This window comes from Poeciliopsis prolifica, unplaced genomic scaffold, assembly GCF_027474105.1.
Source record: "Poeciliopsis prolifica strain line A6 unplaced genomic scaffold, Auburn_PproV2 SCAFFOLD037, whole genome shotgun sequence".
Classification (NCBI taxonomy): domain Eukaryota; kingdom Metazoa; phylum Chordata; class Actinopteri; order Cyprinodontiformes; family Poeciliidae; genus Poeciliopsis; species Poeciliopsis prolifica.
The window spans coordinates 411201-554111 of NW_026562412.1; the positions used below are offsets into that span (position 1 = coordinate 411201).

Consider the following 142911-nt stretch of genomic DNA (forward strand, 5'->3'; position numbering starts at 1 on the left):
TTTCCCCATTATGCCTATCTTCGGACGTCCCGTGTGTCGGGAACGCTCCCGTCCAACACCAGCAATATTCAACATGGTCTCGGCCCAATGGGCCTCACTAAGCTCCGCCCACAACCCCGCCTACAAAATCCCACATGGCGTCTTTTACTTGGACTGATGGAGTATTTCTGAGTCCATTATAGGATCATTTCTAACCCTTTTCACCAAATATCAACTGCAACAACAGACAGAGGAACTGACAAGTTCATGTCATCATCTGGATGACATCAAGGCGTTCGAGCAGCGATGCCTCTAGCATTATGCACAGCAAAATGCTTTCTGCAGTGATAAACCTCAGCACCAATGTAGCTGTGGACAAGATCTCTGATGCTCATCGTTCCTGATCTCTGATGCTCATCGTTCCTGATCTCTGATGCGTATCGTTCCTGATCTCTGATGCTCATCGTTCCTGATCTCTGATGCTCATCGTTCCTGATCTCTGATGCTCATCGTTCCTGATCTCTGATGCGTATCGTTCCTGATCTCTGATGCTCATCGTTCCTGATCTCTGATGCGTATCGTTCCTGATCTCTGATGCGTATCGTTCCTGATCTCTGATGCGTATCGTTCCTGATCTCTGATGCGTATCGTTCCTGATCTCTGATGCGTATCGTTCCTGATCTCTGATGCGTATCGTTCCTGATCTCTGATGCGTATCGTTTCCTGATCTCTGATGCGTATCGTTCCTGATCTCTGATGCGTATCGTTCCTGATCTCTGATGCGTATCGTTCCTGATCTCTGATGCGTATCGTTCCTGATCTCTGATGCGTATCGTTCCTGATCTCTGATGCGTATCGTTCCTGATCTCTGATGCGTATCGTTCCTGATCTCTGATGCGTATCGTTCCTGATCTCTGATGCTCATCATTCCTGATCTCTGATGCTTATCGTTCCTGATCTCTGATGCATATCGTTCCTGATCTCTGATGCTCATCGTTCCTGCCAGGCTGGAACCAAATTGCTATAATTTTCTTTTGTGTTGTATTTATATTCTTTGTTTTGTATTTAATTTGTATTTTTTTTGTATTCTTTTGTGTATGCTTACTGTGTGCCACATTTTTGCCTGTGAGCTGCTGGTAACTATAATTTCCTGAGGGAGTCTTCCCAAGGGATCAATAAAGTCAAGTCTAAGTCTAAGTCATCAGTCGGGCTTCATGGTTTTCTAGGTCACTTGTGAAATCAGTGGCTGATTCCTGTGGTTTGTTGTCTAATGTTTGCTTTGTGCCTCGGCCTGATGCGCTGGACTCAGCGCTAACAGAGAGGCTAACAGGAGCAACAGTTTAGTCAAAAGCCTTTCCTGCTAAAATCAAATCTTTACTGCATGTCAGATACATGTTGCATGTTGATGTGTTTAGCTAATGTCAGGCTGTAGCAGACAGGCGTCAAGGTGCAGGATTAGTGTCAGTCCTGCTGTTATGAGCTAACAGATGTTCATGATGGATGTTTGTTATTGATTTTCTTTAATTCAGACATAAATCAAATCAATAACTCACACCAGCACAAACTGCTTTGTTCTTGTTGATCCTATGAATGTTGAGGGTTTTGCACAAGCTTTGATCCAAGCAAGGCTTTCTGCTTCTGATTTGGAAATCTTTTATGACCACAGATACGATCAGGATACTGACGTCACCAGATCAATAGAGAACCATTCTGTTCCCACTGTTGATGGAAAACCTTCTCTCTGCAATGTAGCCTGGTGCTAGTTAGCGCTAACGCATGTGCGCTAGCATGCGTTTACCGACGCATGTGCAGTAGCATGTGTTTGTGAGACGGCCACGCACGCTGTCGCCGTGCTGCTACGTAGAACGGGCTTCAGCCAATGAAACGCGGCCCCTGTGGTAAAGTCCATTATCGCAGCCTGTTCAATGCAAGTACACTCAAGTACACTTGGCTGCAGCCTGCGGAAAAGGGCGGGAACGGACCACTGTCAGTCTCAGACCTTATATGGAAATGGGACTATTGCATTCCGGAAATGAAGGGGGCGCTAGTGACACCATTTCCTGTACCAGCCGTGTTTTAATAATTATAATAATAATAACGCATTTTATTTGACAACGCCTTTAAAAACACCCAATAACACTTTTAAAATTTAAAATAAATTACAAATTAACTACAAATTAAACAGTAAGGAAATGACATACCAGGTGTTATGTCACGTGGTATGTCCCTTTTTTATTTTTAAATCTTTATTAAATCTTTGTTTTGGATGTTAAATTATATCAGTAACAAACATAAAATAAGCAATAATAAGGAATCATTGGAGATGTATTTATCTATCCTTACACCCTAACTTTCCCAAACAAAAGTCATAAAACATAAATTAACATTTAGAGACAAATGTACACTACATTAAGAACACATTTATCAATCCATCAATGATTTTACTCTCAAGTTATCCGTGCAGTGGGTGATGAGAGCTGCTGTAGGGACCCTGGACAGATCGCCAGTCCATCGCAGAAAACAGATATAAACAAATACTTGCTGGTGTTGAAGTTCAAATAATAGATTTTGATGTGAATGGTACTCTTAAAATAAATAAGTTAAAATCTAAAATATAATATCCTTTGCCTTATTTAATAAGGACTAAATGGAAAGAGGTTTGGTCAGTAAAACATTTAGTCAACAGTTTTTGCCACTTGGTCCATCCATTCACAGAACACTTTTGTTCTGTTTATTTGCCAAGTATTTTTCTTATTATTCACAATGTGAATATAATTTACAAACAAATGACTTTAGAACTTCTAACAAGCTCGACTATTATCATTGTTTACCATAATGTCTAAACTGATTGGTGTCCCACTATTCTGTTTAGAAATTCAAAATCTATTCTACCAATTGCAATTGATTCATAAACTGCGCCCCAAAGACCTTAAATATGCAATTGTTGCAAATCCCAAAGTGATTCATTTTAAAACTTTAAATGTAGCTTCAACCTGGAAAGACTCACAGAAAGCAGGTTTTAGAAAGTTCATTTGATAAGAAATAATCTTCGAACCCTGGCAGTAGACACTGCGCTGGTAACTGCCAGAGAGAATGACTCGCTGTTGGTTTTTTCTCTATGAAAACCTTTTGAATAAATTCAACTGGATACATAAATTAAATCCATGTGTAAATTGTAACCGTCTCCTCTGATCACGGCGCCGGTCTCATCTCCTCCGTCCTTCACAAACTCCGGCTTGATGTGCAAAATGCTCCTCACCTGAGCCTCCATCACCTCCACCTGGTCTCCACCTTCACTCAGCTCACCTTAGTCTTATGTTTGGATTATGACTCTGTAACTAAACAATGTTTTCTGTTTGTTCTTGCTTTATTATAAAACAACAGTTGATTCTGACTGTTAAACAAACTTAGCCGTATGTCAGGTTTTGTAAAGAACATTTGTAATGATTCCAGTCATTGTTTAAAAAGTATAGGAAACATTGCATTTACACATATAAAATATTGCAAGTTATTAACTTAGCATGTATTTCAAATTTTTAAACAAGTGATCCAATTGCTAAACAACACTGTTACAATATATTTACAACTACTTTATTTGATCTACTCTCTCCAACAAAATACAGCCACATATAACATCATTTCTTTAAAAACTAAATAATGTAAATCAACTGAGCTACAACAAAAGGAACATTCAAAAATGTACATAATGTTGAAATAACACATGAAAACGAATGACTGAACAAGTCAAAGGGCAAATATGCTTCAGCATAAATTATTTAAAAGGCATTTCACAAAAACAACATGTGTGACAACTGAAATGTGTGAAAGACTACAGAAAACAACTAATTGTCCTAGCATTCAGTACTGGCGTTCAGGGCAGTGTCCAGATGTGCCATCAGAGTAGTAACGAGGAACTCTCCTCATCTTCCATGTCCAGTGAAGCCCACACAGTCTTTATGTTGCCGGTTGCAGGAAGAACATCTTACAACCGCAAAAGGAATCCTGTTTTCTGCCTTGCATGAGTCTGAAAATGTCGCCCAGCTGATCTCACCTGTTGATGAAAAACTGATTTTATGTAGTTGAAAATCTAATTTCACATGTTTTAGGTGAAAAAAGTCAAAGGTCTTTACCATCTAGCCAAGCAAAGTGAGTCTTCTTCCCTGAAAACTGGGTCAGACACAATGGCTTCTAAGCACTTGCAGGTCAATGCCAAGGTGAGGGAAGATGTGCCTCCCTGTGCCAGAATCACTCCTGGAGAACAGCTTCCAGTGCAATCAAAGGCATCTGAAAATAATAATAATAAAAAAACATGTGCAATGCAAGACTCATACTGGAAGAATGGCTATGACATGATTATAATGAATCTTAAAAAAGAAATGAATAAAATTAAAAAACATCTATATACATTGCAGATATGTTTAAACAAGATGTGATTCATTCTCACTCAGAACAGAGTGAGGACTCAGCTAATAGCTACTAAGATAAAAGAAAAAGGTTATTACACCAGGAAATATACAAATGATTGGTAGAACAAAAGGCATGTTTGAATTAATCACTGTAGATTCTTTAACATTGTTGTAACTGTTTTGTAGGATTTAACAATTAATTCTAGAAGTCACATGGCTTCCAGATAACAATATATATTCTGCACAAAATGAACAGCCAAAGATTAACTAATCAGATTTACTCAATTACTCTGTAACTTTGATAAAAAATATAATAATTAGGACAATTTTTCCAAATGTTATACTCTTGAGTTAATTTTGTTGATATGCAACACAATGCGAGTAACTGAACTGAATGAAGATCACATTTTAATCCATAAAAGAATTAAAACACGATAAATGTGTTTATGTTAGGTTTCTTCTAACCTTAATTTGTTGTCTTGTACTAAAATACCTAACAGTGCACATAACTTCATTTTTATTAATGTCTGCTGAAATAAATGGGTAATATAATCAGTAAAACAGTACTTAATAATAGCCATTTCACAAATACTTTGTTACTTTTAAATGTGTAGTTTGCTGCACAGTTACTACAAATACATTGTAGTGCTGCTCATCATTACAGTATCATCTCTGGGTTCTACACCCACTTATGATGGCAGCTGTTAGCTTATTAAAAAAAAGCTGTTAAGTTTATAAAAAAAATATTAGACTTTCAGGAAATGTAACATTGGGTACAAAACATATTTAAAAAATATTAACCTTTAAAAATAAAATAAAAAACCTAGAAAACTGATAAGAATGTAAAAATAAACATTCATAAGTGTAGTTTAACATACCGTTATGCTGAACCATAGCAGTTGTTGCTATGTGGTTCTGTACCTTTAAGACTCCTCCGCACTGTATGAGCAAAGGGGACAGCGGTATTTGTCTTCAGACAGTACGGGAACAATTTTCTGTCCGATCCCAATGTTGCAAAGTAATACGTGCATCTGTATAATGAAAATAAAAATTGGGGCATAAAATACATTTCTCACTTATACATTTTTCTACTTTTCGATTTTTATCTAATGGTGCCCTGCACGGAAATAATTAGCTATGCTACATGCTAAAATTAGCCTTCCCCTGTAAGAACTACGAATTTCACTCGTTTGCAGCTGTCAATTATATTTTCAACCTAATCTAGAAAAAGCGTTTTGATTTACTATGTGAAAAAGTTTTAATAAGGTAGAAAATACCTTTTGCTGACTTTGTTCTTGTTCCATTATGAATAGCGTTCCGAACGTCAATGGCGAAACCTCTCAAACTTCTTCCAATCCACCTCTTCACCCGCTTCTTTAAGGTATTAGTGATTGTGAAAATAGCGCCCCCTTCATTTCCGGAATGCAATAGTCCCATTTCCATATAAGGTCTGAGACTGACAGTGGTCCGTCCCCGCCCCTTTCCGCATGCTGCAGCCAAAACCCTCTCGTTCAATGTGACAGGGAGCCAATCAGAAAGCGCGGTGACGTAAGAACGGAGAGGATCCCGAACCGTTCACATGACATGACGAGCAGCAAATAGAGCAGCTGCTCCTTTTATCAAACGGCTTTTCTTTTTGTTTCGTCTTTAAAGTGATCCACAAACTATCACTGCTGCTCCTGCATCATCTTATTATTCTGAATTCATTATGGGATGTTGGGTTTTACTGGATCTTCTTCTGGAACCGGGACGTTCAGTAGAACCGGTTCTGGTTCCGTGTTGCTCCTGGACTCTCAAACCGACCGAACCTGTTGGACTTTTATCGGCTCTGAGGTCACAGAGGTTTGGGAAATCGGCCAACGATCCTTAAACCAACCAGACCTAAAACTCACATCTCCTCTCGACCTCTGACCTCATGCTGACTCTGGTCGCTATGGTAACGGTTACATATCCCTTCAAAATAAGATACAGATGCGCTACAAAAACATTTTAGTTTACTAACAATATCGACTGATGGACCCTGAGCTGTTTCTCCTCTGGGAGACGAGAGACGCTGAAGTGATGCTCAGGAGACACTGGGTCTCCATGGTGATCCGGTCACCTGACCATGCAGAGCAGCTTGGACTGTGGGAATCAACCCACCGGGACAAACCCATCCTCCTGCCTCTCTGGGCCTGCAGACAAACTTTCCAAAGAATCTGATCTGGTTCTGTTCATTTTGCCCGCTTGTGGATCCATGTTGGCGCCAAAACGCCACCGAGAGAATCTGTTGAAGGATTTTCAAAATAAAAGATCCTCCAGACTCACATGATAAATTAAACGGAAAAATACCGGTCGGTACCGGCTTTCCATCACGTGTCCCTCTGAACCGAAAGGTTCTGGTCCATTCACTGATTTATCTTCAGTACTCATGAAGGAGCAGAAACAGAATCCAGTCTGGTCCAGTTCAGGTCGGGTTCCAGGTCCAACTGAAACCAATGGTGCAGATGAAACGGGTCCAACCTGGTCCACCCAGAACCACTTTGCCGAACCTGCAGAGTTTAAAGCCTTTCAACCACGACTCAGCAAAACATGACAAGCAGGATCACACTTGAGAGTTTTATTAAAAGATCAAGAATCAGAACCACTTCTGGACCACAGATTAATCAGAACATTGTTTCAGAACCGGCCGGCCGGCCAGAATCAGCTCTTCAAATATCTTTGGCAGATTCATCGTCTTCAGTAATTTCATCACTGTGACGTTTTGCTTGGTGTCGCTTCGGTTCGGACCGTCGGCTGAAAGAGTAAAAGAGCGTCTAAAACATGAGGAAGCAGCTTCCTGTTGGCTCTCAGCAGCTTCCTGTTGGCTCTCAGCAGCTTCCTGTTGGCTCTCAGCAGCTTCCTGTTGGCTCTCAGCAGCTTCCTGTTGGCTCTCAGCAGCTATAAGGCAGAAAAGAAACCGGTCTCTGCTCAGGGCATGGTAGAAGCGGAATTATTGCTGAGAAGCACGGACCCGGCTCGGCCCAGAAGAACCTGCTTTCAAGCAGTCCTCTTGCAGACGTGGATGAAGTAGCAGGGTGGCGGGTCCTGGCCCGGCCGGAAGGCCTTGAAGTCTCCATAGACGGTGTGCTCCATGTTGGCGCCGAAGGCGTCGCTCAGCAGCTCGCCAAAGCTCTGCAGCCGGTGAGGGTAGTAGGACAGCCGGAACTTACTGCACAGAACCGGAACAGGGACATTATTCTGGTTGTCGGGTCAGACAGGATACAAAAAGCTCAGCGATGGCCAGCCAATCGGCCACAAGCTCACCTGACTTCAGGAAGCTTCTGCAGCGCTGCCTGAGGCACCTGGATGGTGTAGTCCAAGGTGATCATGTGAGGCTTACTGTTGACCCACAGAACCGAGGTGGTGATGTCCTGGGTCAGATCGCTCTGCAAAAAAACCACGGCACGGGTCAGACACGGTTCTGCTCAAGGTTCTGATTAGACCTGCTTCTATGGCGTTAACTCTGGTGTCATTAGCCATGGTTGGCTAATGACACCAGAGTGTCATTAGCCAACCATGGCTAATGACATGGTTAACTAATGACACCAGCCATAGCTAAAGATGGCTAAAGAAACCAGCCACAGCTAACGATGGCTAATGACACCAGCCACAGCTAACCATGGCTAATGACACCAGCCATAGCTAACCATGGCTAATGACACCAGCCATAGCTAACTATGGGTAATGACACCAGCCATAGCTAACCATGGCTAATGAAACCAGCTATATGGTTAGGGTTAAATGAAATTGATCAGGTGAATTTCCATGAATAAATCAAACATGGCAAAACATAAAATAGAAAATAAAAATAAACTGAAAAATAAAAGTAAAATAAAATGTAACTTGTCAGAGAAGTGTCAATTACCAAATAAATATGAATACTTGTAAAACAAAATGTATTTAAAAATGATTAAAAATGAGAATAAAACTAAAATAGATATAATTTAACATTTTAGCTTACGCTTAATAATCCATCAGAGAAAAACATTTTTCTTCTTTTCTAGTTTTCCAGATTCATTGATAACATCGTTCATCCGTAATTAGTTCTGAAATTTGGTTCTGTTCGGACCGGTCCTGTTCAGCAGATGCTGCAACTGCAGTAGAACTGGTTCTAGTCAGTACCACCAAGTACTGCTGCGTGCTAACTGGTTCCAGTTAGCACGCTAATCATAGCATGCTAACACTAGCAAACTACAACTAGGCACCATGTGAACAACAACAAGGTTGAAGTTAGCACACTAGCATACATCTGTATGCTAGTGTAATACTACCGGGATATCAGGCTAACAAGCTCCATTAGCAGAGCTAGCATTAGCATGGAGTATTAGCATGCTCCATGTGGAGCTCTGAGCCTCTGAACCATCGTTTAGCTTTTGCTGTCTGGATTTCTGTTGCTGCGTCTGAAGCTGTGAAAACGCAGAGAGAAGCGACTTCCTGTTACCTTGTAGTAAATGTTCTTGCCCTGTGGGGCGCGGCCCGTCTCCAGGATGTAGTCGTAGTTTCGGTGATCGATGATGAGGATCCCGCCGGGTCGCACCATGCTGGCGATGTTACGGAGCGCCAGGCGCTGGTCGCTCTGGTCCCCTGTGACGAACGGCAACGCATCACTGTCTTGAGGTCAAAGGTCGACACCGTACGGTTCTGTCCAAACCTTTGAAGTCCGGCAGGTGAGCGAAGGAGTTCCCGAGGCAGATGACAGCGTCGTAGCCGTCCGCGGGTCTGTGGATGTCATCAGGCAACGTCAGCCAGTTGGCCTCTTCGATCACTGGACACACACCGAGAAGCTTCAGGACCCGATCCGGTCAGTACAACCGGTTCTGGTTCCGGTCGGGTTCTGGTCCTACCCCACTGGTCGAAGGCGGCCTCCTTGCGGCGCTCCCAGCGCGCCTTCAGGGCGAACTTCAGCATCTTGTCGCTGGCGTCGACGCTCACCATCTGAAAACCTTCCTCCACCAGCATGATGGAGTCCACTCTGCAAAGACGGGTCAGAACCGGGTCAGGTGTTGCTGTTTTATTGAAGGCTGCCGCTGTACATAAATCGTGTTGCTACGTGACAGCTGCTAACGCTTCTGGATTTAAAGGCCTGCGTCACCAGCCCAACAGTTTCGCTGTGCTGCATTGCTCCACCTTGTGTTGTTGTCCGTTTGCTAAAAAAAGCAACCAGGAAGGTAAACCTCCTGCCTGAGCTCTGGCCCCTGAAGCCTCTGGAGACACACCTGGATTCATTTCATCAGCTTTAGGTCGCTCAGAAAATCTCAGAGAACATTGAAAAGAAAACGGTAGTGACGTTTTCCACTTGTTGCTGATGCTAAAACTCTGTTTTGCTGATGCTAAAACTCTGTTTTAGCATCAGCAACAAGTGGAAAACGTCACTACCGTAACTCATGGGGATGTCGCGCACAGGGAACCGCGGCTGGCAGCTTACCCGGTCCCGCAGGCCACGTCCAGCACCGTCCGCACGCCGTTCCGCTTCAGCAGGGAAACCACCCAGCTCTTGTATTCCTGGGTCCGGCTCTGGATATCTCCGATGTACAACTCCCACACTTTGGCCGCCTTCCCGTCGGCGTACTGATCCGGAAGTCCCTCGGCGGCCACGCCGAGAGAGCGGGTCCTGAATACGCTGTCGACCGACATACTGTCCGCCTGCTGCCCTGCGGCAGGGTAGGTCTGGGGGTAGAAGGCGAGCTGGAGGCAGGCTGACCCTCCGGCTGGCTGCTGGTGTTTATATAAGACCCGCAGCACGAGAAAACCTTAAGCCAATGGCGTTCTGCTGCGGAAGGACGCCTACTTTCTGATTGGCCGACTCTCTCAAGCTCCGCCCCTTTGTTGGTCACGTTGGCGGAAACGCCTCTTCAAACTCTGCCCTGAGTTTGGTCTCGCAGGTTCTCCTGAAGCCGAACTTTCTCATCGTCTTTGCGCTAAAAGCTGAGCAGATGTTTCGGGTTTCAAAGTGTTTTGGAGTTTTTTTTAGAGGTTTTGGGCTTACGCTGGATGTTCTGAGGATTCTGGGTTCGTTTCCCGTTTCCAACCTGAACACTCACCTTTGACCCCGCCTGTCATCAGGAACATTTCGTTCCGTAAACTTTTGCAGTATTTCATGGACAGATTGTTAAATAATGTTCAGCTTCCTGAAGTGGAGCTGGACCCATCAGAACCTGCTCTGATGTTTCATTATTAAGAAAGATAGAAAATGTCCAACATTAATACTGACAGATGAAGTCCAGTGATGCAACTTACAGTTTATTCTTTCTTCCCTAAAAATGAATTACAGAAACACAAAACCACACCATCTTATGATTTATGTTGATTATAAAATGCTAACCATATTCAGAGAAAAATCAGACACCAAAAATTATTCATTTTTTTTCTTCACGAGGGTCGATAATCGGAGGTTTTATGCACAAACAGCTCAAATTAAATACTGTTATTGGAGTACATAATCAATTAGATTAAAATATATGTGAAAATGGAAAACAAACTTGATTTTAGGATGATTAAGTTATATCCTGACATTAATGTAGATAATTTAATAATGTTTATAACCAAACTGATCAAACAAAAAAACTCCAGGTAACAGAAAGGAGAGTGTTACCATGGAAAGCATTAAACACTGCTGTTAGCTTCAACTAAGAATAACAAACATATTTTCTTCCCAGAAGTAATCTTATTATCTAGCACTAAATTATGGAAAAACTAATAATAACAATAATATTTAGTAACAAACAAATTCAAATAAATGATGCTAAACTCATAATAAACAGAATTCAAACTGAAAGTGAATGAAATCAGATTTTAGACAAAAACATTAAATGAACTAAAATATTTTCTAAAGAAAACAGAATGTTATGTTGTTGATGAATATGTGGAAATACAACCAGAACAGCAAAGACAACGAAACAATGAACAATGAATTAATGCAGAAAATATTTCTGGTTTAAAACTGAGTTTTTTTTTACTTTTTAATGAAAGGAAGTAATTTGCTATAAGTAATTATTGATTTCTAGAGAATCTGCATGAAATGAAAGCAGATTTTTCTGCTTTCATCTGAATAATTTTCAGAAACCCTTGAGTTGTTCCCGTGGACAGGAAGTTAAATCTTATTTATTTTTTATATTTTGTGTTTTGGACTTGGAAGATGTTCAAAAGTAAATCTGTTAAACTGCTGCAGCATGAAGCCTGAGCCTCCTCCCGCTCTGATTGGCTGAGCCTCCTCCCGCTCTGATTGGATGAGTGCAGCTGGGTTCGGCTGCAGCCGGTACCGTCTAGGTTCGGTTGGATCAGCCAGTTTGATCAGCGCCGAGCCGCAGCTGCAGCCGTTCACTCCGAGCAGAACCTGAGCACCGGCTCAGCGGCGGCCCTACAGGGTCGAACCGGTTCTGGTCCGGTTCGACTCGAACCGGCAGGCTTGCAGGGAAATAACTGAAGCCCGACAGAGGGCGCCGCATTGAGGGAAGCAGAGGGTACAAAGAGCAGCAACGTGATGGGAACCACGTCATCACGCAGCTGAACATTATGGGATGCATCACCATGGAAACATCAGATCTGCAGCTGAAGAATTTCTTCAGAATGTTTGGTACTGTTCTGGACCTGAACAGAAGTCAGAGGGTCGGTTCTGCTCGGTCCCGTATGGAGCTACATTAGGGTGACTATGGAGCTACATTAGGGTCACTATGGAGCTTTATTAGGGTGACTATGGAGCTACATTAGGGTTCTGTATGGAGCTACATTAGGGTCACTATGGAGCTTTATTAGGGTGACTATGGAGCTACATTAGGGTCACTATGGAGCTTTATTAGGGTGACTATGGAGCTACATTAGGGTTCTGTATGGAGCTACATTAGGGTCACTATGGAGCTACATTAGGGTTCTGTATGGAGCTACATTAAGGTGACTATGGAGCTACATTAGGGTCACTATGGAGCTACATTAGGGTTCTGTATGGAGCGATATTAGGGTCCTGAATGGAGCTACGTTAGGGTCACTATGGAGCTACGTTAGGGTCACTATGGAGCTACGTTAGGGTGCTGTACAGAGCTACATTAGGGTGCTGTATGGAGCTACATTAGGGTCCTGAATGGAGCTACGTTAGGGTCACTATGGAGCTACATTAGGGTCACTATGGAGCTACATTAGGGTTCTGTATGGAGCTACATTAGGGTCACTATGGAGCTACATTAGGGTCACTATGGAGCTACATTAAGGTGACTATGGAGCTACATTAGGGTCACTATGGAGCTACATTAGGGTTCTGTATGGAGCTACATTAGGGTCACTATGGAGCTACATTAGGGTCACTATGGAGCTACATTAGGGTCACTATGGAGCTACATTAGGGTCACTATGGAGCTTTATTAGGGTGACTATGGAGCTACATTAGGGTTCTGTATGGAGCTACATTAGGGTCACTATGGAGCTACATTAGGGTCACTATGGAGCTACATTAGGGTTCTGTATGGAGCGATATTAGGGTCCTGAATGGAGCTACGTTAGGGTCACTATGGAGCTACGTTAGGGTCACTATGGAGCTACATTAGGGTCACTATGGAGCTACATTAGGGTCACTATGGAGCTACATTAAGGTGACTATGGAGCTACATTAGGGTCACTATGGAGCTTTATTAGGGTGACTATGGAGCTACATTAGGGTTCTGTATGGAGCTACATTAGGGTCACTATGGAGCTACATTAGGGTCACTATGGAGCTACATTAAGGTGACTATGGAGCTACATTAGGGTCACTATGGAGCTTTATTAGGGTGACTATGGAGCTACATTAGGGTTCTGTATGGAGCTACATTAGGGTCACTATGGAGCTACATTAGGGTTCTGTATGGAGCTACATTAGGGTCACTATGGAGCTACATTAGGGTCACTATGGAGCTACATTAGGGTTCTGTATGGAGCTACATTAGGGTTCTGTATGGAGCTACATTAGGGTGACTATGGAGCTACATTAGGGTGACTATGGAGCTACATTAGGGTGACTATGGAGCTACATTAGGGTTCTGTATGGAGCTACATTAAGGTGACTATGGAGCTACATTAGGGTTCTGTATGGAGCTACATTAGGGTGACTATGGAGCTACATTAGGGTGACTATGGAGCTACATTAGGGTTCTGTATGGAGCTACGTTAAGGTCCTGAAAGGAGCTATATTAGGGTCATGTTGAAATAATATTTTAAATTAGCACAATACTGCACAGGATAGTTTTGATACATATGAAATATACCATAGAAAGTTAACGTACACTCTACATTCATATAAATTTAAAGATCCAAACTAAAACAACGGCTCACTCTCTGAACGTATATAAATTCTTAAGGAGGATTCGACAGAAAACAGGCCTAGACTCCTTAAATCTCTTTAGACAGGGAGTCTGTCTGCCAGACAATTAACAAATTCCTGAGCATGGTTCAAAAGTTCACTAGGATCTTAAAACTTTTTATAAATAATTTTATTTATATTAGAATTAAATATATTTCTTTAAGCATGTTTTGAATTAGTTACTTCTTAGATCCAAACTTATAGTCATTATTTAGCATTACATTTTGTGCAAGCTTGGTTAAAAAACACCAACTGGTTTCTTGTTGAAGCATCTTGAGGCAGAGATAACGTTCCAGTTCCACGCTGTAAATCAGATCGTCTAAGAAGAAGGCTGTTACGAGAAGAGCTGGAGGTTTGGGTCTCAGAGGTAATAAAATTAACATTAAGACAGCCCACACAAAGGAAAAAATCACACCTCCTAATGCATATATTTAAATGAGGAGAATACGCATTCTATAAAATGGTTTGTTTCACAGCAGAAGTTGGAATCTCTTTGTGCTGAGTGAGAGTTTCCCGGAGGATGCATCTTCTGTTAATATTTTGTCTTTTTACTCAGTTCTTTGTCTCTGTTTTGTCATGTCTTGGACTTTTGCTCTAGGTGAGATGCTTGTTGTAAAGTTCTTCTTGGATTGAATTTCTGTGGATAAAACTCTGAATATCTGAAGTCTGACATCGTATGATTGCTCTTTTCTCTCTGCATACGTATACAGGCACAGGAATTCGGGACAAAGAATTAATTAAAGAGCTAAATTGAGTTATTCCTCTTTTTAAATTCTTAACAGTCACTATGGAGCTACGTTAGAGTCATGCAGTTCTTTTTTCTTTGAAACTGAAAAAATCTGAATTTAAACTGAAATGAAAAAAATAAGATGCGAAGCAGAACAAACTGGAACACTTTGTGTAAAAGCTTTAAACAAGAGCAATAAAATGAAACCGTTTGATTTTAAACGCACATTTATAATCCCAGTAAAAGCAGAAAATATGAAATGACACTAATTGATTACTTTAGGAATCTGGTCATTGAGTCATTTGTTCAGTTTGTCTCTTTGCCATCAACATTTCATCATTTCTCATAAACTAAATATCTGGACATTTATACACATTTCAGGATTTTTCTGAAATTGCAGTAAAGCTGCAGTTTATGACTTTTATAAAAATATTTTCTACATATTTGTTTAAACTGCCAAAACAATCTGCTCTTCCTTCTCCAAACGACCAGTCAGAGCCGGGAGGCGGGGCTTAGCGCTAGGGACGCACCAATTCATCTGTGCTGATTAGCAAAAACAAATTTGTTTATCAAAAACAATTTGGTATTGGCAGGTCAGGACTTTTAATAGACCGGTGATCGGCCAGAAAACTCCAATCGGTGCAGCCAGACTTAGCGCTGTTAATCACAACCTGCTGTGGCGCTGCTCATCTCCCCCGGCTCTCTTCCGCACTGCAACTTGCACATGCTGTCATGAATGCTAAGCCCAGTTAGCATAGCCACCGATGACAGCCAAGTTGTTTCTCTGCCATGAGCACATTTAGCAGCGAGTACATGGTGGTGATCAGCAGCACTAAGCTCCGCCTCCTGGCTCTCACCGTTTTTGGAGATCGATGTTTCAGAAATGAAACATCAGTTTGTCTCCGAACAAACTGTTACAGTTACCATGGCAACAATTTGAAGAAAAAGAGAAAAATCCTTTTTAAAAAGTTATAAATTTCATTCTACATGGAGAGAAGGCGGCCATTTTAACGTTTTAACCTCTGCCCTGAGCGCCGACTGCCAGGTTCCTCAGCTTAAAGGTTCCAAAGCTTAAAGGTTCCAAAGCTTAAAGGTTCCAAAGCTGTGGTTCAGGAGCCCGGGCCGGAGCGGGAGCGGCCGGCTCCTGGCCGGAGCTTCGGTCTCTGCGTTTCTGACGCCAAACAACATAAAGTCTGAGCAGCAACACGGCCGCCACCAGAACCGCGGCGGCCCCGGCCCAGACGCAGAGGAAAGGCCCCGACGGAGCTGAGGCGGCCCTCAGGACGCTGTCGCGATCCGCCGGGGTCACGACCTCACCTGCTGCCACGGCGACGCACCGCACCTGTCCTGTCAGCAGGAATCCTGGGCGGCAGGAGCACAGGAAGCTGCCGAAGGTGTTGAGGCAGATCTGGTCGCACTGCCCCATGTGACACTCGTCGATGTCCACACACCGCGGCCCGTCCAGCAGGAAGCCGTCCGCGCAGCGGCACGCCGCGCCGCCCGCCGCGCACACGGGCGGACAGCTCTGCTGGGCGCAGTGCAGCCGGCAGCGCCGCGGGTCGCCGGCGTCCGGGACGTAACCGTGGAAACAGGAGCACCTGACCCCGCCCTCGCCGTCCGCACACTCCTGCTGGCAGGGGGCGTCGTCGCACCGGAAGGGGCCCTTTAAGAAGCGCTCTTGCTCCCAGCATGCATTGCTGTCCGTGGTTCTGCACAGAAACCCGTCGGGTCTGTCGGAACATGGCCGCTCTGTCCAGACCTGGTACCGGGCCAGCGCCACGCAGCTGGGCGAGCAGGCCGCTGCGCCGGCCGCCCACCGGACCCAGGACGAGTTGAAGGTCCTGTTGGCGGCGCCGGAGGTCCAGCGGTACCCTCTCAGCGGTTCTGCCGGGTCACTGCAGGCCCCAGTCGGCAGCCGCAGTCCCATCCAGAAGCTTCCGGACAGAACCGGAGCCAGTCGGGCCAACAGCCGCTGGCTGCTCTGAGCCTGCAGCGTCAGCAGCTCCCCGTCCTGCCTGCGGCACACCGCCGCCGCCGCATCAAAGTCCAGTCTGGCCCGGTTCACCGTCAGGCAGTGGCCTTCAAAACACAGCGGCAGGCAGGCCTGCTGCCGGCCCGGCCCGGCCTCCAGAACCAGCACCAGCAGAGCCCACAGCAGAGCAGCCATTCCAGCAGCCAGCCGCTGAGGTTCTGAGCCTCGACCCGCCCGACGCATCCGCTCCGGAAAGCCGGGCTCCAGCCGGGCCCCAGCCGGTCCCGGGGGCCCAGAGAGCAGGAAGGAAACCAGAGGCAGAGACCCGGATCGGAACCGCACAGCTAAAACAAACACTCTCACTCTGTTCAGGGATCAGGCCACAGCAGAACCCAGCAGAACTTTTAACCGTGTTCATGGACCAAACAGGACATTCAGGTTCAGTGGAAGCCAGCAGCCTGGCCGAGCCGCGCTCTGTGCTCAGCACCAGAACCTTAAACGGATCCGTCAGGAGACGGGAAGGACTGAGACAGGCTGTGAGGGAGCAGGACGATTTGTCCTGCAGGTGGAAACAGCAACAGACCAAAGCAGGAACGATTTCCTCCAGATCTGCTCGTCTCCCTGATCTTGAAACAGAAACGGCTCAACGTGAGTCGCAGCCTGATGACGAGTCAAATGTGGCGCTGAAGTTTGATTTTATTGGAGTTTATAACCAGAGACTTACTGGAGAGACGATCACTGGTCAGGACAAACATGAGGACGTCCAACTGGTCCATCCTGTCCAGCTGAGGGAGTAGAAATGAAAATATGACTGAATGTCACTGGTGTAAATCAGAGATATCTGAAAAGGACTGAATAAGCCTGCAAGTGGAATAAATTAAAAACAAAACCAAAGTGGACCCAACACGGAGCCTTGTGGGACCCCATAAGTTAAGGTGGCGGAGTCAGACGAGAACCTGTGCGTCTAAACGCAGAACGTCCCAATAAATGTGAGACACCAGCCAGGACCTGGTGGACAGTCAGAGAGCTGATGAAACCAGCACCGAGCATTTCACTCATCAGCGCCACCAACAGGTCGTTATGGACTCTCGCTGAGGCCGTCAGTGGAAAGGAGTTTAGAAAGCAGACTAAAGGATCAGAGACCCGAGGCTCACTAAAGCAGGATCTGAGTCGAGTTTCTACAACTGAAGTCATTTCCTGACAAAGAGAAGCTTCAGATGAGACCAGGAACTGGAACCTCGTCTTTTCACTAATAATTAATACTAATTATTGACAAAACTGTTGGACCAGTGGCAATTAGAGCCTGGACAAGCAGAGAGGGGGCAATATTTCCAACAAACATGTCGAAAGTTTAATTTGACCAACTGGTGAAGTCCAGTCAGTTCATGGAATTGGAACAAAAACAGAAAAGGATCCGAACACCGAGGCTCAGCAGGGAGTCCAAACCCTTCTTCATGAAAAACTGAGGAATATGATGGAGTCACCATTTCAGGCTGGAAGGCAAACAATACTGCTGTTGGTATTAAATAACACTTTTGGATTATTTTTGCTCTGGTGAACATTATTGCTAAAATAAAATGATCTGCCATCAATAACTGCCTTGTTATGAGACTCAAGATTTTGAAATGTTCCCAGTGGAAAACCATACCAACTTTATTTATAAAGCACTTTAAAACAACCACAGCTGATACAAAGTGCTGCACATAAAATAGATAAAAACTCTTACAGTTTAAAACAACAAACTTACAATATGAAACTAGATCTCGCTGGAGTTGAAGGCCAAGTAAAATAGAAGGGTTTTAAGACGAGCTTTAAAAGTGGACAGTGAAGGGGCCTCTGACCTGCAGGTCATTCCATAACTTAGGACCCCGACAGAGAAAGCTCTGTCCCCTCTGAGCTTCCTTCTAGATCTCGGTTCCTCCAAGAGCAACTGATCTACAGACCTGAGAGATCGATAAGGTATGTAAGGGTGAAGAAGCTCAGTGAGGTAAGCCGGGGCAAGATCATGCAGCGATTTTAAAACAAACATAGGAATTTTAAAACGGATCCTAAAATAAACAGGCAGCCAGTGAAGTGAAGCCAAGACAGGGGTTACATGCTCTCTCTTTCCAGTTCCTGTCAAAAGTCTTGCAGCCGCATTCTGAAGCAGTTGCAGACGTGAGAGCAGTGACTGACAAACTCCCAGATATAGAGAGTTACAATAATCCAGTCGAGTTGAAATAAAAGCATGGATCACTGTTTCAAAAATGCTGCCTGGAAAGAAAAAGATTTTACTGATGCCAATCGCCTTACATGATAAAAACTGGACTTAACCACGGCTCTAATGTGGCTGTCCAATTTAAAATCACTGTCCACCTTAAAACCAAGATCTGTAATAACAGGTTTAAAATACACCTCCAGACTGGTCCTTTTCCACAGGCCATCTGGTTCCCCATCTGGTTGAACCGGGACAAATTAGGATGAATTGGAACGAACTGGCAGTGGTCATTTAAAGAATCTCCCAGAAGCTCCATCGCCATCAGGAGCAGGAATAAAGGAATAAACATGAAGTCACTGAATCAACATGTTTGACTGGATGATTCAGATTAAATCTGCCAGTAAAAAGCAGGTATTCAGAGAAACCTGCAGGGTGAGACTGGGACAAGTTAAGAGTCCTTAGCAGGACGATTCAAAGGATCAACAGCAGAAATGTTAAAATCCTCAGTGATCAAGATCCTATTTATCTTGATTACTGATCAAAAGTCCTGGAAGTCTAAAAGAAAAGATGAATCTGGACCAGGCGGTCGATAAATCATCTATAGGTTCTATCTTGCCGATTCGGGCCACAAAGGACCTGAAGGTACCTGAAGCCATCGCTGGACATAAAACAGACCGTGAGGTGACAGAAATGGCTCCACCAGCCGTCAGCACAGATTCACAGGATGCGAAGCATCATTTCCACGTCTCAGAAATAAAGGAGCAAACCCGAGCCATTCAGAATGAAGGACTTGTTGGCAACAGAGCGTGGCGCCGCAGACACCCTCGGCTTCAGAGGACAACATGTCGGATCGTCTGGCACCAACACACCCGAGGCCGAATCGCCCGGCGGCACCCGGAAGGATCCCACGGCGAAGCCGGGCCTCTTCCCCCGTTTCCTTCGCCTGCACGGCCAAAGCAGAGACACGTCCACAGGCCAAAGACGAGGGAGGGACAGCGGATCAGTGGAGGCAGGACTGTTGCTCCTGTCCCTTGACCCTGAAGGTCGACCATCACAAACTCGATCTGCAGACAGGAAGGCAGCAAGAAGGGCAAACACACAACCTGACAGGAGCAAACACAGACGCCATCTTGCCGGTCCAGAACACGTCCAAACATTTATTTACATTTCATACCACTTTGGTTGCTATGACGACAGAGTACCACTAACGAGAAGGTCCAAACGATGATGACCTGATGATGACCTGATGATGACCTGATGATGACCTGATGATGACCTGATGATACCTGATGATACCTGATGATGACCTGATGATGACCTGATGATACCTGATGATGACCTGATGATACCTGATGATGACCTGATGATGACCTAATGATACCTGATGATACCTGATGATGACCTGATGATGACCTGATGATGACCTGATGATACCTGATGATACCTGATGATGACCTGATGATGACCTAATGATACCTGATGATACCTGATGATGACCTGATGATGACCTGATGATGACCTGATGATACCTGATGATGACCTGATGATGACCTGATGATACCTGATGATGACCTGATGATGACCTGATGATGACCTGATGATACCTGATGATACCTGATGATGACCTGATGATGACCTGATGATACCTGATGATGACCTGATGATGACCTAATGATACCTGATGATACCTGATGATGACCTGATGATGACCTGATGATGACCTGATGATGACCTGATGATACCTGATGATGACCTGATGATGACCTGATGATACCTGATGATGACCTGATGATGACCTGATGATACCTGATGATACCTGATGATGACCTGATGATGACCTGATGATGACCTGATGATGACCTGATGATACCTGATGATGACCTGATGATGACCTAATGATACCTGATGATGACCTGATGATGACCTGATGATACCTGATGATGACCTAATGATGACCTGATGATGACCTGATGATGACCTGATGATACCTGATGATACCTGATGATGACCTAATGATACCTGATGATGACCTGATGATACCTGATGATACCTGATGATGACCTGATGATGACCTGATGATGACCTGATGATGACCTGATGATGACCTGATGATACCTGATGATACCTGATGATGACCTAATGATACCTGATGATGACCTGATGATACCTGATGATGACCCGATGATGACCTGATGATACCTGATGATGACCCGATGATGACCTGATGATACCTGATGATGACCTAATGATGACCTAATGATGACCCGATGATACCTGATGATGACCCGATGATACCTGATGATGACCCGATGATACCTGATGATGACCTGCTGATGACCCGATGATGACCTGATGATACCTGATGATGACCTGATGATGACCTGATGATGACCTGATGATACCTGATGATACCTGATGATGACCTAATGATGACCTGATGATGACCTGATGATGACCTGATGATACCTGATGATACCTGATGATGACCTAATGATGACCTGATGATGACCTGATGATGACCTGATGATACCTGATGATGACCCGATGATGACCTGATACCTGATGATGACCCGATGATGACCTGATGATACCTGATGATGACCTAATGATGACCTAATGATGACCCGATGATACCTGATGATGACCCGATGATACCTGATGATGACCTGCTGATGACCCGATGATGACCTGATGATGACCCGATGATGACCTGATGATACCTGATGATACCCGATGATGACCTAATGATACCTGATGATGACCCGATGATGACCTGATACCTGATGATGACCCGATGATGACCTGATGATACCTGATGATGACCTAATGATGACCTAATGATGACCCGATGATACCTGATGATGACCCGATGATACCTGATGATGACCTGCTGATGACCCGATGATGACCTGATGATGACCCGATGATGACCTGATGATACCTGATGATGACCTGCTGATGACCTGATGATACCTGATGATGACCTGATGATGACCTGATGATACCTGATGATGACCTGCTGATGACCTGATGATACCTGATGATGACCTGATGATACCTGATGATGACCTGATGATGACCTGATGATGACCCGATGATGACCTGATGATGACCCGATGATGACCTAATGATGACCCGATGATGACCCGATGATGACCCGATGATGACCTAATGATGACCTGATGATGACCTGATGATACCTGATGATGACCTGATGATGACCTGATGATGACCCGATGATGACCCGATGATGACCCGATGATGACCTGATGATGACCTGATGATACCTGATGATGACCTGCTGATGACCTGATGATACCTGATGATGACCTGATGATACCTGATGATGACCTGATGATGACCTGATGATGACCCGATGATGACCCGATGATGACCCGATGATGACCTGATGATGACCCGATGATGACCTGATGATGACCCGATGATGACCCGATGATGACCTGATGATGACCTGATGATGACCCGATGATGACCCGATGATGACCCGATGATGACCCGATGATGACCCGATGATGACCTGATGATACCTGATGATGACCTGATGATACCTGATGATGACCTGATGATGACCTGATGATGACCCGATGATGACCCGATGATGACCCGATGATGACCTGATGATGACCCGATGATGACCCGATGATGACCTGATGATGACCTGATGATGACCTGATGATGACCCGATGATGACCCGATGATGACCTGATGATGACCTGATGATGACCCGATGATGACCTTATGATGACCCGATGAATAGAATAGAATAGCATTTATTGTCATTGAACAGGATTCAACGAAATTTCTATTGCAACTCCCCTGCAAAAAGTCAAAATATACAATATTAAATAAACAAACACACAATAATAATATATACAACTAAAATTAACTAAAGACACTCAACCACACCAAAGAAGAAGCAGCAGGTCCAATTATGGTAAAGTGCAGATGATGTGACAGTGCAAGTGCAATGGCTTTGTGGGGTGGGGGTGTGTGGGGGGGGGGGTGTATGTGAGGTTATGATATGTGTGGGAGGGGGCGGCAGGGAGTAATGGCTCTGACGGCTGTGGGGAAGAAACTGTTTCTCAGTCTGTTTGTTGTAGTCCGTATATTCCTGAACCGCTTGCCTGATGGCAGCGGCACAAACAGTCTGTGGCCCGGGTGGCTGGAATCCATGGCTATGGATCCAGCTCTCTTCTTGACCCGGCCTATGTAAATAGAGTCCAGGTCCGGGAGGGGGCATCCCACAATGCCTTGTGCTGTTCTCACCACCTGTGTCAGTTGTTTCCTCTCCAGTGCTGTGCAGCTACCATACCACACAGTCACGTTGAGGCAGAGGACGCTCTCGATCGTCGCCCTGTAAAAGTTCACGAGCAGCCGTGAGGAAAGTCCAGCCCGTCTCAGTTTCCTGAGGAAGAAGAGCCTTTGTTGTGCTTTCTTCACCAGGTGGGAGGTGTTGGTATTCCAGGAGAGGTCAGAGGTGATGTGGAGGCCCAGGAACTTGATGTTGTCCACACGCTCCACCTCTTCTCCATCTATGAGAAGGGAGTGTGACCCGTCCTCCTGGACCTTCTGTAGTCCACAATGACCTCCTTGGTCTTCCCTGTGTTCAGCACCAAGTTATTGGCTGAACACCACTGAGTGAGCTGCAGAATCTCCTCTCTGTAGTGGGTCTCGTTGTTGTCTGAAATGAGACCCACTACTGTTGTGTCGTCCGCAAACTTGACGACTGTGTTGGTGGGTGGATGGCAACGCAGTCGTGTGTAAACAGGGTGAAGAGAGCTGGGCTGAGCACACAGCCCTGCGGCGTGCCTGTGTTGAGGACCAGTGGGGACGATGTTGAGCCACCTATTCTCACCACCTGAGGCCTGTTGGTGAGGAAGTCTCTGATCCAGTGGCACAGTGAAGCAGGCAGCCCCACCTTGAGTAGCTTCAGCACCAGCTTGTCTGGGATGACGGTGTTAAATGCTGAGCTGAAGTCTACAAATAGCATCCTGACGTAGGTGTTGGGATGCTGCAGATGGGTCAGGGCTGTGTGCAGAGTGATGGAGACAGCATCCTCTGTTGACCGGTTCGCTCTGTAGGCGAACTGGAGGCTGTCCAGGTCTGCAGAGATGAAGTGTCTGATGTACCTCAGAAGAATCCTCTCAAAGCACTTCATGATCACCGGGGTCAGAGCGATGGGCCGGTAATCGTTCAGGCTGGTGATGGTCGTCTTCTTCGGTACAGGGATGATGGTGGAAGACTTGAGACACTCAGGAACCATGGTGAACTGCAGGGACAGATTGAAAATGTCCAGAAACACTCCTGCCAGCTGGTCGGCGCACGTTTTCAGCGTCTGGCCTGACACCTTGTCCGGTCCTGTAGCTTTGCGGGTGTTGATCCTCCTCAGGGTGGACGTCACCTGGTGCTGCTGCAGGACGAGAGGCTGGTACTGCTCTTCCAGTCGGGGTAGATGTACAGCTTCTCTGCTGCCCACTGTGTCAAAGCGGGCAAAGAAGCTGTTTAAGGTGTCAGGCAGGGTGGGGTCGCGGCTGGTCAGCTGAGTGCTGTGTTTGTAGTCTGTCATGGTCCTGATGCCTCTCCACATGCTACTGGGGTTGTTGTTGATGAAGTGTTCCTCAATCCGCTGTTTGTACTGGAGCTTGGCCTGCTTAATTCCTTTTTTCAGTTCCGACCGGGCCCTGCTATAAGCCAACCTGTCTCCAGATCTGTAGGCAGCATCCCGGGCTTTCAGCAGGGCCCGTACTGTGCTGTCCAGCCATGGTTTCTGGTTTGGAAACACTTTTATGGTCTTAACAGGGAGGACAGCATCGGTGCAGAACTGAATATAGGACAGAACGGACGATGAGTATTCCTCCAAGTCTGCTCCGTCCCTGAACACACTCCAGTCTGTGTGCTCAAAGCAGTCCTGAAGTGCAGAGGAGGCCTCCTCAGTCCAGACCTGAACTATTCTGGTGGTCGGCTTAGTTCTGCAGGCCAGAGGCTTGTAGACGGGAATCAGCTCCACTGAGATGTGGTCAGACATGCCCAGATGTGGACCTGCTACAGCCTTGTAGGCTCCGGGGTATTGCAGTAAACCTGATCCAAAATGTTATTGTCTCTGGTGGGAAAGTTTATGAACTTGTGGAATTTGGGAAACACAGCCTTCAGTTCCACGTGGTTAAAGTCCCCCGCCACAATCATGGCCGCCTCCGGGTTGGAGTTCATCTGCCCGCTGATCAGGCAGTATAGCTCCTCTAATGCTAACTTAGCATTAGCCCGCGGTGGTATGTAGACGGCCACGATCACAATGGACGAGAGTTCTCTCACCAACTTGAAGGGTCTGCATTTCACCGCCAGATATTCCAAGTCAGGAGAGCAGAATGTGCCGACAGAGTGTGTGACCGTACACCAGGCATTGTGTACATACAGTGCCAAACCTCCGCCTCTGCTCTTACCCGAAGCTGCCGTCCGATCCGCCCGGAACAGAGCGCGCCCCGTTATCTCCACCGCTGAGTCTGGGATGTTTTCATCCAGCCAGGTCTCTGTGACAACAGTCACACAGCTGTCCATCCGGCGAGAGATAATTCGGAGTCGCACCTCGTCGATTTTGTTGACGAGGGATCTGGCGTTGGCGAGGAAGAGGCTGGGGAGGGCCGGTCTGTGAGGGCCGGTCTGTGAGGGCCGGTCTGTGAGGGCCGATCTGTGAGGGCCGGTCTGTGAGGGCCGATCTGTGAGGGCCGGTGTGTGAGGGCCGGTCTGTGAGGGCCGGTCTGTGAGGGCCGGTGTGTGAGGGCCGGTCTGTGAGGGTTAGCTTGTAGCCTAGCACGCACGCCGGCTCTCTTGCCCCTCTTTTGTTTGCGCTGCCTCCTCCGTCGCCTTCGCAGCAGGGGGGGAATGATCATAGTCCCAGGTGTTCGAAGCAGCTCTGGAGGAATAAAGTCCAGCTTGGTGGGTGTGTGAAGTCCAAACTGTGCCCCTATGTTCCACAGTTCTGATCTGCTATAAGTTGTCAAGGCTTCCAGTAGTGTGTTGAGCGAAGACATCAATAAAAACAGGCTAACAAAAACGAAAACACGGGAGCTCCGAGCCGCTGCGTCTACACGCGCCGCCATCTTGGAGACCTGATGACCTGATGATGACCTAATGATGACCCGATGATGACCTGATGATGACCTTATGATGACCCGATGATGACCTGATGATGACCTTATGATGACCCGATGATGACCTAATGATGACCCGATGATGACCCGATGATGACCTGATGATGACCTAATGATGACCCGATGATGACCTTATGATGACCCGATGATGACCCGATGATGACCTAATGATGACCTGATGATGACCTAATGATGACCCGATGATGACCTGATGATGACCCGATGATGACCTGATGATGACCTAATGATGACCTGATGATGACCTAATGATGACCCGATGATGACCCGATGATGACCTAATGATGACCTGATGATGACCTAATGATGACCTGATGATGACCTAATAATGACCCGATGATGACCTGATGATGACCTAATGATGACCCGATGATGACCTAATGATGACCCGATGATGACCCGATGATGACCTAATGATGACCCGATGATGACCTGATGATGACCTGATGATGACCTAATGATGACCCGATGATACCTGATGATGACCTGATGATGACCCGATGATGACCTGATGATGACCTAATGATGACCTAATGATGACCTGATGATGACCCGATGATGACCTGATGATGACCTAATGATGACCCGATGATACCTGATGATGACCTGATGATGACCTGATGATGACCTAATGATGACCCGATGATGACCTGATGATGACCTAATGATGACCCGATGATACCTGATGATGACCTAATGATGACCCGATGATGACCTTATGATGACCTGATGATGACCTAATGATGACCCGATGATGACCTGATGATGACCTGATGATGACCTAATGATGACCCGATGATGACCTTATGATGACCTGATGATGACCTGATGATGACCTGATGATGACCTGATGATACCTGATGATGACCCGATGATGACCTAATGATGACCCGATGATGACCCGATGATGACCTGATCACATTAACAGAGAAATTCTTCCGTTTATTTTTGTTTCACTACAGGTGAGAATATTATGGGATGTTTAACGTTCATCCAGCGCAGTGTTTGGACCGGAACCGCCCGCCGGTACAAACAGGTTCATTACGTTAATATGTGACGTTATTGTGACATAACAGCAATAATAAATCACAAGTTGCTTCATTATGTGGAAACCTTATAATAAACTGAGCAGAGATGATGGATGAACAACGATCACAAGATTCCAAACGTTGTTATGTAACAGGATTCCTGAACATTTACATCTTTCACTAAGGAAGGTCGCCATTTTCCATCGGTACAATGCATGCTGGGACCATGACGCAGGCGTTATACAGCCAATAAACACACACACCTACACCTACACACACACACCTACACACACACACATCTACACACACACCTACACACACACACATCTACACATACACACATCTACACACACACACATTCACATCTACACACACAAACACACATCTACACACACATCTACACACACACACACACATCTACACACACATCCACATCTACACACACATCTACACACACACATCCACATCTACACACACATCTACATACACACACATCTACACACACATCTACACACACACAGATCCACATCCACACATTCACATCTACACACACACATCTACACACACATCCACACACACATCTACACACACATCCACACACACATCCACACACACACATTCACATCTACACACACATCCACACACACACACACACACACACATCTACACACACACACATTCACATCTACACACACATCTACATACACACATCTACACACACACACATCTACATACACACACATCTACATACACACACATCTACATACACACACATCTACACACACACACATCTACACACACATCCACACACACATCTACACACACATCTACACACACATCTACACACACATCCACACACACATCCACACACACATCTACACACACATCTACACACACACACATCCACATCTACACACACATCTACATACACACACATCTACACACACATCTACACACACAGATCCACATCCACACATTCACATCTACACACACACATCTACACACACATCCACACACACATCTACACACACATCCACACACACATCCACACACACACACATTCACATCTACACACACATCCACACACACACACACACACACATCTACACACACACATTCACATCTACACACACATCTACATACACACACATCTACACACACACACATCTACATACACACACATCTACATACACACACATCTACATACACACACATCTACACACACACACATCTACACACACATCCACACACACATCTACACACACATCTACACACACACACATTCACATCTACACACACATCTACATACACACACATCTACACACACACACATCTACACACACACACATCCACATCTACACACACATCTACATACACACACATCTACATACACACACATCTACACACGCACACACATCTACACACACACACATTCACATCTACACACACACATCTACACACACATCCACACACACATCTACACACACACACACAAACACATCTACACACACAAACACACATCTACACACACATCCACATCTACACACACACATTCACATCTACACACACACATCTACACACACATCCACACACACATCTACACACACACACACAAACACATCTACACACACAAACACACACATCTACACACACACACATCTACACACACACACATTCACATCTACACACACATCCACACACACATCTACACACACATCTACACACACACACATTCACATCTACACACACATCTACACACACATCTACACACACACACACATCTACACACACATCTACATACACACACATCTACACACACACACACACACATCTACACACACACACATTCACATCTCTACACACATCTACACACACACACACATCTACACACACACACACATTCACATCTCTACACACATCTACACACACACACACACATCTACACACACATCTACAGACACACCTACACACACATCTACACACACACACATCCACACACACACACACACACACCCACACACACATCTACACACACATCTACACACACATCCACATCTACACACACATCTACACACACACACATCTACACACATCTACACACACACACATCCACACACACACACACATCTACACACACATCCACATCTACACACACATCTACACACACATCTACACACACATCTACACACACATCTACACACACATCTACACACACACACATCTACACACACACACACATCTACACACACACACACATCTACACACACACATCCACATCTACACACACATCTACATACACACACATCTACACACACACACCACACATCTACACACACACATTCACATCTACACACACATCCACACACACATCTACACACACACACATTCACATCTCTACACACATCTACACACACACACACATCTACACACACACACACATTCACATCTCTACACACACATACACACACACACACACATCTACAGACACATCTACACACACATCTACAGACACACCTACACACACATCTACACACACACACATCCACACACACACACACACACACCCACACACACACATCTACACACACATCTACACACACATCCACATCTACACACACATCTACACACACACACATCTACACACACATCTACAGACACACACATCCACACACACACACACACATCTACACACACATCCACATCTACACACACATCTACACACACATCTACACACACATCTACACACACATCTACACACACATCTACACACACACACACATCTACACACACACACACATCTACACACACACACACATCTACACACACACACATCCACATCTACACACACATCTACACACACATCTACACACACATCTACACACATCCACATCCACACACACATCTACACACACAAACACACACATCTACACACACACACATCTACACACACACACATTCACATCTACACACACACATCTACACACACATCCACACACACATCTACACACACACACACAAACACATCTACACACACATCTACACACACATCCACATCCACACACACATCTACACACACACACATCTACACACACACACATCCACACACACATACACACACACACACATTCACATCTACACACACATCCACACACACATCTACACACACATCTACACACACACACACATCTACACACACACACATTCACATCTCTACACACATCTACACACACACACACATCTACACACATCTACACACACACATCCACACACACACACACACACACACATATCTACACACACATCTACACACACACACACACATCTACACACACATCTACACACACACACACATCTACACACACACACATTCACATCTACACACACATCTACACACACATCTACACACACACACACATCTACACACACATCCACATCTACACACACATCTACACACACATCTACACACACATCTACACACACATCTACACACACATCTACACACACATCTACACACACACACATCTACACACACACACATTCACATCTACACACACAAACACACATCTACACACACATCTACACACACACACACATCTACACACACATCTACACACGCACACACATCTACACACACACACATCCACATCTACACACACATCTACACACACACACATCTACACACACACACACATCTACACACACACACATCCACATCTACACACACATCTACACACACACATCTACACACACAAACACACATCTACACACACATCTACACACACACATCTACACACACATTCACATCTACACACACATCTACACACACACACACATCTACACACACACACATTCACATCTACACACACATCTACACACACATCTGCATACACACACATCTACACACACATCTACACACACACAGATCCACATCCACACACACATCTACACACACATCTACATACACACACATCTACACACACATCTACACACACACACACACATCTACACACACATCTACATACACACACATCTACACACACACACACACATCTACACACACATCTACACACACACAGATCCACATCCACACACACATCTACACACACACATTCACATCTACACACACAAACACACATCTACACACACATCTACACACACACATCTACACACACATCCACACACACATTCACATCTACACACACATCTACACACACACACACATCTACACACACACATCCACATCTACACACACATCTACATACACACACATCTACACACACACACACACACACATCCACATCTACACACACATCTACATACACACACATCTACACACACATCTACACACACAGATCCACATCCACACACACATCTACACACACACACATCTACACACACATCTACATACACACACATCTACACACACACACATCTACACACACATCTACACACACACACCACACACACACACATCTACACACACATCTACATACACACACATCTACACACACACACACACACACATCTACACACACACAGATCCACATCCACACACACATCTACACACACAAACACACATCTACACACACACATCTACACACACATCCACACACACATCCACACACACACACATTCACATCCACACACACATCTACACACACATCTACACTTACACACATCCACACACACACACACACACACACACACACACACACATCTACACACACATTCACATCTACACACACATCTACACACACAACACACACACACATCTACACACACACACATCCACATCTACACACACATCTACACACACACAGATCCACATCCACACACACATCTACACACACATCTACACACACATTCACATCTACACACACATCTACACACACATCTACACACGCACACACATCTACACACACATCCACATCTACACACACATCTACACACACACACATCTACACACACATCCACACACATCTACACACACACACAAACACATCTACACACACATCTACACACACATCTGCACACACATCTACACACACAAACACACACATCTACACACACATCTACACTTACACACATCCACACACACACACATCTACACACACATCCACACACACATCTACACACACAAACACACACATCTACACACACACACACATTCACATCTACACACACATCCACACACACTCTACACACACTCTACACTTACACACATCCACACACACACACATCTACATCCACATCCACACACACTCTACACACACACACATCTACACACACACACATCCACACACACATCCACACACACACACACACACATTCACATCTACACACACATCCACACACACATCTACACACACATCTACACTTACACACATCCACACACACACACATCTACATCCACATCCACACACACATCTACACACACAAACACACACATCTACACACACACACATCTACACACACACACATCCACACACACACACATCTACACACACATCCACATCTACACACACATCTACACACACACACACATCTACACACACACACATCCACATCTACACACACATCTACACACACACACATCCACACACACATCTACACACACATCTACACACACATCTACACACACACACATTCACATCTCTACACACATCTACACACACACACACATCTACACACACACACACATTCACATCTCTACACACATCTACACACACACACACACATCTACACACACATCTACACACACACCTACACACACATCTACACACACACATCCACACACACACACACACACACACCCACACACACACATCTACACACACATCTACACACACATCCACATCTACACACACATCTACACACACACACATCTACACACACATCTACAGACACACACATCCACACACACACACACACACACACCCACACACACACATCTACACACACATCTACACACACATCCACATCTACACACACATCTACACACACATCTACACACACACACATCTACACACACATCTACACACACACACATCTACACACACACACATCCACATCTACACACACATCTACACACACACACATCTACACACACATCTACACACATCTACACACATCCACATCCACACACACATCTACACACACAAACACACACATCTACACACACACACATCTACACACACATCCACACACACATCTACACACACACACACAAACACATCTACACACACATCTACACACACATCCACATCCACACACACATCTACACACACACACATCTACACACACACACATCCACACACACATACACACACACACACATTCACATCTACACACATCCACACACACATCTACACACACATCTACACACACACACATTCACATCTCTACACACATCTACACACACACACACACATCTACACACACACACATTCACATCTCTACACACATCTACACACACACACACACATCTACACACACATCTACACACACACACATCCACACACACACACACACACATATCTACACACACATCTACAGACACACACACACATCTACACACACATCTACACACACACACACATCTACACACACACACATTCACATCTACACACACATCTACACACACACACACATCTACACACACATCCACATCTACACACACATCTACATACACACACATCTACACACACACACACTACACACACATCCACATCTACACACACATCTACACACACATCTACACACACATCTACACACACATCACACACACACACATCTACACACACACACATTCACATCTACACACACAAACACACATCTACACACACATCTACACACGCACACACATCTACACACACATCTACACACACACACACATCTACACACACACATCCACATCTACACACACATCTACACACACACACATCTACACACACACACACATCTACACACACACACATCCACATCTACACACACATCTACACACACACACATCTACACACACAAACACACATCTACACACACATCTACACACACACATCTACACACACATTCACATCTACACACACATCTACACACACACACACATCTACACACACACACATTCACATCTACACACATCTACACACACATCTGCATACACACACATCTACACACACATCTACACACACACAGATCCACATCCACACACACATCTACACACACATCTACATACACACACATCTACACACACATCTACACACACACACACACATCTACACACACATCTACATACACACACATCTACACACACACACACACATCTACACACACATCTACACACACACAGATCCACATCCACACACACATCTACACACACACACATTCACATCTACACACACAAACACACATCTACACACACATCTACACACACACACTACACACACATCCACACACACATTCACATCTACACACACATCTACACACACACACACATCTACACACACACATCCACATCTACACACACATCTACATACACACACATCTACACACACATCTACACACACACAGATCCACATCCACACACACATCTACACCACACACACATCTACACACACATCTACATACACACACATCTACACACACACACACATCTACACACACATCTACACACACACACACACACACACACACACACATCTACACACACATCTACATACACACACATCTACACACACACACACACACACATCTACACACACACAGATCCACATCCACACACACATCTACACACACAAACACACATCTACACACACACATCTACACACACATCCACACACACATCCACACACACACACATTCACATCCACACACACATCTACACACACATCTACACTTACACACATCCACACACACACACACACACACACACACACACACACACACACACACACATCTACACACACATTCACATCTACACACACATCTACACACACATCTACACACACACACACATCTACACACACACAGATCCACATCCACACACACATCTACACACACATCTACACACACATTCACATCTACACACACATCTACACACACATCTACACACGCACACACATCTACACACACATCCACATCTACACACACATCTACACACACACACATCTACACACACATCCACACACACATCTACACACACACACACAAACACATCTACACACACATCTACACACACATCTACACACACATCTACACACACATCTACACACACATCCACATCCACACTCACATCCACACACACATCCACACACACACACACACATCTACACACACACACACACATTCACATCTACACACACATCCACACACACATCTACACACACATCTACACTTACACACATCCACACACACACACATCTACATCCACATCCACACACACATCTACACACACACACATCTACACACACACACATCCACACACACATCCACACACACACACACACATTCACATCTACACACACATCCACACACACATCTACACACACATCTACACTTACACACATCCACACACACACACATCTACATCCACATCCACACACACATCTACACACACAAACACACACATCTACACACACACACATCTACACACACACACATCCACACACACACACATCTACACACACATCCACATCTACACACACATCTACACACACACACACATCTACACACACACACATCCACATCTACACACACATCTACACACACACACATCCACACACACATCTACACACATCTACACACACATCTACACACACACACACATCTACACACACACATCCACATCTACACACACATCTACACACACATCCACACACACATCTACACACACATCTACACACACATCTACACACACATCCACACACACATCTACACACACATCTACACACACATCTACACACACATCTACACACACATTCACATCTACACACACATCTACACACACACACATCCACATCTACACACACATCTACACACACATCCACATCTACACACACATCTACACACACATCTACATCTACACACACATCTACACACACATCTACACACACACACACACATTCACATCTACACACACATCTACACACACATCTACACACACATCTACACACACATCTACATCCACATCTACACACACATCTACACACACATCTACACACACATCTACATCTACACACACATCTACACACACACACACACATTCACATCTACACACACACACATCGACACACACATCCACATCTACACACACATCTACACACACATCTACACACACACACACATCCACATCTACACACACATCTACACACACACACACACACACACAGGGTGGTGGAGGCTGAGCAGGGCAGCCATTAATCTGTTCTTAGCACCAACCACACGTCAACTACCCAGGATGCATTGTGACATAAACAACATGGCGACACGGTGGATGATGTTATTTTATTTAAATGTATAAAATCTAAACAACCTGCTGCATTTCTACTGGAATATTTCTACATCTGGATGAAACTTTACTTAGAAAGCAATTAGAAATGAATCTGGATGAAAATATGTTGATGATATCCATACAGATCTTTATAAATTAACATGAAATGCAGTGCCTGCTCTCCCTCTGGGGTCAGGGGTCATCAGTCAGGATGGATTCATACAGCTTCTCCAGCCGTGGATCCAGACCCGAGGAAACCCAGCAGTAGCCGTCCGCCGTGGTTTTCTTCTTCTTCACCTCCGTTTTGGAGCGACTGCAGCGGAAGATGGCGATGAAGAGAGTCAGAGCGACGAGGGCGAGCAGCGGGACGACCGAGCCCAGGACGCAGATCAGCACCCTGTTCCCGGCCGAGGCGTCCTCAGCGGACACCGGGGACTGGTTCCTCAGCTGGTCTGTGACGTTGACCAGCTCAGGCAGCGGGGCGTCGGTGTGGGGGGACTGGCGCTGCAGCTCCACGGCGGTCCTGTGTGTCCTCCTGTCCTCTGCTGGGGCGGCTGAGGAGACGGGCTGCCGGGTCGACACAAAGGTCGTGGACTCCTGAGTCTCCGGCTTCAAGCAGCTGAAGCTGCCGATTGTATTGATGCATGTGAGGAGACGGGGGCAAGGGTCACCGGCGCATTCGTCCACGTCCACGCAGGACGGTCCGTCTCCGAACGGTCCGTCTCCGGACTCACGGAAACCGTCCTGGCAGAGGCAGGAGAAGGTTCCCCCAGAGTTCACACAGCCGTGCTCACACACCAGGCCTCCACACTCGTTCACATGCCTGCATTCGCCGTCCGTCAGGCGGAAGCCGTCCCCGCACACGCACCTGTAGCTGCCGACCGTGTTGACGCAGCTGCCGTAGTCGCAGGCCTGAGAGAGACACTCGTCCACGTCGGAGCAGTTCCGCTGGTTTTCACTCAGTTTGAAGCCACTGGGACATCTGCAGGAAACGCCGTCCTCGCTCATCACACAGCTGTGCTCGCAGGTATCGGGTCGGCACAGGTCCGTCATCCTGCAGGAGAACCCGTCCTTTTCCAGCTCCCAACCTTCTCTGCAGGAGCACCGAACAGTTCCTCCGTCCTGCCGGCACTTCTGTGCACAGCCTCCGTTGTTCTTCTGACAGTTCTGGGTTTCCTGCTTGCAGAACGGCCCGGGAGGGCTCCAGGCGTAGGCACCGTCCAGGTTTCTGCACTGAGACGAAGTCGTCTCGTGGCCACCGCAAAAGATTCTGGCCCTCGTCCCGTACGGAAGCAGCTTTAGCTCAGTTTTTAGAGGCTCCTTTACAAAAATCGACTCATAGACGATCTTTCCAGGCCCCTGCAGAACCAGAGGGGAGCACATCCCCTGGAAGTAAAACTTACAAGCATAAGAAGCTTTTTTACTACAAACTCCTTGGGTCCATTTCAGCGGTTCCTGGTCTGAGAAGGTGTAAACCACCCTCACACATCTCTCCAAGGTGCATGTGAAGGGAGGCTCTTGTTCCCAGTTGGAATATAGGGACTCTTCGTCCCCAGAGACCCATTTGAACCCTCGGAGAGGCCTGCCAGGGAGAACGCAGTCCTGTTTTTTCAGCTTCAATCCGATCCAGACCTTTAAAGTCGGGTCAGGTCGTTGTTTTTCAACCAGCAAGAGAAGTGAGCGCAGATCTTCCTCCTCCTTTCTGTCTCTGAGAGTCATCAGGTACCCGCCGTCATCCTCGCAGCGGTTCTGGGCCTTTTGAAAGCCAACGGGCTCCATGTTCAGGACAAAGCAGGCTTTAGGGGTGCACAGCATCTCCTGTTTGGCTGCTGATGATCCTCCCAAGCTGCTGATGAGCAGCAGGAGGAAGATCAACAACATGGCTGCTGTGCAGAGAGTTTCAGGGAGAATGGAGGCCGGTCTGCAGCGGTCCAGTCATGGCTGAAGGAGAACTGATGTGAATCTGCTGAGATGTTGGTGCTCCGGCATCCTGTTTGGGAGCCAAACTGAAGACGGAAGTGTTGTCCAGCAGCAGAAACTGGGCCGGTTCCGTTCAGCAGCAGAAACAATGAGAGGCAGGGTTCTGTTATGACTGGTCCTCCAGATGTCTCCGGCTGCAGCCGACTCCAGAGGAGGGAAACAGACCGCTGTTATTGTGGCGCCTCACAATGCAGAGGTCAGAGCTGCAGGAACACTGCTACCGGGAATTCACCTTTGACCTTTGTCATTGTTTTGTTGCAAGAAATCAGCTGAGCAGCTTTTTATAATGTACAGTGAAGCCAACAATGATCCTGGTCCTGGAACTGGTCCTGGATCTGGTCCTGGATTGTTGTTGGCTTCATTGTACATTATAAAATGATGGTTAAATGGTGTGATAGTGGTTGGATGATGGTTGGATGATGGTTGGATGATGGTTGGATGATGGTTGGATGGTGGTTGGATGATGGTTGGATGATGGTTGGATGATGGTTGGATGGTGGTTGGATGGTGGTTGGATGATGGTTGGATGGTGGTTGGATGATGGTTGGATGGTGGTTGGATGATGGTTGGATGGTGGTTGGATGATGGTTGGATGATGGTTGGATGATGGTTGGATGGTGGTTGGATGATGGTTGGATGGTGGTTGGATGATGGTTGGATGGTGGTTGGATGGTGGTTGGATGATGGTTGGATGATGGTTGGATGGTGGTTGGATGGTGGTTGGATGATGGTAGGATGGTGGTTGGATGGTGGTTGGATGGTGGTTGGATGATGGTTGGATGGTGGTTGGATGGTGGTTGGATGGTGGTTGGATGGTGGTTGGATGATGGTTGGATGATGGTTGGATGGTGGTTGGATGATGGTTGGATGCTCGGTTCCCAGCCTCCGCCTGTTATGACCCCAGAACGTTCTCAGTCAAAGCAGGAAGTTCCTGGAACAATGGCAGGAAACTCAGGACTGGAGCCTCCACCCACCGACACGCTGATCCCTCAGGAAGCCTCAGGCTCGGTTCTAACAGAGCTAATGCATGTGGACTTGGGTCAAAGGTCAGCCTGTGCTGTATGATTCTGCTCGTCTTCCTCTTTATACGGGTTCAAAGGGAAATGGACTGAGTTCAGAACCAGAACTGGCAGAACCTCCATGCACCGATACGGATCTGAGGGGAACTCCTGGTTCCTTCAGGCTCAGGGAATCAAACCCATGACCCTCCGCCTCTCCTCAAAGTGTGAAACCCTCTTGAGCTCCTGGGTTAAAACAAAACATTAAAATCAGAGAAATCACTGCAGGTCCATAAACATGTTTAAGCCGAGATGAGCGTCATGCTGATGACGTCCAGCAGGGGGCACTGTCTGCATTGCTGGATTTCAGGGTTGCTTGTGTTTGCCTGAAACATGACAAAATGCCTTCAAATGACTTGAATCATTTCTCATAAAGTTACCATGAAAAGCTGAGCTTAAAGTCTGATCTGTAGCTGAACTGAACTGCTGAATCGTAACAAAGACTGATAGAAACCTCCATGTGGTGCATAAGCACTGAGACGGCCCCGGCGAACTGGGCCAGGTTAACGGTTTGCAGCTAAGGTTAGCATGTAGCTACCAGCTTCCTACAATCAACAGACTACAGGGATAATTGAAGGCTTTACGAACATCTGGAATTGGTCAAACATCTGGAATTGGTTCGTTAGGGTTATAAAATCCACTCAGTCCTGCATCACTGCAGCTGCTGCCAGAAACATCAAGACACAAGCTGGTTTCTAACCAGCAAGAGTCAAAGCAATTTCAGTCATTTGGATGATTTCATCTGTTCATAGAGAAACTGCTGACACCACAGAACCCTGCAGCCCGACCATCCAGGTACCAGCCGGTACCTGGATGATGGTACCGCCTGGTACACCGTTTCCCCTTGTGGGACAGAAACAATTTGATGCAATCTGTACTGTCTATTTCAGAAAAGGTATCTCACCTGGAGGCTCACCTGGAGGCTCACTGGCTGGTCCAGTAGAGGCATGACAGGAAGGTCCGACCACAGTCAGGAAGCTGACGGTTCCAATTCCAGATGGTTCTGGTTCCAAATAGCTTCAGGTTGAGCAAATATAAGATTGTTTTGGCTGTATGTAAACTTGTGGTTTCGGCACATGATCAGTTGACCTGGACGGTTCGGCCAATCAGTGAAGGGTAAACCTGCTGCTGCCTTCAGGCTAAACCCAGGTGAATTCTGGGACATGTTATGGAGGACACCCTCATATGAAATGTCCCAGTGTGACCTGGTTCTTCTGGTTCAGTGAATCCGGTTGTTTTTATTCCAAGTCATAAAACCTGATGACAAGAGTGAGTTTGGCCTGGAGGAAGGAAGCCAGAGATTCCTGTGAGAAGTGCAGCACCATGCGTCACCTTGCCGCCTCAGGATGCTGCTGGGATCCATTGGACTGCTCCTTCACATCAACAGGCCTTCACAGGAGCAGACCTTCACAGGAGCAGGCCTTCACAGGAGCAGGCCTTCACAGGAGCAGGCCTTCACAGGAGCAGGCCTTCACAGTCTTCCTGGTCAGTGCACACTGAGAGAGCAGTTAACCTGTTATTTTGCTTTTGCTCCTAAAAACCAATGCGAGTGTCAGGTTTGATCCTATTAGCATGTTAGCAATGATGTTTCTATAAATCTGGAGGAAGCCATGTTGTTTACATGTAGGCGGGAAGACGGATGTATTTATGATTCATAAATAATTTTGCTTTCATGCACTGAAAGCCCAACCAGGGCCTGTTGGTCCAACGAATCCTTTACAGACTCGTTCTGTTCAGTTTGTGTCAATGAACCAATAGAGGAACTCAAACTGAAAGTGTTCAGTCGTGCTTCATGGAGCTCTGATCAGAGGCGCATGCTGTCGGCTCACGCTGCTTCCCTCCCAGCAGAAATATGAAGACGACTTGTTCCAGCAAGAACTCTGATCCAAAGCCCAACCTGATCCAAGTTGGCAGAGGAGGAGGAGCCGTCTTCCTCCTCTTCTGCTTCACTTCTTATAAAACCTTCAGGGTTGGTGCTGCCGGGTCCGTTTCTGTCCATGCTGTGGCTGCGACCTCTGCAGCTCATTGACGGTGATTATCGGATTATTATGATGCGTTGCACGGCGCCCCCTGGCTGTTGTTTCCTGTTCCTGCAGGCGTCAGCAGCTCCTTCTACAGCAGAAACTCCAGTTGACCTGCTGGAGTCTCTCCAACAGGTGCAGAACATGTTCACAGCCGTCGGCGGCTGGCAAGAGGCCAAGCTGTTCCTGTAACATCTGTGGTCTTTCTAGAGAAACGAGAGGAGGAGGAGGAAGAGGAAGAAGAAGCTTTGTTGGGTATAAAAGGACTTACTGACAGATCTCCAACCCTGCACGCCAGAACACCTGTTGCTCTGTTCTCCGTCTATCGGAACGTTTTCTCCAAAACCCGGGAGGTACAGTCTTCGTTTTGTCTTTCATATCATAGTTTTGTGTTTGAAGCATGATGCATAAATCTCTCTTGTTGTCTACTTTCATTGGAAACATCAACTTCCTTATTAAGATTTGCAGGAATAATCAGGTGAAAACAAACGAAGCAGGAAGCTGAACATTGAGGGAACGCTGCTCTGAGCGCCGACCACAACTGGTCCAACAGATTTACTTTCACTAGTGGAGCGTTACAGCTTTCGCTGAATAAGAAATGACTTTGGGTTTGTTAAGAAGTAAAAGACATGGAGACGGAAAATAAAGGGAGGAAGGTGACAGGAAAGGGTTAAAGGGAAAGAAGGAGCTAAGAGGAGATAAAGACGACGAGACAAACGGAAAGAGAGAGAAACCACAGCAGCAAATACATGCAGAGCTTTCAGCGCACCGATGTCCTTCATTTTCACATGTGAAACAGGGCAAAGGTCAAAAGTCAGCTGCTGTCCTCTGTCTCCGTTAGAGAGGTCTGACTGCCTCACCCACCAGCTCATTTCAACGTTTACAGTTATCAATAGTCACACAGGGTTACCAACTTTCTTGCTATATTGAGCAACATTTCAGAGAGAAACGGTTCAGGTGCTGCAGCCCAGCTGACATCAGTTGACAGGTGTTTGCTGCAGTACAATCAGCAGAATCAGCGAAACGCTGCAGCACCAACTGCACATTACTGAAAGTCCGCAGGACAAGTTAAATGAGATGCCGCAGCACAACGAAGAGACACGGGAATCTATATCAACCTGACGCACTAACTGGTTACTCCGGGCTTGGACTAGTCAGTCGCTTTCTCCTCTGCTGGATCTCTGGATCAGAGCTTTGAGATCTCTCAGCCTACTTCATGCTGCCAGCCTGGTACTGTTTCAAAGATTCTACAGGACTGGATGTAGCTGGTGGATCGAAACCAGAGGAGGAATCATTGAACACACACACACACTCCATATCACCTGTGCTTTCCTTTCTCTGTGATTGTGCTGACAGCATAGCTCGTTGTTAGCTCCTCTCCAGACGAACTGATCAATCAAATCAATCAAATTTTATTTGTATAGCACATTTCAGCAGCAAGGCATTTCAAAGTGCTTTACATCATGAACACAAAGTCATGCATCATGGAATCAACAATACATTGTTACATATTACATTTCAAATCAAACTCTAAACAGGTGTGTGTTTAGTTGAGATTTAAAGGAAGTCAGGGTTTCTGCTGTTTTACAGTTTTCTGGAAGTTTGTTCCAGATTTTGGTGCATAGATGCTGAAAGCTGCTTTCCTGGTTCTGGTTCTGGGGATGCAGAACCAGAACCAGAACCTGAGAGTCTGGAAGGTTGATACAACAACAGCAGATCTTTGATGTATTGTGGTGCTAAACCGTTCAGTGATTTATAAACTAACAACAGTATTTTAAAGTCTATTCTTTGAGCTACAGGGAGCCAGTGGAGGGACTTTAAAACTGCTGTGTCTCTATCTTCCTGGTTTTAGTGAGAACAGGAGCAGCAGCTTCTGGATCAGCTGCAGCTGGAGGATTGATTTGTTGGACAGGCCTGTGAAGACGCTGTTACAATAATCAATGCGACTAAAGATAAACGCATGGATGAGTTTCTCTAGATCTGGCTGAGACATTAGTCCTCTAATCCTGGAGATGTTCTTCAGGTGATAGAAGGCTGACTTTGTAACCGTCTTTATGTGGCTCGCAAGGTTCAAGTCTGAGTCCATCACTACTCCCAGGTTTCGGGCTGATTGCTAGTTTTAGTTGTAATAACTGAAGCTGTGCATTGACTCTAGATCTATAGCTCTAGATCTATAGCTCTAGATCTATAGCTCTAGATCTATAGCTCTAGATCGTTCCTCTTTAGGTCCAAAAATAATGACTTCAGTTTTGTTTCTGTTCAGCTGGAGAAAGTTCTGGCACATCCACACATTTATCTGTTCTAAACATTTATTCAGTGATTGGATGGGGTCAAAGGTCACCTGGTGACATCGTAATGTAGAGCTGAGTGTCATCTGCATAGATGATACATTTATGCAGATATATATTTGATGATATTTTTGTGGAACCTGAGCCAGTGGGAGAATATAAATATTAAATAAGAGGGGTCCTAAGATTGAACTTTGGGGTATCCCACATGTGACCTTTGACCTCTTTGATGAGAAGTTTCCAATTGAAACAAAGAAATCCCTGTTCTTTATGTAAGATTCAAACCAGTCGAGCACCGAACCAGAGAGTCCGACCCAACTCTCCAGTCGATTCAGTAAAATGTCAAAAGCTGCACTGAGGTCCAACAGAACCAGAACCAGAACCAGCACTGTGGTTCTCCCACAGTCCGTATTTATATGGATATCATTGAATACTTTTACGAGGGCAGTGTCCGTGCTGTGGTGAGCACGAAAACCAGACTGGAAAGTGTCAAAGCAGTTGGTCATCATGTGCGTGTGCCGTGTCTCAGGCAGACCCTGAACCAGCAGCCATGCCTCTTCACGGTGTGTGCAAGAACATCATGAGCGTTCGGCAGAAGGAACGCGGCTACGGGACGTTACAGAACCCGGAGCGGTTCCAACAGCAGGACTACCTGCAGCTCAAACAGATGCTCCTGACCCAGAACAAGCTGTTCAGAGACCAGGCCTTCCCTCTGGATCAGCGCTCCATCGGCCAGGGCATGCTGGAGCCGGCGGAGCTGGCGCAGGTGCAGTGGCTCAGACCAAAAGTAAGCACAACTGATCTTCCGACTGGATCTACTGGATCTGTTGAATCTGTTGGATGTGGATCTGCTCAGGCTGACTGACCTCTGGAATCGGCCTCATTGGGCTGGTCTGGACTTTACGTTTCTTTCCTGCTCCAACATTCAGGAGCAACTGAATGATTTTTTTGTCATTCATTTCAGGACATTGTGCCCAATCCAATCTTCATCCTCGATGGCGTCTCCAGGTTTGACTTTGGTCAGGGACGAGTTGGTGAGTCAGGTAAACCGGGTATCGGCAGGCGTGCGACCCGTCAGTCACCGGTCGTCTTTTCTCAGGAAACTGCTGGTTCCTGGCGTCTCTCGGAGCGCTGACCTTCCACAAAGAGATCTTCAAGCTGGTTGTTCCTCTGGAACAGACCTGCCTGGGGAAGGACTACTGTGGCCTGTTTCACTTCAGGGTAAGCGGTCGCGGCGGCGGCCGCCAGCAGGAATCAGCCTTCCAACCTGATCTGCTCCGGTCCGTCTGCAGCCCAGCTGGCCTCACATCAGAAATGTTCCACATCTGTTGAGATGATAAAATAATGAACTGATAGCGCCTCATATGGGGCATCAGGTGGAAGGTCAATAATTCCCAGCAATAATGTGGCTTATTCAGTCTGCCATGAGCCTGTCAAGAGAAAAACTAAATGTTTGGTTTTCAAGCTAAATGTTTAGTTAGAATATTTAGCTTCAATATTAGAAAGTTTATATTAAAGCTAAATATTTAGCTTAGTGCTAAATAAACGTGATATTCAGTGTCCAACCCAACCAAACATTTAGCTTGATGCTAAATCATCTTCTGCATTTGAGGTTGTTCCTCTCTGTCCTCTGAGACAAACGTCTGCCTGTTCCTTCCAGTTCTGGAGGTTTGGGAAGTGGGTGGATGTGGTGATTGACGACAAGCTGCCAACAATCAAAAACAAACCCATCTTTGCCCGTTCCAAAGACGAGTGTGAGTTCTGGCCCGCTTTGCTTGAGAAGGCCTACGCCAAGTATGTAAAGACTTGCGGTTTGTTTCTCAGACATGGGATTGGTTAACTGTTTAACGCCACACATAACCTCCTACCTGCATACGGCAGGGTTTGTGGATCCTATACGGATATGACGTCTGGGACTCCGGCAGAGGCCATGAGGGACTTCACCGGCGGTGTCCACATGTGCATCCAGCTGTCAGATCCTTCCCCCAGTCTCTGGAAGCTCCTGTACAGAGCCGGACGCTCCAAGACGTTCATGAGCTGCAGCAGCATCCCCAAAACGGTGAGAAAATATACGGAGCCGAACAGGGAGCGCCGTGCAGACACTGAGCTGATGCTACCGCCATGTTGGAGGGCACATGTGGCTGATTATGAAATGAAGAAGGGTCACTTGGTCTGATATGTAGCTATGATCAAATTGATTTAAAATTTCACTGCTGGGAATAAAAGTCCTGAAAGACCAGCAGTGAGACCAGCGGTCCTCAACTCCAGGTTCGGTGTCCGGCTTCGTCTCACGGCGTCTCGGGTGTTGACCTGACAGAAACAATGAGGTCATCAGCAGGATGGACAGCCTGACTGAACACCGTTTGGTTCCGGTGTGTTGGACCAGGGGCCCGTCTACAGCGGACCCTTCAATGTCCCTTAATGTTTTCCAAATGTTCTGTGGGGGAGGGACCACGCCCACCGTGGAGACCCCCCAGGGAGAGTCTAAGACCTGTGCTTGTGTGTCTTCATCAGGAAGCAACTTCTGGCGACATGCTACCAAACGGACTGGTCCCGGGCCACGCCTACACGGTGACGGGTCTGAAAGAGGTAACGGCTCTCTGGACCTGTCCTGAGCAGAACCTGAGTTCTCCTTTAGCTCAGCTCTACCCAGTCAGTTCATCCATGAAAAGCTGCAGTTTAACCTAATTCAAATAGTTTTTACTTTCATTACCATGCAGCCCAAATCCATCAGATACACAGGGTAACCATGGCACCTGAGATTCAATAGCTTTACATACAAATGCAGATCTCAGAACAAACTTGGAGTGTTGATGTCAGTGCTGACAGTGTGGGTTGTATGCTGACCAATCAGCTGCAGATCCAGGAGACGTGGGTGAAGCTGGTGCGCCTGTGGAACCCCTGGGGTCACGGAGAGTGGAACGGAGACTGGAGCGACCGGTGAGACCTCGCGGCTGGAAAGGCTGGTCTGTTTCTGCTCAAACTGATAAATAAATGCTTCCTCCTTGTTCTGAGAGGTCTCCTCTGTGGCGAAGCGTCAGCACAAAGGACCGCGAAAAGTGCCTCACTGTGGCGAATGACGGAGAGTTTTGGTAAACAGACTGAAGTTACAAATCAGAAATTTAAGTTTCTGATTTATTGAAAACGCTCCGGAATACAGTCAGCATATGAAAATGTGTTCAGGATGAGCCTGGAGGATTGCTGCAGATATTACACCAATATCGAAATCTGCGGCATGAGACCCGACTTCCTGGACGAAGACCCGGCCTGCCACTGGAAGACGTCCATGTACGAGAACCGCTGGGTGGCAGGAACCACGGCTGGAGGCTACATCAACCACAGGTAAGAACCGGAACCAGAACTGCACCATGGCCCAACATCTCTGCTCTGGAGTCAGTCATGACCTTTGACCTGCTAACGGAGGCCTGTGCAGTAGCCAGAGGTGGACCTCTGGGTCGTTTCTCTGCGCTCCAGTGAGACGTTGTTGTTATGGTTCTGAATCTGTGAGTCTCCTGGTAGAGAAGCTGCTGAGTCTGGATGTTTTCCTTTCGTTGGTTCAGTTAAAGTTCTACGTTCCTGTTATTCCAGAGACTTTCTGGACCAATCCCCAGTATCGGCTCAAGGTTTGTGGAAAACCCGATTCCTCTCAGACCAGGAACACCCTGGTGTCTCTCATGCAGAAGCTGGACAAGAGGAACAGGCGTTCGGCGCAGCTCTTCTTCATCGGCTTCTTCATCTTTGAGGTAAATATGTTTCTACAGGAAGTATAATGTCCCAACTTTCCATAACTGGATCAAACCAGCACCTCGATTTTTCCATTTTGTTCAATGTTAGACATTTGTAATTTGTAATTCTTCACTTTCTTTTGTCTCCAACATGGACAATTTTCCACTGATTTTCCTCAAGGTGCCAGAAAAAGTAAGTATGTGTTCTGAGTAACGGCTCCCAGAAACTTCTGCAGAATAATGAGGCGTGTTCATTTTCCTGCAGGATGAGAAACACGCCGGAAAGTTCCGGCATCGTTCTTCAGCAGCCATAGACCCGTTGCCCAAACCAAGAAGTTGATGAAGTCCCGTGAAGTGATGGAGTTTGTGACACTGAAGCCCGGAGAATACGTCATCGTGCCGTGCACCGACAACCCCAACCAGACCGCCTCCTTCCTCCTGACCATCTTCTCCCGGGAAGAGACCTACTGCAAGTAGGTGCAGACATTTGCAACGCATTAACCGGTCAGAAGAATCTGGACAGGGTGGTTAATTATCCGTCCTATCGGTCTAAGATAGCAGAGCTGTGGTTGGTGAACCGTGACCAGGTTCTCACTGACTGGTTGGTTTCTCTGCAGGATTTGTTATTTGTCTCTGGAATAAAATGACAGTTCATAAATGGTTGATGTCCATGATGTGGAAACTGTTTATCTGTGACTTCAGATGGTGGAAACTTTTCTTTATCTTTTTCTCCCCAGTGAAAACTCTGGACACAATTTCAACAATCCAGTTGAAAAGGTTTGTTTCTGCAGAGACGTTTGTTGATCCTGTTGTTTGATGTTTTCATCTTAAGATTTCTCAGAACTGTTTCATTAACAGGCGAAGAAAGAGAAAAACAGACAGGATGTTGAAAATAAGAAGCTCCTGTTCCGTCGTACTCAGACAAGGTAACCTGCTTCAGACCAGTGCCGCCTCCAGTGGTGAGCATTGCTAACTGAAGAGCTAGCTGCTTTGACACAGAAACATTAGTGCTGCTAACGCTAAAGCTCTACACCAACACAGTCATTCCTAAACGTGAAGCTACTATTGACGATGTTGCTGCTGACCATGTGCTGCAACATCAACGTTGCCCTCATCAGGATCAGATTTGTCATGATTTATCTTCCTGCCAGGTTTGGCTTCAGCAGCCATTGTCCTGGTTTCAGTTCTTTAGTTGCTGAGTTTTGCTAAATCTGCTGCTGATTTTGTTGACTGTTTACTGTAGAGCTAGAGTGATGCATTCTGGGTACAAGATAAATGTCATCTGGTGCACGGCATCATGTATGGAGAACATGAGGAACGTTTTGCAGCAGAATACATTTATAATTACTTGAATAATTCTTAAGTGTTGAACAGCTGAGTTTTGAGTTACAAAACTTTCAGTTTACAAAACAGCTGTTTAAATTAGTGCTTTAAAATTTATCTGGAAAAATAAAATGCTTTTAACATCGGCTAAAGCGCTAAGCTAAATATTAGCTTTGCTTTTAGCTCACTTACAAACTAGCAGAAATGTGTCCAATATATTTCAAACCTAAACATGTTTTTATTTCTAATAAAATCTGAGGTTTGAAAGTCATTATAGGAGGATCCGGTCAGTCTGTTGTCAAGCTGTGCAGAGATTTGTTCAGCTCAACCTGTGATTCGTCACAAATCAAAATGTTCTCGTTTTCAGTATGAAGAAGTCGACGCTGAGCTGCTGCAGCAGCTTCTGAAAGGTTTGAACGTGAACGGCAGTAATTCACAGCTTAGGGAGACGCTGCTAAGATGAATAACCTCTGACCTTTTCCGTGCAGGTGACCAGATATCAGGAGCTTCAGCATCGACGCATGTCGCAGCATGGTGGCTCTGATGGATGTATCCTGCTAGGGTGCAAGAATCTTCACTGCTTACAGACGAAACTCTTGTTGCCTTAACAGGAATTCAACAGGAATCTGGAGATGGGAAGCTGGACAGTCAGGAGTTTGGTCATCTGTGGCACAAGATTATGAAATATAAGGTAGTAGAACGAAGCCAAGGGGAAATCTGGACTGTATGGTTCTGCTTTAGTCAACAGATATTAAATAGTTCCTGTTGCCTTTCATCAGCAAGTTTTTACCAAATGGATGCTTCCCAAACGGGAACGCTGTCACTGACGGAGCTGAGGAACGCTTTGAGACACTCAGGTAAATCCATTCGTTAGAACGTTACGGAGTTTCTGTGCAGAGATCAGGTGACTGATCAGTCACCTTGGATGAGATTGAAGACTTAACATCTATGCTAAAGTCATTAGCCAAAGCCCTGAGCTAAAGCCATTAGCTAATGGCTTAGCTAAAGCCCTGAGCTAAAGCCACTAGCTAAAGCCACTAGCTAAAGCCACTAGCTAAAGCCCTGAGCTAAAGCCACTAGCTAAAGCCCTGAGCTAAAGCCACTAGCTAAAGCCACTAGCTAAAGCCCAGAGCTAAAGCCACTAGCTAAAGCCCTGAGCTTAAGCCACTAGCTAAAGCCCTGAGCTAAAGCCATTAGCTAAAGCTCTGAGCTAAAGCCACTAGCTAAAGTCACTAGCTAAAGCTCTGAGCTAAAGCCACTAGCTAAAGCTCTGAGCTAAAGCCACTAGCTAAAGTCACTAGCTAAAGCCACTAGCTAAAGCTCTGAGCTAAAGCCACTAGCTAAAGCCCTGAGCTAAAGCCACTAGCTAAAGCCCTGAGCTTAGCCACTAGCTAAAGCCACGAGCTAAAGCCCTGAGCTAAAGCCACTAGCTAAAGCCCTGAGCTAAAGCCACTAGCTAAAGCCCTGAGCTTAAGCCACTAGCTAAAGCCACGAGCTAAAGCCCTGAGCTAAAGCCACTAGCTAAAGCCCTGAGCTAAAGCCACTAGCTAAAGCCTGAGCTAAAGCCACTAGCTAAAGCACTGAGCTAAAGCCACTAGCTAAAGCCCTGAGCTAAAGCCATTAGCTAAAGCCCTGAGCTAAAGCCACTAGCTAAAGCTCTGAGCTAAAGACACTAGCTAAAGCCCTGAGCTAAAGCCACTAGCTAAAGCACTGAGATAAAGCCACTAGCTAAAGCCCTGAGCTAAAGCCACTAGCTAAAGCCCTGATCTAAAGCCACTAGCTAAAGCTTTGAGCTAAAGCCACTAGCTAAAGCTCTGAGCAAAAGCCACTAGCTAAAGCCCTGAGCTAAAGCCACTAGCTAAGCCCTGAGCTAAATCCACTAGCTAAAGCCTTGAGCTAAAGCCACTAGCTAAAGCCCTGAGCTAAAGCCACTAGCTAAAGCCACGAGCTAAAGCCACTAGCTAAAGCCCTGAGCTAAAGCCACTAGCTAAAGCCACTAGCTAAAGCTCTGAGCTAAAGCCACTAGCTAAAGCACTGAGCTAAAGCCACTAGCTAAAGCCCTGATCTAAAGCCACTAGCTAAAGCCCTGAGCTAAAGCCACTAGCTAAAGCTCTGAGCTAAAGCCACTAGCTAAAGCCCTGAGCTAAAGCCACTAGCTAAAGCCCTGAGCTAAAGCCACTACCTAAAGCCCTGAGCTAAAGCCACTACCTAAAGCCCTGAGCTAAATCCACTAGCTAAAGCCTTGAGCTAAAGCCACTAGCTAAAGCCCTGAGCTAAAGCCACTAGCTAAAGCCACGAGCTAAAGCCACTAGCTAAAGCCCTGAGCTAAAGCCACTAGCTAAAGCCACTAGCTAAAGCTCTGAGCTAAAGCCACTAGCTAAAGCACTGAGCTAAAGCCACTAGCTAAAGCCCTGATCTAAAGCCACTAGCTAAAGCCCTGAGCTAAAGCCACTAGCTAAAGCTCTGAGCTAAAGCCACTAGCTGAAGCCCTGAGCTAAAGCCACTAGCTAAAGCCCTGAGCTAAAGCCACTACCTAAAGCCACTAGCTAAAGCACTGAGCTAAAGCCACCAGCTAAAGCCCTGAGCTAAAGCCCCTAGCTAAAGCTCTGAGCTAAAGCCACTAGCTAAAGCACTGAGCTAAAGCCACCAGCTAAAGCCCTGAGCTAAAGCCACTAGCTAAAGCCCTGAGCTAAAGCCACTAGCTAAAGCCCTGAGCTAAAGCCACTAGCTAAAGCCCTGAGCTAAAGCCACTACCTAAAGCCCTGAACTAAAGCCACTAGCTAAAGCTCTGAGCTAAAACCACTAGCTAAAGCACTGAGCTAAAGCCACTAGCTAAAGCCCTGAGCTAAAGCCACAAGCTAAAGCCCTGAGCTAAAGCCACTAGCTAAAGCCCTGAGCTAAAGCCACTACCTAAAGCCCTGAACTAAAGCCACTAGCTAAAGCTCTGAGCTAAAGCCACTAGCTAAAGCACTGAGCTAAAGCCACTAGCTAAAGCCCTGAGCTAAAGCTCTGAGCTAAAGCCACTAGCTAAAGCACTGAGCTAAGCCACTAGCTAAAGCCCTGATCTAAAGCCACTAGCTAAAGCCCTGAGCTAAAGCCACTAGCTAAAGCTCTGAGCTAAAGCCACTAGCTAAAGCCCTGAGCTAAAGCCACTAGCTAAAGCCCTGAGCTAAAGCCACTACCTAAAGCCCTGAGCTAAAGCCACTAGCTAAAGCCCTGAGCTAAAGCCACTACCTAAAGCCCTGAACTAAAGCCACTAGCTAAAGCCCCTAGCTAAAGCTCTGAGCTAAAGCCACTAGCTAAAGCACTGAGCTAAAGCCACCAGCTAATGCCCTGAGCTAAAGCCACTAGCTAAAGCTCTGAGCTAAAGCCACTAGCTAAAGCACTGAGCTAAAGCCACTAGCTAAAGCCCTGATCTAAAGCCACTAGCTAAAGCCCTGAGCTAAAGCCACTAGCTAAAGCTCTGAGCTAAAGCCACTAGCTAAAGCCCTGAGCTAAAGCCACTACCTAAAGCCCTGAGCTAAAGCCACTAGCTAAAGCCCTGAGCTAAAGCCACTACCTAAAGCCCTGAACTAAAGCCACTAGCTAAAGCCCCTAGCTAAAGCTCTGAGCTAAAGCCACTAGCTAAAGCACTGAGCTAAAGCCACCAGCTAAAGCCCTGAGCTAAAGCCACTAGCTAAAGCCCTGAGCTAAAGCCACTAGCTAAAGCCCTGAGCTAAAGCCACTAGCTAAAGTCCTGAGCTAAAGCCACTACCTAAAGCCCTGAACTAAAGCCACTAGCTAAAGCTCTGAGCTAAAACCACTAGCTAAAGCCCTGAGCTAAAGCCACTAGCTAAAGCCCTGAGCTAAAGCCACTAGCTAAAGCCCTGAGCTAAAGCCACTACCTAAAGCCCTGAACTAAAGCCACTAGCTAAAGCCACTAGCTAAAGCTCTGAGCTAAAGCCACTAGCTAAAGCACTGAGCTAAAGCCACTAGCTAAAGCCCTGAGCTAAAGCCACTAGCTAAAGCCCTAAGCTAAAGCCACTAGCTAAAGCCCTGAGCTAAAGCCACTAGCTAAAGCCCTGAGCTAAAGCCACTAGCTAAAGACACTAGCTAAAGCCACTAGCTAAAGCCCTGAGCTGTTTCCCAGGTATGAATATCAGCGATGAACTGCTCAACCTGATGGTGGTTCGCTACGGCGCCTCCTCGGGTCACATGACCCTGGAGAACTTCATCAGCCTTGGCATCCGCCTGAGCCACATGAACAGTGAGTGAAGCTCTGAACAGACATGTTGACCCCTGACCCTGGGTCAGCGGGTCAGCCTGGCGTAAACCTGACCTGGTCTGACAGTCGCCTTCCTTCTGTTTGTTCTGCAGAAATCTTTTCAGAGCTGTCAGACGGGAGAAACGTTACCCTGTCCGGGTCAGAGGTAAGAAAGCTCCAGGACAGACTTCAGCTCCAGGTTAAATATGAATATTGATGATTCTGGTCCCTGATGGTGGTTAATAATCTGCCTGTGATTTTAGTGGCTGTTCCTCTCCATGTACACCTGACCCAGCAGGGAGAAGACAGGAAACAAGATCTGCCGAAACACGTTGGAATTTCAGAGGAAAATTAGCTTTTTTCCTATTTTTCATACAATCCTTCTGTGGTGATTTACTTTGACTTGTCCTCCTTTAAATGATTACATTTTGAAGAACTTCTGAGCTGCTTTCTCTTTTATCACTTTAATGTTTTAATACATGGAGTCCATATCCAGACTTGCTGGTTATTTTTACTCCACATTTGATGTGATTTGTCTTCAGTGTTGCTGAGCTTTTACCTGGCCTGGAGTTGTAGGCTTCTTGGTAGTAATAATGCATTTTAAATTTTGGTACATTTCTCTGCACTCAAATTAATAAAATCAAATAATAAAATCACTAGAATATAGAGCAAACGGCATCAGACAGAATAAACAGTTCTGATGAAAATTGGATTTGATTGGTTCGTCTGATTTGCATGACAGATGAACCTGATGCTCTTCATGGTGACCTTTGACTCTGGAAAAATAACAGTTGCAACTTCAGGGTGCATCTTTCACCTGTTTGATCCACTTCAATCCGACTCCAGTCCATTTGTCTGGTCAAAGTCCGGTTCAGTTGGTGAGGTGTGAACACTAATCGACCTCTGACCTCTGGTCCTCCAAATCTTGGTCTGAGTTCAATTTGAATGTGAACGCCAAGCGGACCAGAGACCGCTCCAAAAATAGGAAGTGGACTCGAGTACAGGGGATTCTGGGTAAATACAACCAAAACTAACATGTTAGCCTAGCGCTAGCAGGAGAAATGGCTCCTGGTCTTTAGACATAGACTAAAGAGAAATCCTGCAACACTAAAAGAGCAAATTGCCTCCATCTTGTTTCCATTTAGGAAGGACCTGCTGCAGCAACAGGAAGGGGTGGGGCTAGGCGGACCGCTGGCAGTCTCTTACTGTAGTGTCTGAATAAACAGAGGAGGCTCGAGCTGTGTCCATTTCTATATCCATTTCTGTTTGTTGTTGCGCTACGTTCAGGATAAACTGAGAGAAGTTGTGTCTCTGAATACAATGGACTGCACCAACTCTGGTAAACCAGGGGGGTAAATACACCACATCATCCCCCTTTTACATAACATTTTTATCTCTATTAACTAAAATAACCTAAGGTCACTGATTTCATCTTGAGTGCATTTTCACGTAGAACCAAACAATGACCCAAATATGCATTTACTTGGTAATCAAGACATTTTTTCAATCTGTTTACCTGTCCATCTAAGTCAGATGCAACCCTTATGTGACATGAATCATAACAAAACTTAACATGCATAACTGTTATGCCTAGAAAAACAGAAGGCTATTCAAGATAATGTTTTGGCATCTTCCGTGGTCGTGTTGAACACCTCACAACTGCTGGAGGATCTGGGGAAACAGGAGGATGCACCCCAGAGCACTTTGTTCAGGTGTAACATTTATGTCACTTTGCTCTTGTGTCGATGGTTCAGGTTCCTCTATATTTGGTTCAGCTACAGCTTGGGTACGAAGCTGATCCCCATATCGTCTGTGCACAGTGTTCGAGTCAAACTGGGCCAGTTTGTCTTACAACCTGTCCAGGTGTCCACTTGTGAAATCCTCCCCCCGTGTTGCAAAGATACACAGCATCATCCACAGAAAAGGAACGCTCCACGGCTGTGAAGTCATGTTGAGCTTTTTGTCGATACTGCTTGGTGGTAGCACAACTAATATCATTACATTATTAAATCAGAATAGTCTTTATTATTTACTATTAATTCTGGTGTTACTGGAACAGTTAATGTGCTCAGTCCCTCAGTACTCTCCCTGGGACGTTGTCGGGGCCTCCAGCTTATGGGGGTCGATTTCCTGGAAGGACGTCTTCACATCTGCTGTGGTCACACAAAGAGGAGTTTCACCTGGTGGCGCTGTTACTCTGGTGCTGAGGAAGATGTTAGGAGTCTCAAAGCGGGCGTTCTCCTGTGATTCTATGAATGACTTTTATTTTATCGTTTAGTCGAAGAAAAATTTCCACCTTGATTTAAATAGATTCATCTTATTTTTCCAATACATAAGACTGTACCAACAAAAAGACTCTCAGAATAACATGGCACCATAAAAACAAGTGACTCTTAGCTTGTATCTGTTTAGCAATCCTAGTTGTAACCAGATGTTATTTTTCTGTGAATGTAATTAATTTGTTACTTATGGACTTTTGCTCAATTAAATTTCTTATCTATACATAGTAAATGGTATTTTTATTGTAGCTGATCATGTTGTTTTTCATATCTCCTTATTTCTTTTGTTCCTACTATAATTGATAAAGATATTTATAAGGTATAAAAGTATTGTTTGTCATTGAATTAGCTCTACCTCCTTAAGTACATGTAAAATATGGTGTGTTATTAGATAATTTATATTTCATAGTTCCAGTAATACCAGAATTAATCGTCAATAAAGACTTTGTGCTATTCTGATTTAATAATGTAATATTAGTTGTGCTACCACCCCACGCCACTAGAGGCAGTATAAAGCCCCAAAAGATGCGACGAAGGAGCAGATTTAGAAGAACACAGGAAACTACAGAATCTGTTTAAACTGTGAGCTGCACTAAGTAAATAATAGAGAGAAGATCAAATTCATGCTGAGAGTGAAAATCCTTCCTAAAGGTGAAAATGTAGCACAGATTTCAAAGGAAAATAAAAACGGGAGACATGGATAATATAGGAAATAGCGCCCCCTTCACTTCCGGAGTGCAACGGTCCATTTCCATATAAGGTAAGAGACTGCCAGCGGTCCGTCCCGCCCTTCCTGTTGTTGCAGCAGGTCTTTCTCGGTGGACTTGTTTCATCAGGTGAAGCAGGAAGTTGCTCTCAGTGTCTTCAGAGGTTTTTGTGTTGTTTCCCTCACTGGTTCTTGGTGCAGCGCCCCCACAGGCCATGAGGGGAACAGGTAGCTAAAAGCAGCTGGAAATGGATGAAAAGTTTTGGTTACTGTCCACCGGACCATCAGGAGGAAACGTCATGAAACTGGGAATCTTTTGGGATCCTCAGAATGAGCTTCCTGTCAGACAACATGGAAGGAAGGATAGACCTGAGACCACCTGTGACATAAATTAAAGCCATCATGCAGTCACATTATAAATGTGTTTTTATTTCATCACTTGTAAGGTTGTGAAGTTGAAATGTTTTCTACAGAAAATGCACATGAAATTAATGAATGTAGATTATTCTGGCTCAGTCTGAGCTGAGAGGGAGCCGATCTTCTTCCTGGGTGCCTCTTCCTGCAGACTCATGTGTACATGGAAATGTAGATCCACTGCAAACAGAGAGAGCAGCGTTAGTGGTTCCTTCTGCTCCACTCGGGAGTGAGGCTGACGTCTTCACCTCTGACTCCTGCAGGCTCATCGTTTTCCCATCAGACAGCTGCCGGAAGATCTGTCACAGAAACCGAGATGTTAGTGCCTTTGATCCGGATTAGCCGTTTGAACTGGACCAGAACCGTCAGCTGCATCCGGCCGACTCACTGAACATGCAGTCCAGACGCAGGATGAGGCTGATGAAGCTCTCCAGTGTCATGTGACCAGAGGAGGCGCCGTAGCGCAGCGCCATCAGGTTCAGCGTGTCGTCAGAGACTCTCATCCCTGGAAACACACAGACCAGGTCAGGATTGGGACAGGATCGGGTCAGGATTGGGTCATGATTGGGTCAGGACTGGGACAGGATTGGGTCAGGACCGGGTCATGATTGGGTCAGGACTGGGACAGGATTGGGTCAGGACCGGGTCAGGATTGGGTCCAGCTCAGAGTCAGGTCACATGACCCAGAGGTTCTGCAGAACCTGGAGTACCTGAAGCGGTGAGTGCGTTCCTGAGCTCCGTCAGCGACAGAGTTCCAGTCCGAGAAACATCAGTTTGAAAGAAAATGTCCTGACAAACAAACGTGACACGCAATAAAAACGTATGTTGTGGAACAGGAACATGGAAACACGTCTGGAAAGCCAGTGGATGTTGTTACCTTGTAAATGATGACTTTGTTCCACAGTCGGATGAACTCGCTGCTGTTCAGTCTGCCAGTTACTGACGTCTTGAACTGATGGTGAAGGAAGAATCGTCTGACCTGCTGCTTCATTAAACCTCCGAAAGCAGCAAAAGCTCCAGTTCTCATCAAAACTGGCCACAGACGGGGTTTCCCACGCCTTAGTCCAGGGGTCCCTTCTATTTAATATCTTTTAGCTCAGGTTAAAACTCAAATCAGACTAGTTACCATGACGTCGCAGATGATACACAGCTCTATATTACCGCGTCACCAGGTGACCTTTGACCCCATCCAATCACTGAACAGACAGTAGATCAATGTGTGAATGGTGACAAAACTTTCTGACTGAACACAAACTAAAGTTACAGATCTAGAGTTACAGATCTAGAGTTACAGATCTAGAGTTACAGATCTACTCCATTTATCTGTGTGATAAGCAGAACCCTGCCAGGACGGGCTGGGCGGTTCTGACCATCGCAGCAGGATACGTCCATGAGAGCGACCATACTCCGACAGGCGTCGATGCTGAAACCTCCAGATTTCAGGTCGCCTGCAGATCCAAGCGCAGAGCGTTAGCATAGCAGCACTAGCAGCTATCGCTGACAACACAATGGCAGTGATAGCTGTTATAGTTGGCAGCGTTAGCAGAAATAGCTAGCACTGATACTTAGCAGCGTTAACAGCGATAATTAGCAACAATAGCTGGCAGCGACAGCTAGCAGTAATAGCTAGCAGCAACAGGTAGCAGCAACAGCTAGCAACCATAGCTAGCAGCAAGAGCTAGCAGCAACAGGTAGCAGCAACAGCTAGCAGCAATAGTAGCAGCGACAGCTAGCAGCAACAGCTAGCAGCAATAGCTAGCAGCAACAGGTAGCAGCAACAGCTAGCAGCAATAGTAGCAGCGACAGCTAGCAGTAATAGCTAGCAGCAACAGTTAGCAGCAAGAGCTAGCAGCAACAGGTAGCAGCAAACAGCCAGCAGCAACAGTTAGCCTGATAGCACATCCTATTGATCACTGAAGGATTTTGCAGTCTGGACCTTTCAGAAGGTTCTCGTTTAGGATTCTCTGGAGCTGCTCTGCATCCATCTCTTCATACTGCAGGAAACAAACGATACTCAGCTGATGTTTGCAATGTCTGCATGTCTGCAATCCGTCTCTCCTCCGTTTTGTTTCTGATCTCTATAAAAACTCAGAATTGTTTTGTGGTTCTGGATGAAAGTAGTGGTGGGACTCATTAAATTGTTTGAGTTAATTGCAGGGTCTGTAATTAATCATATCAACATTTTCAACTCAAAACCCCTTTAGCACATACATTATTGAAAAAAAAAACATTTATAGTTTTCAATCTTCAGGTTCTTCAACCTTGGAGCAAAGTTCATCTTTCCAGAGTTTCAGAAAGTCGAGATCATTTATGGAGCTTCTCTAGAAATGTGGACTGTGGACGCTGACATTTCCTTTAGCTTCTACATGTTTAGCATCGAGATGCTATTTTAGCATCTCAATTCTAAAAGCTTTGCTGATTGGCTAACTTCTTCAGCCCAATTTGAAGGGGGAGTTTTGTCTCCAGCGTCTAATCAGAATGTTAGAAGCAGAAATTAACCTCAGAGGGCCGAGAGGAGCAGTTATGTTGTCCATTGCGGCCTTTAATGTTATGTTGAAATATTTAACTTGTATAAAAGCCCTGTAATTAATTAATTCATTTAAAGCACTAAAGTTCTGGCGTTAGTCTAAATAAATGTTGATAAATCAGGAAATGTACCTTGTCTGAATGTTGACGGAAGAAAGCGTTCTTATTTTCATCCTCCTGTCTGTTCTTCACCTTCATCGCCTGAAAAACACATCGGCCATGTTTGAATTCAGTCAGTGCCTTGTCAGCCAGACACCATCTGTGGTGATGTGATCTGATACCTCTGGAACCGGTTCTGGAGAGCGCTCACCAGAGTTCTCACTGTGAACAAAAACATTCACACACAAACAAACACTCCTTATTCCAGAATAGGAGCTGAGCATCCATCCATAACAGATGTAGAACACGACGACCATGTTGATGATGCAGAGACGTACTGGCAGCGTGTCTCGCCCTTGGACAGGATGGTCAGGAGGAAGGACGACGTCTCGTTGGGATGGAAGGTGGACGGGACAATCATGTAGTCTCCAGGTTTCAGTGTCAGCAGCTCCATCACTTCCCGAGCGTTCATGAAGGTCTTCGTTTGGGCGACGGGTTGTTGAGAGCTGAAGAACGAGGCTGGGAATTTCCCCCTGTGTGCCCGATGCTGTGGCACCACAGAACGTCTCAGGTCTCCAACGCTGATTTATTAAATATGAAATGAATGTTCGAACTGTAAAAATACGTCTTACCTGTTCTTTCACCTGCAAGGAAATCAGATGAAGAGATCAGCTTATATTTAGAAATGAAAGAAACAACCTTCTGTTTACCTGCAGGGAGCCAAAAGCATGTTGTCTCCTGTATATTTATGGGATGCTGAGCTGTTATTTACTCATAGGTAGCTTTGGTGACGTGTTTAGGGTGTTCAGGGTGTTGAGTGTGTTCAGGGTGTTTAGGGTGTTTAGGGTGTTCAGGGTGTTGAGCGTGTTCAGGGTGTTCAGGGTGTTGAGTGTGTTCAGGGTGTTTAGGGTGTTCAGGTTGTTGAGCGTGTTCAGGGTGTTGAGTGTGTTCAGGGTGTTGAGCGTGTTTAGGGTGTTCAGGGTGTTGAGTGTGTTCAGGGTGTTAGGGTGTTCAGGGTGTTGAGCGTGTTCAGGGTGTTCAGGGTGTTGAGTGTGTTCAGGGTGTTTAGGGTGTTGAGCGTGTTCAGGGTGTTCAGGGTGTTGAGTGTGTTCAGGGTGTTCAGGGTGTTTAGGGTGTTCAGGTTGTTTAGGGTGTTCAGGGTGTTGAGCGTGTTCAGGGTGTTGAGCGTGTTTAGGGTGTTCAGGGTGTTGAGCGTGTTCAGGGTGTTGAGCGTGTTCAGGGTGTTGAGCGTGTTCAGGGTGTTGAGCGTGTTCAGGGTGTTGAGCGTGTTCAGGGTGTTTAGGGTGTTCAGGTTGTTGAGCGTGTTCAGGGTGTTGAGTGTGTTCAGGGTGTTGAGCGTGTTTAGGGTGTTCAGGGTGTTGAGTGTGTTCAGGGTGTTTAGGGTGTTCAGGGTGTTGAGCGTGTTCAGGGTGTTCAGGGTGTTGAGTGTGTTCAGGGTGTTTAGGGTGTTGAGCGTGTTCAGGGTGTTCAGGGTGTTGAGTGTGTTCAGGGTGTTCAGGGTGTTCAGGGTGTTGAGCGTGTTCAGGGTGTTGAGCGTGTTCAGGGTGTTGAGCGTGTTCAGGATGTTGAGCGTGTTCAGGGTGTTTAGGGTTTTCAGGGTGTTTAGGGTGTTCAGGGTGTTTAGGGTGTTCAGGGTGTTGAGCGTGTTCAGGGTGTTTAGGGTTTTCAGGGTGTTTAGGGTGTTCAGGGTGTTTAGGGTGTTCAGGGTGTTCAGGGTGTTGAGCGTGTTTAGGGTTCAGGGTGTTGAGCGTGTTCAGTGTTTAGGGTGTTCAGGGTGTTTAGGGTGTTCAGGGTGTTTAGGGTGTTCAGGGTGTTGAGGGTGTTTAGGGTGTTCAGGGTGTTGAGTGTGTTCAGGGTGTTTAGGGTGTTCAGGTTGTTTAGGGTGTTCAGGGTGTTTAGGGTGTTCAGGGTGTTTAGGGTGTTCAGGGTGTTGAGTGTGTTCAGGGTGTTTAGGGTGTTCAGGGTGTTTAGGGTGTTTAGGGTGTTCAGGGTGTTTAGGGTGTTCAGGGTTCAGGATGTTCAGGGTGTTGAGTGTGTTCAGGGTGTTCAGGGTGTTGAGTGTGTTGAGTGTGTTCAGGGTGTTGAGTGTGTTCAGGGTGTTTAGGGTGTTCAGGGTGTTTAGGGTGTTCAGGGTGTTTAGGGTGTTCAGGGTGTTTAGGGTGTTCAGGGTGTTTAGGGTGTTTAGGGTGTTCAGGGTGTTGAGTGTGTTCAGGGTGTTCAGGGTGTTTAGGGTGTTCAGGGTGTTGAGCGTGTTTAGGGTGTTCAGGGTGTTGAGCGTGTTCAGGGTGTTCAGGGTGTTTAGGGTGTTCAGGGTGTTTAGGGTGTTCAGGGTGTTTAGGGTGTTCAGGGTGTTGAGGGTGTTTAGGGTGTTCAGGGTGTTGAGTGTGTTCAGGGTGTTTAGGGTGTTCAGGGTGTTCAGGGTGTTTAGGGTGTTCAGGGTGTTTAGGGTGTTCAGGGTGTTGAGTGTGTTCAGGGTGTTTAGGGTGTTCAGGGTGTTTAGGGTGTTTAGGGTGTTCAGGGTGTTTAGGGTGTTCAGGGTGTTCAGGATGTTCAGGGTGTTGAGTGTGTTCAGGGTGTTCAGGGTGTTGAGTGTGTTCAGGGTGTTCAGGGTGTTGAGTGTTCAGGGTGTTGAGTGTGTTCAGGGTGTTTAGGGTGTTCAGGGTGTTTAGGGTGTTCAGGGTGTTTAGGGTGTTCAGGGTGTTTAGGGTGTTCAGGGTGTTTAGGGTGTTCAGGGTGTTGAGTGTGTTCAGGGTGTTCAGGGTGTTGAGCGTGTTTAGGGTGTTCAGGGTGTTGAGCGTGTTCAGGGTGTTCAGGGTGTTTAGGGTGTTCAGGGTGTTTAGGGTGTTCAGGGTGTTTAGGGTGTTCAGGGTGTTGAGGGTGTTCAGGGTGTTGAGTGTGTTCAGGGTGTTTAGGGTGTTCAGGTTGTTTAGGGTGTTCAGGGTGTTTAGGGTGTTCAGGGTGTTTAGGGTGTTCAGGGTGTTGAGTGTGTTCAGGGTGTTTAGGGTGTTCAGGGTGTTTAGGGTGTTTAGGGTGTTCAGGGTGTTTAGGGTGTTCAGGGTGTTCAGGGTGTTCAGGTGTTGAGTGTGTTCAGGGTGTTCAGGGTGTTGAGTGTGTTCAGGGTGTTGAGTGTGTTCAGGGTGTTAGGGTGTTCAGGGTGTTTAGGTTATCTACCTGTAGTGTTGTAGAACTGGAGACCGGTCTTAGTCTCAGACCACTTTTTGATGCTCTCGTGCGTTGAGGACTTTATTTCAAGATCGGTCAAAACCACAACTGTAAAATTATCACTAAATTGTCAGCATACAGTCCAGTTAATTTGTTGTTGCATGTATGGGACAACGCTGTGGCCAAAGTCTGCAAGACAGTGATGTTACGTTCATGAACGATCTGATTTTACTAAACGAGTCTTTCCTAAGAACGACAGGACTGGCGCCTCACTGAGAGCCGTCCTTTGTTTCCTGTAAGGCTCTAATTATTTTATTTAATTATTACATTGATATTAGTAAATAAATAAAACCCAAGAACTTAAGAGCAGCAGAGCATGCGCTTTGCTCTCTGACTGTTTGTCTCCTGCCATGTGCCACATGTTACAGCTCTGAGCTGCTGAGCTTCATGCAGCAGCTCAGAGACCGTCAGTCGCCTTGTGCTTGGTTCCGTCCTGCTTGTTGCGCCTTGCACAGCGTTCATAGATGAGTGTTGGGTACCGTCGGGGAATTGCGTTAATTGCTCCGATTAATGGTGCAGACAGTGGTGGTTTCTGACATGGGCGATATGGGCAACCGCCCAGGGCGCTGTCTTTTTGGGAGGTGGAAGCGATGCAGAATGAAGATGAGTTTGAACTGATAATGATACTGCTTAAATTGATTTCAGCTCCAAGTGTTTAATTTTTTAGGTGTTTTTATGGAAAATAAACCTTTCAGATCAATTTGAGAAGAAATTTTGATCATATTTCACATTTCATTGGGTCATGTAGCCGGGTACCGGTCTTGACTACAACACCATCTACACGATGACATGGTGCCCTAAAGGGCTCCCGGCATCCTGAACGTTTCCCAGCATGGTGCTGAAACCTGGTTCACCAGCAAGAGTTTGACACTTTTCCCCTCCAGACAGCCTTGATGATCATCGTGATGCTGTAATGATGATTTTAGGAGAACTACAGGGTAATAATTAGACTACTGGGTAGCTGTGGGGTATGAATTGAACAGCAGATTAATGCATTACAGATTTCCTGCCTACTGGGGTCCACCAGCAGGAAACTTGCAGGTTACCATCTCAGTGCCTTGAGGAACCAGCAGAGCTTCTGGGTGTGAATCGACCTTTATGTTTAAGAAAAGCCGGAGGAAATGCTTCCTGTGTGCAGCAGGATTCAGTCTCTCTGACCTCCATGTGGAGAAAAACTGACTTGGTATTTACTGTGTGACATGTTCCTCAACTAGGCTCTGATAAACGCTGGGTTCTATGATGCAGAGCCGTCCACCATGCGTCACAGTTGAAACTGTTGCTGTTTAACTGAAACCCAGCGCCTGACCCAGCCAGTAGAATGAAACCTGAGCTTTACCTCAAATATGGAGAAGCCGATGTGGAGGTTCTGGACCAGGTGTCGGTTCCTCTTATCAGGTTTTTGCATCAGAGACACCAGAATGTTTTCTCAGCCTTCTCACCACACAGCTCGACTCGGTACTGTGGATTGGTCCAGAAGCTGTCTGCAGACACAGGACAGGATTCTCAGCAAGGAACAGACAGCTAAGGTCAAGAGGCTGCATGAACTGGTTAGAGAGATGAAGTCTGTCAGATTCTCTGCCTTGCGTCGTGCTGGGGTCGGTTCAGGGTTCAGAGCTTTGCCATGGTGCGCAGCACTCCATCAGCCCGAGTTCAGGGAAACCTTCTTCGTGCTGTTCTTTGCAGCGAGACAGTCTCGGTCATAAAGGTCTGACATCATTTAACGTGTTTTGTCTTCATGTTTGTCTCCCTGGTAAAGTGGATCAGTTTCAGGAAAGCTGCAGTTTTTATTGACTTTCTGTTTTCTGATGTTGAAACAATGTGTCACAAACTTCTACCTGCTCTTATCAGAAACAAGACTTTCATGTTTGAGTTTTGATCATTAATCATTAAAACTGAAAAGTCAGACTTCGACCTTTCTGTTGGACTCCTGCTGCTCCTTATGCAGGTTTTCAGTCCCTACAGTTCAGATTGTCCAGCTGCCTTCAGAGCAGAGACCCCGATCCTCCATCCGCCTGAGGTCTTCGTCCTGATTTAGATCCTTCCATCTTCCCATCAACTGACCACTTTCAAAAGAAGAGGAGCAAACTCTCACTTGCCTGGATTATGTAACAGAAAAGTAGCTGCTTCCTCCTACATATCTATCTTTACTTTTATTTTAAGCAGTTGCTTTTAATTCACATATTTGACTGTAAGTGATGAACTCTGACCTGAACCTTGCGAGCCACATAAAGACAGTTACAAAGTCAGCCTTCTATCACCTGAAGAACATCTCCAGGATTAGAGGACTAATGTCTCAGCCAGATCTAGAGAAACTCATCCATGTGTTTATCTTTAGTCGCATTGATTATTGTAACAGCGTCTTCACAGGCCTGTCCAACAAATCAATCCTCCAGCTGCAGCTGATCCAGAAGCTGCTGCTCCTGTTCTCACTAGAACCAGGAAGATAGAGACATAACAGCAGTTTTAAAGTCCCTCCACTGGCTCCCTGTAGCTCAAAGAATAGATTTTAAAATCATGTTGTTAGTTTATAAATCACTGAACGGTTTAGCACCACAATACATCAAAGATCTGCTGTTGTTGTATCAACCTTCCCGACTCTCAGGTTCTGGTTCTGGTTCTGCTCTGCATCCCCAGAACCAGAACCAAGAGAGGAGAAGCAGCTTTCAGCATCTATGCACCAAAACTTTGGAACAAACTTCCAGAAAACTGTAAAACAGCAGAAACCCTGACTTCCTTTAAATCTCAACTAAACACACACCTGTTTAGAATTTGATTTGAAATGTAATATGTAACAATGTATTGTCTATTATTTGACTTTGTGTTTTTGTGTTCATGATGTAAAGCACTTTGAAATGCCTTGCTGCTGAAATGTGCTATACAAATAAAATTTGATTGATTTGATTTAAAACCTCCAAACAGTTTTAGTTTTATTCACACAGAGCCTTTCAGCCTTTCCTCTGTTGGATTTACAGGAACGATTACTTACATTGTTTAAAGCATTTTGGTATTTTCTGCAGTAGTTGTGATAGATTACCTTTGTAATTCATGCAGCCTCCAGCCGTTGTTCCCGCCACCCACCGGCCCTCCGCCACAGACGTCGTCCTGGGAGGACGGGTCTTCGTCCAGGAAGTTTGGGGTCAGACCACAGATGTCAAGATCTGTGAAGAACTTGGAGAAGTCCTCCAGCGTCATCCTGTCATGATTAATGATGTCAACTTTAAGCTTTCAGAGGGAAATGAAACAAGACGTCTGGATGACTAATTTAACCGAGTTCACTCACCAAAACTCTCCGTCGTCGACCACCGAAAGGCATTTCTCTCGATCTTGGGAGCTCACGGTTTGCCACAGAGATGAGCTGTAGAGACAGCAGCTATTGTTACCTGTTTGCAGCATTATTTAACATCAGATGAATGAACATCTTCAGCTGCATTTATCATGAATCAGAGTTGAGCTTCTTCACCGGTCGCTCCAGGCTCCGTTCCACTCTCCTTTTCCCCAGGGGTTCCACAGACGCAGCATCTTCACTGGCTTCCCTCTGCTCATCATCTGACCAGCAACACACACTGTCAACAACAGCCATGTTTATTATGACCATGCCTGCTGGTGGGACCCTTCACCTGGACGACTCCAGTCACAGTGTAGGCGTGGCCCTGGACTAGGCCGTTGGAAGACAAGGTCAACGAGGACGACTCCTACAGATACAAAACAGGAATTTGTGTTTCTGACAGAAGTAGATGCTGCAGATCCAACATGGATGGGTGGTTTATGCAGCCTATTGCAATTAGGCTGCATAAAGAAACTAGAATAAAGCCTCAATATGCTGCCAGTAACATTGATCCATCCAAAGCACAACATTCAGTTCCACTGAAGTTCAGCTTTATTTTCCTTTAAAAGTCACAACCAGTTACTGAAGCCTCTACTGAACTGTTTGAAGGACATTAAGATCTGGATCAGTTTGAGTTTTTCAACAGAACAGCGATCAGCTCAGAGAAAGAGCTGAGAAAAGATTCGATATGCTGGTTTAATGCTGCACACAGACCTTCACGTAGGGTCAACATCGGACAAATGCAGCTAACCCTGATAATAGGTTAGGGTTATGAACCATTGGCTCTCACAGTGGGGTTTTGTCTCAAACATTTGACTTGCTGCATTGTTTACTTCTAACACAGACACATTATTGCCTGGTCTTGGTGTGATGGAGGTCTGCAGTCAAGATTTGTTGCCCCAACCAGCAAGGACTGACAGCTACGCTTCTGTCTCACTAAGAACAGACTGATCTAAGAGACGAGTTTTCCAGAAGGCAACTTCCAGACAGAAGTCCCACCAGCTAGACACGGTGTAGAAACCAGTGAAATGTCAGAAACATTTTCAGGTGAACATCATAAGAAAATGGAGGACAGATCTCTTCGTACCCCTTGTGGTGTACTACAGCTGAGCAGAGCACCAAAGTTCCCAGCTCTGGACATCAGCCCCCACAGGTCCGGAGGAGGATCCGACAGCTGGATGCACATGTGGACGCCTCCAGTGAAATCCATCATGGCCTCTGCAGGAGTCCCAGCATTCATGTCGGTGTAGGAGCCACACACCCTGATGGAGGAAGGCATGATCGTTAGCACACAGTCCAGAGAGGAAGCTGCTGAACACGAGCGGTCCGAGTGTACTTGGCGTATGCTTTCTCCAGCAGGGCGGGCCAGAACTCGTTCTGTTTCTTGGACTGAACGAAGATCAGGCTGCCATTGATCGTTGGCAGCTTGTCATCAATCACCACGTCAATCCACTTCCCAAATCTCCAGAACTAAACAGAGGAAAAACATTTATTACCCCAGAGAAATAGCTGCCAAATACACGTTTGCAATCAGAAGTTTACATACACCTATGATGGTGACTACAGTCAGAACAATCGGAGGTCTTAATGCTTTCTGTTTGAACCCTTTATTTCCTCACTTCCAGGTTTGGTTGTTCAGAAACAATCCAGGCTACAATCTGCTGCTCCTCTGTTCAGAGGAAACAAAGACTGAACAATTTGATCTCAATGAAAAGTCTGGGAGTCTTTCACACCTGGGAGCAGATCTGAAACCACCCTCCAGGCCTGGTGGTGGCAGTGTCATCCTGTGGGATTCTTTCATTAGCAGCAGCAGTCCTCTGGATCGCACTAAACAACTACAGAAGGAGGCCAGGCTCCAGATTTAACTCCAACCTGGACCCAGTTGGACAACAAACCCAAACCCATGTTACGGTTCTGGTTCCCAACAATCCGACCTCAACGGTCTTCAGCGCCAGGAAACCAGCCCGGGGTCAAGTATCTGCCATGTTACTGCATTTACTCAGCCAAATGCAGAACCATCTGAACCTACAACCCAGTTTGAAACTGAATTAGGAAATCTGCAGGCGGCACCAGAGAGTCCAAAAACCCACAGACTTCATCAGAAGTGAGCTGACCCCATATCAATAAGGCAATTAATCATGTTAGAAATTAAAATGAGCTCAATAAGTTCAGTTTGGAGAACAGTCATTAAAGAGACATTTCCCTCAAATATCAATGAAAATCTGAGGATTTTTAAAAATTCTGGCACTTTGCCTGTTTTTCCTGTCCAAGCCAAAATATTAATATTGAAATCATCATAATCCATTTTAATTATAGTTGTTTTGTTTATTTATGTTGGATATTTAAAATGTTCAACATTTAAAGTATTTAATGTAAATAAAGTGGTCTTGATGTCACGAATGTGGTGCAGTGGTCGACGCTTGGGGACCCAGGTAGGATAAAGGTGGGAAAATGGTGGCGATGATCCAGAACAAAGTCTGCGCTAGTCCAGAGGCCAGACGGCACGGCTGGGCCAGGGCTCACACCGGTAGCTCCTGGTCTCACGAGTGGACAGTAAGACACAGAAACGATGAACTTCGACAAGCGATGACAAGGACAAGACGAGGAACAAAGGACACAGGTGGGATTAAATACACAGGGGGTATTCCAGCACTTGATACTAATTATCATCACCATAATTATTATATCAGTTGACGATGGTCTCAAAATGACATCATCATTTTGAGACCATCATCACGTCCAGACATGAAAACTGTCATGGGACGGTTTTCATGTCTGCTAAAGTGAGACATTGCGGCAGGCGTAGGGTCGGCCCTTTACCCGGAGAAGCGTCTCCGACGGGCAGCGCGACTCCCTCCGGGACTTTACACCAAAGTCCTGGCAGGACAAGCCAGGAGACGGACATGTTTTACCCTGAAATGAAACAGGCCGCAGTAGTTCTCATCGAAGTCTTGTTTCTGAGGGACGACTTGCTGGAGGATTTGATCCTGGAACGTCAGCGCGCCGATCGACGCCAGAAACCAGCAGTTTCCTGCTCAGAGAAACACAAGTTACCAGGAAATCTGATGAAACGGCGAACAACAGGAACGGCGGGCTCACCCAGAACTCCTTGACCAAAGTCAAACCTGGAGAACCCTCGCAGGACGAAGGACGGGTTCTGAGCAATTCTCTGCAAGAAGGAACAAGTCAACCAGATTTCCATCTGACACCTGCGGCGTCCCATCAACCTAATCTGAAACCACTCACCGCTGGCCGGAGCCAGACGACCCGGGCCAGGTCCGAAGGGCTCAGGACTTCCTGTCCGATGGACTTCCTGTCAGGCGGGAACATGTCATCAGTGAACTTCAGCCGCCTGCTGACACAGAACTCCTTCAGCTGCTGGAAGTCCTGTCCGAAGAGCGGGCCGGGGCTGCAGGCGCGGCCGAAGCCGTCCCGGCGGTGGCGGGCCTCCATGATGTTCAGACAGGCTCCTGGAGGCGGCATGGCTGCGGGCTGACGGCTGGGCACGTTACAGACCGTCCAGGTCAAAGGTCGCCAGACTCAGTGTAAAGAGCTTCACAGCAAATCAGAGTAAAAGAAAACAGCAAAACTCAGAAGTGGTTCACCAGCTGTGAAAATGTGCCGTTTCTGGTAGTAACTACTAACTAGTTACTAATTAAAACCTGGTTAACTAGTAACCAGTTACTAGCCGGCAGTGGAGACATTCGGGACCGTAGGTCCAGTTCCTCATTCCAGTTGATTTCCCAAATGAAATTTGGTCTTCATCCTCTCGTCTTTCTAAACCTTTTTCCTTTCAGGTGAAACTTTGTTCCTTTGCTCCTCATGTTTCCTCCAGACTCTGACCTTCACTCCTAAATACAATCCAAGGTTTCCCATCATCTGAATTTCCCTTTGGGTAAGGAGGATTGAAGTAGGACTTTGGACCTGACGGTCCGGTCCGTTCTCTCCAGTCCGGTTCTTGATGTTTCTGCTTCAGAAGCCATTTAGCATAAAGATGGCTGGTATCCAGCTGCTGGAATGTCTTCCCATTAATGTACCTGGATGCAGCATTCTGCACAGTTAGCATTTTTAGCATTGACCTACTGTCTGGTCAAAAACAGAAGAAACAGGATTTAACTAGGCCAATAGGTTGGATCCTGTGATTGGATCAGCGGGCGCAATGAGGAGCGTCTCATTTCTTACACATCCTGTGTTTGATCTTTGGCCTCAAGCAGAAGAATCGTCAACAGAAACTCCTAAAATCGGGTCAAGAAAAGTCCAAGCCTGAAATACAAGGAAAGTACGAAGCATAGAAAACCAAAACTAGATCTCAGGAATGGTTCAAAGAGGAAATAAAAGCATTTCCACACCATGTGAAGGAACTACAGACAATGATTGAACAGCTGAGTTTACATGAAACTCACCAATCAGTGAGACAAACGCTCTGATTGGTGAGCTTATTAAGGGGTTTACCCATCATGCCCAGCGCCTCCTGTACCTGTCTACTATGTGGTTCTTACGGGAACACAGAAATAATCCAGAAGTCTCAGTATGTCACAGCGTCAGATCCTCAGATGAAACTAAACATGTAAATAAGAATCCTGCCGCTAGCCCCGCTAGTCGCTAGCCGCTATTCGCTAGCCGCTATTCGCTAGCCGCTATTCGCTAGTCGCTAACCGCTATTCGCTAGCCGCTATTCGCTAGCCACTAGCCGTTGCTGTTTGTCCTGCACTGAGAACCGGAGCTAAGAGTTCGAGCTTACCTTGAGGCCCAGACTTCAGGTGTGAAGCAACAGAGAATCGATGTGAGCCGCACCTGGAGCTGACTGCGGCTTCCTGTCTGAGCCAACAGGTCAACCTGCTGCTGCATTATGACTTTATGGCAGGTTAGCAGCAGCTCACCTGTCAATAATTACCCGAATGATCAAAGCAGTTGGAGCAGCAGAGAAATGACCCTGATAAAAACAGCAACCTGACCCGTTTCCTTACAGAAACACTTGGCCGCCCTGCTGAGTTTGGTGAACATTCAGCCGTTGTTTCATAAAGTCTGTGGCTTCACTTCTCCTGGTGTCTGTTCAGTTTCCATAAAGCTGCAGAAGCAAACAGGAATCTGTTTTGCTCTGACGGGGAACCACAAACAGCTCTGAGTTTTCTTCCAGCCTCCTCTCTGAAATCGGCTTATTGGACCACAAACCTTAAGTTTTAGATTCATGGTTTAATCAATACATAACTTAATCAGTAGGACATTTTTCTTAGATATAGTGATCATGATTTGATTAAAATTCATGTAATCAGTAGGTTTTTAATTAAATTATAGTCTTAAGAGTGTATAAATCATTTATTCATTTGAAAATGTTTTAGTTCATTATAATTAGGGAAGTTGAAAACTAATCAGAAAATATTGAGTGTAACAGATGTTTTGGTACTGAAACTGCTCATGTCTGTTTTATAAGAGTTTGAAGATATGATATGAAAGATGTTAATTTTTATCATCAAAATCTGCTGTTTGATGCCCTGGGTCAGAGGTCAGAGGTCAGGAGAGCTCTGCGGTTCAGGAACCAGTTTAAAAACTCCTTCCTTGACAGTTTTAATTTCTGATGTGCTTCAGGATTTTCTGCATCTTTTCCAAGAATGCTTTAAGAATCCAGACAAGCGTGTCTGATGGCCACACACCTGGCTGAGGTTCATGCTGAAGAGATTCAGGAACTGAGGAAGAAGCTGCTTCTGCACTTGATTCATGCTGTTTGTACGAGTACCTTGGAGAAACTCACCAAACTTTGGCAAATCATTCCAAACACTTGTGGTTTCATGCGTGGCAGACCGCTGCTTGACTGCGTGTGCAGGTCTGAACGCTGCTCCTCCATCCAGTGGCAGCTCAGCTGCCTGAGCCTGTTGAAGAACAGCCTGCGGCGACAGGGGCTCTATAAAGGAGCTGCAGCTTCTCCTCAGTCTGCCCTCAAAGCAGACTCAGTCTTCCTAACAGCAACACCAGGCGAGATCCTAACAGAAACTTTGAAAAGGTAACTCTGTCGTGTTCACAGCAGGAAGCTGCTTCAGTGTACAGAGAGATGTATGAAGTATTTGCTGTAGTGAGAAGCGTAGTGAGTGTCAGGGTTATGTATCCACCTCTTCAGTGGATGTTGCTGTTGCTTCAGAGTGATGTGTAGAGTGGTTGTGCTTTCTGCAGGACGCTGCAGCCATGCTCGCTCCAGGCGCCTGCATGAACATCATCAGTGCTCGTCACTCTAAAGACGGATATGGAACCGTTTCCAACCCGAGAACTTCCTGAACCAGGACTTCCAGCAGCTCAAGGAGTACTGCCTCATCCGCCAGGTCCGGTTCATCGACGACATGTTCCCCCCCGACCACCGCTCCATCGGCAGGGACGTCCTGCAGCACGCCGACCTGGTCCGGGTGGAGTGGGTCAGACCGTCGGTGAGTTCAGGTCCTGAACATGCAGAACGCAGCTGGAGGTCAGAGGTCAGAGGATATTTACTGAACAAAAGAGGCTGAGGATGATTCAGGTCCAGGGAACAAAGCCTTCTTTTGATGTATTTTTGTACTGTAAAATAATTAAAAATATAAAATGAAACATTTACAGCAGGAAATTCAGAAGAAACGTAAAAGGGAACCAAAGTTTCTGCTGCTGGAAGATCCGGCGTCCATCCTCTGCTAGATCACTCAGGAGACACAAACAGCAGGTTTCCAGATGCACATGTATAAAAGTAGCTGAGATTATTCCTTGTTTCAAAGCATAAAAGTTTAAAAGAACGAATTCAAAACATTTTGAGTAATTAGATAAGATTTAAAGTGGACTACTTATATTAATATTGGTTTACTTATAACAATACTTACACTTGTGGGAACACTTACAGGTAAAACAAGTAACAGTAACTTTGATATCAAATAATTACAATAATAGATTATTCTTGGTTTCTTTTCAGAACATCTGCAATAACTCACATTATGATTTTAATAAGAGTAATAAGTTGTGATTATCATAAAATTATAAATGAATGCTAAATCAAAGAAACGAAAAGGGTTATGAATGTGATTTTGACATTGAACATGAAATGGGGTAAAACGTGTAACTGCTATTAAAGATCAGAGCTGAAGACTCTCCTGCTTATGGGGACCAACCCATCAGCCCCGCAACATGTGGCTTCAAATCGCACTTCTCTCATCAGCTGGGTTCAGACCCCAAAGACTGAGGCAAAGACTGAGGCAAAGACTGAGGCAAAGACTGAGGCAAAGACTGTGGCAAAGACTGAGGCAAAGACTGAGGCAAAGACTGAGGTAAAGACTGAGGCAAAGACTGAGGTAAAGACTGAGGTAAAGACTGAGGTAAAGACTGAGGCAAAGACTGAGGCAAAGACTGAGGCAAAGACTGAGGCAAAGACTGAGGCAAAGACTGAGGTAAAGACTGAGGTAAAGACTGAGGCAAAGACTGAGGCAAAGACTGAGGCAAAGACTGAGGCAAAGACTGAGGCAAAGACTGAGGCAAAGACTGAGGCAAAGACTGTGGCAAAGACTGAGGCAAAGACTGAGGTAAAGACTGAGGCAAAGACTGAGGTAAAGACTGAGGTAAAGACTGAGGTAAAGACTGAGGCAAAGACTGAGGCAAAGACTGAGGCAAAGACTGAGGCAAAGACTGAGGTAAAGACTGAGGCAAAGACTGAGGTAAAGACTGAGGTAAAGACTGAGGCAAAGACTGAGGCAAAGACTGAGGTAAAGACTGAGGTAAAGACTGAGGCAAAGACTGAGGTAAAGACTGAGGCAAAGACTGAGGCAAAGACTGAGGTAAAGACTGAGGAAAAGACTGAGGTTAAGACTGAGGCAAAGACTGAGGCAAAGACTGAGGTAAAGACTGAGGCAAAGACTGAGGTAAAGACTGAGGCAAAGACTGAGGCAAAGACTGTGGCAAAGACTGTGGCAAAGACTGAGGCAAAGACTGAGGCAAAGACTGAGGTAAAGACTGAGGCAAAGACTGAGGTAAAGACTGAGGTAAAGACTGAGGCAAAGACTGAGGTAAAGACTGAGGCAAAGACTGAGGCAAAGACTGTGGCAAAGACTGTGGCAAAGACTGAGGCAAAGACTGAGGCAAAGACTGAGGCAAAGACTGAGGTAAAGACTGAGGCAAAGACTGAGGTAAAGACTGAGGTAAAGACTGAGGTAAAGACTGAGGCAAAGACTGAGGCAAAGACTGAGGTAAAGACTGAGGCAAAGACTGAGGCAAAGACTGAGGCAAAGACTGAGGCAAAGACTGAGGCAAAGACTGAGGCAAAGACTGAGGCAAAGACTGAGGCAAAGACTGAGGTAAAGACTGAGGCAAAGACTGAGGCAAAGACTGAGGTAAAGACTGAGGCAAAGACTGAGGCAAAGACTTAGGCAAAGACTGAGGCAAAGACTGAGGTTAAGACTGAGGTAAAGACTGAGGCAAAGACTGAGGTAAAGACTGAGGCAAAGACTGAGGCAAAGACTGAGGCAAAGACTGAGGTAAAGACTGAGGTTAAGACTGAGGCAAAGACTGTGGCAAAGACTGAGGCAAAGACTGAGGCAAAGACTGAGGCAAAGACTGAGGTAAAGACTGAGGCAAAGAATGAGGTAAAGACTGAGGTAAAGACTGAGGCAAAGACTGAGGCAAAGACTGAGGTAAAGACTGAGGTAAAGACTAAGGCAAAGACTGAGGCAAAGACTGAGGCAAAGACTGAGGCAAAGACTGAGGTAAAGACTGAGGCAAAGACTGAGGTAAAGACTGAGGCAAAGACTGAGGCAAAGACTGAGGTAAAGACTGAGGCAAAGACTGAGGCAAAGACTCAGGCAAAGACTGAGGCAAAGACTGAGGTAAAGACTGAGGCAAAGACTGAGGCAAAGACTGAGGTAAAGACTGAGGCAAAGACTGAGGTAAAGACTGAGGTAAAGACTGAGGTAAAGACTGAGGTAAAGACTGAGGTAAAGACTGAGGCAAAGACTGAGGCAAAGACTGAGGTAAAGACTGAGGCAAAGACTGAGGTAAAGACTGAGGTAAAGACTGAGGCAAAGACTGAGGCAAAGACTGAGGTAAAGACTGAGGCAAAGACTGAGGCAAAGACTGAGGTAAAGACTGAGGTAAAGACTGAGGTAAAGACTGAGGTAAAGACTGAGGCAAAGACTGAGGCAAAGACTGAGGCAAAGACTGAGGTAAAGACTGAGGCAAAGACTGAGGCAAAGACTGTGGCAAAGACTGAGGCAAAGACTGAGGCAAAGACTGAGGCAAAGACTGAGGTAAAGACTGAGGCAAAGACTGAGGTAAAGACTGAGGTAAAGACTGAGGCAAAGACTGAGGCAAAGACTGAGGTAAAGACTGAGGTAAAGACTAAGGCAAAGACTGAGGCAAAGACTGAGGCAAAGACTGAGGCAAAGACTGAGGTAAAGACTGAGGCAAAGACTGAGGTAAAGACTGAGGCAAAGACTGAGGCAAAGACTGAGGTAAAGACTGAGGCAAAGACTGAGGCAAAGACTGAGGCAAAGACTCAGGCAAAGACTGAGGCAAAGACTGAGGTAAAGACTGAGGCAAAGACTGAGGCAAAGACTGAGGTAAAGACTGAGGCAAAGACTGAGGCAAAGACTTAGGCAAAGACTGAGGCAAAGACTGAGGTTAAGACTGAGGTAAAGACTGAGGCAAAGACTGAGGTAAAGACTGAGGCAAAGACTGAGGCAAAGACTGAGGCAAAGACTGAGGTAAAGACTGAGGTTAAGACTGAGGCAAAGACTGAGGCAAAGACTGAGGTAAAGACTGAGGTAAAGACTGAGGTAAAGACTGAGGCAAAGACTGAGGTAAAGACTGAGGCAAAGACTGAGGTAAAGACTGAGGTAAAGACTGAGGTAAAGACTGAGGTTAAGACTGAGGCAAAGACTGAGGCAAAGACTGAGGTAAAGACTGAGGCAAAGACTGAGGTAAAGACTGAGGCAAAGACTGAGGCAAAGACTGAGGCAAAGACTGAGGTAAAGACTGAGGCAAAGACTGAGGTAAAGACTGAGGCAAAGACTGAGGCAAAGACTGAGGTAAAGACTGAGGCAAAGACTGAGGCAAAGACTGAGGCAAAGACTGAGGCAAAGACTGAGGTTAAGACTGAGGCAAAGACTGAGGCAAAGACTGAGGTAAAGACTGAGGCAAAGACTGAGGTAAAGACTGAGGCAAAGACTGAGGCAAAGACTGAGGCTAAGACTGAGGCAAAGACTGAGGCAAAGACTGAGGTAAAGACTGAGGTAAAGACTGAGGTAAAGACTGAGGCAAAGACTGAGGCAAAGACTGAGGCAAAGAACTGGTGCCTTTCTTCCATGAGGTTGGCTCGTCTACATCTCAACGTACCAGAAAGATCATGAGACAAGATGAAGGAGCTTCAGAGCTGAGAGCCAAGAAGCTGAGGAAAGCTACACACATGAAGAATTCACCCTAAGACCTGCCGCTCTAAGTCAGTATCCTTCCTGCCAGCACCCAAGTCCTGTGTGACCAACAGGTCAGACCATCAGACCAACAGAGATCCCTGCCTTCATCAATCAACCTCCTCCTCCTGCTCCAACACCTTCATCATCATGGATCCAGTTCTGGGGTTCAAAACACCAAACTCTGTCCGTCTCTCTCAAAGGTTCCCTTTTTAGTTCTTAGTATCAGCGTTAGGGAAAGATAGGCTATGTGATTGATTTGACTTATTGGATTATTTCTGCTACTTAATGAAGCTGTACTAACTCTTGAAAAAATGCCTTACTAAAAAAAATATAAAAGATGTTGTTGACATTCAATGAATGAGTCACCACAAAGTTCTTTGATGGTAGTAAAATTGCTGTGATGTTTGATTCTGGGGAGGAAAAAGTAGAAAATGTTTTATAGGTTGCTTTAGCCCAAAACAACATCCTTGGGACTCGCCAGAGTCACTAGAACCATCCTGGTTCAGTAACAAGTGCACCTTGTAATAAAGAGAAGGAGCGACCGTTAACAGATGTGCTCTGTGAAACTAGCTGGCTGCAGGCTGCTCAGTCTGGCTAATTCACAGGGGGAAGAAGGACGAGACATCTGGATGTAGGCCATCAGAAACCAGGTAAATCTTATTCAAAGCCAGCTTAAACAGAGTTTACTTCAGTTCTGGACAGATTTAGGAAACTCAGTTCACCTGTTAGATGGAGAGCTAGTAGCATATTTCCCTTCTCAGAAGAAGAAGTAGAGAGACAAGGGGGTCCAACGACAAGCTGTTGGACTGGAGCATGCAAATCAATTTCTGATGTGCTTCAGGATTTTCTGCATCTTTTCCAAGAATGCTTTAAGAATCCAGACAAGCGTGTCTGATGGCCACACACCTGGCTGAGGTTCATGCTGACAGAGATTCAGGAACTGAGGAAGAAGCTGCTTCTGCACTTGATTCATGCTGTTTGTACGAGTACCTTGGAGAAACTCACCAAACTTTGGCAAATCATTCCAAACACTTGTGGTTTCATGCGTGGCAGACCGCTGCTTGACTGCGTGTGCAGGTCTGAACGCTGCTCCTCCATCCAGTGGCAGCTCAGCTGCCTGAGCCTGTTGAAGAACAGCCTGCGGCGACAGGGGCTCTATAAAGGAGCTGCAGCTTCTCCTCAGTCTGCCCTCAAAGCAGACTCAGTCTTCCTAACAGCAACAGGCGAGATCCTAACAGAAACTTTGAAAAGGTAACTCTGTCGTGTTCACAGCAGGAAGCTGCTTCAGTGTACAGAGAGATGTATGAAGTATTTGCTGTAGTGAGAAGCGTAGTGAGTGTCAGGGTTATGTATCCACCTCTTCAGTGGATGTTGCTGTTGCTTCAGAGTGATGTGTAGAGTGGTATTTATCCTTATTGACTTGCAAATCAACAAGGATAAATACTTCTTTTTTAAAAAGAATTTAAAAATTAGCTTAAATTAAAACAATCACAAAAAGCTAAGCAAATACCCCAGCAGTTTTTTTAGTCCTGGGTGATCCAGGAAGACCTGGATCACCCGGGTCAGAGGGAAGGAACAACCTGCTGAGATGCAGGAACTTCCAGAGACACATTTAAACTGGAAACGCTGGTTCTGAAGGAGTGATGGCTGGACTATGGAGGTCCAAACAGAACCTTTACTGAAACATCAGAGCAAATATGTGTTGTTTCATAAACACTTCTTGGAGTCAAAGGTCACAGCAAACTGTTGGTCACAAAAAGTTTCTGAAAGACAAGCTTTAAAGAAAAACTAGTCATTTCTGCCCACTGTCACCACATGCTTCCTGGGGAGGACGGGATGTTAGAAACGATGTCTTCCTTCAATATAACACACAACTATAACAAATAACTTTAATAAACTCCATGTGACTGCATGCTGTTATATCCAGGATTGAAGTGGAAAGTAGTGAGCAGAATATGAGCATATTACCCTAACATTATATTTAGTGATGCTGTTTGGTTGTGCTGTCAGTGAATCTGTCTCGTCTTGCTGAGTTTGATCTCCTGTCATCAGAGCTGCTGGCTGCATAAAGTGCTGCATTAAAATGTCAACTTGTTTGTGCTGTTTCAGAAAATTGTTCCCAACCCTTCCTTCATTGTTGACGGAGTCTCCAGATTTGACTTTGGCCAAGGAGCAGTTGGTAAGAAAATCTCCTTAATCTTTCTACAATCTGCCCCTAAAGCAGGTTTTTGTTAATGCGATGTGAGGCAGGAGCTGCAGATCAGTGGAATCTGGGCATGTTCAAACCGTGTTGAGCACTACACAAACACTTCATTTACTTTATTGTCATCACTTATCAACACCAGCAGGATCCCTCCCTCCCTCCACCGCGGTTTCAATTGTTGTGTTGCTGAAATGTTTTACTCAAGTGAACCTGCCTCGTCTTGCCTTTCAGACGCTGCTGCATCCCAACTATTCACAGCTTCATGTTCAGATGATTTTCTGTTGTTGCCTAGGAAACTGCTGGTTTCTGGCCTCCATCGGAGCGCTGACCTTCCAGGACTTCATCCTGAAACAAGTCGTTCCTCTGGAGCAAACATTTGATGAAGATTACTGCGGCCTGTTCCACTTCAGGGTTCGTTCCACGTTTTGTTCTCCGACTGGCAAAAACCTGAAATCATGTTTAAGATAACATTATTTACAATCTTATTACATTCATTTCTTCAAATTTAAAATGTTAAATGGAACAGGAAGTGGGTCAAAAATATAAGTCGAAGAAAAACATTTGGAAACTCTTATGGTTGCAGATTTTCCAAAAACTAAAGGAGACAATGATTTCACCACTAATATGTAAAAATATTAGATATTGGCCAAAAATTTGTGCAAAATAAAATGTGTTTTTATTTTGTTCATATTGTTCATGTATGAGATCTCAGAACATCTAGTTAATTTCTTACGTTCAGATAAGAAAGATCTTTTTCAGGATTCTTTTAGTCTAGAAATTATATCTTTACTGGATGTAACTTGAAGCAAACTGTTTACTTTTGAAGAACAGGTTTTACTTTCTGGACCTTATGTGTAGGCCTGTCACAATAAATGATAAATCAATTAATCGCAAGATAAATTAAAATTATCGACCTCATTTAAATTAACAGCTATATCGTTTCTTCCGGCCTTTTTCTCTTACTGTTGATGAAACTGAATGAAACTCCGGTGCTCTCCACTGACCCTCCCTTCCTTATTTCCTTAGTGTAATGCCCAGCGCGCGCTACACCATCTCATGTCGCGGATTGTCGGCCCATTATCAAAACCTGAGAGACACATTAGCCGACAGAAATCCTGGCTATAACGGTTCGATCGAACCGTGTTGTGTCCAACAATGGACACAAGATAATAAGTCCAGTTCACTAATATTGAAACCAGGCATCAATCAATTCCTTACTACAATCTACCTGCAATGCATGTGGCTAGTGTCAGTCTGACTGAATGAAAATCATTATAAACTATTTATGTCACCTTAACGAAGAACAGCTGAAAAGTTTCCGGGTTTTCTGGTAGAAATTTCGCTCCAACTCCTCCCCTAGTTATTTATCTTTTCTTTGCACTAATTGTTGAATAAACATTCATGTTGTTTCCGATGTCTGCTGGACTTCGGGTTGCATCGTGTCAGCTGTTCGGGATTCCCTCCGTGTTTCCCCTCAGAAAGGGAGGAGAATCCGCGCTTTCTGATTGGCTACCGGTCACATTCAGCAGGCTGCGTCACTCTCCCAGTCTGGATAAATCCTTGATTTAGATCAGAGCAACGATCTACCATAACACACAACGATCTACCGTAACACACAACGATCTACCTTAACACACAACGATCTACCATAACACACAACGATCTACCTTAACACACAACGATCTACCTTAACACACAACGATCTACTGTAACACACAACGATCTACCATAACACACGACGATCTACCTTAACACACGACGATCTACCTTAACACACAACGATCTACTGTAACACACAACGATCTACCATAACACACAACGATCTACCTTAACACACAACGATCTACTGTAACACACACAACGATCTACCGTAACACACAACGATCTACCATAACACACGACGATCTACCTTAACACACAACGATCTACTGTAACACACAACGATCTACCATAACACACAACGATCTACCTTAACACACAACGATCTACTGTAACACACAACGATCTACCGTAACACACAACGATCTACCATAACACACGACGATCTACCTTAACACACGACGATCTACTGTAACACACGACGATCTACCATAACACACAACGATCTACTGTAACACACGACGATCTACCATAACACACAACGATCTACTGTAACACACGACGATCTACCATAACACACAACGATCTACCTTAACACACAACGATCTACCATAACACACAACGATCTACTGTAACACACGACGATCTACCATAACACACAACGATCTACAGTAACACACAACGATCTACAGTAACACACGACGATCTACAGTAACACAAAACGATCTACCATAACACACGACGATCTACTGTAACACACGACGATCTACCGTAACACACAACGATCTACAGTAACACACGACGATCTACAGTAACACAAAACGATCTACCATAACACACAACGATCTACCTTAACACACAACGATCTACCGTAACACACAATGATCTACAGTCACACACAACGATCTACAGTAACACACGACGATCTACCATAACACACAACGATCTACTGTAACACACAACGATCTACCTTAACACACAACGATCTACCATAACACACAACGATCTACAGTAACACACAACGATCTACCTTAACACACAACGATCTACTGTAACACACAACGATCTACCTTAACACACAACGATCTACCATAACACACAACGATCTACAGTAACACACGACGATCTACAGTAACACACGACGATCTACCGTAACACACAACGATCTACCGTAACACACAACAATCTATTGTAACACACAAGGGACAATCTCAGAACGAAGAACGTTCTCAGATTGTCGTTCGTGGTAAAAAAAAATCCTGTAGTTTGAACTATTGCATCATTCAGTCAGATTCTTCTCTATTTAAATCTAATTATTACTGAAGGGCAATAAACTATACAGACTTCAGTAACACACAACGATCTACAGTAACACACAACGATCTACAGTAACACACAACGATCTACCATAACACACAACGATCTACCGTAACACACAACGATCTACCGTAACACACAACGATCTACCGTAACAAACAACGATCTATTGTAACACACAAGGGACAATCTCAGAACGAAGAACGTTCTCAGATTGTCGTTCGTGGTAAAAAAAATCCTGTAGTTTGAACTATTGCATCATTCAGTCGGATTCTTCTCTATTTAAATCTAATTATTACTGAAGGGCAATATAATATACAGACTTCATAATCTGCACTCTTTTGGTTGAATGCAGTATTTATTTCCACTTTGGCTTCATGTTGTTCAGTTTTTATTCATGTACATTTATTGTTACTGGAGACTAAGAGTCTATTTTAGTTTTGGTTGTTTTATTTATTTTGTGTATCAGTCCCAGTGTTAAGTGTCTTTTGAAAGTAAAGTGTTTCTATCTTTGGCAGGTAATCGCATGTATTATTAAGTAATTTCCATTAAATCAATGAAAAAAGGTCTTCAAACAATATTATCTTTTATCGCAATAATTTTTTGAGACAATTAATCGCCCAGCAAAATCTGTTATCGTGACAGGCCTACTTATGTGTATCTGTGATGATCAGGTAAGTTTTCCTTAAATTTCCAAGAACTGTTGAGTTATATTGCCGTCCTGCAGGTCAGCTGTTGGAGCAACATCAGATTATTGGCATCAAACCTTCTGGTTGATCTAAGGAGTTTGGAATTTGGGATCTTATTTCAGGGATTTAATGAACTTAACAGTACTTCTTAGACCTGAAATGTCACAGAAACAGCAAGTTACTTAATAAAAAATGGACTTTTCAGAGTTTACAGATTACTCTCTGAACTTGTTACTGTGAAAGTTCTGGAAAGGTCGGCGGTATTTCTGACCAGATGCCAATAACAGCCTATGAGCTTTAAGAGCTCCTCAGAGTGGTTAATAACATAAGTTTTTAAAAGTAACCATATGATCTGTAAGATCCAAAATGCTAATTGTTACAGAAAGGAAGTAAGTCACATCGTTCTCTCCGGATCCAGCTGATATCTTTCCAGACCTTAGAAGTCGCTTTTATAAACGTCCAGGCCAGGTTCTAGACTACAGATCCATTCCACACAAGTTCCTGAAAGTAACCTGGAGGTTCTGGAAGGTCTTTAATGGTGCGTTCAGGCCAAACGCGTTTTGAGCATCACGTTTACATTCAAAGTCTATGTGGAGGAACGTCCAGACTCTGGAACTGCCACAACGTTCAGGTGAACCCAAACTCAGCTGCATGAATCTAACAAGCTGGAAAGAAGCTGAACAGACCAAGAACCTTCAGGAGCTCCAACACCCAGCCAATGCTAACTGACATTAGCTCGTTAGCTGCAGGTCCCTCAGGGTCCTTCAATCAGACAAACATCTTTTCTGGAAAATCTTACTCTCATTATTTAGTTTCAAAATAACGCTGTTTTCTTTACATTTCAGTTCTGGAGGTTTGGGAAATGGGTCGACGTTGTCATTGATGATAAGCTGCCAACAATCAACGGCCGGTTAATTTTTGTCCGCTCTAAGAACCCGGCTGAGTTCTGGCCCGCTCTGATGGAGAAGGCCTACGCCAAGTACGTGAGCTGCTGATAAAATGCTGCTGCTGCTGCTGCTGCTGATGTGTTTGTGTGTAACGTGGCCCTGCTGTGTCAGGGTCTGTGGCTCCTATTCAGACATGAATGCAGGAACTCCAGTGGAGGCCATGGTGGACTTCACCGGCGGCGTCCACATGTGTGTGCAGCTGTCTGAGCCGCCTGCAGACCTGTGGGAGCTGCTGTGCAGAGCCGACCAGGCCAAGTCGCTGATGGGCTGCGGGACTCCGCAGGGCGTAAGAGACGATCACACCTCAGACAGCTGCAAACTGAGAAATCCCTCCAGGCTGCAAGTCTGAGCAGATCCGGACCTGCTGCAATACAACATAATAACACACCGAGAAACTTGTTCTGGATGTCAATCAGTTAGAGAAAAGCCTGGGGCTGCGTCCCACTGACTGTTATTAAATCTGCTGAAACATGACAGAGAGGACAGGTGACGGTTTCATGAGAAGTGCCAGGAAGCAGGAAGCTCTCAGTTCAGACATGCAGGACTCAGAATGAATCTTTTCACCCCAAGGAGGGAAAGATGACAACAAACACTTAATCTACCGTTTTAGAAACAAAGTTAAACAGCTGGGTCAGTAATAACGTTAAACCCGTCCAAACTGCTCTGACCAATCAGAAATCTGTTCTCCTCTCATTGGGTCGCTCCAGCACCAGTCAGCACCGGACAGATTCAGAACTTAAACTTTTTCATCAAACTCACTTCAGTTATTAGGAACTATGATGAAACAACTGAAAAACCAGAATCAGAAAATTCAGGCCAGAAACGTTGAGCTTCATCATGAACTCTCCTGTCGGTTAACATTTTGTTTAGAAGTCATGTGCAGGTTAGACCTTAATCTGGAAGAACAATCTGTCAATCTGCAGACTAGCAGCTGCTTACACTAAAGCTCTTCAGGTTTTATTGTTGTAGGATAGAGAAGTCTGCAGCTGACGCCCAGCTCAGGCTTTATGGAACATAATGGGTATATTTTATGCCTTTAAACCTGAATTTGCTCCTTTCTTAGGAAACTTCTGCCAACACCGTCTTACCAAACGGCCTAGTTCAAGGCCATGCCTACGCCGTCACTGGAGTCAGGGAGGTAAAGTATGGATTTTGATTTCAACTGGAACTCCAACATGGAGAGAGTCAGCGTCGTTCAACATGGAAGTGCTGCAGTCAGACGGACCCTGTGGTGAGCGCCGTGTCTGCTACCTGTCGACCAGGTGCTGGGCAGAGCCAAGGCGGAGCGTCTGGTGCGTCTGTGGAACCCCTGGGGCCAAGGAGAGTGGAACGGAGACTGGAGCGACCGGTGAGAACAAATGCCTCTGTCTTCCATCCGTCATGTTGACACCATCTGAGTGAAGGAGCAGGAACTCAGGCAGGCCTGAGGATGAACCAGCAGACGGCTAAATGGGACGGCCAACAGATTCAAGATGGATTCTTCCTGTTCTGGAAGCTTCCCAGGACAGGAGGCATCCGTTAACAGCCACTTTACTCCATCAAACTCCGTTTGACCTGTGCAAACATCTACTGGTCCCCAAAGGCCCACAGCAGACACACACTGAGTTTGGAGCCAACACTGGTTCTGACCCAGTTTAGACCTGGCTCAGAACCAGTAGCGATCAGTGAGAACTGGTTGCGACGCGGTTCACCTTTGAAATGGGTTTGATGTGCTGATGCAGGAGTGTCATTATTATCCAGGGAGTGGCCATTGCAACATGGCCGCCGTCCCTCTGTGGCTCCATCAGAACCGCACTGACCAAAGTTCTGGGCTCTCTGGTACCGGGCCCAAAGGCTCAACTCTGAAGTGACTGAAGTTTACCAAGATGATCCGGAGTTGAGGATGTGTTGATCCCACAGAGTTCGGTTCACCTGTTCTGCTCCTGCTTTGTTCCTGAAGGTCGTCTCTGTGGCAGACGGTGAGTCCTCAGGATCGTGAAGCCTGCCTTTCAGTGTGTGAAGACGGCGAGTTCTGGTGAGCTGGACCCACTTTCTCCAAGCAAACTGCTGAGAATAAACTCTGCTCTTATTGGTTCCCATCACCTCACTCCTGCTCCACATACTGTCCTGTCCCAGGATGACTCTGCAGGATTTCTGTAAGTTCTACGCTGACCTGGACATCTGCTGCTCGTGTCCGGACTTCCTTGATGGGAACTCGTCCTGCCACTGGAAATCCTCGTTCCACGAAGGCCGATGGGTTGCAGGGATCTCAGCTGGAGGCTGCATGAATCACCCTGGTATGAAGAAAAAAATAAAAATGGAAAAGAAAACAGCACAGGGCCGATCCAACTCTGGTTCCGTTCAACCTACTGTCAGATGGTGAGGTTACCGCTCGCCTTGGGTAAAGGAAAATCCTGGAAAAATAAGAAAAATACAGGAAAAGAATGAAAGAGAGGAGAAATGATAAAAAGAGAAAGGAGAACAAAACAGAAAAATCAATGTAAAAAAAAAGAACATGAAGAGAAGAGGAAAAACGTGGAAAAAATAGGATAAAATGAGATTCAACAATTAGAAAGAGAAGTTCTTTTGTTGGATTATAATTTATAAATTGACTATAACTTATAGACAATTTATAGTCCAACTATAAATTGTCTATAATTGTCAATTTATAGTTTAATTGACTATAAAGTCAATTAAATTGAAGATTGAATCAGCTTCCCAGGGATGAAATTGAGATTTCTTCATCCTACTGGTGGCGTTCATGGAGGTCTTCCTCTTTTCCTCCAGAGACTTTCTGGACCAATCCGCAGTACCGGGTGGAGGTTGGGGGTTTGTTGGGCGACTGTGCAGACAGTCAGAGTGAGAAGAACGTGCTGGTGTCTCTCATGCAGAAGCCTGACAAGAGGAACAGGCGACTGGTCCAGAACCTGCACATCGGCTTCTCTGTGTTTGAGGTGAGCGCGTCTTCCTGCCGCCATCTTTCATTCATCTGATGCTTTCTAACTTGTTTCATCTTCTGCTTTTCTTCAAGGTGCCTAAAGAAGTAAGTGTTGTTGTTTCATCTGCCAGTATTCAGCAGCCGACGCTGTAAAAAACTAGTTAAAGTAATAAGTTGTGTTGCTGCAGTACAGGGCTCTGAGGGGGAAATTCCCAGCCGTTTTCTTCAGCAGAAACAAGCCGGTGGCTCAGTCGGACCAGTACATCAACGCGCGGGAGGTGATGCAGCTGCTGAGCCTGAAACCCGGAGAGTTCCTGATCGTCCCGTCCACCTTCAGCCCCAACGAGACGGCGTCCTTCATCCTCACCGTGCTGTCCAAGGCTGAGACACACGTCCAGTAGGTCACATCTGGGACTGGGCCCAGTGTGCTCACAGGGCCCAATACGTCCTGAGGACCCAGTATGTCCTGAGGACCCAGTATGTCTTGAGGACCCAGTGCGTTCTGAGGGCCCAGTGCGTTCTGAGGACCCAGTGCGTTCTGAGGACCCAGTGCATTCTGAGGACCCAGTACGTTCTGAGGACCCAGTACGTCCTGAGGGCCCAGAATGTCTTGAGGACCCAGTGCGTTCTGAGGGCCCAGTGCATTCTGAGGACCCAGTACGTTCTGAGGACCCAGTGCATTCTGAGGACCCAGTACGTTCTGAGGACCCAGTACGTCCTGAGGGCCCAGAATGTCTTGAGGACCCAGTGCGTTCTGAGGGCCCAGTGCATTCTGAGGACCCAGTACGTTCTGAGGACCCAGTGCGTTCTGAGGGCCCAGTGCATTCTGAGGACCCAGTACGTTCTGAGGACCCAGTACGTCCTGAGGGCCCAGAATGTCTTGAGGACCCAGTGCGTTCTGAGGGCCCAGTGCATTCTGAGGACCCAGTACGTTCTGAGGACCCAGTGCGTTCTGAGGGCCCAGTGCATTCTGAGGACCCAGTACGTTCTGAGGACCCAGTGCATTCTGAGGACCCAGTGCGTTCTGAGGGCCCAGTGCATTCTGAGGGCCCAGTGCATTCTGAGGACCCAGTACGTTCTGAGGACCCAGTGCATTCTGAGGACCCAGTACGTTCTGAGGACCCAGTACGTCCTGAGGGCCCAGAATGTCTTGAGGACCCAGTGCGTTCTGAGGACCCAGTATGTCCTGAGGACCCAGTATGTCCTGAGGACCCAGTGCGTTCTGAGGACCCAGTATGTTCTGAGGACCCAGTATGTCCTGAGGACCCAGTGCGTTCTGAGGACCCAGTGCGTTCTGAGGACCCAGTATGTCCTGAGGACCCAGTATGTCCTGAGCCAGTGCGTTCTGAGGACCCAGTATGTTCTGAGGACCCAGTATGTCCTGAGGACCCAGTGCGTTCTGAGGACCCAGTGCGTTCTGAGGACCCAGTATGTCCTGAAATATATATGAAATATTTTGTCTCCATTGCTGAGATTCAAATGTTATTGAATATGCAGAGAGAATCAATGAACGCTTGTGGTTTCTCCTGGCAGTCAGAGCTCTGGTGGAAACAACCCGGAGCAGATGGAGCCTGAGAAGGTCGGCCAGACCGCCAGGCTCTCTGAGCGTCTGTCTTCTGCCCATCTCATTAAATTGAATAAATACTAAATGACGCTTTGTGGCTTCCCTGCAGCCCTCTGCTCCGGACAGCGCCGCGGATGAAGACAAGAACAGAACTCTGTTCAGACAGTTCTCTGACAAGGTGAGGCGCTTATCACTGGAACACCATCGCTCTGATAGCAGCCAGCGCCAGACCATCCTTCATTTCTGTTCCTACAGTACGAGGAAGTGGATGCCGAGCAGCTGCAGAGCCTCCTGAATGGCAAAATCCTGAGAGGTTTGGACTGAGCCTCCATCGCAGGGTCACAGGTCACAGGGTCACCTGCATCACTCTCTTTATTTGCTCTGTTTTCACCCAGGTGACCTGAAGTCTGGCGGCTTCAGCACTGATGCATGCCGCAGCATGGTTGCCCTCATGGATGTATCCTCCACCCAAACTCCCCACAACATGTCTGACCTTTGACCCCTGCCTCTGATTGAGCGTACCTTAACGAACTGATCAAACAGACATCCGTCACTGGGAAGCTGAACGGTGAGGAATTTGTCAGTTTGTGGAGGAAGATCGTCACATACAAGGTGAGAGAGTGAAGATGGTTGAGTATTTACCACACAATATGTCAAACTGCTGCTGTTCAGCCGTCACTAAACAACATCCAGGTAAGTTGATGGAGAAAGAAGAACATTTCTATTACAGAGACAAAGCAGAGCTTCATGGATCATAAACAGCCACAGGCCAGCAGAGCGACTGCTTCACTCTGGAAAATAACAGAACTAAAGCCTGAGCTGCCAAACTCTGGTTAACACACTGACATGAGCAGAGTCATAATCAGATCAATGAACATCAAACGTTCAGTACATCATTCCTCTGGGCAAAAGGAGCGGGACACAACACCAAACACATGGACACTTCAGACAAATGTGAGCACAGACGTTAAAAATCAATCAACAAAACTCAATGAATTATCTGCTGCCTTTATGAACACAAATAGTACAGAGGTCAAATAATACCTGAGAATTAGAAGTAAAATGTCTAAATATAAAATACATGAGTGAAAACGCAAGTGAAATACTGTGTGGTGTGAATGAGAGAAACGCTGACATCTCTCCTTCCCTGAACAGACGCAGCTTCAGCTTCCTGCTCTCATCTAACATGGAAAGAACAAAAACACATTAATATTCCTGCTAACAGGGAACAAATGGCTTATGTCCCAGGCTTTACATACAAATAGAAAAACACTGGCAGAATGAAAGCAGAAAAACAGAAAGATAGTTTCAACCTTTGGTTGTCTGCGGATCCAGACAGCTGACTGTCCTCTGTCTTCCTTCAGGGCATCTTCTCTCACTGCGACGTCTCTCAGACGGGGACGCTGTCGCTCAGCGAGCTGAGGAAGGCCATCATGGCTTCAGGTCAACAAGGTTTTATTCATCCTGAATTTACAGCACAGTGTTATGAGCTCACGCCTGCGTCCTGTACAAACCTGCATACGTTTTCAAACGACCCACAGTCAACCCCACTTTCCCCCAGAACCCAGTATGCTGTGTGTACATTCAAAGTGAAACTAATAAAATCATCAGTTTAAGCTTAATGTTTCTAGCTGTTAGCCGTAGCTTAGTGCTCAGAAGGCCTGAGGCTGAGAAAAGCTCTGACAGACTTTACCCTGCTGCACAGGAAAGACCATCAGCGACGACATGCTGAACGTCATGGCTCTGCGCTACGGCGCCTCCTCTGGATTCATAACGCTGGAGAACTTCATCGCTTTGGTCCTTCGCTTTGACCGCATGTCTCGTAAGCATCTGATCGGAGGACATCATGTTGGTGATCGCTGCTGATGACCAAACCAAAACCTAAGTAGAGTGTGCAGCCAGGTCTGCAGTTTGGGTTTCACTGCTGCTGATAAACCAGGCCAGTTGTGTTGAGCAGATGAGGGCAGAGAAATTTTACTCAATAAAGAGTAAAATGATCAACTATTTAATATTTAAGAATTACATAGTCCAATGGACCAAAATGTATAGTTAATTAGAAATGTTGGTATTTGACAATAATTCATGTAAGTAACAAAAATTAACAAAATCAGGCAAAAATCTAATTTTTCCAAATCAGTTTTTTCCCAACAAAATTTTTTTGAAACTTTAACAGAAACTGCAGGTGAAATTTTGGTTAAAACAAGTTAAATTTTCATTTGGTGGGTAGACAAACCAGAAATTTGACTTAAGAGCAGAAATACTTCATGGTAAAATGACTGAAGTAAAGTTACTCCTGAAACTACATTTTTTTCAAGAAGGTTACTTAAGTAAGTGTAACTAATTACTATCCAGCTCTGGTGTTAGTCTACACTGAAGGGTCTAAATATGACACTGTATTTTATCAGACTGCAGAGTCATTGAAAGCTTATTTTTAGTAATTCAGTTTACATTATTTTCTCTTTGTTGATACTTATTTCAATTTCTTCCAATATTTTTCCGTGCAGAAATATTCGGACAGCTATCGGATGGAGCAGCCATGACACTTCGAGAACCAGAGGTAATTAAACTGATTCTTCCTAAGTTTGATGTTTCTTTCTGACTGAACTGTTGCATCTTTACAAACACATGGCAGAAATCAGGTCATATCTGGTCTCTGCCTGCCTTACAAATATCAACTAATAATAATTAACTTAATGTATTTTTCTAGTGGCTCTACCTTGTGATGTACTCCTAACCTGGAAAAGAACAGCTGAACACGATGAAGCAGAGCGAACGTCTCCTTACGTCAGTGACAGCACCGCGACCCCAACGAGTTTGACCCCAACGAGTTTGACCCCGACAAGTTTGACCCCAACAAATCCGACCCCGACTATTTTGACCCCAACAAGTTTGACCCCGACAAGTTTGACCCCAACGAGTTTGACCCCAACAAGTTTGACCCCAAAGAGTTTGACCCCAACGAGTTTGACCCCAACAAGTTTGACCCCAACAAGTTTGACCCCAACAAATCCGACCCCGACTATTTTGACCCCAACAAGTTTGACCCCAAAGAGTTTGACCCCAACGAGTTTGACCCCAACAAGTTTGACCCCAACAAGTTTGACCCCAACAAATCCGACCCCGACTATTTTGACCCCAACAAGTTTGACCCAAAGAGTTTGACCCCAACGAGTTTGACCCCAACAAGTTTGACTCCAACAAGTTTGACCCCAACGAGTTTGACCCCAACAAGTTTGACCCCAAAGAGTTTGACCCCAAAGAGTTTGACCTAGACAAGTTTGACCCCAACAAGTTTGACCCCAACGAGTTTGACCCCAACAAGTTTGACCCCAACGAGTTTGACCCCAAAGAGTTTGACCCCAACGAGTTTGACCCCAACAAGTTTGACTCCAACAAGTTTGACCCCAACGAGTTTGACCCCAACAAGTTTGACCCCAAAGAGTTTGACCCCAAAGAGTTTGACCTAGACAAGTTTGACCCCAACAAGTTTGACCCCAACGAGTTTGACCCCAACAAGTTTGACCCCAACGAGTTTGACCCCAACGAGTTTGACCCCAACAAGTTTGACCCCAAAGAGTTTGACCCCGAGTTTGACCCCAACGAGTTTGACCCCAACAAGTTTGACCCCAACAAGTTTGACCCAACGAGTTTGACCCCAACAAGTTTGACCCCAAAGAGTTTGACCCCAAAGAGTTTGACCTAGACAAGTTTGACCCCAACAAGTTTGACCCCAACGAGTTTGACCCCAACAAGTTTGACCCCAACGAGTTTGACCCCAACGAGTTTGACCCCAACAAGTTTGACCCCAACGAGTTTGACCCCAAAGAGTTTGACCCCAACGAGTTTGACCCCAACAAGTTTGACCCCAAAGAGTTTGACCCCGAGTTTGACCCCAACGAGTTTGACCCCAAAGAGTTTGACCCCAACGAGTTTGACCCCAACAAGTTTGACCCCAAAGAGTTTGACCCCAACGAGTTTGACCCCAACAAGTTTGACCCCAACGAGTTTGACCCCAAAGAGTTTGACCCCAACGAGTTTGACCCCAACAAGTTTGACCCCAACGAGTTTGACCCCAACGAGTTTGACCCCAACAAGTTTGACCCCAACGAGTTTGACCCCAAAGAGTTTGACCCCAACGAGTTTGACCCCAACAAGTTTGACCCCAAAGAGTTTGACCCCGAGTTTGACCCCAACGAGTTTGACCCCAAAGAGTTTGACCCCAACGAGTTTGACCCCAACAAGTTTGACCCCAACGGAGCATCAGACAGATTGTAGGTTTTGCTGAATGTGTTTTTTAAACATTTCTGAAAGAAATATCCAAATCATATTTACTGAAAACATGTAACATGCCATTTGAGAACATTTATTTACTTAGGAAAGTAATTCCACCTTAAGAAATAAATATTGTCTAACAAAATTGCTGGCTTTGCTGATGACAATTCATATAAAATAAAATGTGGTGTGAGACGTGTTTCCTTGTGTCACTAGCATGAGCACCAGAGATTATCTGACACATGATTCTGTGACTTTAACTGGACCGTTGATCTTCGGTCGAATCCGACTCAGATTTTTCAGCAGCAGATCTGAAACACTGGATGTCTCACAGCAACCAACCATGAAACAAGCAACAAACATTACATTGTGCCAAATGCCATCATCAAAATCAAGAATAATCATCAAACACACATCAGATTTTGTAAACCACACAAACATGTTCGTGATTTTAAAACACTCAAATAAGTTACATATGCTCTAAATATAGCCAAAACTTATGTTTCAGTGATGTAAAAATGTTTAAAATGCCTAAAATGCCTAAGCATAATTTAATTCATTGGCTAGAGGCCAAAATTTCACATTTTTGTCAATTTCTAAGAGGGACTTAGTGCTGTCAATCATTCTCATATAGTTGTTGTTCTACTCCGGTTTTCCTGGAACATAAAACATACAGCTTCTCTGTTGCTTCAAAAACACGAACATGAGTTGATTGACAGCACTAAGACCCTCCTCCTACTGTGTATCATTTTTGGTGTTATGAGGTCTAGTGACCTCAGCGTTGGGTAGAGAGACTCAAAACCTGCTTTAAATGAAAGAGTGTCCCCTTTAAGATGATACCAAGCATTGTATTATAGAGCTTTGAAAAATGCCCATATCACTTGAGACTGCAATTTTATATTTTGTAGATTTGTTCTAAAGAAGTATTTTTTTTTCCTTTTTTTATTTTCTCGAAAATGAAAAGAGCTTTAGGCAGACATGCATCAGTCTGCCTGAAGCAGATATGCATCAGTCTCAAGAAGCAGAATTTGTCCAAAGGGGTTGTTCACTTCATGAGCTGATAACTCTGACCCAGCTACCATTTTGGAAGGGCTATTATACCAAACTATTAACTAGAGACATGGATCTTTTCAAAAGATATTGATAGACTTTGCCACCCTGAAATGGACAAAACCTGGTCTGGCACATGGACTAATTTACAAGCAAGCAAAATGTAAAATTCTGTTGGTGTATTTTCTTTTCGTTTTATTTTGAAAAGCTAACGGAAGTGAGCAATCTGACAGAGCTTGATGACAGGAAGTGACGCGCAGGAGGTAAAATGTAAGCCGCAGTTTTAGTAATAAATATCCTGATCGATAATCCAAGGGTCGGAAATGGACATTCGATTTATGGTTTGTGTCCTATTTATGGACATTTTCAGAACTAATTTTTACCTGATATTTTATGGTTTTTACACTTAGAGGCGGTTTAACACTGAATTGTTAGCATTTGCTAACGAGGTAAAAGCTGCATTGGAAGCCTAGTTTGGCTAACTGAGCTTAATATGGCGACCATAGACATAATGAGGAGCAGAGGCTTTAATAATGAGGAGCAGAGGCCTAAGGCCGTAGTGCCGCCATCTTGGAGTGGTGGACATTTAGTAGGTGCAATGGAGGTTCTGTGCATTTAAACTCCCATGAGTTGACTGACTGCTGTACTGATTTTAACACTTTTTATGCTAACTTTATTTCTAAACCTTATCCACATAGTTATTACAGCTACATATTTGTAAAATAGCTTTGAACTCGATTGATACACGGTTCAGCATATTTAAATATATTTAGTGGAGTTAGCACTACTAGAATACAATATGATTTGATGTATAATAGGTATTTTACATATTGTTCATATTGTTCTACTTTTATGTATTCATCTTATATATATGTCATAATTTATATATACAGCATTTTTATAACAGCTGAAGTTAACAGAGATTCTGCCTCTTCCATTCCAGTCTGGATTTGAAGACTAGTCATAACTGAGATGTTAATATACTGTCAGAAGTCTGACTTTGGATTATATATTTTTCTTTCCCTTCTCCTGAACATTGATTATTGGACTTAAACCCTGGCACAGCAGGAGGAGGATTTCGTTGTCATTTTAGGACATCGTTTGGTTTTTCTTCTTCACCTCAACTGGGAGCAGCATCTGCATAAATTGAACTACTAAAGCAGGTACTGCTTTGTTCTGTTTATTTTCTTGTAGAGTAAAACAGCCTTTAAGTTTTGGGTTTCACCATATGCAGGGCCAGATTAATGTTCTGCTGGACCCTGGGGCCCATGTTCATGACCAGAAGGTCACCATAATCTGGCAAAAATACAGACTAAAATACCGTAATAATACAGTAAATGTACTCAATACTTTAGATTCCGTTTGGAATACAAATGACCAAAAACTTATAGTTCTACAAACACACACCTATGTCTTCCTGTCAGTGACACTAAGTCAAATATGATGCTAGGAAAACAAAACGCATGTCAGTATCAGAACGATGTGGTAAAATTCACTCACTACACTCAGAGGAATACAGTTCCTCCATTTATGAACAACAAACAACCAAACCATTTGATGTTTATCTAACGCCGACCCCCAATAGAAATGTATCGAACTGATAAATCCATGTCAGAGAAAGTCAGACAGCCATAAACATTTCAAACAGAATTTAATAGGGCTACTTGGTTATTAGTGCAATGTATGCCATTTGATGCCATTCTTCTCTCCACAACAAACTATTTGTTGCATTTTCATGGTCAAACAAGAAAAAAAAAATCAGGGTTTGTTCACTTTTCACAAAGTAAAATTCAAGCATTTTCAAACATTTTCAAGGTAAGTTTTCTAACTTTTCCAGCACCAGGTTCTTGATAGGTTTTCTGACATTGGGGAAATAGTTAGACATCAGCGAAGATTCAGTCATCGAAATCTTCACAGCCTCTCAAATTAAATCCCAAACAGGTCAATCATGAATAATTTATCAATGATGACTTTATGTATTTCAAACATTTAGTCATCATTGACATTATGATGCAAAGGAAAATCTCTGACTGCTGTCAGAAAAAGCCACTTACTTTCAAGTAGGCCTGTTGGTTCTGGAAAGCTGCAGATTGTCAGTAGATCGACTCTTCCTGGAAACGCTGTGCAGCGAGCAGCTCAGGCGGCGGGGAGACCGGAGACCCGTCATCTTCCCTCAACAGCAGCGTCTTTGCCTTTATGCTGCCAGTGTTCTGGATATCTCTGCTACCTACCAATATGGCCCACGTTGAGGGAAAGCTCGCATCGATGTTACCTCACAGGTTGCTTGCTCAGCAGATTTCTTATCAATTACGGTAAGCTTAATTAATGTCATGACTGGCTTTCCTTAAGCTGCTGTGTTACTTCTTATTTTAAGTTTACATGATAGGCAGGATAGGATGTATAATTATATCAATTGTACGATATTTATCAAATTTTTTCCACCTTCGGAAGGTGTCGATTTTTCATCCGCATGTAGTGATACGTTAAACCACAAGGGTCCATATACCGTCCTTTTAACATGTCTGGTTGGTGACAGCGTAGCAGCAAGACTCCCCCAGTCTCACTTGCTTAAAGTGCACAATATAAACTACACACCAGTTTTTAAATTGTGTTAAGAGACCAAGTAAAACCGGAGTCAGGCTCAAATAGGAAACCATATCTTTCCGAATGTCAGGAATGTCACATTCCCAGCTTTTCTGGGAATGTGAAAGGGAATGAGCTTCCAAACATAAAAAACGAAATGCAACATTAGATTCCTTTGTTTTTGGAAATCTCAAATCTTCAATAAATAACGATGGGCTGTATGCTGTTGCTCAGAAACAAAATAAATTAACAGTGAAAGAGAAGCGGAGCAGAGCAGCGGCAAAAGCAGTGAGAATAAAGGAAGATTGTGAAATAAATGCAAAGTTTGGATATCAGAGCCACTAGTGGCATCCACTTCATAATTAGTTTTTAGCTTAGTGGTTTCTGTTCTGCATGTAAAGAACTATGTGAAGAATGAACAGGCAGTGATGAAGAGGGGAAACCCGCAGCGTGGGCGCCCTGAGGCTTGCCATGACGACGATGGCGTATCGATCGTTCTTATTAGCAACTGACAGAGTATCAGATCGAGAGAACGATGAGAGCCTGGCTGTCTGAGGCAGCTACTCAGAGACACCAGCAGGGGAAGGCGGCGCTGCAGCTGCAAGGAGTGGATCAGTTCGGGGTGATGCGGAGCCGCTCCCCCAGCAGCTGGTAGTAAACAGCCTACAGTCACGGCTAACTCCAGGATCAAGGTAGGAAAGCCTTTTCCCTGGAGTCCAAAAGATCTTTTTTACTCCAAACGCAGTATGTCCAAAAGAAGAACATAAGTCCATCACTTGCATATGGAGAGTCTAGAGGCTGAGAATCTCCCCACTCAGCTTCTGATCACTGTGGAAACTTTGACTTTTATATCAAATCCATATGAATTTAATGGCTGAAACTCATTTTCTCACTGAATCTTTGATTCATATTGAACAGTTGTAGACTGTTAGACTCTGTCCAATCAGAGTCGGGTGTTGTGTAGTTGGTGCTTTTAATCAGTTTTCAGTTCATTAAATCCAAGTTCATGGAACACAAAATGTTACTAAAATCACTCTGTCCTTCTAAAATCAGAAATCGTAAAAGGGCATCGAATTGTGCAGTTTGCCAAATATCGTGATCCATATCGTACCGTGATCAGGATGTCGTGTATCGTATTGTCAGATTATTGCATTGCTGCACCCCTAATAAGAGCCTTGTAAATACATTTAGAAATGGTTTAGTTTGCCGTCTATGTTGTTACCATATTGTATACTATAAACAAGAGTCATTGCTCGGCCCTGACCACGAGTCAGGACAGATATCTTGTTTTATCCCTAAACTGTAAAATGTTTTAGTTTAAAAATGCTTTTTTAAATTAAACCATGCTAAATAGATGTTGATGAGAATATTACATGTGGTTGAAACTGTTCATGTCTATGATTTAATATTAGTACATTAATATTAGCATCTTAAAAAGTATACCCTTTGATTTCAGGTGCACAGTGACCCCTGCAGTTTGGTGGAGACATTTTGACTGCGCTACATTTGATAAAGACTGCCATACAATGTATTAATGTGCAGAAAAGTTCGCATGGATCTGTATTTGTAGATTTTTGCATTTAGTTTCAATAAAAACTTGTTTCCCCTGTTTGAAACGATTTCATTCTTACAAAGACTTATGTTTAAAATTTGGTAGGATATTACAATGTTAAGACATGAACTGCTATACCTTTGTATTTTAAAAAAGGCAGGATATTCTGATTAAATAATTTAGTGCAACACCATGTACAAAGGTAGCATTTTCTAAAGGGGGAATTTCGTAGATAAAGGTGCAACCGACCAAAATGAAACGGCCGAGTTATCCTGAAGAAGGGTTGCGGTGCATCGACATGTGCTCTCCCCGTATTTTATAAAGATTTTCAAATGACGGAATCTGGTATTGTAAACTGTGTGCACTTACCCGGTTGGATATCAAAATGTGCTACCAGTTGTAGTTTAAGAAGGTAAGATAGGTCAGCAAACAAAGGCTTCACATTTAACTTAAGGTTTGGTTGTTTTGCTTAATTTTAAAGGAATGTGTGAGTCTGTGAGAGTTGATCAGCAGGTGTATTGCAGGGGAATTAAGTGAAAGTTATGTGTATTAGATGATACACATAAGGATGAGCTATTGAAAAAAGCTAACATTTATTGGTCTTTATTGCTACATAATCTGGTTTCTAATTTGGTGAGGCTTCAATTGTGATTTAAATGAACTCAGTGTCAGCAGTTCTACAGTTTTCTTGAAGTTTGTTCCAGATTTGAGGAGAGTAAAACTGAATGAAACAGAAATATCTCTGTTTCATTCAGACATACTTCTGAAACAGTTAATAAAAATATTGCTCTATGATGTTTTGAAGTTCACAGCTAACTATTCCAGTGTTGATCTCAGTGAAAGAAGTCAGAAATAAGACTAAGATGAAAAAAGCTTTCTCTCAGTGAAATAAGTCAAAAATGCACCACTGTGAAAATTTCTGCAAATTCATGAAAGTTCAGCTTCATAATCTTTGAAACAACATAGAAGTACTGAGAAGCAGTAAATGTTAGTGTTTTGAACAATTCCACTGTTGATCTCAGCTTTACATGGAACTTATTGATGGAAGATGAAACCATGTCACATGCTTGAGGTTTTGCAGGATGTTTGCAATTAGGAAGACACTCATAGCATTTGTATTAATATGCATTTATTTATTTAGATAATGTTTAAAGTACTGGATAAAATACAGAAAGAAAAGATTTACATTTGAAAGGATAAAAACCAATGCAATGAATTTGTATCATGATTTGAATGTTTTTTACAAGTTTTTCCCTAATTTCCATGAACAAATTATGTAAAGATTTGAATGATTCTTCTGAGACAGATTAATTTCATGACGCTTATAAAGACATCAAAAAGGTGAGATGAAGTATTTTTGTGCATGTGAGTAAATAAGAGCTAATGGTGACAATAGCATTGCCTGAGTTATTGCAGCAGTGGGGCTCTCAGGCTGCTTGTAGGATTATTTGTAGAGCAGTGTGAGCAGAGCGGTCAGGAAGCAGAGGCTGGTGATTTTGTGAACTCCAGGACACCATTAGTGGCTGCAGCTGTAAATCAAACAAACACAGTCCGTTTACAACATTCCTGATTTAAACTCTACAGCTGAATCTTTAGAAATGATTTAAGGTAAGTAAAGTATGCTCACGTTGGGATGATATTGCTGTACTGGCTGGGGTTGTACTTGAACTGTTTGTGTTTCCTAAAACAAAGAATGAAGCTTGTTAGAGGCGCCCCCTAGTGGCTGTAAACAGTAAAACTACAACAGAAGACCTTTGACACCACGTTACTGCAGACACTTAAATGAAACAAGATGAATCATTAGAATTGTTATTTAATCACATGAGATCTGTGAGATGTCTAATTTGTCCTTTAGCTCACAGAGCTCCAACAGTTACAAATGAAAACTGTTCAGTACAGAAAACACAGATGATGGCAAAATATTTTTTTCATTTTAAGCAACAGTTTAGCTGAATTTCAGATTGAAACACAGCATCACCCACACCGTTTCTGATTCCAACCTGGACCACTTTCAAAGAGAAAGGTGATAGTTTTACCCTGTGGCTCGGTGCTGTTTGTAGCGGTTGGTACTGTGGAGTCGGCCCTAGTGGTGGTTAGATTCAAACCGAGTGTGTCCAGGTCAGACTGTCGCTGTAGGTTCACCCAGGTCTGGACCACAGTATCATTCTCAAACAGCTTGAGATCTCGGGTTTTCACCCATCAGACCTTTCACGTTGGCCACAGTCAGATACTGTGTTGGAAAAAAACAAACACAGGAAGATTTATGTGAGGATCTTTCCTTTTCAGGACCACACAGTTACTGTAAGTAAATGCACTAAGCTGAGGCTGGTTTTGCAGCTTTGGCCACTAAAATGACTTTCCATCCACTGGTACCTCTCACACAGACACTTTTCTGGTATGGTTTGTTTCACATGTGAACTTACAGTTATCACGTTGATATCCAGACTCCTGAAAGTGTTGACATCCATGCTGATGTTCTGACTTGATAATGCTGCAATATCTGCTTGAGGTGCTCCACCTACCGACCAGAAATAGGAAGGCTAAATTACTGAAGGGTCTTTACTTGTATACTTAGGCAGTTACCAGGCATGCTCACCTAGATAGCCTTTAACCAGGTTAAAAAAGTTAATGGGATTATCACGATGGACACTGAAGGAGGTGTTGCTGATCTCATAGAGGACTCTCTTCTGCTCAGTTGAACATGATGCCACATCTAGATGCTTGGCATTTCTGACAACAGATAAAGAGGCATTCAGTGTTACTTTCACGCCCACAGTGGATATATTTGTTATATCCATGCTGACACCAACCTGATACTGTCTGCTGTGATGGTCTGTAACGTGCTGGCGTCCAGTGAGCACAGGTTGGAGTCAATAATGTTCAGTTCACTGCGGCCCAGTGAATTTCCAGAGGTATTCAGGTACTTGGTGATGATTGCTTTGCTCTATATGTAGCATAAAGTAAAACTCATCAAGTTACCCAATTCCAGTCAAATGAGAGTTTTGCTGTACCTGTGCCGTCTGCCATGTTCCATCTTCAGGTTTCATCAGAGCTGCCAAGGTATCCAGTTCAGTGACGTTCCACTTAGAGATGTCATCAAGTGTTGCTGTGCGAGAGACTGAAGCAAGCATCCGTACTTCCTGATCAGGAACTCCAGATGGGAATGCCTGGAAGGAGATTATGAAATTATAAGAGCAAAGTGTTGAATATGAAGTCAAATCTTAATGCATGAAAATAATATGATGCTCATTAATTTGTCTCAGGCTGATGAAATGCCTGCCATCTCATGATGGCCACTGGGTCTGTTGGTCATAAAGCACATAGCGCTTTTTGACCAAACTAGCACAAGTTACCTGGTTGAGCTTCTTCAGAAGGATTTTCTGGAAGTCATCATCATCCACTTTCTGGCAGATAGTGTAGAGGTTGTCTTTTAGAACGGGAACGTCCAGGCAGAGGTCGAACTGCGTCACGTCGTAGCCAAAGGGGAAAGACGGGTCGCTAACAGTCACCTGGGTGATGTTGCCCTCAGAGCATCCTTGTAAAAGTTGGAGAAAAAGAGTTGGGGTTTAGTTTGCAACTAATTTATTCCACTTAAATAACTTAATCTTAAATCATTTAGGAAATCTTGCAGTCTTGTCTTCAGTAGCTGCTTTTACCTGCTCCTCGTTTTGCTACTGTAGGCCTGAGCTCTGAAAACAGGTTCTTGAGCTTCATCTTCTGAGTTTTTTGTTTCCTTAGGTCAGGCATGAAACCCTTAAGGAATCTTTTCTGTGTTGCCTGACAAAGTATCAATAAAATGACAGTTAGTTCTTTCATGAAAGACAAATGAGTTGTTAGATGAATTTATGTCATCATCATCTTAATCTCATCAGACTTACAGCTGGGAAATTTGTCCAGATTTTTCTTGTTAAATACAAAGGAAGTGTTCCCAGCCCCTCCAGCGTCTGTTGGTCCCAGCTGTTTACAGCTCTGAAAAAAAGTTTGTTCAAATATGAGACATCTAAAAAATATTGAAATATACATCAGTCATCATTCAGACAACAAGCAACTGACTAATTGTTGCCTGGTGAGTTGCTGTGATATCCATCCTGGTCAGCCTGGACGTTAGATGTAAATAAAGAGCCCACTTTATCTCAACTTGTATTAAAATGTCGGACAACAGAAGTCGAATCATTTTTCCCTGCAGACTAAATGACTGGATTAATTTCTTTAGTACCCGTATTGTGTTTTCCCAGACAGCAGCAGTGTTTCCATAGCAGCCACTTGGCTGGCAGAGAGGTCTTTGCAGGCTTTGAGTTTTTCCAGGATGAGAGGATCTGAGTTCTCAATGTCGGATCTATCCAGAGTGCAGACCATGTTCCCCAGGACCTCCACATTGTCTCTGCTCAGGCTGAGGCCACTGATCCCCTGAAACAGGGAAAAACATTCAAATCAGTGAAAACGTTTCATCACTCTACTGTAGAAGATTAATTTGAGGCACATGTGTAATGTGTGCTCTGACGCATGCTGCAGGTAGGCTCTCTGTATATTGTCTGTTTTGTTGGATCTCACCAAGCAGTCTCTAGCTTCCCTCAACTTCTGTGGGCCCTTGTTCAAGGTGCTGGAGGCCACAGAGAAGTCTGCTGCACCCAGGGCAGAGAAGTAGGACCTGCAGTTTGCTTTCTGGACATTTTTGGAGCTGTTGGTGGAGATTGTTGTAAAAAAATAAATCAATAAAAAGGATCAGACAACTTTTCCAAACAACTGGCACAATAGTTACAATAATTAGGTGCAGAGGGACTCACTCCAAGTAGAGAAGCATGTCTGAAGGGTAATCAGTGAAGTTCTGAGAGAGGTCGTCACGGATTAGGTTGTGCATGCAGGTCAGCTGGAGGTCACAATGTGAGTACAAGGATGGAAAACTGGTTCTTATAACTGCAGCTTATGTTTCATTTCAAATCTTGCCACTCGATAAATTGTAACCCGAAACTCTATTTAAATCTTGATCTAGAGGCAGCAGAACTTACCTGAGGTTCCTTCAGGTCCACCTTGGCTCTGCCTTTCCTCGGCCTGCAGGCACGAATCATCTGCTTGATTTTGGCTTTAGACATTTTCTGAACTGTGCCGCATGTGAAGCCTTGCAGCACAGATGGAGAAAGCCTGCAGAGAGAAGTCAGAAAAGCATAGAGTTTAATGCATAGAAAGGTGGAATTCTCATGATAAATAGCTGCAGGTTTTGGTTACTTACTGCTCGATGTCGAAGCCTGATTCACCCAATGTCCAAATAAACATGGCGGACTGTAAAGAGTAATACAGGAGTCTTTATTCAAGATGTTAACGTATGTGAGAAATATTATTTTCTAAACAGGGCAGGTGATCTCTGGCACGTTTATTAAAATATCTCTCACAGCATCAAGTTTTTATCCACCTAAAACCAGAACAAATCACTGACCTGATCTGGAGTCCACATCTTTTTGTTAATCACGCTGATGTTGACTGTGCTCTCAGAAAACACCAGCAGTGATGATGGGATCTCATTTGCAAGGGCATCAGGGACATTCTCCACCAATTTAACTGGATTTGCATCCACAGAAATGATCTGACAAGTAGGTCAGTAGATGTCATTGTTATTTGTCTGATACTTTCAATATTACTGAATTAAAGGCAAGTTGTTTTGTACCTTTCTGACAAAAGTCTCTTGGACAACCTTTGAGGCTTCCAGCATGTTGGAAACGACGTTGGGCCTCTTGGAGGCGCTGAGTATTTCAGAAGCTGAGATCTTTTGAATTGACTCTGACTGAAGTCCAACAACAAGAGTTCCCAGGGACTCCAGAGAGGCTGCGCTGTTGACCTGTCAGTTACATTGTTGTCCATTAAAACCATGAAAACCATGTTCTGGTAACGAGGAACTAATGAGCATTTAGAATGGATCATTTATTTAGATAAATACCGGTTAGCATTTATGCAGCCAATCATTGAACATCTGAAGTGTTTCAAGAAAGCTGAAGAAATCAGCAAAACGTACCTGAAATCCTGAGGAGGTGATGGACTGGATGATAGTGGTGGCCCGGTCCTGGCCCCAGTTTTTCACAGAGCCCAGGGTGGTCAAAGAGGAAACCAGCACTGAAGAGGACACTGTAAGAATCTGATCTTTGGTCAGTGCTGAAGCGGCGCTGCCAAGTTCTTCAAAGGTTTCCTTTGTGAAGGTCTTGATGGTGGATGTCAGAGCTGCAGATATCTGTTGAATAGAATATTGCAGATGCATTATTTTCGTTTAACTTTGAAAAGTCTTTCTCCGTCACTGTCTTTAGCAGAGCAATCAATCATATAATAAATGACAAAGTCTTTGTTATATAGCTATTGTAATGTTTTAAACTCATTAAAATGTCATGTGAGTGAAGCGTGTGTGTCTAGTGAAGGACATTAAGATGATATTTGCTGTGAATCACTGCTGAACAAATTGGATTTAATTTGAGGTGGAAAAACATCATTGAAACAAACAATATTTCTGTGTAGGAACTTCAAGATCTGGTACCTCAGGATTTTCTGTTCCATTACAGAATGTCTTCAGTTTTTCCAAGATGACCATCGTCTCAGATTCGGTGAGAGAGAAAAATACTGAGCTTGGGATGTCAGAGGAACATAATAAAGATCCTGGAAGCCTGAATGAGAGGTGGAGTTTTATTCAACCGAGTGCAAGGATCAGTGAGCACATACCAACATGGAGACTTGATCTGATTAAGTGCCGTACATTTTCTAGCTCGCGTGATAAAAACTTACTTGAATAGACTGAAGTTGGGGTTGAATGCATAGAGCTGGGTGATGTAGTAGCCTGTTACGTATTTAGAGATTGCTGTGTTGTTGAAGAGTTCCAGATTAGAGTAATCCTCCAGGAATATCTCTAGCTTTAAATGTATAAACATCAAGAAATACATGTAAACAGGAATAAAACAGGACTACAATTTTCAGTATGGTTCACTTTGCACAAGTAAACTTTTTAAAAATCTTTTTATTTTCAACACATAAACATGTCCACCCTTGTCACATTTCACATCTTATTTACGCAGACCATTTTAGACATTTACACCAAGCAAACAGGCTGTTAATTCCAGCTCTGCTAAAAGTTATCCAGGGATTAATGATGGAGTCCAGCAGGGATACATTTCCTTCAAACAGATGTTAGCCCCATTAAGAGAAACCTATATTCCTTACCAGCATGGATATGTAAGTCACAGTAATTTCAGTGCACAACAATATCAATACAAAATAAATTCAAAAGGTACAGAAGCAAAAAAATAAATAGAGGTGTCAAGGTTGCAATATGAATTTAGTTATAAGTCTCCACTTTGTTTCTTAGGTCTCCATCTTAAGTTGTAGTCTTGATGTTGTTTTTTTCCATAATATATACTTTTCTAATTCCATCTCTCCTCTGTAATACTGGGAGGTTGTGGCTTTAACCAATCATATATTATAAACTTCTTTGCAAATAGAAGCAAAACTTTGATAAACTATTTATTGTCTGAGGGGATTATTCCTAAAATATATACAGATGTATCCAGATCTAAATAAATGCCTAGAATATATTTTACAAGTAAACATTTGAATTGGTGAGTTCTAAAGTACACACAAACTGATCCAGTCCCAAACAAACATGCAGCATTTCTTTCATCTCCCTGTATCTGAGCTCTCTTATGCTTCTGTGGAGTGGAAGAGGGATGATGCATCAAGGATGGCAGCTCACAGCTCATCTGCGATCCCACAGATGAGCCTTCCCTGATTCCAGCTCTGACAGATTTACTTTTAAACTCTGGCTTTTAGTACCAACTCAACACACTATTACAGCTTTAATTGTGCTGAATGTAATACTTTATTTCTACCACTGTGTCATTCTATTTTTAAACTTAAAACTCTTGGTGATTTTATACCTTGTGTGGAACTTTGATAAAAATGATTTTAAATGTGCTGCAAATGTTGACTTTGGTTGTTCTGATTAGAAATTTTCCAAGTTCACTCAAACAATTGAAATCATAACCGATAAACAGCAGGCCTCGATTTGGTTTTTATTGTGTTAAAAATGTAATAAGTCTGTTAGGACAAATACCTGAGAGGTGGAGATAAAGCTGGTGAGATCATCCAAAGTGATAAACGTAACAAAGCTGCCAATGTTGCTGACAAACCAGGAGGTAGAACTCAGCTCTGGATTGCTGCGATCATAGCATCTGGCTCCAGGGCCTGCGGACAAAGAGAGACTCTGCAATGTATATTTCTTCCTGCCTAAATCATTTGCATAGTTTGCTTTAAAACTTTTCATACCCCTTCAACAAAAACTGAATGTATTTTACTGGGATTTTTGTTATGAACCAATGGTTTCCAAACTGCAATCAAAGTTCCACTGGGTGGTACAAATTTGCTGATGTAGCTGACAAACAACCCTGATAATCTGGTTTTTGGACATGTGGTTTGACATGTCGTTCCAAGAAAAACTAGTCCTCCGTGGCAACTTTGCAACTTACGGCTGTGAAATGGTGGCGGGAGAAGATGACAGATTCTTTACTTTGGCATCTAATGGTTTGGCTCTTCTGCAACAGACTTGTTGCTTTACATCCTGCTTATGGCTCCTACTAGCACATCAAAGGCCAGTTCTCTACAACCATAACTATGCGGATGACATAGTTATGGTGTGGATGACATCGTAATGCTCTACATTACGATGTCACCTGGTGACTCTGAACCCATCCAAACACTAAATAAATGTTGAGAACAGATAAATGTGTGGATGTGCCAAAACTTTCTCCAGCTGAACAAAAACAAAACTGAAGTCATTATTTTTGGACCTAAAGAGGAATGATCTAGAGCTATAGATCTAGAGTTATAGATCTAGAGCTATAGAACTAGAGTCAATGCACAGCTTCAGTTATTACAACTAAAAACTAGCGATCAGCCCGAAACCTGGGAGTAGTGATGAACTCTGACCTGAACCTTGCGAGCCACATAAAGACAGTTACAAAGTCGGCCTTCTATCACCTGAAGAACATCTCCAGGATTAGAGGACTAATGTCTCAGCCAGATCTAGAGAAACTCATTCATGCGTTTATCTTTAGTCACATTGATTATTGTAACAGCGTCTTCACAGGCCTGTCCAACAAATCAATCCTCCAGCTGCAGCTGATCCAGAAGCTGCTGCTCCTGTTCTCACTAAAACCAGGAAGATAGAGACATAACAGCAGTTTTTAAAGTCCCTCCACTGGCTCCCTGTAGCTCAAAGAATAGATTTTAAAATACTGTTGTTAGTTTATAAATTACTGAACGGTTTAGCACCACAATACATCAAAGATCTGCTGTTGTTGTATCAACCTTCCAGACTCTCAGGTTCTGGTTCTGGTTCTGGTTCTGCATCCCCAGAACCAGAACCAAGAGAGGAGAAGCAGCTTTCAGCATCTATGCACCAAAAATCTGGAACAAACTTCCAGAAAACTGTAAAACAGCAGAAACCCTGACTTCCTTTAAATCTCAACTAAAACACATTCTGTTTAGAATTGTTTTTGAAATGTAATATGTAACAATGTATTGTCTATTATTTGACTTTGTGTTTTTGTGTTCATGATGTAAAGCACTTTGAAATGCCTTGTTGCTGAAATGTGCTATACAAATAAAATTTGATTTGATTTGATTTGTCCTTCCCTGGGTGAGCTCATTTCAGGAAAAAAAAGAGACTATTTTAGGACCTGCTTTCCCTCTTATTCTGTGTTAAGGTATGGAGCTGTGCTCCTATCTTTCGTCCAACTGCCCCCCTCATCTGTGTGTTCATGCTTTTCTCCGTCCATCTCCTACCCTGAATGACATAGCAATGACCTCGAATTTGCCCCAAAATTAGTTTAACTTCATGTGGCAACCTCCAAAGAAAGACTGGTGCCGATACAGTGGGGCGTCAGATGAAAGGGACTTTACTCCCTTGATCCAACACCTCATGTTTGTTACGGATCTGCTGGATTTATATTCAGAATAAATTATACTTTGGTGGACTCAGTTCTTGCTTAATAAATAGAAGACTTCTTAAAACCCCTTAACTCTCAGCTCCGGAAAATACAATAGAAAAACAGAACACGGGTATTCCATCGTATGTTAAAGTGCTGAGTTTTTCTTTTTGTTAGTCTTAATTTTGAGAGTCAGCATATAGGGAGCCAAATGCAAACACACTTCACCCTTATTTAAAAAACAAAAGTAAACCACGCGTCAATGTTTCTCAACTTTAGAATTATGCACTCCTTTGTATTGATCTGTCCCAAAACATCAGAAAAAAACCTACACAGAAATTTGTTATACTATGACAAATGATTGTTTATATCCCAGGTAGTAATGTGAGTTAAAGGAAACAGAATAGAAGTGTCCTTTATTGTCCAACAGTGTGAAAATTCAGGAATAACAATAATTGTTTATGAATCATACCAGCTCTCAGGAAGCTCCTGATGGTGGTGTACACATCTTCCGGTCCAAACTCAGAACTGGTGTATGTGAAGATTTTTCCCATAAAAAACACTCTATTGTACAGAAAACAACAAAGTTGGGTTCATGATAGGGTTTTAGGTATGTTTTTGTTATTGTGATACATAAACCTACAGTTTCTGGAAGGAGAGACATGAGGCGTTCTGCACTTTGTTGAAGCTGATGAGATCCTTGGTGAGGAACTTCAGATAGTTCCTCAAACGTACGTTAAACCACAGATCAACCTCAGATCTTCTGTTGCTGCTCAGAGCCAAAGGCCAAACACAGGGAAGGATGATCCTCCTCACATCATCTGGGACGTCCTCCTGCAGGTGTTGTACAGAAATATCAAACAGTGAGGAGAACACAGCCTGATTCACCCATAGATGTTGCTATGCATTTAAATTTGAGATGGGGACATACGTTTTCTAGGAAGGAAGGAGTGTTGTTGTAGTTGCTGAAGATGATGCAGATGCCTGAACTGTTATTGATTGTGCCAGGCTGATTGAGGAGCTGACTCAGCTCTGAGGTGCTGATGGTATTTAGGAGCTGGAAACAGAAGAAGATACTTTCTAAGTTCATTTAGCTAGATTACAGGAATGAGTCCATTTTTTGATTCCTCATATTGATGTATAAACAGAATTGCTCCAAAAATCTCCTTTCTATCCATTCCCTTTTATCTGTGTATGGATGTTCTGTACCTCTGATTTGTGTGTTGCTGGAAGAAGAGAGATGAATGATGGGACATCAGGAAAGCCAAAGCTGAGGAAGTTGTTCTTCAGGAACATGTAAAAGCTTCCACCACTGAAACACTTTAGTGGCGTTTGATCTGTGTTGCAAAGTAAAGCATCTTATTCTGGGTACAAATAAGACAGACATCAGTGGACAGAAAAGACTTTTCAGTTTTATTTCTGTTGTGGTTGCTTTGGGGCATTTTTTGGAATTCAGCTGAAATGAAACAACTAAATACGGGTACTAAAGATTGACTTTCATCAATCTCACCCAGTTGTTTCTTATAAAGCAGCTATCCCAGGTTTGCATCCCGATGTTGGCCCATTTGCTCTTTTCCCTCTCAAGACAGCAGCACCACAATAATAAACATGTCTAATCTTACACAACTGGACAGAAGTTCCAGATGTTGTTTAAGCTTGAAAAAGTGATACTTTTTAATCTACAAAAGTATTACTGCTGAAACAGCTCTTGAAAGTGTTCATTCAATTGCATTCAAAATCATTAGTACCCCCTGTGGATTTAGGCTTAAAGTTCTACTTTAATTTTACTAACATGTTTCTCCCGACTAGAAATCATTTTAAAATTTAGAAGCAATCCAGTCAGAGTCCTGACTGAAATCTGATTGAGTATCTGGGAGTAGAGCTGAAGACTAGGGTGATGATTGTGCATCATATCCTGCCTGTTGTGCATGAGATATTACTATCCTGCTGTAAAAGACAATTGTCACTTTATAACAATGAGTACAAGAATAATTATTTGAGAAAATCTGCATGTTTCATATTTTGTTATTCAGATCTTTTGAAGTTTCAATCAAACATTTTAGAGTACAAATTTCACAGTGACATCTAAACATTTTGAATAGTTTTTCCAAAACCAGAATTCCTGGAGCTGAGGCCATTGATTTATTAATTGATCTGTCTTTATTTCAAGAGATGATGCTAATAGGTATTACAAAAACCAAAAGTATATTATTGATCTAGTTTCTAGTACAAATATGTCAGTACACTAAAAAAACCCCAAAACATACAAGTAAATTTTCAACAAGAAATGGGACCTCTTTTTAAGTCAGTTCCTTAATATTGATGAAAATATATGAGCTATAAACAAAATAAAGCTGCAAGCAGCCTTGAACGGCCCTCCCAGCTCAGCGCCACTCCGACCTTGTGGTGACTGTGGGGGTTGCAACGATACTGCCAGCTACCGCAGAGGCCTCACCCAGTTCCTGCACCCATCTACTGTCTGCCTGCCTCAAGACTGTGGAGAGTTTGAAGTCTGTATGTCAAACGCTGTAGGACAAGTTTGGTAAGATACGGTGTCTATTAAAAAGAGAAAATGGAGGGTCTCATCCAAAATGGCTGACTTCCTTTTGGGTTTGGCCCATGGGCTCAACAGAGTTTGCGTGTACCAAGTTTCATAACTCTGTGATAAAGCATGGCTTAGGGCTGATACAGTGAAATACACCACAAATAAAATATGCGCTGTAGAGAAATTAGCCCACACCCACCAAAGATTGTTCTGGATTCCTGTAGGGGTTTGGATAAGGATGTATTCTGGTGAGTTTGATGAAGCTCAATTCGAAACTGTGGAATTTAGAGCCAAATTTATGGCAACGTCGCTACATGTCACTTCGCCATGCCGTCACCCCCACCTCCTCCTCTGAAACTGGTCAGGGTTGGAATCCATTTCACGCCAACATGTCTTCTGACTCTGAACAGTTTCATGTTGATTGGGTCAAAGAGATCAGATAGAGACCGTTCATAGTAGCCGATCGATCAAAATCCCTAGGAGAAGTTTGATCAAACGCGAAGGCTATAAACAGCCAAAACAGCTTGAAAATTGTAGCTTCAATCCAAAATGGTCAACTTCCTGTTTGACTTGCACGACGATATTAATTGAATTTTCTGTGCATCTTGGGGAGCTCTACACTTGTACCAATTTTCATATCTCTACGATGAAGTAGGATCATAGCAGAGGGTTTTTTGAAAGAATCATAAACACTATGATTAATAATCTGCCAATGGAATCAGACATTTTAATTTATGGGAAAATGTGTCTGGGAGATTGTTTCACTCAATTACGTTTTCATCAATATTATGGTATTATTGACTTAAAACAGGCTTCTATATCTTGCTGAAAAGTTAACTGTAAGTTAGCTTTCTTATTTTAAGTGTACTAAGATATTAGGACTAGAAACTAGACCAAAAATATTGAGTAAGATTTTGTGTTTTCACAGATAATCATTGTTTGCCATTTCAACTAAATGTTCTGAGAAATGTACTGTTTTTCAGATGTTTAGACTGATGATAAAAATGTACAAAAGCAACCAGGAAATATCAAAGAGAGAATAAGCTTTTCTTTTGTTGGAAGCATTATTTTCTACCTTGGAGGAAGAGGATCATATTTTTGTAGATCTCTGCTTTGGTTTCGTTGCTGAGTGTCATCTGCACAGTTTCAAGCACTGAAATCCTGAATGGAAATTGTCAGTTACTAATTTAAACCAATAATCAATGTCACATTATACAATGTATTGACTAAAATATGGAGCCATTTTGTAATATTTTAATATCTACTGCAATTTCATGAATGTATTGAATAGATACTTGCATCTCTTGGCTGCTGTTGCAGCTCCTATTTTTCACAATACTGAAGAGGTGAATAACCATAGTTGGAGAGAGATTGACCAGCAAAGGTCTGAGTTGCAGCCTAAGCCATAGCAGGAACTCTTCATCACTGACAGCTGACTGGGACAAATCTTTCTCCAGCACAGCCTCAAGAAAGGCCAATGTCATATTCTGTGTGTAGTTGGCAGCCTGGGTCTGTGGGGGAATTCAGTTTTAGTAGGAAAGAAAGAGGTGTGAACAAATTGGTTTAGTGAATGTCAAGATGGTACAGCCAGAGGCAATAATTTCTTAGAAAAGAGATTAAGAAACTAAATATCATACATTTAGCAAATCTTGAAATTTAGATGCTAGAAGTTTTTTTTCTTCTTGTAGATGTAGACTTTGTATAAGTTGGTATTAAAAAATAAAAAGTGTAAGATATTAAATGTGCAAGGCTGAGGTTAGAAAACCCAGAGCAAGTTGTAAATTTCTGCAAAAAACAAAACAAAAACTACACTGGTTGAAAATGTTGAATTCCCACTGAACCTGAAGCCAAAAAAATGTTTTATGTCAGACTAAGTTGAAAAAGTTTCCTGGAGAGAAGAAAGCTCATAAGTAGACCATTAAAAGTCTGTCATGTCAGAATGTCAAATTAGGCAGACACAAAAACAGAAGAGACAAAGTTATAACTTCTATTGAGGATCAAGTCCTTACCACAGTAGTAGCGCCAGCAGATAATGACAAGCCAGGACTGGTTGTGATACCAGATGTTGGTATTTCAGAGTCAATGAGGCTTTTTGTTGGTGTACCACTTGAAACATCTCCTGTTGATGTTCCAGCACTTGTTACCATGTTATTTTTTGATATCAAGGAACTTGAATCATCTGTTGTCTGTAACATTGTGATGGTTCCAGCATCATGCGTCGGCGTTTCAGTACTGTTTGAAACTTTTGCTTTTGTTGTGAAAGGAGTAGACTCAGGACTCAGGCTGGTTGTTCCAACAGTAGCCACAGAATTACCTGTTGATGTGCCAGCTCTGGTTGAAGTGTTAGTTGTCCTCCATGAGCTGCTTTCAGTTTTGATTGTTGCCGACACAGAATTGGTTGTGGTACCAGATGTTGGTATTTCAGAGTCAGTGAGGCTTTTAGTTGGTGTACCACTTGAAACATCTGCTGTTGATGTCTCAGAGGCTGTTGTGGCATCTGGTGTTGATGTTGTACTGCTTGTGCATTCAGTTAGAGGCTCTGGGGTAACAGGACTGGTTGCAGTGTTAGATAGCTCAGGTCTGGTACTGGTTAACGCTTGCTTTGTTGTTGTGGTAGCACTGATTTTCAGAGCAGTGTGAGTCTCACTTCCTGTGTCTGCAGTAACTGTTGACATCCCACTAGCAGTTGCAACTTCTGGCATCTTTTTTCCAGAACTGGTTGTAGAAGGAGCCATTCTTGTGCTAGTGGTAGTTTCAGCATCTGGAGATGTTGTCAAAGAGTCAGTTGGACCGCCTGTTGGTGACGTTGTTGCAGTGGTTGCTACATTTCTTGTTGCTGTGAGAACACGGTTTTCAGAGTCTACTGTTGTCATATCACTGGTCAAAGCATCTCCTGTTGATGTTCCAGCACTTGTTACCATGTTATTTTTGATATCAAGGAACTTGAACCATCTGTTGTCTGTAACATTGTGATGGTTCCAGCATCATGCGTCGGCGTTTCAGTACTGTTTGAAACTTTTGCTTTTGTTGTGAAAGGAGTAGACTCAGGACTCAGGCTGGTTGTTCCAACAGTAGCCACAGAATTACCTGTTGATGTGCCAGCTCTGGTTGAAGTGTTAGTTGTCCTCCATGAGCTGCTTTCAGTTTTGATTGTTGCCGACACAGAATTGGTTGTGGTACCAGATGTTGGTATTTCAGAGTCAGTGAGGCTTTTAGTTGGTGTACCACTTGAAACATCTGCTGTTGATGTCTCAGAGGCTGTTGTGGCATCTGGTGTTGATGTTGTACTGCTTGTGCCTTCAGTTAGAGGCTCTGGGGTAACAGGACTGGTTGCAGTGTTAGATAGCTCAGGTCTGGTACTGGTTAACGCTTGCTTTGTTGTTGTGGTAGCACTGATTTTCAGAGCAGTGTGAGTCTCACTTCCTGTGTCTGCAGTAACTGTTGACATCCCACTAGCAGTTGCAACTTCTGGCATCTTTTTTCCAGAACTGGTTGTAGAAGGAGCCATTCTTGTGCTAGTGGTAGTTTCAGCATCTGGAGATGTTGTCAAAGAGTCAGTTGGACCGCCTGTTGGTGACGTTGTTGCAGCGGTTGCTACATTTCTTGTTGCTGTGAGAACACGGTTTTCAGAGTCTACTGTTGTCATATCACTGGTCAAAGCATCTCCTGTTGATGTTCCAGCACTTGTTACCATGTTATTTTTGATATCAAGGAACTTGAATCATCTGTTGTCTGTAACATTGTGATGGTTCCAGCATCATGCGTCGGCGTTTCAGTACTGTTTGAAACTTTTGCTTTTGTTGTGAAAGGAGTAGACTCAGGACTCAGGCTGGTTGTTCCAACAGTAGCCACAGAATTACCTGTTGATGTGCCAGCTCTGGTTGAAGTGTTAGTTGTCCTCCATGAGCTGCTTTCAGTTTTGATTGTTGCCGACACAGAATTGGTTGTGGTACCAGATGTTGGTATTTCAGAGTCAGTGAGGCTTTTAGTTGGTGTACCACTTGAAACATCTGCTGTTGATGTCTCAGAGGCTGTTGTGGCATCTGGTGTTGATGTTGTACTGCTTGTGCCTTCAGTTAGAGGCTCTGGGGTAACAGGACTGGTTGCAGTGTTAGATAGCTCAGGTCTGGTACTGGTTAACGCTTGCTTTGTTGTTGTGGTAGCACTGATTTTCAGAGCAGTGTGAGTCTCACTTCCTGTGTCTGCAGTAACTGTTGACATCCCACTAGCAGTTGCAACTTCTGGCATCTTTTTTCCAGAACTGGTTGTAGAAGGAGCCATTCTTGTGCTAGTGGTAGTTTCAGCATCTGGAGATGTTGTCAAAGAGTCAGTTGGACCGCCTGTTGGTGACGTTGTTGCAGTGGTTGCTACATTTCTTGTTGCTGTGAGAACACGGTTTTCAGAGTCTACTGTTGTCATATCACTGGTCAAAGCATCTCCTGTTGATGTTCCAGCACTTGTTACCATGTTATTTTTTGATATCAAGGAACTTGAACCATCTGTTGTCTGTAACATTGTGATGGTTCCAGCATCATGCGTCGGCGTTTCAGTACTGTTTGAAACTTTTGCTTTTGTTGTGAAAGGAGTAGACTCAGGACTCAGGCTGGTTGTTCCAACAGTAGCCACAGAATTACCTGTTGATGTGCCAGCTCTGGTTGAAGTGTTAGTTGTCCTCCATGAGCTGCTTTCAGTTTTGATTGTTGCCGACACAGAATTGGTTGTGGTACCAGATGTTGGTATTTCAGAGTCAGTGAGGCTTTTAGTTGGTGTACCACTTGAAACATCTGCTGTTGATGTCTCAGAGGCTGTTGTGGCATCTGGTGTTGATGTTGTACTGCTTGTGCCTTCAGTTAGAGGCTCTGGGGTAACAGGACTGGTTGCAGTGTTAGATAGCTCAGGTCTGGTACTGGTTAAACGCTTGCTTTGTTGTTGTGGTAGCACTGATTTTCAGAGCAGTGTGAGTCTCACTTCCTGTGTCTGCAGTAACTGTTGACATCCCACTAGCAGTTGCAACTTCTGGCATCTTTTTTCCAGAACTGGTTGTAGAAGGAGCCATTCTTGTGCTAGTGGTAGTTTCAGCATCTGGAGATGTTGTCAAAGAGTCAGTTGGACCGCCTGTTGGTGACGTTGTTTGCAGCGGTTGCTACATTTCTTGTTGCTGTGAGAACACGGTTTTCAGAGTCTACTGTTGTCATATCACTGGTCAAAGCATCTCCTGTTGATGTTCCAGCACTTGTTACCATGTTATTTTTTGATATCAAGGAACTTGAATCATCTGTTGTCTGTAACATTGTGATGGTTCCAGCATCATGCGTCGGCGTTTCAGTACTGTTTGAAACTTTTGCTTTTGTTGTGAAAGGAGTAGACTCAGGACTCAGGCTGGTTGTTCCAACAGTAGCCACAGAATTACCTGTTGATGTGCCAGCTCTGGTTGAAGTGTTAGTTGTCCTCCATGAGCTGCTTTCAGTTTTGATTGTTGCCGACACAGAATTGGTTGTGGTACCAGATGTTGGTATTTCAGAGTCAGTGAGGCTTTTAGTTGGTGTACCACTTGAAACATCTGCTGTTGATGTCTCAGAGGCTGTTGTGGCATCTGGTGTTGATGTTGTACTGCTTGTGCCTTCAGTTAGAGGCTCTGGGGTAACAGGACTGGTTGCAGTGTTAGATAGCTCAGGTCTGGTACTGGTTAACGCTTGCTTTGTTGTTGTGGTAGCACTGATTTTCAGAGCAGTGTGAGTCTCACTTCCTGTGTCTGCAGTAACTGTTGACATCCCACTAGCAGTTGCAACTTCTGGCATCTTTTTTCCAGAACTGGTTGTAGAAGGAGCCATTCTTGTGCTAGTGGTAGTTTCAGCATCTGGAGATGTTGTCAAAGAGTCAGTTGGACCGCCTGTGGGTGACGTTGTTGCAGCGGTTGCTACATTTCTTGTTGCTGTGAGAACACGGTTTTCAGAGTCTACTGTTGTCATATCACTGGTCAAAGCATCTCCTGTTGATGTTCCAGCACTTGTTACCATGTTATTTTTTGATATCAAGGAACTTGAATCATCTGTTGTCTGTAACATTGTGATGGTTCCAGCATCATGCGTCGGCGTTTCAGTACTGTTTGAAACTTTTGCTTTTGTTGTGAAAGGAGTAGACTCAGGACTCAGGCTGGTTGTTCCAACAATAGCCACAGAATTACCTGTTGATTTGCCAGCTCTGGTTGAAGTGTTAGTTGTCCTCCATGAGCTGCTTTCAGTTTTGATTGTTGCCGACACAGAATTGGTTGTGGTACCAGATGTTGGTATTTCAGAGTCAGTGAGGCTTTTAGTTGGTGTACCACTTGAAACATCTGCTGTTGATGTCTCAGAGGCTGTTGTGGCATCTGGTGTTGATGTTGTACTGCTTGTGTCTTCAGTTAGAGGCTCTGGGGTAACAGGACTGGTTGCAGTGTTAGATAGCTCAGGTCTGGTACTGGTTAACGCTTGCTTTGTTGTTGTGGTAGCACTGATTTTCAGAGCAGTGTGAGTCTCACTTCCTGTGTCTGCAGTAACTGTTGACATCCCGCTAGCAGTTGCAACTTCTGGCATCTTTTTTCCAGAACTGGTTGTAGAAGGAGCCATTCTTGTGCTAGTGGTAGTTTCAGCATCTGGAGATGTTGTCAAAGAGTCAGTTGGACCGCCTGTTGGTGACATTGTTGCAGCGGTTGCTACATTTCTTGTTGCTGTGAGAACACGGTTTTCAGAGTCTACTGTTGTCATATCACTGGTCAAAGCATCTCCTGTTGATGTTCCAGCACTTGTTACCATGTTATTTTTGATATCAAGGAACTTGAACCATCTGTTATCTGTAACATTGTGATGGTTCCAGCATCATGCGTCGGCGTTTCAGTACTGTTTGAAACTTTTGCTTTTGTTGTGAAAGGAGTAGACTCAGGACTCAGGCTGGTTGTTCCAACAGTAGCCACAGAATTACCTGTTGATGTGCCAGCTCTGGTTGAAGTGTTAGTTGTCCTCCATGAGCTGCTTTCAGTTTTGATTGTTGCCGACACAGAATTGGTTGTGGTACCAGATGTTGGTATTTCAGAGTCAGTGAGGCTTTTAGTTGGTGCACCAGTTGAAACATCTGCTGTTGATGTCTCAGAGGCTGTTGTGGCATCTGGTGTTGATGTTGTACTGCTTGTGCCTTCAGTTAGAGGCTCTGGGGTAACAGGACTGGTTGCAGTGTTAGATAGCTCAGGTCTGGTACTGGTTAACGCTTGCTTTGTTGTTGTGGTAGCACTGATTTTCAGAGCAGTGTGAGTCTCACTTCCTGTGTCTGCAGTAACTGTTGACATCCCACTAGCAGTTGCAACTTCTGGCATCTTTTTTCCAGAACTGGTTGTAGAAGGAGCCATTCTTGTGCTAGTGGTAGTTTCAGCATCTGGAGATGTTGTCAAAGAGTCAGTTGGACCGCCTGTTGGTGACGTTGTTGCAGCGGTTGCTAAATTTCTTGTTGCTGTGAGAACACGGTTTTCAGAGTCTACTGTTGTCATATCACTGGTCAAAGCATCTCCTGTTGATGTTCCAGTACTTGTTACCATGTTGTTTTTTGATATCAAGGAACTTGAACCATCTGTTGTCTGTAACATTGTGATGGTTCCAGCATCATGCGTCGGCGTTTCAGTACTGTTTGAAACTTTTGCTTTTGTTGTGAAAGGAGTAGACTCAGGACTCAGGCTGGTTGTTCCAACAGTAGCCACAGAATTAACTGTTGATGTGCCAGCTCTGGTTGAAGTGTTAGTTGTCCTCCATGAGCTGCTTTCAGTTTTGATTGTTGCCGACACAGAATTGGTTGTGGTACCAGATGTTGGTATTTCAGAGTCAGTGAGGCTTTTAGTTGGTGCACCAGTTGAAACATCTGCTGTTGATGTCTCAGAGGCTGTTGTGGCATCTGGTGTTGATGTTGTACTGCTTGTGCCTTCAGTTAGAGGCTCTGGGGTAACAGGACTGGTTGCAGTGTTAGATAGCTCAGGTCTGGTACTGGTTAACGTTACAGAAAACAGGTGCGGGTTGAGGGTTGTCAAATCCTGGACGGTTGCAAAACCAGCAAAGCTGCCGAGGTTTGCCTGTAGCCAATCCTGACTCCCGTTGGCGGATAAGGTGCAGCCAGGATCTGCAGAGAAGTCAGAAAGAGACACCGGCTGTAAAACAACCTCCTTTGCCATCGAGAAGTTAGCGCGCGGATCCCGAGAGACTGGCTTTACCCGATGACTCCTTTCGTGACAGGAACGGTTTGATGAAATAAGTAAAGACTGCTCGCTGCTTGTCACTGTTCATGAGCTGCCTTTGGTTGCTCAATTCCTTGACGCTGCAATTTGAGGAACGGTAATCAGCACCAAAAAACATGAAGCTTTCTTTTCGCAGTATCTTCCTGTGTGAAACGAGATTTGTACTTACACAATCTGGTAGGTCAGACAGCTGAAGTTGTAGGAGCTGAGGCAGAACAGGAAGTTTGTGGACGGGGAGGCCAAGAACGGACCAATAACTCTCTGGACCAGATCCCCAATGACAGTCCTACTCTGTAGTTCTGCGTCACTGAGGTTGGCGAGTCGCACCTCTCTAAGGGCATCAAGGGCGTTCGATAAGGCCGGCCTGCTGTTGTTGGAGGTCTGCAGTTGAGAAAAATGATTAGACGCTGACGTCGCTTTGGAAGGAAGGTGAGCAAATTTGGAAATCAGCTAATGGATTTACCATGGTGGCAAATGTCTCCAGGGTGTCATTGAGGGAAGAGGGAACTTTCTGAAAGAAGAGCTTCCACGCTTCTACAGGGTATGTCGTTTGGCTGTCCAGCCAGCATTTCAGCAGTGTGGCCAGGTTTTGCGGCGCAAGCTGGTCAGCCTTAAAAACAGAAGAAAGGAGAAACGCAGAGAGACCCGTCAGAACTACCACATACTTTTTAGGGCTGTACTTAAACAACCTGCATTTTTCTCTCGAATTTAGAGAAAAATGCAAGTCTTACCATGGAGCAGGCATGTTCAGTGATGGTAAAAGAGCACAAGGCTGCGGAGGAGTTGTCGGCTGCCAGTGTTTGTTGGACTAGTGACCTGAGCCAAACAATGATAAAAAAAATAAAAAAATAGGTTGCCACCTTTTGAACTTTGTGTCAGAGAACTTGCAAACTTCACATTGGGTCTGTCAGTAAACCACCCACCGATTGACCTCGGCGCAGATGAGGTTCTCTGGAAAATGACCAGATTTTTGTATCAGATCGTGGTACTTGACATTCAAAATGCATTAGTCGGTGAACGTCAGTGTCGTCTAATACTTACCATCGACAGCTGTTTCCTTGCACTGGGGGCAAATAAGAGCAGCAAAAATGTTAGACTAGCGAATAAAACTAGCTGCGTTTTACACAGATGTGTTCATTTTTCCACTGTTGCATACTTTATGCCGGAACAGTGATTGTAGCTTGAACATTTTCTAATCGTTCATCATTTGCCTTTACACCTATGAAATGATCTTACCGTGAAAGGTTTGGTGTGTCGAGCAACCTGTTCAACAACAAAAATGAAGTTAGCCACGGCTTCAATACATTGCTGTCGGGCACTGGTGTTTCAGCAAAACTCTAGTTTGGGAAGCTGTTTGGAAACCTACGTGGGAAAGTGTCTTTGAGGAACGCGATGCTTGAATTGACGCCCACTGACAGCTCCAGCGGGAGAGGGAATTTCAATGTCTTCTGAAGACCGGTGAGACTAAAGGAAAAGACAATTTCACTTTGCTGGAATGGAATCACACTGTCCCCCGTCACACAAAGCCACGGTTTGAAGTGGCTGAGTTAAGAAAAAACAACAACAAGGTCTCACATAGCCATGTAGGATGCACAGCTGATGTCCTTTGGAATGACCCACAGGTAGGAAGGACGGAGGCTTGGCATCACAGGAACAAGGTATACTTGGAACCACAGCTGGAATTCTTGTGCTCCAAAGACCTCTAATGCAGGCGCAAGGGTTGTCAGGCTTATGTTCAGTATGGTTTCTCGTACAGCTGCGTTTGTGATGAAGGTAATGTTTTTCTGAAAACAGAAGCATTCAGGTTGTAGTTCAAGAGCTCACCGGATCCCGGTTATGGGGCAGAAATGGATACGTCAAAAATTCTGTCAAAATTCATCGGGGGAAGGCCAACAGTTGACCTAAATGTTGGCCTTACATGGATCCACAACCCCTTCCGTGCCCCAGAAGGGGTTGTTTGCGTGTGGTTTGACAAAGAACTTTCTAGGGGAAAGGCGAGCAGGTTAGTGTGAAGAGCTCACCTTCTCGCTGATTTGTGCAAACGTCTGGAAGAACTGACTGAGCTGTTCGTCCTTGCCGGACAGATTCAAGCTGGTGAGCACCTCCCTCACGAAGTTGACATCCTCCAAAGCGCCGCTGTCTGGATCCAGTATTAGCTCGGCCTTCTGCTCTGTGAGAACGCCTACGACTGTTGCCTGATGATACAAACCAAGAACAAGAGCAAATGTGTCTTTGTCAAGGCACCAAAGAGCGAGCCCTGTGCAGACCCATTCGATTCCAATTGTTGGATCGTATTCGATCGAGAGGATCTCTGGTGAAATGCCTCAATTACCTGGGAGAGGTTGAAGGCTTTGAGGTCAGAGTAAGTTGTGTACTGAGAAAAGGGTCCCAGGTTTGTTTCAATCCATTCAACATCAGTCTCAAGTCCCATCCTGCAAGCTGAGGGACATATGCGTTTGTTAGAATAGGCACAATTTACACACAGCCCTATTTAAAGTCATCAGGCATTTGCAGGTTCATTTTTTGTTCTGGGTGCGCTTTCAACATAGCAGTTGTGCAACTGAAATCCATGTGGTGAAAGTCATTTTTTTCACCCCACCTGTCCTGTTGGTGACACTGGTAGAGTTTTGTAGGTAGGCCAGCAGAACAGAAGCGATTCCTTGTCGTCTAAGCAGGGGTATGGCAGGGAACACTTTGGCAATCCCGCTCACACTGCAAAGGTTGTAGAAAAACGTTTCTCACCCAGCACCTCACCAGTAGATTGTAACTAAATGTCTATGAATATGTTTCTTTACAATGCAACTCACACGATGTGGTAGTTTGCGCAGCTCATGCTTGATATGGTACTGTTGAGCATCTGTGGAGTGAAACTGGCAAGGATGGTAAGCAGTCTCTCGTGGAACCAAAGATACAACTCTCGCGAGCTGAAGCTCAGGAAATGTAGCCTTAGGATGTAAAAGGCTCGTGTCATCGCATGATCTCGGACGACCGTCTGGAACTGTAGGACCTTGCAAAGTATGACAAGCATGGTAAACTGTGACAAATGCAGTACAGAGCATTTTTAAAGATTGGAGCGAACAGAGTTGTGTAAATTGCTTCCGTCCAAAGTAGTGCAGACCAGTGATACCCACATGAGGCCTAAGATTGGTACGTCTTAAGACTGGTTGCCTGTGATTGGGACTGGGACCTACCTGTCCATTGACTGTGAGCTGTGTGAGGAATTTGTCCAGGTTTTCCAGAGCGTCACCCTTTTCAAGTCGCTCAAAGGCTAAATCAATCAGGGTTGTGTCGTTTGAGCTCCCTGTGCTTATTAGGAGCTGTGCCACTTGAGAGGGAGCCAGTTCTGACAATATTTCAATCTAGGATACAAGCAAAGCATATGGAGTCAAAACAGTCCCTCTTGCAAAGCAACGGGTCAAAAGATGTTGCTTTGTGAGCACCCATCGGAAGCCGTCGTTGGCACTTACGGGAGACAGGTGCGGGTTGAGGGTTGTCAAATCCTGGACGGTTGCAAAACCAGCAAAGCTGCCGAGGTTTGCCTGTAGCCAATCCTGACTCCCGTTGGCGGATAAGGTGCCAGGATCTGCAGAGAAGTCAGAAAGAGACACCGCTGTAAAACAACCTCCTTTGCCATCGAGAAGTTAGCGCGCGGATCCCGAGAGACTGGCTTTACCCGATGACTCCTTTCGTGACAGGAACGGTTTGATGAAATAAGTAAAGACTGCTCGCTGCTTGTCACTGTTCATGAGCTGCCTTTGGTTGCTCAATTCCTTGACGCTGCAATTTGAGGAACGGTAATCAGCACCAAAAAACATGAAGCTTTCTTTTCGCAGTATCTTCCTGTGTGAAACGAGATTTGTACTTACACAATCTGGTAGGTCAGGCAGCTGAAGTTGTAGGAGCTGAGGCAGAACAGGAAGTTTGTGGACGGGAGGCCAAGAACGGACCAATAACTCTCTGGACCAGATCCCCAATGACAGTCCTACTCTGTAGTTCTGCGTCACTGAGGTTGGCGAGTCGCACCTCTCTAAGGGCATCAAGGGCGTTCGATAAGGCCGGCCTGCTGTTGTTGGAGGTCTGCAGTTGAGAAAAATGATTAGACGCTGACGTCGCTTTGGAAGGAAGGTGAGCAAATTTGGAAATCAGCTAATGGATTTACCATGGTGGCAAATGTCTCCAGGGTGTCATTCAGGGAAGAGGGAACTTTCTGAAAGAAGAGCTTCCACGCTTCTACAGGGTATGTCGTTTGGCTTTCCAGCCAGCATTTCAGCAGTGTGGCCAGGTTTTGCGGCGCAAGCTGGTCAGCCTTAAAAACAGAAGAAAGGAGAAACGCAGAGAGACCCGTCAGAACTACCACATACTTTTTAGGGCTGTACTTAAACAACCTGCATTTTTCTCTCGAATTTAGAGAAAAATGCAAGTCTTACCATGGAGCAGGCATGTTCAGTGATGGTAAAAGAGCACAAGGCTGCGGAGGAGTTGTCGGCTGCCAGTGTTTGTTGGACTAGTGACCTGAGCCAAACAATGATAAAAAAAATAAATAAATAAATAGGTTGCCACCTTTTGAACTTTGTGTCAGAGAACTTGCAAACTTCACATTGGGTCTGTCAGTAAACCACCCACCGATTGACCTCGGCGCAGATGAGGTTCTCTGGAAAATGACCAGATTTTTGTATCAGAACGTGGTACTTGACATTCAAAATGCATTAGTCGGTGAACATCAGTGTCGTCTAATACTTACCATCGACAGCTGTTTCCTTGCACTGGGGCAAATAAGAGCAGCAAAAATGTTAGACTAGCGAATAAAACTAGCTGCGTCACAGATGTGTTCATTTTTCCACTGTTGCATACTTTATGCCGGAACAGTGATTGTAGCTTGAACATTTTCTAATCGTTCATCATTTGCCCTTTACATCTATGAAATGATCTTACCGTGAAAGGTTCTGGTGTCGAGCAACCTGTTCAACAACAAAAATGAAGTTAGCCACGGCTTCAATACATTGCTGTCGGGCACTGGTGTTTTTCAGCAAAACTCTAGTTTGGGAAGCTGTTTGGAAACCTACGTGGGAAAGTGTCTTTGAGGAACGCGATGCTTGAATTGACGCCCACTGACAGCTCCAGCGGGAGAGGGAATTTCAAATGTCTTCTGAAGACCGGTGACACTAAAGGAAAAGACAATTTCACTTTGCTGGAATGGAATCACACTGTCCCCCGTCACACAAAGCCACGGTTTTGAAGTGGCTGAGTTAAGAAAAACAACAACAACAAGGTCTCACATAGCCATGTAGGATGCACAGCTGATGTCCTTTGGAATGACCCACAGGTAGGCAGGACGGGCTTGGCATCACAGGAACAAGGTATACTTGGAACCACAGCTGGAATTCTTGTGCTCCAAGACCTCTAATGCAGGCGCAAGGGTTGTCAGGCTTATGTTCAGTATGGTTTCTCGTACAGCTGCGTTTGTGATGAAGGTAATGTTTTTCTGAAAACAGAAGCATTCAGGTTGTAGTTCAAGAGCTCACCGGATCCCGGTTATGGGGCAGAAATGGATACACGTCAAAAATTCTGTCAAAATTCATCGGGGGAAGGCCAACAGTTGACCTAAATGTTGGCCTTACATGGATCCACAACCCCTTCCGTGCCCCAGAAGGGGTTGTTTGCGTGTGGTTTGACAAAGAACTTTCTAGGGGAAAGGCGAGCAGGTTAGTGTGAAGAGCTCACCTTCTCGCTGATTTGTGCAAACGTCTGGAAGAACTGACTGAGCTGTTCGTCCTTGCCGGACAGATTCAAGCTGGTGAGCACCTCCCTCACGAAGTTGACATCCTCCAAGCGCCGCTGTCTGGATCCAGTATTAGCTCGGCCTTCTGTTGCTCTGTGAGAACGCCTACGACTGTTGCCTGATGATACAAACCAAGAACAAGAGCAAATGTGTCTTTGTCAAGGCACCAAAGAGCGAGCCCTGTGCAGACCCATTCGATTCCAATTGTTGGATCGTATTCGGTCGAGAGGATCTCTGGTGAAATGCCTCAATTACCTGGGAGAGGTTGAAGGCTTTGAGGTCAGAGTAAGTTGTGTACTGAGAAAAGGGTCCCAGGTTTGTTCAATCCATTCAACATCAGTCTCAAGTCCCATCCTGCAAGCTGAGGGACATATGCGTTTGTTAGAATAGGCACAATTTACACACAGCCCTATTTAAAGTCATCAGGCATTTGCAGGTTCATTTTTTGTTCTGGGTGCGCTTTCAACATAGCAGTTTGTGCAACTGAAATCCATGTGGTGAAAGTCATTTTTTTCACCCCCACCTGTCCTGTTGGTGACACTGGTAGAGTTTTGTAGGTAGGCCAGCAGAACAGAAGCGATTCCTTGTCGTCTAAGCAGGGGTATGGCAGGGAACACTTTGGCAATCCCGCTCACACACTGCAAAGGTTGTAGAAAAACGTTTCTCACCCAGCACCTCACCAGTAGATTGTAACTAAATGTCTATGAATATGCTTCTTTACAATGCAACTCACACGATGTGGTAGTTTGCGCAGCTCATGCTTGATATGGTACTGTTGAGCATCTGTGGAGTGAAACTGGCAAGGATGGTAAGCAGTCTCTCGTGGAACCAAAGATACAACTCTCGCGAGCTGAAGCTCAGGAAATGTAGCCTTAGGATGTAAAAGGCTCGTGTCATCGCATGATCTCGGACGACCGTCTGGAACTGTAGGACCTTGCAAAGTATGACAAGCATGGTAAACTGTGACAAATGCAGTACACAGAGCATTTTTAAAGATTGGAGCGAACAGAGTTGTGTAAATTGCTTCCGTCCAAAGTAGTGCAGACCAGTGATACCCACATGAGGCCTAAGATTGGTACGTCTTAAGACTGGTTGCCTGTGATTGGGACTGGGACCTACCTGTCCATTGACTGTGAGCTGTGTGAGGAATTTGTCCAGGTTTTCCAGAGCGTCACCCTTTTCAAGTCGCTCAAAGGCTAAATCAATCAGGGTTGTGTCGTTTGAGCTCCCTGTGCTTATTAGGAGCTGTGCCACTTGAGAGGGAGCCAGTTCTGACAATATTTCAATCTAGGATACAAGCAAAGCATATGGAGTCAAAACAGTCCCTCTTGCAAAGCAACGGGTCAAAAGATGTTGCTTTGTGAGCACCCATCGGAAGCCGTCGTTGGCACTTACGGGAGACAGGTGCGGGTTGAGGGTTGTCAAATCCTGGACGGTTGCAAAACCAGCAAAGCTGCCGAGGTTTGCCTGTAGCCAATCCTGACTCCCGTTGGCGGATAAGGTGCAGCCAGGATCTGCAGAGAAGTCAGAAAGAGACACCGGCTGTAAAACAACCTCCTTTGCCATCGAGAAGTTAGCGCGCGGATCCCGAGAGACTGGCTTTACCCGATGACTCCTTTCGTGACAGGAACGGTTTGATGAAATAAGTAAAGACTGCTCGCTGCTTGTCACTGTTCATGAGCTGCCTTTGGTTGCTCAATTCCTTGACGCTGCAATTTGAGGAACGGTAATCAGCACCAAAAAACATGAAGCTTTCTTTTCGCAGTATCTTCCTGTGTGAAACGAGATTTGTACTTACACAATCTGGTAGGTCAGGCAGCTGAAGTTGTAGGAGCTGAGGCAGAACAGGAAGTTTGTGGACGGGGAGGCCAAGAACGGACCAATAACTCTCTGGACCAGATCCCCAATGACAGTCCTACTCTGTAGTTCTGCGTCACTGAGGTTGGCGAGTCGCACCTCTCTAAGGGCATCAAGGGCGTTCGATAAGGCCGGCCTGCTGTTGTTGGAGGTCTGCAGTTGAGAAAAATGATTAGATGCTGACGTCGCTTTGGAAGGAAGGTGAGCAAATTTGGAAATCAGCTAATGGATTTACCATGGTGGCAAATGTCTCCAGGGTGTCATTCAGGGAAGAGGGAACTTTCTGAAAGAAGAGCTTCCACGCTTCTACAGGGTATGTCGTTTGGCTTTCCAGCCAGCATTTCAGCAGTGTGGCCAGGTTTTGCGGCGCAAGCTGGTCAGCCTTAAAAAAAGAAGAAAGGAGAAACGCAGAGAGACCCGTCAGAACTACCACATACTTTTTAGGGCTGTACTTAAACAACCTGCATTTTTCTCTCGAATTTAGAGAAAAATGCAAGTCTTACCATGGAGCAGGCATGTTCAGTGATGGTAAAAGAGCACAAGGCTGCGGAGGAGTTGTCGGCTGCCAGTGTTTGTTGGACTAGTGACCTGAGCCAAACAATGATAAAAAAAAATAAAAATAAATAGGTTGCCACCTTTTGAACTTTGTGTCAGAGAACTTGCAAACTTCACATTGGGTCTGTCAGTAAACCACCCACCGATTGACCTCGGCGCAGATGAGGTTCTCTGGAAAATGACCAGATTTTTGTATCAGATCGTGGTACTTGACATTCAAAATGCATTAGTCGGTGAACGTCAGTGTCGTCTAATACTTACCATCGACAGCTGTTTCCTTGCACTGGGGGCAAATAAGAGCAGCAAAAATGTTAGACTAGCGAATAAAACTAGCTGCGTCACAGATGTGTTCATTTTTCCACTGTTGCATACTTTATGCCGGAACAGTGATTGTAGCTTGAACATTTTCTAATCGTTCATCATTTGCCCTTTACACCTATGAAATGATCTTACCGTGAAAGGTTCTGGTGTCGAGCAACCTGTTCAACAACAAAAATGAAGTTAGCCACGGCTTCAATACATTGCTGTCGGGCACTGGTGTTTTTCAGCAAAACTCTAGTTTGGGAAGCTGTTTGGAAACCTACGTGGGAAAGTGTCTTTGAGGAACGCGATGCTTGAATTGACGCCCACTGACAGCTCCAGCGGGAGGGAATTTCAATGTCTTCTGAAGACCGGTGAGACTAAAGGAAAAGACAATTTCACTTTGCTGGAATGGAATCACACTGTCCCCGTCACACAAAGCCACGATTTGAAGTGGCTGAGTTAAGAAAAACAACAACAACAAGGTCTCACATAGCCATGTAGGATGCACAGCTGATGTCCTTTGGAATGACCCACAGGTAGGCAGGACGGAGGCTTGGCATCACAGGAACAAGGTATACTTGGAACCACAGCTGGAATTCTTGTGCTCCAAAGACCTCTAATGCAGGCGCAAGGGCTGACAGGCTTATGTTCAGTATGGTTTCTCGTACAGCTGCGTTTGTGATGAAGGTAATGTTTTTCTGAAAACAGAAGCATTCAGGTTGTAGTTCAAGAGCTCACCGGATCCCGGTTATGGGCAGAAATGGATACACGTCAAAAATTCTGTCAAAATTCATCGGGGGAAGGCCAACAGTTGACCTAAATGTTGGCCTTACATGGATCCACAACCCCTTCCGTGCCCCAGAAGGGGTTGTTTGCGTGTGGTTTGACAAAGAACTTTCTAGGGGAAAGGCGAGCAGGTTAGTGTGAAGAGCTCACCTTCTCGCTGATTTGTGCAAACGTCTGGAAGAACTGACTGAGCTGTTCGTCCTTGCCGGACAGATTCAAGCTGGTGAGCACATCCCTCACGAAGTTGACATCCTCCAAAGCGCCGCTGTCTGGATCCAGTATTAGCTCGGCCTTCTGTTGCTCTGTGAGAATGCCTACGACTGTTGCCTGATGATACAAACCAAGAACAAGAGCAAATGTGTCTTTGTCAAGGCACCAAAGAGCGAGCCCTGTGCAGACCCATTCGATTCCAATTGTTGGATCGTATTCGGTCGAGAGGATCTCTGGTGAAATGCCTCAATTACCTGGGAGAGGTTGAAGGCTTTGAGGTCAGAGTAAGTTGTGTACTGAGAAAAGGGTCCCAGGTTTGTTTCAATCCATTCAACATCAGTCTCAAGTCCCATCCTGCAAGCTGAGGGACATATGCGTTTGTTAGAATAGGCACAATTTACACACAGCCCTATTTAAAGTCATCAGGCATTTGCAGGTTCATTTTTTGTTCTGGGTGCGCTTTCAACATAGCAGTTGTGCAACTGAAATCCATGTGGTGAAAGTCATTTTTTTCACCCCCACCTGTCCTGTTGGTGACACTGGTAGAGTTTTGTAGGTAGGCCAGCAGAACAGAAGCGATTCCTTGTCGTCTAAGCAGGGGTATGGCAGGGAACACTTTGGCAATCCCGCTCACACTGCAAAGGTTGTAGAAAAACGTTTCTCACCCAGCACCTCACCAGTAGATTGTAACTAAATGTCTATGAATATGCTTCTTTACAATGCAACTCACACGATGTGGTAGTTTGCGCAGCTCATGCTTGATATGGTACTGTTGAGCATCTGTGGAGTGAAACTGGCAAGGATGGTAAGCAGTCTCTCGTGGAACCAAAGATACAACTCTCGCGAGCTGAAGCTCAGGAAATGTAGCCTTAGGATGTAAAAGGCTCGTGTCATCGCATGATCTCGGACGACCGTCTGGAACTGTAGGACCTTGCAAAGTATGACAAGCATGGTAAACTGTGACAAATGCAGTACACAGAGCATTTTTAAAGATTGGAGCGAACAGAGTTGTGTAAATTGCTTCCGTCCAAAGTAGTGCAGACCAGTGATACCCACATGAGGCCTAAGATTGGTACGTCTTAAGACTGGTTGCCTGTGATTGGGACTGGGACCTACCTGTCCATTGACTGTGAGCTGTGTGAGGAATTTGTCCAGGTTTTCCAGAGCGTCACCCTTTTCAAGTCGCTCAAAGGCTAAATCAATCAGGGTTGTGTCGTTGAGCTCCCTGTGCTTATTAGGAGCTGTGCCACTTGAGAGGGAGCCAGTTCTGACAATATTTCAATCTAGGATACAAGCAAAGCATATGGAGTCAAAACAGTCCCTCTTGCAAAGCAACGGGTCAAAAGATGTTGCTTTGTGAGCACCCATCGGAAGCCGTCGTTGGCACTTACGGGAGACAGGTGCGGGTTGAGGGTTGTCAAATCCTGGACGGTTGCAAAACCAGCAAAGCTGCCGAGGTTTGCCTGTAGCCAATCCTGACTCCCGTTGGCGGATAAGGTGCAGCCAGGATCTGCAGAGAAGTCAGAAAGAGACACCGGCTGTAAAACAACCTCCTTTGCCATCGAGAAGTTAGCGCGCGGATCCCGAGAGACTGGCTTTACCCGATGACTCCTTTCGTGACAGGAACGGTTTGATGAAATAAGTAAAGACTGCTCGCTGCTTGTCACTGTTCATGAGCTGCCTTTGGTTGCTCAATTCCTTGACGCTGCAATTTGAGGAACGGTAATCAGCACCAAAAAACATGAAGCTTTCTTTTCGCAGTATCTTCCTGTGTGAAACGAGATTTGTACTTACACAATCTGGTAGGTCAGGCAGCTGAAGTTGTAGGAGCTGAGGCAGAACAGGAAGTTTGTGGACGGGGAGGCCAAGAACGGACCAATAACTCTCTGGACCAGATCCCCAATGACAGTCCTACTCTGTAGTTCTGCGTCACTGAGGTTGGCGAGTCGCACCTCTCTAAGGGCATCAAGGGCGTTCGATAAGGCCGGCCTGCTGTTGTTGGAGGTCTGCAGTTGAGAAAAATGATTAGACGCTGACGTCGCTTTGGAAGGAAGGTGAGCAAATTTGGAAATCAGCTAATGGATTTACCATGGTGGCAAATGTCTCCAGGGTGTCATTCAGGGAAGAGGGAACTTTCTGAAAGAAGAGCTTCCACGCTTCTACAGGGTATGTCGTTTGGCTTTCCAGCCAGCATTTCAGCAGTGTGGCCAGGTTTTGCGGCGCAAGCTGGTCAGCCTTAAAAACAGAAGAAAGGAGAAACGCAGAGAGACCCGTCAGAACTACCACATACTTTTTAGGGCTGTACTTAAACAACCTGCATTTTTCTCTCGAATTTAGAGAAAAATGCAAGTCTTACCATGGAGCAGGCATGTTCAGTGATGGTAAAAGAGCACAAGGCTGCGGAGGAGTTGTCGGCTGCCAGTGTTTGTTGGACTAGTGACCTGAGCCAAACAATGATAAAAAAAAATAAAAATAAATAGGTTGCCACCTTTTGAACTTTGTGTCAGAGAACTTGCAAACTTCACATTGGGTCTGTCAGTAAACCACCCACCGATTGACCTCGGCGCAGATGAGGTTCTCTGGAAAATGACCAGATTTTTGTATCAGATCGTGGTACTTGACATTCAAAATGCATTAGTCGGTGAACGTCAGTGTCGTCTAATACTTACCATCGACAGCTGTTTCCTTGCACTGGGGGCAAATAAGAGCAGCAAAAATGTTAGACTAGCGAATAAAACTAGCTGCGTCACAGATGTGTTCATTTTTCCACTGTTGCATACTTTATGCCGGAACAGTGATTGTAGCTTGAACATTTTCTAATCGTTCATCATTTGCCCTTTACACCTATGAAATGATCTTACCGTGAAAGGTTCTGGTGTCGAGCAACCTGTTCAACAACAAAAATGAAGTTAGCCACGGCTTCAATACATTGCTGTCGGGCACTGGTGTTTTTCAGCAAAACTCTAGTTTGGGAAGCTGTTTGGAAACCTACGTGGGAAAGTGTCTTTGAGGAACGCGATGCTTGAATTGACGCCCACTGACAGCTCCAGCGGGAGAGGGAATTTCAATGTCTTCTGAAGACCGGTGAGACTAAAGGAAAAGACAATTTCACTTTGCTGGAATGGAATCACACTGTCCCCCGTCACACAAAGCCACGGTTTGAAGTGGCTGAGTTAAGAAAAACAACAACAACAAGGTCTCACATAGCCATGTAGGATGCACAGCTGATGTCCTTTGGAATGACCCACAGGTAGGCAGGACGGAGGCTTGGCATCACAGGAACAAGGTATACTTGGAACCACAGCTGGAATTCTTGTGCTCCAAAGACCTCTAATGCAGGCGCAAGGGCTGTCAGGCTTATGTTCAGTATGGTTTCTCGTACAGCTGCGTTTGTGATGAAGGTAATGTTTTTCTGAAAACAGAAGCATTCAGGTTGTAGTTCAAGAGCTCACCGGATCCCGGTTATGGGGCAGAAATGGATACACGTCAAAATTCTGTCAAATTCATCGGGGGAAGTCCAACAGTTGACCTAAATGTTGGCCTTACATGGATCCACAACCCCTTCCGTGCCCCAGAAGGGGTTGTTTGCGTGTGGTTTGACAAAGAACTTTCTAGGGGAAAGGCGAGCAGGTTAGTGTGAAGAGCTCACCTTCTCGCTGATTTGTGCAAACGTCTGGAAGAACTGACTGAGCTGTTCGTCCTTGCCGGACAGATTCAAGCTGGTGAGCACATCCCTCACGAAGTTGACATCCTCCAAAGCGCCGCTGTCTGGATCCAGTATTAGCTCGGCCTTCTGTTGCTCTGTGAGAACGCCTACGACTGTTGCCTGATGATACAAACCAAGAACAAGAGCAAATGTGTCTTTGTCAAGGCACCAAAGAGCGAGCCCTGTGCAGACCCATTCGATTCCAATTGTTGGATCGTATTCGGTCGAGAGGATCTCTGGTGAAATGCCTCAATTACCTGGGAGAGGTTGAAGGCTTTGAGGTCAGAGTAAGTTGTGTACTGAGAAAAGGGTCCCAGGTTTGTTTCAATCCATTCAACATCAGTCTCAAGTCCCATCCTGCAAGCTGAGGGACATATGCGTTTGTTAGAATAGGCACAATTTACACACAGCCCTATTTAAAGTCATCAGGCATTTGCAGGTTCATTTTTTGTTCTGGGTGCGCTTTCAACATAGCAGTTGTGCAACTGAAATCCATGTGGTGAAAGTCATTTTTTTCACCCCCACCTGTCCTGTTGGTGACACTGGTAGAGTTTTGTAGGTAGGCCAGCAGAACAGAAGCGATTCCTTGTCGTCTAAGCAGGGGTATGGCAGGGAACACTTTGGCAATCCCGCTCACACTGCAAAGGTTGTAGAAAAACGTTTCTCACCCAGCACCTCACCAGTAGATTGTAACTAAATGTCTATGAATATGCTTCTTTACAATGCAACTCACACGATGTGGTAGTTTGCGCAGCTCATGCTTGATATGGTACTGTTGAGCATCTGTGGAGTGAAACTGGCAAGGATGGTAAGCAGTCTCTCGTGGAACCAAAGATACAACTCTCGCGAGCTGAAGCTCAGGAAATGTAGCCTTAGGATGTAAAAGGCTCGTGTCATCGCATGATCTCGGACGACCGTCTGGAACTGTAGGACCTTGCAAAGTATGACAAGCATGGTAAACTGTGACAAATGCAGTACACAGAGCATTTTTAAAGATTGGAGCGAACAGAGTTGTGTAAATTGCTTCCGTCCAAAGTAGTGCAGACCAGTGATACCCACATGAGGCCTAAGATTGGTACGTCTTAAGACTGGTTGCCTGTGATTGGGACTGGGACCTACCTGTCCATTGACTGTGAGCTGTGTGAGGAATTTGTCCAGGTTTTCCAGAGCGTCACCCTTTTCAAGTCGCTCAAAGGCTAAATCAATCAGGGTTGTGTCGTTTGAGCTCCCTGTGCTTATTAGGAGCTGTGCCACTTGAGAGGGAGCCAGTTCTGACAATATTTCAATCTAGGATACAAGCAAAGCATATGGAGTCAAAACAGTCCCTCTTGCAAAGCAACGGGTCAAAAGATGTTGCTTTGTGAGCACCCATCGGAAGCCGTCGTTGGCACTTACGGGAGACAGGTGCGGGTTGAGGGTTGTCAATTCCTGGACGGTTGCAAAACCAGCAAAGCTGCCGAGGTTTGCCTGTAGCCAATCCTGACTCCCGTTGGCGGATAAGGTGCAGCCAGGATCTGCAGAGAAGTCAGAAAGAGACACCGGCTGTAAAACAACCTCCTTTGCCATCGAGAAGTTAGCACGCGGATCCCGAGAGACTGGCTTTACCCGATGACTCCTTTCGTGACAGGAACGGTTTGATGAAATAAGTAAAGACTGCTCGCTGCTTGTCACTGTTCATGAGCTGCCTTTGGTTGCTCAATTCCTTGACGCTGCAATTTGAGGAACGGTAATCAGCACCAAAAAACATGAAGCTTTCTTTTCGCAATATCTTCCTGTGTGAAACGAGATTTGTACTTACACAATCTGGTAGGTCAGGCAGCTGAAGTTGTAGGAGCTGAGGCAGAACAGGAAGTTTGTGGACGGGGAGGCCAAGAACGGACCAATAACTCTCTGGACCAGATCCCCAATGACAGTCCTACTCTGTAGTTCTGCGTCACTGAGGTTGGCGAGTCGCACCTCTCTAAGGGCATCAAGGGCGTTCGATAAGGCCGGCCTGCTGTTGTTGGAGGTCTGCAGTTGAGAAAAATGATTAGACGCTGACGTCGCTTTGGAAGGAAGGTGAGCAAATTTGGAAATCAGCTAATGGATTTACCATGGTGGCAAATGTCTCCAGGGTGTCATTGAGGGAAGAGGGAACTTTCTGAAAGAAGAGCTTCCACGCTTCTACAGGGTATGTCGTTTGGCTTTCCAGCCAGCATTTCAGCAGTGTGGCCAGGTTTTGCGGCGCAAGCTGGTCAGCCTTAAAAACAGAAGAAAGGAGAAACGCAGAGAGACCCGTCAGAACTACCACATACTTTTTAGGGCTGTACTTAAACAACCTGCATTTTTCTCTCGAATTTAGAGAAAAATGCAAGTCTTACCATGGAGCAGGCATGTTCAGTGATGGTAAAAGAGCACAAGGCTGCGGAGGAGTTGTCGGCTGCCAGTGTTTGTTGGACTAGTGACCTGAGCCAAACAATGATAAAAAAAATAAATAAATAAATAGGTTGCCACCTTTTGAACTTTGTGTCAGAGAACTTGCAAACTTCACATTGGGTCTGTCAGTAAACCACCCACCGATTGACCTCGGCGCAGATGAGGTTCTCTGGAAAATGACCAGATTTTTTATCAGATCGTGGTACTTGACATTCAAAATGCATTAGTCGGTGAACGTCAGTGTCGTCTAATACTTACCATCGACAGCTGTTTCCTTGCACTGGGGGCAAATAAGAGCAGCAAAAATGTTAGACTAGCGAATAAAACTAGCTGCGTTTTACACAGATGTGTTCATTTTTCCACTGTTGCATACTTTATGCCGGAACAGTGATTGTAGCTTGAACATTTTCTAATCGTTCATCATTTGCCCTTTACACCTATGAAATGATCTTACCGTGAAAGGTTCTGGTGTCGAGCAACCTGTTCAACAACAAAAATGAAGTTAGCCACGGCTTCAATACATTGCTGTCGGGCACTGGTGTTTTTCAGCAAAACTCTAGTTTGGGAAGCTGTTTGGAAACTACGTGGGAAAGTGTCTTTGAGGAACGCGATGCTTGAATTGACGCCCACTGACAGCTCCAGCGGGAGAGGGAATTTCAATGTCTTCTGAAGACCGGTGAGACTAAAGGAAAAGACAATTTCACTTTGCTGGAATGGAATCACACTGTCCCCCGTCACACAAAGCCACGGTTTGAAGTGGCTGAGTTAAGAAAAACAACAACAACAAGGTCTCACATAGCCATGTAGGATGCACAGCTGATGTCCTTTGGAATGACCCACAGGTAGGCAGGACGGAGGCTTGGCATCACAGGAACAAGGTATACTTGGAACCACAGCTGGAATTCTTGTGCTCCAAAGACCTCTAATGCAGGCGCAAGGGTTGTCAGGCTTATGTTCAGTATGGTTTCTCGTACAGCTGCGTTTGTGATGAAGGTAATGTTTTTCTGAAAACAGAAGCATTCAGGTTGTAGTTCAAGAGCTCACCGGATCCCGCTTATGGGGCAGAAATGGATACACGTCAAAAATTCTGTCAAAATTCATCGGGGGAAGGCCAACAGTTGACCTAAATGTTGGCCTTACATGGATCCACAACCCCTTCCGTGCCCCAGAAGGGGTTGTTTGCGTGTGGTTTGACAAAGAACTTTCTAGGGGAAAGGCGAGCAGGTTAGTGTGAAGAGCTCACCTTCTCGCTGATTTGTGCAAACGTCTGGAAGAACTGACTGAGCTGTTCGTCCTTGCCGGACAGATTCAAGCTGGTGAGCACCTCCCTCACGAAGTTGACATCCTCCAAAGCGCCGCTGTCTGGATCCAGTATTAGCTCGGCCTTCTGTTGCTCTGTGAGAACGCCTACGACTGTGCCTGATGATACAAACAACCAAGAACAAGAGCAAATGTGTCTTTGTCAAGGCACCAAAGAGCAGCCCTGTGCAGACCCATTCGATTCCAATTGTTGGATCGTATTCGGTCGAGAGGATCTCTGGTGAAATGCCTCAATTACCTGGGAGAGGTTGAAGGCTTTGAGGTCAGAGTAAGTTGTGTACTGAGAAAAGGGTCCCAGGTTTGTTTCAATCCATTCAACATCAGTCTCAAGTCCCATCCTGCAAGCTGAGGGACATATGCGTTTGTTAGAATAGGCACAATTTACACACAGCCCTATTTAAAGTCATCAGGCATTTGCAGGTTCATTTTTTGTTCTGGGTGCGCTTTCAACATAGCAGTTGTGCAACTGAAATCCATGTGGTGAAAGTCATTTTTTTCACCCCCACCTGTCCTGTTGGTGACACTGGTAGAGTTTTGTAGGTAGGCCAGCAGAACAGAAGCGATTCCTTGTCGTCTAAGCAGGGGTATGGCAGGGAACACTTTGGCAATCCCGCTCACACTGCAAAGGTTGTAGAAAAACGTTTCTCACCCAGCACCTCACCAGTAGATTGTAACTAAATGTCTATGAATATGCTTCTTTACAATGCAACTCACACGATGTGGTAGTTTGCGCAGCTCATGCTTGATATGGTACTGTTGAGCATCTGTGGAGTGAAACTGGCAAGGATGGTAAGCAGTCTCTCGTGGAACCAAAGATACAACTCTCGCGAGCTGAAGCTCAGGAAATGTAGCCTTAGGATGTAAAAGGCTCGTGTCATCGCATGATCTCGGACGACCGTCTGGAACTGTAGGACCTTGCAAAGTATGACAAGCATGGTAAACTGTGACAAATGCAGTACACAGAGCATTTTTAAAGATTGGAGCGAACAGAGTTGTGTAAATTGCTTCCGTCCAAAGTAGTGCAGACCAGTGATACCCACATGAGGCCTAAGATTGGTACGTCTTAAGACTGGTTGCCTGTGATTGGGACTGGGACCTACCTGTCCATTGACTGTGAGCTGTGTGAGGAATTTGTCCAGGTTTTCCAGAGCGTCACCCTTTTCAAGTCGCTCAAAGGCTAAATCAATCAGGGTTGTGTCGTTTGAGCTCCCTGTGCTTATTAGGAGCTGTGCCACTTGAGAGGGAGCCAGTTCTGACAATATTTCAATCTAGGATACAAGCAAAGCATATGGAGTCAAAACAGTCCCTCTTGCAAAGCAACGGGTCAAAAGATGTTGCTTTGTGAGCACCCATCGGAAGCCGTCGTTGGCACTTACGGGAGACAGGTGCGGGTTGAGGGTTGTCAAATCCTGGACGGTTGCAAAACCAGCAAAGCTGCCGAGGTTTGCCTGTAGCCAATCCTGACTCCCGTTGGCGGATAAGGTGCAGCCAGGATCTGCAGAGAAGTCAGAAAGAGACACCGGCTGTAAAACAACCTCCTTTGCCATCGAGAAGTTAGCGCGCGGATCCCGAGAGACTGGCTTTACCCGATGACTCCTTTCGTGACAGGAACGGTTTGATGAAATAAGTAAAGACTGCTCGCTGCTTGTCACTGTTCATGAGCTGCCTTTGGTTGCTCAATTCCTTGACGCTGCAATTTGAGGAACGGTAATCAGCACCAAAAAACATGAAGCTTTCTTTTCGCAGTATCTTCCTGTGTGAAACGAGATTTGTACTTACACAATCTGGTAGGTCAGGCAGCTGAAGTTGTAGGAGCTGAGGCAGAACAGGAAGTTTGTGGACGGGGAGGCCAAGAACGGACCAATAACTCTCTGGACCAGATCCCCAATGACAGTCCTACTCTGTAGTTCTGCGTCACTGAGGTTGGCGAGTCGCACCTCTCTAAGGGCATCAAGGGCGTTCGATAAGGCCGGCCTGCTGTTGTTGGAGGTCTGCAGTTGAGAAAAATGATTAGACGCTGACGTCGCTTTGGAAGGAAGGTGAGCAAATTTGGAAATCAGCTAATGGATTTACCATGGTGGCAAATGTCTCCAGGGTGTCATTGAGGGAAGAGGGAACTTTCTGAAAGAAGAGCTTCCACGCTTCTACAGGGTATGTCGTTTGGCTTTCCAGCCAGCATTTCAGCAGTGTGGCCAGGTTTTGCGGCGCAAGCTGGTCAGCCTTAAAAAAGAAGAAAGGAGAAACGCAGAGAGACCCGTCAGAACTACCACATACTTTTTAGGGCTGTACTTAAACAACCTGCATTTTTCTCTCGAATTTAGAGAAAAATGCAAGTCTTACCATGGAGCAGGCATGTTCAGTGATGGTAAAAGAGCACAAGGCTGCGGAGGAGTTGTCGGCTGCCAGTGTTTGTTGGACTAGTGACCTGAGCCAAACAATGATAAAAAAAAATAAAAATAAATAGGTTGCCACCTTTTGAACTTTGTGTCAGAGAACTTGCAAACTTCACATTGGGTCTGTCAGTAAACCACCCACCGATTGACCTCGGCGCAGATGAGGTTCTCTGGAAAATGACCAGATTTTTGTATCAGATCGTGGTACTTGACATTCAAAATGCATTAGTCGGTGAACGTCAGTGTCGTCTAATACTTACCATCGACAGCTGTTTCCTTGCACTGGGGGCAAATAAGAGCAGCAAAAATGTTAGACTAGCGAATAAAACTAGCTGCGTCACAGATGTGTTCATTTTTCCACTGTTGCATACTTTATGCCGGAACAGTGATTGTAGCTTGAACATTTTCTAATCGTTCATCATTTGCCCTTTACACCTATGAAATGATCTTACCGTGAAAGGTTCTGGTGTCGAGCAACCTGTTCAACAACAAAAATGAAGTTAGCCACGGCTTCAATACATTGCTGTCGGGCACAGGTGTTTTTCAGCAAAACTCTAGTTTGGGAAGCTGTTTGGAAACCTACGTGGGAAAGTGTCTTTGAGGAACGCGATGCTTGAATTGACGCCCACTGACAGCTCCAGCGGGAGAGGGAATTTCAATGTCTTCTGAAGACCGGTGAGACTAAAGGAAAAGACAATTTCACTTTGCTGGAATGGAATCACACTGTCCCCCGTCACACAAAGCCACGTTTTGAAGTGGCTGAGTTAAGAAAAACAACAACAACAAGGTCTCACATAGCCATGTAGGATGCACAGCTGATGTCCTTTGGAATGACCCACAGGTAGGCAGGACGGAGGCTTGGCATCACAGGAACAAGGTATACTTGGAACCACAGCTGGAATTCTTGTGCTCCAAAGACCTCTAATGCAGGCGCAAGGGCTGTCAGGCTTATGTTCAGTATGGTTTCTCGTACAGCTGCGTTTGTGATGAAGGTAATGTTTTTCTGAAAACAGAAGCATTCAGGTTGTAGTTCAAGAGCTCACCGGATCCCGGTTATGGGGCAGAAATGGATACACGTCAAAAATTCTGTCAAAATTCATCGGGGGAAGGCCAACAGTTGACCTAAATGTTGGCCTTACATGGATCCACAACCCCTTCCGTGCCCCAGAAGGGGTTGTTTGCGTGTGGTTTGACAAAGAACTTTCTAGGGGAAAGGCGAGCAGGTTAGTGTGAAGAGCTCACCTTCTCGCTGATTTGTGCAAACGTCTGGAAGAACTGACTGAGCTGTTCGTCCTTGCCGGACAGATTCAAGCTGGTGAGCACCTCCCTCACGAAGTTGACATCCTCCAAAGCGCCGCTGTCTGGATCCAGTATTAGCTCGGCCTTCTGTTGCTCTGTGAGAACGCCTACGACTGTTGCCTGATGATACAAACCAAGAACAAGAGCAAATGTGTCTTTGTCAAGGCACCAAAGAGCGAGCCCTGTGCAGACCCATTCGATTCCAATTGTTGGATCGTATTCGGTCGAGAGGATCTCTGGTGAAATGCCTCAATTACCTGGGAGAGGTTGAAGGCTTTGAGGTCAGAGTAAGTTGTGTACTGAGAAAAGGGTCCCAGGTTTGTTTCAATCCATTCAACATCAGTCTCAAGTCCCATCCTGCAAGCTGAGGGACATATGCGTTTGTTAGAATAGGCACAATTTACACACAGCCCTATTTAAAGTCATCAGGCATTTGCAGGTTCATTTTTTGTTCTGGGTGCGCTTTCAACATAGCAGTTGTGCAACTGAAATCCATGTGGTGAAAGTCATTTTTTTCACCCCCACCTGTCCTGTTGGTGACACTGGTAGAGTTTTGTAGGTAGGCCAGCAGAACAGAAGCGATTCCTTGTCGTCTAAGCAGGGGTATGGCAGGGAACACTTTGGCAATCCCGCTCACACTGCAAAGGTTGTAGAAAAACGTTTCTCACCCAGCACCTCACCAGTAGATTGTAACTAAATGTCTATGAATATGCTTCTTTACAATGCAACTCACACGATGTGGTAGTTTGCGCAGCTCATGCTTGATATGGTACTGTTGAGCATCTGTGGAGTGAAACTGGCAAGGATGGTAAGCAGTCTCTCGTGGAACCAAAGATACAACTCTCGCGAGCTGAAGCTCAGGAAATGTAGCCTTAGGATGTAAAAGGCTCGTGTCATCGCATGATCTCGGACGACCGTCTGGAACTGTAGGACCTTGCAAAGTATGACAAGCATGGTAAACTGTGACAAATGCAGTACACAGAGCATTTTTAAAGATTGGAGCGAACAGAGTTGTGTAAATTGCTTCCGTCCAAAGTAGTGCAGACCAGTGATACCCACATGAGGCCTAAGATTGGTACGTCTTAAGACTGGTTGCCTGTGATTGGGACTGGGACCTACCTGTCCATTGACTGTGAGCTGTGTGAGGAATTTGTCCAGGTTTTCCAGAGCGTCACCCTTTTCAAGTCGCTCAAAGGCTAAATCAATCAGGGTTGTGTCGTTTGAGCTCCCTGTGCTTATTAGGAGCTGTGCCACTTGAGAGGGAGCCAGTTCTGACAATATTTCAATCTAGGATACAAGCAAAGCATATGGAGTCAAAACAGTCCCTCTTGCAAAGCAACGGGTCAAAAGATGTTGCTTTGTGAGCACCCATCGGAAGCCGTCGTTGGCACTTACGGGAGACAGGTGCGGGTTGAGGGTTGTCAAATCCTGGACGGTTGCAAAACCAGCAAAGCTGCCGAGGTTTGCCTGTAGCCAATCCTGACTCCCGTTGGCGGATAAGGTGCAGCCAGGATCTGCAGAGAAGTCAGAAAGAGACACCGGCTGTAAAACAACCTCCTTTGCCATCGAGAAGTTAGCGCGCGGATCCCGAGAGACTGGCTTTACCCGATGACTCCTTTCGTGACAGGAACGGTTTGATGAAATAAGTAAAGACTGCTCGCTGCTTGTCACTGTTCATGAGCTGCCTTTGGTTGCTCAATTCCTTGACGCTGCAATTTGAGGAACGGTAATCAGCACCAAAAAACATGAAGCTTTCTTTTCGCAGTATCTTCCTGTGTGAAACGAGATTTGTACTTACACAATCTGGTAGGTCAGGCAGCTGAAGTTGTAGGAGCTGAGGCAGAACAGGAAGTTTGTGGACGGGGAGGCCAAGAACGGACCAATAACTCTCTGGACCAGATCCCCAATGACAGTCCTACTCTGTAGTTCTGCGTCACTGAGGTTGGCGAGTCGCACCTCTCTAAGGGCATCAAGGGCGTTCGATAAGGCCGGCCTGCTGTTGTTGGAGGTCTGCAGTTGAGAAAAATGATTAGACGCTGACGTCGCTTTGGAAGGAAGGTGAGCAAATTTGGAAATCAGCTAATGGATTTACCATGGTGGCAAATGTCTCCAGGGTGTCATTCAGGGAAGAGGGAACTTTCTGAAAGAAGAGCTTCCACGCTTCTACAGGGTATGTCGTTTGGCTTTCCAGCCAGCATTTCAGCAGTGTGGCCAGGTTTTGCGGCGCAAGCTGGTCAGCCTTAAAAAAAGAAGAAAGGAGAAACGCAGAGAGACCCGTCAGAACTACCACATACTTTTTAGGGCTGTACTTAAACAACCTGCATTTTTCTCTCGAATTTAGAGAAAAATGCAAGTCTTACCATGGAGCAGGCATGTTCAGTGATGGTAAAAGAGCACAAGGCTGCGGAGGAGTTGTCGGCTGCCAGTGTTTGTTGGACTAGTGACCTGAGCCAAACAATGATAAAAAAAATAAAAATAAATAGGTTGCCACCTTTTGAACTTTGTGTCAGAGAACTTGCAAACTTCACATTGGGTCTGTCAGTAAACCACCCACCGATTGACCTCGGCGCAGATGAGGTTCTCTGGAAAATGACCAGATTTTTGTATCAGATCGTGGTACTTGACATTCAAAATGCATTAGTCGGTGAACGTCAGTGTCGTCTAATACTTACCATCGACAGCTGTTTCCTTGCACTGGGGGCAAATAAGAGCAGCAAAAATGTTAGACTAGCGAATAAAACTAGCTGCGTCACAGATGTGTTCATTTTTCCACTGTTGCATACTTTATGCCGGAACAGTGATTGTAGCTTGAACATTTTCTAATCGTTCATCATTTGCCCTTTACACCTATGAAATGATCTTACCGTGAAAGGTTCTGGTGTCGAGCAACCTGTTCAACAACAAAAATGAAGTTAGCCACGGCTTCAATACATTGCTGTCGGGCACAGGTGTTTTTCAGCAAAACTCTAGTTTGGGAAGCTGTTTGGAAACCTACGTGGGAAAGTGTCTTTGAGGAACGCGATGCTTGAATTGACGCCCACTGACAGCTCCAGCGGGAGAGGGAATTTCAATGTCTTCTGAAGACCGGTGAGACTAAAGGAAAAGACAATTTCACTTTGCTGGAATGGAATCACACTGTCCCCCGTCACACAAAGCCACGTTTTGAAGTGGCTGAGTTAAGAAAAACAACAACAACAAGGTCTCACATAGCCATGTAGGATGCACAGCTGATGTCCTTTGGAATGACCCACAGGTAGGCAGGACGGAGGCTTGGCATCACAGGAACAAGGTATACTTGGAACCACAGCTGGAATTCTTGTGCTCCAAAGACCTCTAATGCAGGCGCAAGGGCTGTCAGGCTTATGTTCAGTATGGTTTCTCGTACAGCTGCGTTTGTGATGAAGGTAATGTTTTTCTGAAAACAGAAGCATTCAGGTTGTAGTTCAAGAGCTCACCGGATCCCGGTTATGGGGCAGAAATGGATACACGTCAAAAATTCTGTCAAAATTCATCGGGGGAAGGCCAACAGTTGACCTAAATGTTGGCCTTACATGGATCCACAACCCCTTCCGTGCCCCAGAAGGGGTTGTTTGCGTGTGGTTTGACAAAGAACTTTCTAGGGGAAAGGCGAGCAGGTTAGTGTGAAGAGCTCACCTTCTCGCTGATTTGTGCAAACGTCTGGAAGAACTGACTGAGCTGTTCGTCCTTGCCGGACAGATTCAAGCTGGTGAGCACCTCCCTCACGAAGTTGACATCCTCCAAAGCGCCGCTGTCTGGATCCAGTATTAGCTCGGCCTTCTGTTGCTCTGTGAGAACGCCTACGACTGTTGCCTGATGATACAAACCAAGAACAAGAGCAAATGTGTCTTTGTCAAGGCACCAAAGAGCGAGCCCTGTGCAGACCCATTCGATTCCAATTGTTGGATCGTATTCGGTCGAGAGGATCTCTGGTGAAATGCCTCAATTACCTGGGAGAGGTTGAAGGCTTTGAGGTCAGAGTAAGTTGTGTACTGAGAAAAGGGTCCCAGGTTTGTTTCAATCCATTCAACATCAGTCTCAAGTCCCATCCTGCAAGCTGAGGGACATATGCGTTTGTTAGAATAGGCACAATTTACACACAGCCCTATTTAAAGTCATCAGGCATTTGCAGGTTCATTTTTTGTTCTGGGTGCGCTTTCAACATAGCAGTTGTGCAACTGAAATCCATGTGGTGAAAGTCATTTTTTTCACCCCCACCTGTCCTGTTGGTGACACTGGTAGAGTTTTGTAGGTAGGCCAGCAGAACAGAAGCGATTCCTTGTCGTCTAAGCAGGGGTATGGCAGGGAACACTTTGGCAATCCCGCTCACACTGCAAAGGTTGTAGAAAAACGTTTCTCACCCAGCACCTCACCAGTAGATTGTAACTAAATGTCTATGAATATGCTTCTTTACAATGCAACTCACACGATGTGGTAGTTTGCGCAGCTCATGCTTGATATGGTACTGTTGAGCATCTGTGGAGTGAAACTGGCAAGGATGGTAAGCAGTCTCTCGTGGAACCAAAGATACAACTCTCGCGAGCTGAAGCTCAGGAAATGTAGCCTTAGGATGTAAAAGGCTCGTGTCATCGCATGATCTCGGACGACCGTCTGGAACTGTAGGACCTTGCAAAGTATGACAAGCATGGTAAACTGTGACAAATGCAGTACACAGAGCATTTTTAAAGATTGGAGCGAACAGAGTTGTGTAAATTGCTTCCGTCCAAAGTAGTGCAGACCAGTGATACCCACATGAGGCCTAAGATTGGTACGTCTTAAGACTGGTTGCCTGTGATTGGGACTGGGACCTACCTGTCCATTGACTGTGAGCTGTGTGAGGAATTTGTCCAGGTTTTCCAGAGCGTCACC

At 44.9% G+C, this 142911-nt stretch overlaps 8 protein-coding genes and 1 pseudogene across 12 annotated transcripts in view; 2 read left to right on the forward strand and 7 right to left on the reverse strand.

Annotated features, from left to right (window-relative positions):
• Positions 1-7166: 7166 nt before the first annotated feature.
• On the reverse strand, positions 7167-10152 carry gnmt (glycine N-methyltransferase). Of its 5 annotated transcripts, none has more exons than XM_055053565.1 (7): positions 9832-10152; positions 9251-9378; positions 9058-9171; positions 8848-8990; positions 7671-7792; positions 7402-7575; positions 7167-7304 (listed from the first exon to the last, which is right to left on the reverse strand). In XM_055053565.1, the coding sequence occupies exons 1-6, from the start codon at positions 10038-10040 to the stop codon at positions 7404-7406; spliced, it is 888 nt and encodes a 295-aa protein (XP_054909540.1). In that variant the 5' UTR covers positions 10041-10152; the 3' UTR covers positions 7167-7304; positions 7402-7403. The 5 variants fall into 5 exon arrangements, with proteins under 5 accessions (XP_054909540.1, XP_054909539.1, XP_054909538.1 ...); XM_055053564.1 differs by having other exon boundaries at positions 7398-7575; XM_055053568.1 differs by having other exon boundaries at positions 7169-7283.
• A 3952-nt stretch (positions 10153-14104) lies between these two features.
• On the reverse strand, positions 14105-17653 carry LOC129374626 (complement component C1q receptor-like). The gene has a single exon (XM_055053129.1). The coding sequence runs from the start codon at positions 16671-16673 to the stop codon at positions 15546-15548; it is 1128 nt and encodes a 375-aa protein (XP_054909104.1). The 5' UTR covers positions 16674-17653; the 3' UTR covers positions 14105-15545.
• Positions 17654-36318: 18665 nt separating this feature from the next.
• Positions 36319-38289, reverse strand: LOC129374851 (complement component C1q receptor). The gene has a single exon (XM_055053510.1). It carries the CDS (start codon positions 38202-38204, stop codon positions 36516-36518), a length of 1689 nt encoding a protein of 562 aa, XP_054909485.1. The 5' UTR covers positions 38205-38289; the 3' UTR covers positions 36319-36515.
• A 3087-nt stretch (positions 38290-41376) lies between these two features.
• Positions 41377-53487, forward strand: LOC129374852 (calpain-9-like; annotated as a pseudogene).
• Positions 53488-56354: 2867 nt separating this feature from the next.
• On the reverse strand, positions 56355-70466 carry LOC129374850 (calpain-A-like). The gene is given in 23 exon segments (XM_055053509.1): positions 56355-56540; positions 56609-56865; positions 57071-57149; positions 57238-57306; positions 57747-57808; positions 58297-58354; positions 59019-59087; positions 59168-59207; positions 59324-59532; positions 59618-59629; positions 63565-63650; positions 63653-63709; positions 65263-65330; positions 65332-65421; positions 65509-65583; positions 65689-65774; positions 65846-65920; positions 66641-66815; positions 66890-67023; positions 68466-68584; positions 68653-68722; positions 68800-69106; positions 70295-70466. Coding segments are annotated over 21 exon segments (2010 nt in total). The 5' UTR covers positions 69037-69106; positions 70295-70466; the 3' UTR covers positions 56355-56540; positions 56609-56725.
• Positions 70467-71730: 1264 nt separating this feature from the next.
• LOC129374849 (calpain-1 catalytic subunit-like) lies at positions 71731-90435 on the forward strand. The gene is given in 22 exon segments (XM_055053508.1): positions 71731-71806; positions 71809-71966; positions 78069-78138; positions 78455-78573; positions 82613-82746; positions 82826-83000; positions 83778-83852; positions 83977-84062; positions 84654-84728; positions 84830-84990; positions 85481-85647; positions 85725-85736; positions 85820-86028; positions 87165-87210; positions 87305-87373; positions 87451-87508; positions 87591-87652; positions 87739-87807; positions 88560-88638; positions 88901-89017; positions 89700-89752; positions 89903-90435. Coding segments are annotated over 22 exon segments (2097 nt in total). The 3' UTR covers positions 89930-90435.
• Positions 90436-97764: 7329 nt separating this feature from the next.
• LOC129374848 (uncharacterized) lies at positions 97765-112073 on the reverse strand. Its single transcript, XM_055053507.1, has 28 exons — positions 111160-112073; positions 110450-110661; positions 110226-110311; positions 107815-107942; positions 107537-107662; positions 107249-107439; positions 107078-107169; positions 104733-104863; positions 103412-103536; positions 103167-103293; positions 102657-102869; positions 102312-102482; positions 102084-102230; positions 101880-101929; positions 101659-101791; positions 101437-101519; positions 101204-101330; positions 100869-101059; positions 100531-100621; positions 100309-100429; positions 100006-100187; positions 99664-99819; positions 99463-99596; positions 99249-99382; positions 99076-99170; positions 98689-98882; positions 98280-98333; positions 97765-98181 (listed from the first exon to the last, which is right to left on the reverse strand). Exons 1-26 carry the CDS (start codon positions 112069-112071, stop codon positions 98820-98822), a joined length of 4221 nt encoding a protein of 1406 aa, XP_054909482.1. The 5' UTR covers positions 112072-112073; the 3' UTR covers positions 97765-98181; positions 98280-98333; positions 98689-98819.
• An 11798-nt stretch (positions 112074-123871) lies between these two features.
• On the reverse strand, positions 123872-126238 carry LOC129374814 (uncharacterized). Its single transcript, XM_055053459.1, has 11 exons — positions 126177-126238; positions 126046-126071; positions 125854-125875; positions 125736-125763; positions 125541-125625; positions 125273-125419; positions 124979-125190; positions 124786-124889; positions 124576-124694; positions 124300-124467; positions 123872-124113 (listed from the first exon to the last, which is right to left on the reverse strand). The coding sequence occupies exons 5-11, from the start codon at positions 125541-125543 to the stop codon at positions 123910-123912; spliced, it is 957 nt and encodes a 318-aa protein (XP_054909434.1). The 5' UTR covers positions 125544-125625; positions 125736-125763; positions 125854-125875; positions 126046-126071; positions 126177-126238; the 3' UTR covers positions 123872-123909.
• An 8017-nt stretch (positions 126239-134255) lies between these two features.
• Positions 134256-142911, reverse strand: part of LOC129374646 (uncharacterized) — a 22694-nt gene continuing 14038 nt past the window's right edge. The window contains exons 44-78 of the mRNA XM_055053164.1: positions 142855-142911; positions 142469-142668; positions 142261-142373; positions 141993-142099; positions 141679-141855; positions 141231-141439; positions 141020-141117; positions 140889-140914; positions 140697-140718; positions 140579-140606; positions 140385-140469; positions 140117-140263; positions 139823-140034; positions 139630-139733; positions 139420-139538; positions 139144-139311; positions 138758-138957; positions 138550-138662; positions 138282-138388; positions 137968-138144; positions 137520-137728; positions 137309-137406; positions 137178-137203; positions 136986-137007; positions 136868-136895; positions 136673-136757; positions 136406-136552; positions 136112-136323; positions 135919-136022; positions 135709-135827; positions 135433-135600; positions 135047-135246; positions 134839-134951; positions 134571-134677; positions 134256-134407 (exon numbers count right to left, since the gene is read on the reverse strand). The exon at positions 142855-142911 is cut by the window's right edge and continues 111 nt beyond it. Of these exons, the coding sequence (XP_054909139.1) occupies positions 134387-134407; positions 134571-134677; positions 134839-134951; positions 135047-135246; positions 135433-135600; positions 135709-135827; positions 135919-136022; positions 136112-136323; positions 136406-136552; positions 136673-136757; positions 136868-136895; positions 136986-137007; positions 137178-137203; positions 137309-137406; positions 137520-137728; positions 137968-138144; positions 138282-138388; positions 138550-138662; positions 138758-138957; positions 139144-139311; positions 139420-139538; positions 139630-139733; positions 139823-140034; positions 140117-140263; positions 140385-140469; positions 140579-140606; positions 140697-140718; positions 140889-140914; positions 141020-141117; positions 141231-141439; positions 141679-141855; positions 141993-142099; positions 142261-142373; positions 142469-142668; positions 142855-142911 (4128 nt within the window). The 3' untranslated portion in view covers positions 134256-134386. The remainder of the gene's footprint in view (positions 134408-134570; positions 134678-134838; positions 134952-135046; positions 135247-135432; positions 135601-135708; positions 135828-135918; positions 136023-136111; positions 136324-136405; positions 136553-136672; positions 136758-136867; positions 136896-136985; positions 137008-137177; positions 137204-137308; positions 137407-137519; positions 137729-137967; positions 138145-138281; positions 138389-138549; positions 138663-138757; positions 138958-139143; positions 139312-139419; positions 139539-139629; positions 139734-139822; positions 140035-140116; positions 140264-140384; positions 140470-140578; positions 140607-140696; positions 140719-140888; positions 140915-141019; positions 141118-141230; positions 141440-141678; positions 141856-141992; positions 142100-142260; positions 142374-142468; positions 142669-142854) is intronic.

Excerpts from the sequence above, each read along its gene's own strand:
- LOC129374848 (XM_055053507.1), bottom strand. The coding sequence starts at position 112,071 with ATGGTAACAAGTGCTGGAACATCAACAGGAGATGCTTTGACCAGTGAT. Across the intron at positions 99,820-100,005 it reads TTCTGAAGAAGCTCAACCAG|GCATTCCCATCTGGAGTTCC; the intron begins GTAACTTGTGCT and ends ATCTCCTTCCAG. Across the intron at positions 99,597-99,663 it reads GAACATGGCAGACGGCACAG|AGCAAAGCAATCATCACCAA; the intron begins GTACAGCAAAAC and ends TGCTACATATAG.
- LOC129374814 (XM_055053459.1), bottom strand. Across the intron at positions 125,191-125,272 it reads TGGAGACATTTGCCACCATG|ACCTCCAACAACAGCAGGCC; the intron begins GTAAATCCATTA and ends TCTCAACTGCAG. Across the intron at positions 124,890-124,978 it reads TGCCTGACCTACCAGATTGT|CGTCAAGGAATTGAGCAACC; the intron begins GTAAGTACAAAT and ends CTCAAATTGCAG.
- gnmt (XM_055053565.1), bottom strand. The coding sequence starts at position 10,040 with ATGTCGGTCGACAGCGTATTCAGGACCCGCTCTCTCGGCGTGGCCGCC. Across the intron at positions 8,991-9,057 it reads TCACCTGCCGGACTTCAAAG|GGGACCAGAGCGACCAGCGC; the intron begins GTTTGGACAGAA and ends CGTTCGTCACAG. Across the intron at positions 7,793-8,847 it reads GCAAGAACATTTACTACAAG|AGCGATCTGACCCAGGACAT; the intron begins GTAACAGGAAGT and ends GTTTTTTTGCAG.
- LOC129374851 (XM_055053510.1), bottom strand. The coding sequence starts at position 38,204 with ATGTTGTTGATCTTCCTCCTGCTGCTCATCAGCAGCTTGGGAGGATCA.
- LOC129374626 (XM_055053129.1), bottom strand. The coding sequence starts at position 16,673 with ATGCGTCGGGCGGGTCGAGGCTCAGAACCTCAGCGGCTGGCTGCTGGA.